This window comes from Barbus barbus (genome assembly GCF_936440315.1).
Source record: "Barbus barbus genome assembly, chromosome: 8".
Taxonomy (NCBI): Eukaryota; Metazoa; Chordata; class Actinopteri; order Cypriniformes; family Cyprinidae; genus Barbus; species Barbus barbus.
In genome coordinates, this window is record NC_136736.1 from 7,182,239 (window position 1) to 7,326,417 (window position 144,179).

The following is a 144,179-nucleotide window of genomic DNA, read 5'->3' on the forward strand; positions in this document are numbered from 1 at the left end:
TTGTCTGATTTAATGTTTCTGCATTTATAATTTAATACAACTTTATTACCAAAGATGGTGGTAAGCAAATGAAGACATAAAACAATGCTAATTCAATCTTTTAAAATGTAGTCAAATAAAAATTTAACAATTCCTTTTATTTGTTGGCAAACAAAGTGCTGTGCAACTGAGGTTTACTATTAAAATGAATACAAAAAAAAATGTGTTGTTTATTCCTTGAAAATAAAGTTTTAATAATTGTATTATTATTATTTTTATTATTACTTTGAGAAATACATTCTACTGCACAATAGTAATACATTTATCTCACAATTAAGTTAAACCGAACTCTTGTTTTGAACTTTTATGGGATTTAAATCTGGCCCTACACAGTAGTAGTATCCTGACTTTGTGAGATCTCAGGTCTAAAATAGCAGGTCAGAGCAGAATGAGGTGTTTTCTCACTTACCTAAAAATTTTAATTTCTGTACGGTTGGCCACAGGCCAGTATTCCAGTGCTCTGTCCTGTAGAAATAAAGAAAAAAGCCATTTAAAATGTATTCAATTGATAAAATATATATGTGCTATAACCTTACATTCAATTGACTCCTGTTGTCAACTCTTTGGTCTGGTGAGGGCGTATGATGTGAAAGTGCTGATGATGTGAAAGAGATAATAATAAAAATTATATTAGCTATAAAAACAGGGTATGAGGCAACAACAATTGATTCTGTTATTTTTTTTTATTATATATTTATTTATTTATTTCATTTACTGGTGTTACTAGTCTACCATTGTAGACAATGCCAGATAATTAGTTTTTACCTGAATCAGTCAAATTATTTAGATTTTCACATGTTGGCCCCAACAATCCTGATGGAATATAACTACCATTAGTTTTTTAAATGTAGACATTTTGCTACTGTATGTTGTACAAACATTAAAAACTTGAATAGATATTTACCTATAATAAAAAATAGAACCAATAAGGGGGACATGGTCCTTTTCTTGTCACCCCGTGTTCCTGCAAATACATGAAAAATTATCACACAAACTTAACAACAAAAGAAGGCGGTACTTCTAGCAGGGGGACACTGGATATAATATTACAGTCAGAAAGCTTAATTTATGCTTGGTGATGTTATCAGATTTCTTTTCTTTTAGCTCAGTTGTATTCTGTATTACCAGTCACAAAAATGTCAATGCCTGAATGGCTGGGGAAAATAAATTCTCTCTTCAGTTTGCTAGGACGATTGCTAGGAACTTGAACAGAACAAACAGGTCAAACTGGCTTTTCTTTCTTTTTTTAATCACAGGCTACATTAGTTCAAGTTCAAGTTCAAGTTGAGCTTTATTGTCATTCCGCTACATGTGGGGAACATACAGCGGAACGAAATGTCGTGCCTCGCAGGACCACGGTGCTACATAAATACAGACATACAACAATGAAGTAAAAAACACTATAAACCTATACACAATTAACCTACTGACAGATTTAACTATAAGTATACTATATATAAGTATTTACCCTATACAAACTAAAAGAATAAAGGATAAAAAATACAAACTATACGAATGCTTCACATAAATATTTACTCTATACAAACTAAAAAACTAGAGGATAAAAAATACAAACTATACGAATGCTTCATAAATACTGTACATGTGCAAAGAGAGACATTTGAGTCAGCAGCTGGTTGGGGAACAGTGCAGGATGATTTGTAGTGCATGAGCATGTAAACATACATATATTGCTGAGTCTTTTGTGGGATTGTGTACACGCAGCAGTGTGTGTAAAGTGTCCATAGTGCACATAGTGTAAAGTGTCCATAGTGTAAAGTGTCCATAGTGCACATAGAGGAGAGTGTGGAACTACAGGTGGTTTGTACAGGCCCACTCACCTGTGTGTAGCACACTTCGGATTGCACATGGGGGTCCATGTTTCAGGAGGTAGGGGTTTCAGAGGGGGGCGGGGTGATTTGAGTTCAGGGCTCTCACAGCCTGGGGGAAAAAGCTGTTGAGCAGTCTGGCGGAGTGGGCTCTGATGCTCCGGTACCGTCTTCCTGATGGTAGGAGCTGGAAGAGACTGTGGGAGGGATGGGTGGAGTCCTTCACGATGCTGTTGGTTTTGCTGGAGCATCGTGTAAGGAAGATGTCCAGGATGGAGGGGAGAGGGGCACCGATGATCTTTGCAGCTGTGTTCACTGTCCGCTGGAGGGTCTTGCGGTCAGCAGCACTGCAGTTCCTGTACCAGACAGTGATGCAGCTGGTCAGCACACTCTCAATGGTGCCTCTGTAGAATGTGGTGAGGATGGGTGGAGGGAGACTTGCTCTTTTCAGCCGGCGGAGAAAGTGTAGGCGCTGTTGTGCCTTTTTGGAGAGTGACATGGTGTTGGTGGTCCAGGTGAGATCCTCTGTGATGTGCACCCCCAGGAATTTAGTGCTGCTGACTCTCTCTATTAAAGGAGTATTAGTAAAATCTTGATGTCAGCTGGTCAGAGTTAGATTCATTCAGTTTTTGATGACTTTGTTCAAAGGTCCAGAGATTCAATTCTTCAACATTTTATATACATGAATATATAAATATACATATTCTCATTCAACTAAGACATGTGCACATTCTTTTCCTGCTATTCTGTCTGAATAGCATATGAATTTAACCTGCTGGATTTTTATTAATTTAGTTCAGACAATCATTCTCTTTGATGTCTTTAAAAATAGCAGACAAAAATGTTAAGAATAAATTCAAATATCCAAAACGACTTATATTGATTTTTGTTCATTAATAAATTAAGCCTCTTGACCTTAAGCAGCAAGCATGAAGCAGCACTATTCCATGGTTCACTGTAGGAATGTGGGTTTGTTTGTTGTGTTCACAAATTCAAGTGGTTCAAATTTACTCAAAAACCCACCAAGTGTCTGATTTCATGACATGCCATAGCTTTTTTCCACCCTTTTTTTCAAGCAACACATGCACATTGACATGTTATGATTGTCCCAGTCACCAGTCGAACTGCACTACAATTCCCAGCATCCCTCTTGCCACTCACCTGCACTCCATCTGTAATCACTCACACCTGACCTCCATCAGGGAATCCTCCTCACCTGCTGCCACTAATCAAACTCCCTGTAAGACTTCACTCAATGCATGTCCTCATTGTCTGGTCTTGAGGTTACAAGCTCTTCATCTGTCTTGTCACCTACCTGCTGGATCCCTTCCTCCATTTGATTCTACTAACGGGAAAGATTAGGACGATTAATTCCTCTGTTTATTGCGCTTCATTGAAATCTGAGTTATTGCACTTACCTGTTGAGGTTGCCTTCAGTTTCTTTAATAAAGAAGCTCTTACCTGACTCCCCTTTGTATGCCTCTCCATCCAATGTGTGACAGAAGACCAGACCAAAAGCTTCAACAAATACTATGGACATCCTATCTTCCAACTCTGTGAATTCTCTCCTCAAGGTGATTTTAAGATGGCTGACCTATTGAGGATTATGTTGAGGAATTCCTCGACCTTTCCTATAGAGTTCCATTGGAGGAAAGAACCTTGAAGACTATCTTCTGGGGTGGATTGGATGACCATGTCTATCAAAAGATTCTGGTGTCTGATACTCTCTGTTCTCTGGAATGCTATATTGAATACGCATTGTGGCTAAGTGGTTCTTCCTTCACTGTTGGAGAGTTTTTACTGTCTGCCCTGTGGATGAAACCGTAAGTCCCATCCATCTCATAGAAAGTCTGCCGGCCGTTTACCAACACAGTCACATCGAAGTCACCAACTGTTAAGCCCATCAGTCCAGAATCTATATGCCTGGCCAATGCTCCAGGCCACACCAGTCCTCCTGTGTTTCCACGAGCCCGGAAGTGGGTTTCGAACAGCGTTGACCTGGGGGCTAAGGTGGCAGACCCTACTATAACATCTGTCTGGCCAGCACTGAAATCTGTTTTCCACCCTCCGTTTTCAGCTTCCTGAACCAATCCGGTCCTCAGCTCAGAACCCCGGGCCACATCTCCGCGCCCCCAAGGGTCCGCTCCTCGACAGTGCCCTCCAGAACCTGCTCCACATTTGGAGCAACCTCATTTGCGAGTCCAGGCAACGGAGGGTTCCGGTTCCACAGTTTAACCCAGAGGAGATTCTAGTTTTTAAGTTTACCCCCGAGAGAGTGGCAGATCCCGATCCCAGAGAATCCAGTTCTCTATTCACGGCCAGAAGTGCCAAACCCAGTCTTCTAGTCACAGCCAGGAGTGCCGTTCCCAGTGCCAGGAAATCCAGTTCCCCGTTGAGCCCAGGAAGGACACGTGATCCTCTTTCCAATCCACCTTCATCTTCACTGGTCTCAGCTAGCCCTGCTCCGAGCGCCCGCTCTTCCAGAGCAGCATCCTGTTACCGAGACTGGCCCAGGGAGGGTCTCAGAGTCCAAGATCTCTGCTCCAGAACCAGTTCTAGTGCTTGAGTTTGTGCTAATGTTAACTTCAATCCTAAAGACCAAATAGGCCATTCAGGAATCGTTGGTGAACCTATGGCCTACCCCGTCACAGCCATAGTAGTCATTAGTAATCTGTCTGTGGCCTATGTTTCCGCTGCGCCTGCTAACTGTCACGGTCACCAGTCGAACTGCACTACAATTCCCAGCATCCCTCTTGCCACTCACCTGCACTCCATCTGTAATCACTCACACCTGACCTCCATCAGGGAATCCTCACCTGCTGCGACCTAATCAAGCTCCCTATAAGACTTCAATCCATGCCCTCATTGTCTGGTCTCGAGGTTACAAGCTCTTTGTCTGTCTTGTCACCTACCTGCTGGATCCCAGTGGCTCTGTGGATGTTCCTCCAGTTGATTCTACTAATGGGAAAGATAAGGATAATTAATTCCTCTGTTTGTTGAGCTTCACTGAAATCCGAGTTATTGCACTTACCTGTTGAGGTTGCCTTCAGTTTGTTTAAAGAAGCTCTTACCTTACTCATCCTCGTATGCTTCTCCATCCAGTGTGTGACTGTGCAGTGTTGTACATTAATTTGAAGAACAACGTAACAATTTTATGTAGGCTATGTGTGCCTTTTTATGTTATACTGCCTTACAGTTGCTAGTACAGTGAAACACTACAGGCTGTGTATTATCTACCTGATAAAATATTTTAGAGCTTGGCATTTTCATTATCTACCTGGGAAATAATCAGTATCTTGGGAAGTTCCCAAGAAAATAAAAGTAACAGTATTTCAGTATAAACCATTTTCGAGAAAATTGCGCTGTGGACATTTTTGGCTATTATCTGTATGCATTTGTGTTTGGCAACTTGACTGAATTGAGTATTTGTGCTTTCTAAATATGAATGTAGTTAAACATGCTTGATGACATTTCTGCAGTTTTACAGAAGTCATTACAGAGAAGTTTATTTTATATAGCACTTTTCTGCAAACTCGGTTGCTTTACAATATCAAAATGGATTCACATGACCGCAGAAAAAAAGTTTCCAATATGAGAAAATATTGATGTTGACCAGTCAAACTCTAACTCTACTTTTTAAAATTGTCTACATTTGCCCCAATATTTTTGAAAGACAAGGGGCTTAAAGTGTTCCCAGACTTTTTCATTAAATGTTCATACGCCCTCTTAATGGACGTGTGATTAAGTGTTGATGTTTATCATCCAAATACAGATCACTAAAACGTCCACAGCTTACAAGAAGTTATTACCAGCACCGAAAGATTTTCACATGGAAATGCCATTTGAAAACAAAGATGATGTGTAAATGTTATCTGTTAAATCAATATGGCTAAAACCAGTATTGCATAGTTTACCGCATATGTGTCGAGAACACATTCATTGCATTTAAAGAGACACTAACCTATTAAATTTATATTTTTCAGGAAGGAAAGGAGAAACCAAAAATCTCACTAAAGTAACATGTAAAAATAGCATCACACAGCTCTGTTACATATTCAAAACAGCTGTCCTAGCAATTGCATCTGGCAGTTGATCAAATAGCAGTATTTGATTAAATTTGAATATAACAAAATAATCTTCATACTTGGTCTAATTTATCAGTGTGACCATTCTGAGATATATATACAAATAACACGCATAGTATCGTGATCATTTATAAGCTGAATGCCCTTACCTGTTCTTAGTCCTTTGTTCAGTTCTTTAGGTTACCATACATGTAAAGAAATCCAGATGATATTGCAACAAATAAGTGATATAGATAAGCCTAGTTTTTCTTCCTTTTTGATGACTAAACTAGTCAGATCTCTTCTTCCAGTTAAAGTTCAATCATTTGATGCTTAGTCTGCATTGCAATTTTCTTCACTGCTGTCACAGGTGGCGCAGCACAGAGACATCTTTGAAATGTAAAGGATGTTTCTGAATTTGCACATAATTACCTGAATTTCTGCATTGCATCTCTGTTTGACGCACTCTCTGAAATTGCCTTAGGGGAGCTTAGCTGGTCTCACATTAGTTTTTCTAAGATTAGTATGCTTTTAAGAATAAATTTAATATATACACTGTAGAAAATGACCGTGAATTTAATGGTAAAATACTGTAAAAATGCTACAGTGAAAACCTGTTAAATGGTCAATGGTAAGTTCCCCTATATACGGTGAAAAACATTACATGTAATTTTACGGTAGTATACCGTTTTTGGAAGTGAAAAAGACTATATAATTTACAGTGAATAACTGTAAATTGATATTCCCAGAATTCCCTGTTACATTTCAAATTTGATGTTTTTTTTTTGTTGAAATAACGATGTTTCTTAGTATTTTCTTATTAGTTTTGTACATTAGGATAGTGGGTTACACCTAATGTTGCTAAAATAAAGTTTATTGCATTATTTCAGTTTCATGTGTGTTACCATGTTAGTGTTTAGTGTTGCAACTTCTATATATGTTAATATTTAAAAGCTGCTTGTGATAAGCTTTGGTTCATCATGTGACTCTCATCACCACCTGCTTTTGGTGGTTATCAGTATATTAAAGGTACAAAACAGATTTCAGTACTTCAATAGGTTGATATATTAACATTATATCAGTTAATGAAATTAAGTATTTAACTGTAAATTTAAGTTAAAACCTAAAACATTGCTACCGTATTGTTTTTATGGTAAACTTCTGGCAACCACAGCTGCCGGTTCTTTACCGTAAATTTTATATAGTATATATTGTATTTAGTAGTTTCTAACAAAAAATAATTTCAGATGTTTTTATTTCAGTCTTTTATTTTTATTACAATACTAACCCTGAACCTTCCCCTAAACCTAACCCATGTAATTACCCTATCCTGTACTTTCTTAGGTAAGAACACTGTAAGTTCGGGTGAGTGCAAAAAAAATGCAACCATTATTTGTATTAAATCAACAAAAAATATCTATATTAATATTGAAATTGGTCAGAATTCAGATAAATGTGTAAAATCATGCGTAAACTATAATATAGCCTATCATGTGCTGTATTGGTGAATGATCAACACAACAGCTCTTGTGAAAAACATGAGTATGAAAATGCTGTCTAAATATTATTGTATCCCTCTGAAATGAATGACAGCATCCTCATTGCTGAGCATTTAACCCTTTCAGTTGCATAATATGCAAAACCTGTTTATCAAGACTCTAAAAAATAAGCTGAATGTGCGTGTGAAGAAAAATGTCTTGTTTTCAGTTCAGACAGAAATAGTACACTAAAGAACGCTGGGTTATGCCTGTTGGGCCATTATGTTGGGTTATTTTTCCAGTTTTGGGTAGTTTTGTGTGTAACTCAGCTGTTGGGTTAGTGGCTGGGTCAATTTCATTGACTGCTGAAACTGTACACCCCTCCCCCTCCCTCCGATGAAATAACCCAGCGCGAGCACTTTTACCCAGCTGTTGGGTTACAGTCAAAGCGTGGGCTTTTCATTCTCCTCAGGAGAGAACAAGTCCTCAACGCCACCGATTTTGTGGATGACTTCAGTTAAATTAAGGTTTGTATACGTTTTATTCATGTCTTTTTGAACCTTGCCTTATACACAGAGGCATTGTCATGTTAGAAAAGAAAAGGGTTCTGTCCAAACTGTTGCAATAAAATTAGAAGCACACAGTTCCCTAGAATATCATTATGCTTAAACATTAAGATTTGTACTCATGGAAATTACTAAAGTAGTCAAACCTGTTCCTTAGAAGGGGGTGACCCAATACTTTTGGCAATATAGTGTATATGTCCCAAAACACACTACTGAAAACCATTTTTTTTTAATGGTTAAAATGGTTCATGGTTTGTAATTTTTGTAATGGTATTTGGGATTTATTTGGGATTCATTTGTGAGTATTAGAATTTTCTGTGATGGTTCTATTGTTTTTTCAGCAGGATTGCCTCATTGTTTTTATATAATGCATTCTAAAGGAACACTCCACATTTTTTGGAAATAAGCTCATTTTACAACTCCCCAAGAGTTAAACAGTTGAGTTTTACCGTTTTTGAATCCATTCAGCCGATCTCCGGGTCTGGTGGTAGCACTTTTAGCTTAGTTTAGCATAGATCATTGAATCGGATTAGACCATTAGCATCTCGCTCAAAAATGACCAAAGAGTTTCGATAATTTTCCTATTTAAAGATTGACTCTTCTGCAGTTACATCGTGTACTAAGCCCGACGGAAAATGAAAAGTTGCGACTTTCTAGGCACATATGGCTAGGAACTATACTCTCATTAGTAATAATCAAGGAACTTTGTTGCCGTACCATGGTATGACGCAGCGCCTGAAAGTAGTCCCCAGCTCAGTAGCCTATGATATTATTAACAAAACCATGGTTAATTTGCGGTTACCATGGCTACAAGAACCATGATTTTATTTGTTTTATTCGTGTTAAAACCTGCTTTCGTAAGTGAACAGGCTTTCCTGTAGCTCAAATAGTAGAGCATGGCGCTAGCAATGCCAAGGTCATGGGTTTGATTCCCAGGGAAAGCAAGAGCTGATAAAATGTAAAAACTGTAACTTGAATGTAATGTAAGTCGCTTTGGATAAAAGCGTCTGCTAAATGCATAAATGTAAATGAACATGGAAACTCGGAGAGAATATTAGATGCGTTGCGACCCCCAAAACAAATTCACAGGATTATGAATGTAGCTTACCTGAAAGTGATGCACGAGCTTCGTTTTCTTTCTATTTTTTTTTTTTTCTTTTTTTTGGCGTTTGATTGCTGATGTCTTTTCACGGGCATAGTTATGCAAACATGCGGTGCGAGCGGGCACGGGCGCCGATGTGGGAATGACGTGTCTCTTTTTTTTTTTTTTTTTTTTTTTTTTGAGCAACTGCGATTGTGCCCCCCTGGGAGTTGGTGCCCTACGCAAACTGCGTACTCTGCGTATAGGGAATGGCGGTACTGACTGCATGTATTACTATATATGTGTGCCTGGGCTACCACGCCGACCGGCTTAACGCTAGACTACAACAGCCGTAGATAGTGATCTTTTCTCGCAACACTGTCATTGATATGCGTGTGCTTCTAACACTGTGCACAGCTGAAAACAGCCACACTCTCATCACAATGAAACATCAACCTTGAAAATAACAAATGTGAACATTGAGATAACGCTGATGTATATGGCAAACCCCCTTTAAAAAGCATACACTAGAATGCTTATTTCATTTAACCCGTTTCATGTCCGTTACTGTCGGCGTCTACATGCGCTCTAAACTGCATTTTGCTCTAGCTGTTTAAAGACAGATGCATTTAGGATTTAGCTACTAATTGCAATTAGATGTTGCTAATATGCTTAATATTTTGTTCCTGCATGCAATGCAAACTGTTAACATGACAATTGGTTAACTTGATTATGGTTGCTCATTTTTGGATTCAATTAGGAAGACAACACAATACACACAGCGATATGGATTAGAAGAGCGTTCACTTATCTTAGACGTTGATTTCGCTGTTCTGAAGCATGCTGCGAAACTGCTAAAACAAGCACTAGTCATATATTTCATGATTCAAGATTTTTATTCGTCACATACACAATTATACAGAGTATAACCAGCAGTGAAATTTAAGTCAGGTCTGCTCCAAGGACAGTGCAATTGTATAGACAAATATTAAGAAAAAGAAAAGTAGAAAAAAAAAAAAATGTGCAGGTCAGTATGTTGTTGACAAATAGTACTATAACAGGAATGTGCAAACAAGTTGTACAAGGTATTTAAATGGCAGCATATGAGGTAGAAAAAATTATGAATAGCTTATTGATATAGTGATGTTAACATGGAGTCAAGTGATGTTATGACACAAAGTTAGAGTTTAGGAGCCTGATGGCCTGGGGGAAGAAGCTACTCCTAAGTCTCTCAGTTTTTGCCATCAGGCAATGGAAGCGCTTACCAGATGGAAGCAAAGTGAATAGCTGGTTACCAGGGTGATTTGAGTCCTTGATTATTTTGACAGCTCTACTTTTGCAGCGTTTGAGGTAGATGTCCTGCAGAGAGGGGAGAGCAGACCCTGAGATGCACTCAGCTAAGCGCACAACTCTCTGTAGTGCTTTGCAGTCCTGATTGGAGCGGTTTCCATACCACACTGAGATGCACTGAGTCAATATACTTTCTATGGTCCCTGAATAGAAAGTTTTCAGGATTGCTGGTGAGACCCTGAATTTCCTCAGCTGTCGCAGATGGTACAGTCTTTGCCTGGCTTTCTTAACCTGTGTTTGGATGTGTGTAGTCCAAGTCAGGTTCTCAGAGGTGTTTACACCGAGGTACTTGAAGCTACTCACCCTCTCCACAGGGGTCCCACTGATCATGAGAGGAGTGTAGGGCTGCTGCTGTCTCTTCCTAAAGTCCATGATCGGCTCTTTAGTTTTGCTCACATTCAGAGAGAGACAGTTGTCCTGGCACCATGATGTGAGTCTCTCTACCTCATCCAAGTATGCGGTCTCATCGTTGTTGGAGATGAGGCCCAGAACCATAGTATCATCAGCAAATTTGATAATAGATGTGGATCTGTGAGAGGACACGCGGTCATGCGTGTAGAGAGAGTAGAGCAGGGGACTCAGGACACAGCCCTGTGGGGCTCCTATGTTCAGAGTGATGGAGTTTGAATGTTGACCAGAGAGCTCATTGGCTACCGATACAGGAGAGAACCAATTAGCTGTGCCATGTGGTAATGATGTCATTAGGTCTAACTCAATCTGACCTATCGGACTGCGCCATCTAGAGTTTCATGCCAGAACTCTGTATTTGCTGCTTGGACATTTGACTAAGTATACAAAAAAAAAACAACTATAGATCAGATTATTTTTTTTCCAGATTTCATTTTTTTTTTTTTTTTTTTTTTTCAACTATAGTCAGATTTGTTTTGTTTGCATGGTTCTATAGACCTTCATGATTATGTAGACATATGTCAACAACAAAAAAAAAAGGTGAAAATTACACTTTTTGGGAGGGTTTGCCTTTGCCATGCTTCCTGGAAGTAGGGATAGGAAGTTGACAGCCTCATGTGACAGGAAGGAAGTGAATACCTTTTTTTTTTTTTTTTTTTTTTTTTTTTTTTTTTTTTTTTTTTTGGTCTTAATCCTTTATTTGGTTGGTTGTTTGCTTGTATTTCATTTAGACATAAAACATGGATAACATCTAGAAAAATACTTACAAAAGGAAGATGACAACTATAAACTGCGGCAACTAGAGTTGCCGGTGCTTAAATGGGTTAAGGATTATAAATGTGGCAAGTAAAATATTTGGTACCTCTCACTGATCTAGTGATCTCTATTTGATCTCTTATTATGGGAGACTCTTCTCATCCCCTGCAAAGTTCTTTTCAGTTACTTCCATCTGGCAGATGGTATAAAGTGCCTTTGGTTAAAAAGGACAAGTATGAGAAGTATCCCAACTGCCATTGGTATTTTAAATAGCATGATGAATGAATGAATTTCAATGTTATTACATTTGTGTTTTTAAAGTGATGTACGTAATGTTAATTGTTGCTGTCATTATTACATTTGTACTGTTTGTTGATCTTTTGTCTAAAGACTGGGGATTGACAATAAATCTTTTGAATTGAATTGAAAACGGGCAGTTCATGCTCAAAAAACCCTCCAGTGTGGCTGAAATAAAGTAGTTTTGCAAAAAAGAGTGGAACAAAATTCCACCATAGCGCTGTGAAACATTTATCTCTAGTTATCAGAAGCGTTTGGTTGCAGTTGTTGCAGCTAAGGTGGCACCTATGCATTTACTCAGGTTGCCTTTATTTTAAATTGTACTTTGTCTGAAGATCCAAAACTATTTAGAATTAAATGTACACAACCAGGCCCGTAGCCAGCTGAGGTCACTGAGGTCCGGACCCCAGTCAATTTTTCATATTCAGAAATAAAATTTGTTCTCTGAATGACTAATTTGCTGTTTAAAACGCCTCATATGAATGTCTGCATGACATGTATAATTCAGATTATATTATATTTATAATTCAGTTTAGACACTTAAACTGACAGTAATCAAAAAGCCCATGGACAGGATACCACATTTGATAAGGCAAACGCAAAAAATATCAGGATATAATATCTGTCTGAAAAGTTATCTACATTATCAAAAAGAGTAGCATTTAACACTAGTTTACAGATCTGTAGAACAAGTAGGTTACAGAATGAAATGAAATAGCCTACACAAACACTAGCTATGAAAAAGTCTATGCTGTGTCATCCAGTGTAGTAGTTAAATTTTCACAAATCATATTAAAATCATTCATAAGAACACTAGACAAAGTTATCATCTGTATATCATTAATTGTTAATGAAAACTATAAGATAAGTATTGTTGCATGATTAATAAACAACTGATACAATTATCCAGCCCTAACTATATAGGCTAGTAAAAAATTAACAAATTTTGATGCACTAAATATGATAGTATAATTTAACCGTGCTCATCCCGCCAAAAAAAAGAGCTCATCTTTCACAAACATCTCTGTCTCTCTTAAAGTGTTAGTGTATGAATTGTATTTGTAGGGGTTATTATAGCACAATTCTTAACAGACCTCACTAATTTTCAAACCCTGGCTACGGTCATGTACACAACAACAGAAGCAATCAGGCAAATACATTTTTAGCACTGTTTCTGTTACAGCACTGTAATGTACAAAAGATTCATAAAAGAATTCTGAGCATGTAATTTTTAGGCTTGTGTTCAAAAAAGGTGTGTGTAAAATATAAAAGCAGCTCTTACTGGTCAAAATAGCTTTAGTGCCACCAATGTGGATTGTGGTTTTTCTGCATTTGGGAACACTTTATTTTAAATTATGACAGATTATTTCAGATTATAAAACCCGGAATATCTATGGCATGGGCCTCATTTGAAATGAATAAGTAAATGTGAAAAGTATGTGAAGTGAATGCTGATTTCAGCAATAAAGTCAGTATTTCAAACCTAATAAACCTAAAAAAAAAAAACAATAAATAAACACATACATACATACATACATACATACATACATGCATACAGTTCTGTTTGGAAGATTACATTTGCAGGTAAACTTTGGCACCATCTATCTCCAAAAGATGCAACCTACACAAATGTTTTGCTTTTGTCACAAGCTATAACATTTTTACAGTATATACAGTCCCCTCCACTTATATTGGCACCCTTGGTAAATATGAGCAAAGGCGGCTGTGAAAATATATCTGCATCATTGAATTTTTTGATCTTTCATTCAAAACATTCACAAATATTGTAACATTTCATTGAAGTAAAACAATTGAAAGGGGGGTGGCGGGAAAGAAATGTTTTTCTCCAATGCATGTTGGCCATAATTATTGGCACCCCTAGACATTCTTATAAGTAAAATATCTCTGAAGTATATTCCCATTCATATTTATATTTTTTTTTAGCACACCAGGGTGACTAGGAGCATGAAATTGTCCAGCCATGACTTCCTGTTTCCCAGGATTATAAATATGAGGACAACAAAATCCTTTAATCATCCATCACAAGGAGTAAAATCAAAGAATATAGATCTCATGTGCAGAACAAGATTGTTGAGCTGCACAAAATAGAAAGTGGCTGTAAGAAAACAGCTAAAGCATTGAAAATCCCCATTTCCAACATCAGTGCAATAATTAAGAAGTTCCAATCAATTAAATGTTACAAATCTGTCTGGAAGATGACGTGTGTCTATATCGTCCCAATACACGGTGAGGAGGAGAGTTTGAGTGTCCAAAGACTCTCCAAGAATCACAGCTAGAGAATTGCAGAGATCAGTTGAGTTTTGGGGTCAGAAAGCCTAAAAAAAAATCAAACAGCCCCTATATCACCACATGTTGTTCGGGAGGTTTTCAAGAAAAATTCTCCTCACTCATCCAAAAACAAATTCCAGCATATTCAGTTGTCAGACACGACTGGAACTTCAAATGGCACTGGCTTATATGGTCAGATGAAACTAAAAAAGAGCTTTTTGGCAGCAAACCCACCAGATGGGTTTAGAACAAACAGGGATAAAAAGTAACCCATGTCCATGGTTAAATATTCTGCTGGATCTTTAATGTTGTGCGCCTGTTTTTCTGCCGAAGATTCTGGGCATCTTGTTTAGATGCATGCAGTGTTGGAATAACGCGTTACAAAAGTAATGCATTACAGTAACGTATTACTTTTTGATGTAATGCAGTAGTGTAAGGCGTTACTAATCAATTTTCAGTAATATTTTACTCTGTACATGTTCAGTAACGCTTGCGTTACAACACACTTTTAGCCCCCAATTTGTTTTTTTTTTTAAATTTAATTTAAAGTTGGGCTCCGACTTTTTTATGTCCCTAGACCCGGGCTTCGGGCCAATATTCACGTCATAGTCCAGACGCGGGCCGGTCCTCGGGCCTGTTTTAGGCTTCTCCTTATCTTTATATTTTAGACATCCATCAATTATTGATGAAAAAATTGCCGCGCTAGTAGAAACGACATGAGTCTGTGCTTAGATGGTGTTTAGTGTCCTGCAGCAGCAGCGAGCCATCAGCACAGCTGAAGAGTTCTGCTTAAAATACACTCAATAAAGCAAAAGCCCCAGCAAAAGTAATTACCATGAATGTGTCCGCGGGAAATAGTAAGGATTCACCATCTCCTCGTTAGACGCGCCTTTAGAGAGAAATGCATCGTCACGGATAATGATTGTATTAAATAGTTTTTGTTTTCATTTTTTTTAATTTTGTTAAGTAGTAATTTAAAGCTTTCTATAGATATATTTATCATTTCTGTGAGGCATGTATTCGCTGACTTTAGGTTAATTTTTGTGAAGCACTCCTGTTCAAGATAAAAGCACAACGTTTTGTTGATATTGTGAGGGCACACAAATAAAAGTAGACCCTTTACAGTTACGAATGATGTATTACTTTTACCTTTATGAGCAAAAATTATGGCGTAAGTTGTTTCCATTGAGACATTTTTTTAATTGATTTGCGCTGGTGCCTCCATGTCCTGCGCTTTAGCTTCCACTTTCCGCACAAACTACTGATGCAGCGCACATTTATCTAAGTTTAACGTTTAAACATTGCTATATGCTTGAACTGTTTTAGTATATCTATAGATTTTATTTTAGGCAAGTCGTGATGATTTGAGAAGGCTAAATTGATCAAGCATAAGCTATGATCAGCCTGCCGGTCTGCCGCTGGCCGCTTGGCCGTTACTTTAAGAAAGAAAAAACTTATTTAATGAACAAAAAATGCTCCAAACGTTTTTTCTAAATGAACTTAATAAAAAGCTGGAATAAAATATTAATACTTTACCATTAGGGCAGGGCTCTAGTACATTTTGTCATTTTAGAATGTTAAGTTCTACTTCTGTAGATATTTTGGTGAAAGTAACTCAAAAGCAATACAGGAGTCATGTAACGCATTACAATTCTGAGACAGTAATATTGTAAGGTAAGGAATTACTTTTAAACAACAGTAACAAGTGATCTGTAATGTATTACAGGTTGGAAGTAACTTGCACAACACTGGATGCATGGCATCATGGATTCTTTCAAATACCAACAGATAAAAAAATCTAAACTTGACTGCTTCTGTTAGAAATCTTGTAATGGACCATGTTTAGATCTTCCATCAGGACAATAATCCAAAACAAACATCAAAATCAACACAAAAATGGGTCACTGAGCACAAAATTAAGCTTTTGCCATGGCCGTCCCAGTCCTCTGACCTGAACCCTATAGAAAATGAGTGGGGTCAACTGAAGAGAAGCACCACCAACATGGAGCTGTGAATCTGAAGGATCTGGAGTGATTCTGGATGAAGCAATGGTCTTTGATCTCTTATCAGATGTTCTTCAAGCATTATAGGAGAAACTCAGAGCTTTTATCTTGGGAAAAGGATGCTGCAATAATTGGGTGCCAATAATTGTGGCCAACATGAACTAGAGAAAGCATTTTTTTTTCCCACAATGAGACAATTGTTTTATTTTAAAGACAGGGCAGAATTTAGGGATTTTTTTTAATGAAGTGATGTTTTGTTAACAAAACTTTTGGGAGGAGCAGGCACAGATAATTAACATGGCCAATTCATCATCAGTAATCACACCATCTATCCAACCAGCACGAGAGAGAACCACTATCATCTCTAGTCATTCAGCATTGGCACATCCAATCGCCACAACATGTCAGAGATTGAATTATTCCCGGACGATAACTCTTTTGACACCACGGGTCCTCCGGCATCTCCAGTCGCCGTTCAGTGCACCAGCGCTCCACAGGACACCACAATCGAGCCTGCGGCTGCAACGTGGGGCCACCGGCCTTCCCGTGCCGCCGTCGCTCATACCACCAGACACCGAGGCACACCATCACCTTCGCCTCCCAGGCATCAGCCATCTTCTCCAGCGTCCTTCCATGCTTCAGCCCTTTCCTCCACTCCAGCTGTGGGGAAATAGACCATGACAGGACTACTTCAAGTGTTAATTAGCTCCGGCGTCAACGCCTCATGTCAGTCGAACAAGGTGGATCTCCTCACCCTCTATGCTTCTCTCCAACCAGGGGAACCTTCAAACTACACTCCCCCATCCAAGCCCGTGGATAAAGTGAGCCAGGCCAGCAGTGTTCCAAACTCACGGCACGAGCAAACCACCACTACCTCGAGGATGGTCATCAGGCTGCAGCAGAAGGCCTTCGGCAAGCCTGGGCCGCGCCCCGGATGCCGCAGCTGCCAGCCCCCAACTCCCTCCTCAATCCACAGAGCGTCAGCTCGCCAGCCTTCATCTCCTCAAACCGCCATGTCAGCGTGAGCACGCCTCCGCTAGCGGCGCAGACCTGGCCCGCAACCCCACCGTCCAACTCTAGCGTGAAGATGCCTCCGCTAATGGCGCAGGCCCCACATTCTGGAGCCGTCCCAAGCGTGAGGCCGCCTCCGCTAATGGTGCAGGCCCCGACGCCTGCCATTCTCCCTCTCTTTCTCCCTTCTTATTCCGCCCCCGGAGCCGTCCCAAGTGTGAGCATGCCTACGCAAGCGGTTCCAGCGGCTACCTTTCCTACTCCCCATGCTGGCTCTTCCTTCTCACTATCTTCCACCACTCCTCTACCCATCCCTCTGAACACTCTTGCCTTGGTACCACCCCCGTGGCCAACAGCATCAGGATACAGATCTTGTCAGGTGCGGACGTAGACTTTTTTCCCTTTTGAGATCAATTGCACCTTCGTCTGCAGATCGCCAAGTCAACTGCAGCGAATTCTGTCACCCTAAAAAACACAGTTCACAACCCATCACGTATCTTATGATTTGCAGAATTCACGATCACTTTGACCCGTTACACAGAAGTTATTTGCGCTGTTTTCCCATACTGGAGACGTGAGCTCGGCAACTATCTCGCAATAATCGCCAAACTCGCATTATCATATGGATGATCTCACTTTTACACATACCACAAATTATTTGCAGCTAAATGCGTCATCCGAGTGGTCCAATGGAACCAGTGTTCCTATTGGGGGGCTTTGGACACTGAACTCCACAATAGAGTGTTTCTAGGCTGTCATATCATTTCATGTGCGGTCTGCTGATCCATAGCCCCCACTCCACCATTATATGCCCTTTCATCAACCCGTTCCTTTCCCCCCTGCCCTGAACCATCTCAGCCCAAATCCACCGGCTACGTCCCACGCTTCCCAAACACCTCAACCAACCCTTTACCCCCACTTCCACTTACCGCCGCCACTCATCTTCCTCCGACAGCCAGGTCTGCACCAGTTTCAATACTGGCAGATGCTCAAGGCAACGCTGCCGGTTTATGCATGTTTGCAATTTTTGTGGCGGCGCTCATGCCCACTTGATGTGCCCTGTTCAGAAAGCTGCAAATAAAAATGCTAAACAATACTTATCGACTCCTGTAAATGTTTCTCGTTTGACTTCAGAATTGTTCCATCACTCTGACTCCAATTTCACTGATTATGTACTTTCGGGTCTCTCACATGGCTTTCACCCCGGTGTTGGAAATCTCCCCTCCCAAAGCCTCAGCTGCCCCAATCTCCAGTCCGCTCTCGCCGAACTCGAAACAATCGATCTCCTAATTAAAAAGGAAACAGATGCAAACTTCATGATCGGCCCCTTTTCCATTCCTCTCTTTAATGTTTTCCATGTCAGCCCCATTGGCGTAGCTACCAGAAAATATTCAGGTAAAAAACGCCTCATAATCGATCTCTCATCCCCGCATAATTCCCCCGTTCCTGAGCGTTAACAGCCTCATTCCGAATTTTCTCTCCGATACCATGACATGACCAAGCCATTACCCTGATTAAAGACACGGGTCGCAACGCTCGGTTGGCCAAAGTCGACATCATCAAATTTTACTTTTCCGTCCACCTCACCTTCGGCTGCAGAAGCAGCCCTAAAATGTTCTAAAATCTGCTGGATCATTTCTAACAAGTATGCTGTACCTTACCTGGCCCATGTCTCTGATTTCTTAATCATCTCGCCCCCCGACTCCAACCCAGCCACACATCTTTCCATAACCCAAAAGGTTTTCACACAGCTCGGGATTCCCCTCGCCCAAGACAAAAACACGGGCCCAAACACTTCCATCAAATTTTTGGGTATCAACTTGGATTCACAAAAATTCCAGGCTTCTCTACCCAAAGAAAAAATTGACAGGATGATTCTGGTAGCTTCCATTCTCTTAGCCAAGCCAAGCTGTTCCAAACGTGAGCTGCTTTCCATTCTCGGCCACTTAAATTTTGCGATGCACATCATCCCGCAGGGCCGCCCTTTTATCTCTTATCTCCTCTCTCTCGCATCCTCTACGACCTGCCTCCTATCTCTAACTGGCTCATACTGCAACAAGCACAGCTTGCTGGATATCCTTTCTCAAACAATGGAACAGCCTATCCTTCTTTTACAACAACCTGATTTCTTCTTCAGTTGACATCCAATTATTTACTTACCCCCCCCCAGCTGTTATATTTACCACAGCCGCTAATGTCCTCTGCGCTATTCGAGCTGTATCCTTTAGTTGCAGCCCTTCTGTGGGGTAAAGAGTGGTCAGCCACCAGCATCATTATCCACTGCGACAACAAGGCTACCATGCATTGCATTAATAAAGGCCGTTCCCATTCACCTGCTCTAATGCCTTTTGTTAAGACGCCTGATTTGAATCTCGCTTGTGACCAATTCATAATAACTGCAAAACACATTCCTGGGTCAAAAAAAATCAAATAGCGTTCTCTCTCTTGTTTTGCCTTCCAGAAATTCAGTCTGTTGGCACTAGAGGCGGATCCGCTGCCAACCCCAGTACTCCCCTATTCAGAGCTGATATTCCCATGAACCATCCTCTGAGACCTCTCCTTGAAGCTTCCCTTAATTCTATTCTTCGAGCCATCTCCCCCAGGACCCTCCAATCTTACCTAACAGCATGGAAAAGCTTTAAAGCATTTCACTCTGCTTACAACCTGCCATTCCCAGACTTTTCCCTGCTCGCTATCACTTCATTCATCTCTCACCTCAATATCTCCAAATCAGCTCCATTAAAGGTTATCTAAGTGGAATCTATTACCTATAACCTCAAAAATACTGAGTAAATGTATTTCCACCCTCTGCAGAGGTTACCATTCCATCCACACCGCCCACACGCTGGATGCCATGTTCATCCTGGATTTTTTTTGGTTTTCTCAGATTCTCTGAGCTTGCCATCACATCCAGCTTTAACCCAAACATCCACCCTACTATTTCCGATCTAGCGGTGCTGGATGACAAAACCATCTCTTACTTCATAAAGTAAGACAGACCAGACAATGAAAAGCCACTTCATTTACATTTTAAACCTCCAATCACCCATACCAAGCCCTCATAGCCTTCCTCCAGCTCAGGTGACTCCAACCGTCCCATCACTCGTTTCTGGTTTCAAAAGCACCTTAAGTCCGTCCTGCTCCTATCCCGTACCCCAGCCGATCACTTTTCCAGCCTTTCATTCTGAATAGGCGCGGCAACCACAGCGGCCCAAAAAGGCCTCTCCCAGCTGCAGATACAAGCACTCGGTCGCTGGTCATCAGAAGCTTTCAAGAGCTACATTCGATCGCACCGCTCCCACATCAAGGAAGCCCACCGAACCTTCACTGTCCAACCCCTTTAACGTCAGTACCAGTGGTGTAGTCTACGTGATACGCAGGTATACAGCGTATACCCACTAGCAAAGGTCAAGAATTTCCGTATACCCACTTAAAAAAACTTGAGGCTACGTAACAACATCTTTGTGACTGAACTTTCACACGTTCATTCATAAATTCACCCCATCTGTGTTGCGATCGAAGCACTGACGTTTTGAAAATCACGCTGTTTCAGTTGAAATGAAAGTTGAGCAATAGCACTGGTCATCAACAATTTCAACTGAATGGCTGAGGCCATCCTAAAAATGTGCCACTGCTGCCACGAAAGCTTATCATTTGAACGTGTTTTTATGCCTTGCCCATTTATACATTCAAAAGAGTTTATGAGCATTCAAACACAAGACGCGGAAAAACTCAAATGAGTACTCGCACGCCATGTTCGCCATAGAGAGCAAACGTAAACTTAAGTCAACATAAACAGTTAAGGAAAGAAATCGGATGTGTATCATATTGGATGTATTGTCTCTTAAAGTGATCGCGCCTAATTTACTAGCTGCTGTCGGTGTTCTTAAGGTTAATCTAAGAAATTAAATCAGACAAAATCACTCACAGCTCTTTACTGAACTACTTTGTAGTTTATCAAGAATTAATCTGATTTATACAGTGAAGACTATGCAATGCTTTTTTTATATTTGATTATTCCGTTTCTGTACCTGGACACCTACAAACTTGAAAAACTTCAGCTTCCGCAGGAGCTTTTTCAGTATTTCCTCACTGCCGCAGCAGTGTCAGCTCCCACAGGAGCCTTCTCTGTATTTCTCCATTGCCGCAGCAGTGCCAGCTCCCGCAGGAGCCTTCTCTGTATTTCCCTGCTACCACAGCAGTGTCAGCTCCCGCAGGAGCCTTTTCCGTAGTCCCCCACTGCCGCAGCAGTGACTGCTCCCGCAGAAGCCTTTATCTCTCTTTTCCATTGCCGCAGCAGTACTCGCTTCCGCAGAAGCCCATATCTTTGCTTCCCTCTGCCGCTGCGCTACTCGCTTCCACAGAAGATCTCTCTTAGATGCTGCAGCAGTGCCCGCTTCCGCAAAACCCTCTTTCCCTTATCAGAAGCCGCAGCAGTGCCCGCTTCCGCAGAAGCCTCTTTCCCTTGTCAGATGCCACAGCAGCGCCTGCTTACGCAAAAGCCTCATTTTATTTCAGACGCCACAGCAGTGCCTGGTTCCGTAGAAAGCACATTCTCTTTTCAGATGCAGTATCCACTCCGGCAGGAGCCTTTATCTCTCTCGTTTCCACCACCACAGCGGCGTCTGCTCCGGCAGGAGCTAAACTCTCTTCTCTAAGGCCACAGCAGTGCCGTTACGCCAAGCGACGTCCAGCACCCCACCAACCTTAAGCTCTGCAAATTTTGGGAGGGTTATCAACGCCCCTCTCTGGCTGCTGTCCCGTGCTAATTGCATCTTTTGGGGGGCACGCTATGGGAGTAATTAGCGAGCTGGGAGCCCTCTCCCTGGACAGCACGCCAAATACGCATAACCTTTTCTCAGTTTATTATCTGCAAGTGTGAACTCGTGAAGTAATGTTTTATTAACAAATTTCAGGAGAAGCACGCGCAGATAATTAACACGGCCTATTCATCATCAGTAATCACACCATCTATCCAACCAGCACGAGAGAGAACCCCTATAAATAATCAAAGCAGTCTTACCTTCATCATCTCTAGTCATTCAGCATCCCTCCACCACCCCGACTCCTCATCTTCACTCCGCTCCTACGCCAGCACAGGGAGGAGCACTCGGGGGGGGGGGAACAATCTGGGTCCAGGCTAAACGCAGAGCTCGGACCCTTCTCTCCAGACAGGGGGAGTACCCCGGGCTCGGAGCCCTCTCCCCGGACAGCACACCCAATACGCATAACCATTTCTTAGTTTATTATATGTAAGTGTGAACTTGTGAAAGATCAAAAGGATGAACAATGCAGATTTATTTTCACAGCCGCCTTTGTTCATATTTACCAAGGGTGCCAATATTAGTGGAGGACACTGTAAACTTGCTTGTCTTTTAACAAAAATTTTAACAAATAAATCAATTCAAATAATTAATGCAGTAAAAACTTCTCTGTAATTACTAATGCTTTTATTTCACATATGTTTTCTTAATTTTTACATTATTTTCATTGTTTTTTTAAGGCCACCAATCTATCACATCTAGAAGTAAAAGAGAGTCTTGAAAGTACTACTCTGTCAGAATAGGACTTGTCACAGATTCAAATTCCCAAAAAATGAAAGTCATTTCACGATGACATTTAAAGACGACGGAATGTTCGAAATTCGGCTTGGTACTTTTGTCTACTGAAACTTCTAAAACTGTAATGTTACAGTAAATTCTGTCATAGTGACAGTTGCTGAAGGGGGCAGTGCTCTTAAATATCAGCAATTTTAGAGAAATGTAAAGAATAAGAAGTGATTTTAAAACTTGCTCTGTACTTAGTGGGAAGAAAAGAACTGATAAAAACTTCTGATAAATACCTTTTCTAGTCTTACAGGCAAGTTGTTGACAGACAAATACTTTGGTAATAAATGACACTGACAGATCAAGTTTAACTGAAACTGGTCAGAATGGTTTGTCTATGGATGGAGTCATTCCATGTCAAATCAACCAAATTTAAAAAACTTCCCTAAAAACAGCACAAGATTTTGTTTTCTGAAGAAAAACAAATGAAGAGTTCAGATGCAAAAGCTTCTAAGTGCCGTCTGAAATGTTCTTATAAAATGAGCATTTTTAATCACTCTCCTGTATTTGTGTTCAGTTATTTCACTTTAAGTGCATAGAAAATGACCTATACATTGCCCTTAGAGTAAAATTACTGAACCAAAACATAGGAGCCTGATAAAAATGCTCATTTTAGATGAAAATTTCAGACGGCACAAAGAGTCTTTTGAATCTCTACTCTTCAAATATAAATAGTGATTAAACTTCAACATATTAAATGGCATGCATGCTAAGTAACCCAGGGTTAACATTTTTATTTTCATATTTGGTGTGTCAACAGTCATGATTGGATAAACACAAAGCCACATTTGATTTTTAACTGTTGAAAATGGGTAAAATTAAAAAATTTGGGCATGGAGCCACATTGAGATCTCCATATCTCTGGGGTTTAACTACACAGGGCCTTAAAAAATAAGATTCCAAAATAAATGTTTGTTAGGAACTAGAATATTAAGATATGTGAGTTACAGGCACGCAAACTGTGGAATAAGAATAGACCCCTTCACGGTTCACGTCATAGGAAAATTCGCAGTGTGCATGTTAGGGTCAGAAAGTTCATTCCATCCCATTGAATTGTGTGTTAACCAGAGAATTTCTCGTCAAGAAAAAAATGCCTACTTGTCGTGGACTGAAAATCGCACCAGTTCTGGAGTCAAGTTTTTCAGGATTCCTGCAGGATCTAATCCATTTAAAAAAAAAAAATAGACATCTGTGGCTGCAAGCTAGGGACAATGCTATGATCAAAGAGGCTCGTGTTTGTAGTGTTCACTTGATATCAAAAATTAAAAGTAGTCTACTATGTACGTGTTGCTACGTATGCCTGTTCTAACCATGTGTTATGTAAATGACATGCCCGAGTATTTTTTATAAATGTTTTTCTTTGACCTCATCACGAACTGACGTGTATATGGAATGTATTAGTGAAACAGGGTTTTCTAGGGAAATAAACCCATCAAGTCAAGGAAATCAGTCTACAGTGCATCCGTCTCCCAGTGATAAATAAATACCCTGCCATTCAGGTGCAATTTGCAGTATGGATGTAGCCTTCCCGCTTGTTGATCACAACCCAGGCTTGGTACATAGTTCTTGGTACATAGGCTTGGTACATAATTCTTCTTTAAACACGATATATATCAGCTGTGTGCGTGCAAACTTTGGGACTTGAGTTACAAGCATGCATCGTTTGGCACTTAGACAGGTATGTTCCATGCCGTTTTGATTTTAGAGGAAAACAAGATAAAAATTTAATAAATAAACAGGTATGCTATAATATCCTATAATATATAATATCCTAATAAATATTCAGGTATTCCTTTTTAAAATAAAAACATTAAACATTACTTTTCATATTTCTCAGAAGCGGAAGTTGTCACAGTTGGGTAAACTTCTATATATTTTATATAAAATATTTGGTCAAATAATAAAAGAAATACTATATGATAGAGTTTTCGCGATTTAAATAAAATAGAAATACAGAGAGAATAATAGCAGCAGAGAGAATTAATTAATTGTCACTCCCATAGCAGTTGTATTGGAAACACATATAGCAGTATAATACAAAGTATATTGCTAGAAATGTTCATCATTTTTTAATCCACCATGATGGCCTTTTTTATGTATTTCTTTCATCAGGAAAAAAAGATGATCAAAATCATTTGAAATTGAGCCCCCCCCCCCCCCCCCCCCCCCAAACAAATGCATTACCCAGCAGTAATAACTTTTTGTTTAAATTTTTGATCCAAATCTGACCAATCAATAATGGGAGGCATGGGTGTTTTCCATATTGTATACGTGTGTGTGTGTGTGTGTGTGTGTGTGTGTACTTAATATTTTGTGGAAATGCGTACTAGTTGAATATAAAGACAATAAAATAGAAGTCTATGAAATGTTCCTGTTTAGATAGCCAAGTGCGTGTTATGTGGTAGACGAACAAGAATATTTGATGCGTGTTGATGATGCTGATAATTATGTGTACATGACTGGCAAAGATGATAATATCAAGGTTTATTTGATGATTTGGAGAAGGAGGTGATAGTACTGCTGGTAATGAAAATGATGTTGTGAAAGTTCTCAATCAGAGTTTGATGATTCAGCAGATGTGTGATCATACTTTGATTTTTATCTTCCAGTCCCTTTCATGCCATGTGACTTTAAACGCTTATGAAAAAATGCTTTTGATAACATCTGTGTTACATGTTGGGTTTTTTGTGACTGTTCCATGTCGGGTTTTCTGTTTTCCCCTGTGTCCTAGTTCAGTTTAATTAGTCATTGTGTACACCTGTCCTTCCCAATTATCTGCCCCTTTATAAGTTCCTGTCTTTGTTAGTCTCACGGTCGGTTATTGTTTCTGTTATGTTGTGTGTGCACTCCTGTGTCTGTATCTGCTCCTGGATCTCTGATTAAAAGAGAAGTTAATGGTTTATCCTCGTCGTGCGCTCCTTACTCCGCACAGCACCGTAACATAATAACCGACCAAAACAGCAAGTTCGCGGCGTTTTCCCCCCGTTTTATTTTCCCGGTTTTTGACAAGTTTTTTATTTTTTATTATGGATCCCGCTGCCCTCGTCATCCTGCTGGAGCAGGGGGACCGCTCTCTCGAGGACCACACCGAGGATTTTTTGTTCCTGGCCAACTTAACACACTTCCCGGACTACTGCCTCTGCTCGTTCTACAAGGCTGGACTGAACAACACCACACGTGGGCAGTTGTCCGGGGACGGTCCTCGAGAGAGCCTCGCCGCATTTATCGAGTGGGTGCTGGTGTCTTGCAGATCACAACTCACCGTGGACATTGCAGATAATGACACCAGTCCCACTCGGGACCCAGCGCCCAGTCCACTACCACCCCGCAGCGCGGAGCTGCCCGAGCCCACCGCAGACGGAGAGCCAGAGCCTGCCGCGGTCGTTGAGCCATCGCCATCAGGAGCGACAGAGCTGCCGATCGTCCCGGAGCCCGAGCCCCAAACGTCTGACCAGGTGCGAGAGCCGGCAGTGCATCCGACGGTGGAGAAAGTTGTGGAGATCGCGGGGGCGATGGAACGCCCCGCCCACGACGCCACCGCTGAGGGTGAGCATGAACTGGACCTGGGTAACCTCATTGACTTCCACTCTGACACGATCATCCTTAAGCCAGCTCCTGTATTGAACTTCTGGGAAATTATCCCACCCGACCTCCCTCTCCCACCGCCTCTCATTGATCTGGTTCCTACTCCAACACCCTCATCACTGGAGTTCGTCAGCCCCTCTGCTCACCCTCAGCTCACCATCTGTGGCGTGGGCTCGCCGCTGGTCTGCCGACCTCCAGCTCTGTTGGCGTTGAGTCTGGAGGATCCCTCGTCTCCGCCCTCAGCCTCCGAGACCCAGACTCCGCCTCAGTCCGGCGACCCTGCGGCTCCACCATGCCTTCAAGCTCCCTCGGCTCCACCGGATCCCGTCTGTCCACCAGCTCCACCGGGCTCCCTCGTCCTTCCGGCTCCGCATTGGTCAGTCGTCCCCCTACCTGCACCTCAGGACTACTCTCCTTGGGCTGCGCCCCGTCCCTTCGTCCCTCCGGCTCCGTTGGGCTCCTCCTTCCCTCCTGCTCCACCTATGTCCTCTGTCGCTCCGGCTCCGCCGCGGCCTTCCGGATCTCCGCCTGCGCCGAGGTCGCCGAAGACATCTGCTCCGCCTTGGACCTCCGGATCTTCGGCGTCACCCTGGCTCTTCGGCTCTCTGTCTCCACCTCGGGCTCCACCACCACCTGCTCCGCCGCCGTTGGTCGGCCCCCATGGAGTCGGCGGTCCCTCCTCCACCATGGCTCCTCCCTCCGTCGGCTCCCCCGTGGGCCACCATCTGGACTGTGGCCTGGGTCGTCATCTGGCTCCTCCTGTTCCTGGCTCCCCCTTGGCTTCTCCCACCCTCCACTCCCCCATGGACTTATTGTTTGGACTCTCTTATGTTTATTCCCTGCCACCCTCCGGTTCCACATCCTCCTCCAGATCCCCCACCCGCCCTCCTCAGTTGTTACGTTACGGCGTGAGGCCACGCCTTGCCGGGAGGGGGCGATATGTTACATGTTGGGTTTTTTGTGACTGTTCCATGTCGGGTTTTCTGTTTTCCCCTGTGTCCTAGTTCAGTTTAATTAGTCATTGTGTACACCTGTCCTTCCCAATTATCTGCCCCTTTATAAGTTCCTGTCTTTGTTAGTCTCACGGTCGGTTATTGTTTCTGTTATGTTGTGTGTGCACTCCTGTGTCTGTATCTGCTCCTGGATCTCTGATTAAAAGAGAAGTTAATGGTTTATCCTCGTCGTGCGCTCCTTACTCCGCACAGCACCGTAACAATCTGGGAAAGCAACAGTTCGAGATTTCCTTACCAGTCATGTTTATCAGCTACCTCTTACGTCCCATTCATGCGTCCATCATACCCATGAGCATGATGTGCAAGCATGAACAGCAGCAGGACAGCCAATGAGAATGATCCTCGTTGCTGACTAATTGGAGGTGCATTCATTCTTTGAAGGACATGCATTCTTTCCATTTAAGAAGTTCTCAGTCATCCTAAAAAAGAGAGAAACAGGTTCATCAAGGAACTTCTAAGTACGAATGATGGCTGTTTCGTCATTAGAAAAGTGCTCTGTTACAAACAATATATTAGTTTGTAATATTGTGACCGTAAATCCTTTAATTCAACATTATGCACAATAAGGTTATTTTTAAGATGAAGATATTTCTGAGAAAAGGTCTAGCATCATTTGTTTACAGGTGCCACTTGGATTGATATTATGTATATAATGCAATGACATACATTTTTAAATGTACCACTGTATTCCCATGTCTTTATGAAATATATTCATTAAATCAAATATATCAACAATTTAAAAGTCAAATTAATTACTTAAGGAATGTAATGCTTATGTGCATTAAAATTCATAAGTCGGATTAAAAGATTCAATATATGTTGTAAAAACATCCTCTAAAACTGAACTGTACCACTCCCAGATTTAAAGAATGACGTTTTAGTGATGCAGGACCATTTACTTTAAAAATCTTTACTTTCATAGCAGGAACAATTTTAGAAGCTGTATTTACTACAATACAGTGCTCAAATAATTTTAGCAAATGGCAGCAAGCCGAGAATACACAGTTGTTAAACTAGGCCTTAGTCACCAAGAAGAAGCTCCTAACAACTATACAATTTGCAGACCTCAAACAAAACTCAGCTGCTACAAGATTTTTAATGTATCTTGTCACCATTTGGTGACAAATTTAAAGCTGTTCTGAACAAAGCAGAAATATTAAGTAGAAAATTAGCCCCTGTGAAAAACAAAAGGCAATGTAATGAATCTAACAAGATTTTTATATTTTATTTGTATTTCATTAATTCAGTTGATATTCTAAGCCTTTTGTTTTCTTGTGGTGTTATGACATTAATGTCTCTTCTGCTATGCACTTCCTTATACCTTTTCTCAAGAACATTCTGAACACATGATTTCAGACCAGTAGAGCCAGTACATTTTGTTATTACTAAGAATGCACGCTTTCCATTTCTTTTACAATCCCGTTTTTTTTCTTTTGTAGAATAACACAGGCAGCAACACCATCTAGTGTTGTTAGAAGGTGCAACTTCCCTTGCTGCTTGCTTTTGCAAGCCAAGATTATGTGAGATGATATTTTTTACACATTTCTTTTTGTGTGTGTGTGTGTGTTTGTGTGTTACTGCCCACAGCAAAAATGCTGTAAAGCAATCGCAATATTAAAATATACATAAGATTTTGGAAGCTTATTGGTCTGTTATAAGGTCTCAAATTGAAAAGCTGAGAAGAATGAGATTTCAGTAAGAGTTGCAAAAAATCCTTAAAAATACAGTAAATGTGTTAGACCAAGACACTGGACTCCCAAGGAATATAACAAGAAGATCAAAATAATAACAGTCTCTAAATTATTGAAAAGATTCTAGCAGGTTTCTCGTGGGATTTCTTTTGAGCACTGGGTGGTACTGTCCTCAAACTGCTTACGTTACCTCTGGGTACAATAATAATGTCAGTTGCCAAGTGATGTTTGTGTAGGCCAATGCATCGCAATGCATATCCCAAAATTATTTGTGCATGAAGCATTCAACCACAGCCTACTTTTTTTTTTTTTATTAACAAATCACATCGTATTTGAGATGTATTACAGCAGTTGGAAGCATTAATTATGTTCGCAAAGCATTTAAGCAAGAGGATGACATGATTATATATAATCATGTATATGCAGTGTACTATGCACATGATTATACATACATTCCACCTTCAGGCATTAGGTTCAGGTAGTGCTTGCAAAAGGCCAGATGCATTGGTATTGCTTTTCTGTTTAAATAGCTTTTTGAATTAATTTGACTGTAATCAAAATTTGTGATGCCATTAGACCTGTGATAAATAGACTAGAATAGTGGCTCTATTTTGCTTTAGTGTAGAAAAAATTAAGTTATGATCCTCTATGGATGGGTGTGCAATGGGTTGTTCACATTCTGAGGCACATTCACATGTGCATTCATTCATTTTGGTTTATTCTCATCATTTACACAAGCAAACCACTTTCTTCATCTTCTCTATGCCATTATTTTGTGTGTTTTTCTTCACCGACACACCGCACTCCATCGAGTAACATTGGTGTCCCATGATGGCGATCTGTAAAAAAAGAATAGTTAGTTTCTTATTTGTGACCCTGGAGCACAAAGCCAGTCATAAGTAGCATGGGTATATTTGTAGCAATTCAGCATTGTATGGGTCAAAATTATCGATTTTCCTTTTATGCCAAAAATCATTAGGATACTAAGTAAAGATCATGTTCCATGAAGATATTTAGTAAATTTCCTACTGTAAATGTATCTCAACTTAATTTTTGATTAGTAACATTACTAGCTAAAAACTTAATTTGGACAACTTTAAAGGCGATTTTCTCAGTATTTTTTTTTTTTTTTGCACCCTTAGATTCCAGATTTTCAAATAGTTGTGTATCAGCCAAATATTGTCCTATCCTAACAAACAATACATCAATGGTATGCTTACGTGTAGGTATAGATCTCAATTTCAAAAAATTGACCCTTATGACTGGTTTTGTGCTCCAGGGTCACATTTTAGTGGAGGTAGTTTTCTATTTACAAATTAGTTCTCACTTAATGCTACTTAACAGTTCTAATCAAATTAAGCACATTTTGGCTTTGTTTTTATATCCTTACTACAAAATAAAGGGAGTACTTTTTAAACTTTATAACCCACACTTTTTGTCAACTTGTCAATATGACAGATGGTTTATAATTTACCATATTAGTATTTTTCTTTTGCTTCAGAAGACATTAATTCATCGAACGGGGTCGTATGATAACAGCCATATTAATTTTGCATGGTTTTTAAAGCACAACTTTGAGAGATCTATCCACTTGCATTATTTGGACTCATAGAGATAGATTATTCTTCTAAAATTCTCAGTTTGTGTTCATCTGAAAAAAGAAAGTCTTATACAACTGGGACAGCATTAGATAAATGAGAAGAGAATTTTCATTTTTGGATTTCATTAAAACAAAATACTTTCTCCCATCCCAGCTTAATATTTCTGTAAAACTGCTTTGAAACAATTGAACTGAACTGAATATGCAGAAACAGCTAAACTGGTCCAGAAACGACACAGTTTCAGTTTCTAGAAACGCTCTGTTATGAATGACTAGAGATCTGTCACTAGTTGGTGTGTGTATCTCACCCATGACTCTGGCCTGTAATCGAACTCGGACGCTGCTGTCCCTTCTGCTCCTGTTGACCAGGGTGAGTTCCTCTTGCACCACTCCCTCCTGATGAGCACTGTACTCACAAACCACCCTCACTCCCCCTTAAAAGAGCACAGGAAGATGAACGGGAATGTGTGGAATCAATACAGATACAGAGGAGAACAAAGATAAGATGGAGAAAAGAAAGCGCCTGAGTGACCAGGATAAGATGAAGACTAAAATCATCATAGAGAAACAATCACCTAACTGCAAAGTGCTTGCAGCTTCTTTTAGAAATCAAATTGTATGCTCAGATATGGCAAAACTGCTAAGATTTCCCAAGAGCTTCAACTGTGGGAAAAATGACACTACTATAAACACGCTAAGTGAGTTTCAGCTAATGGAGAGATCGATGACGGACTGAAATAGGAGTGTGACTATTGATCGCAACATGACGTCTTGCATTTGGCTTAATGTTTTATTACCAGTCAGGGGTACAAGCGATCTTAGATCTACATTAATGGCTCTGATAGTGCTTACGTTTTTTACAAACTTGTTTAAATTGTTTTTAATTGTAACTGCTTAGTTTAAGCTATATGTATTTAGTTTAATGAAATTTCTCATCATTTATTGAGTCAGGGAAGCCTATAATGGATATAATTCTGGACTGTTTTCTCAAAGGTTTCTTGTTCTATTCCTAACAAGACTAAGATCACAAGCATTGTTCATTAATCTTGTGCCCCTGAGCAGAGAACTTAACCCAGTTTGCTCCAGTGAGAATCTCCCTGTAATAAGATCTCCTCTATGTATCTTCGGTTTAAAAAGCCTCTGTTTAACTAATGAACACCTCCTAATAGGGTTTATGTGAATAAATGAGAATGCAAGGGTTGTAAGAAGACTTTGACAAGTGACATAGAAGACTATCTGTATGGTAAAAGCTGGTCTAATTGTGTCTTCAAGTCCACCTGGGAAGATTATATTTACGAGTTGGAAAGTTGTAATTACAATGCCAGGTGCATTCAAATAAATTGGTCGGAACAAGACGCCAATTAAGTAAAGTAAAATTCAAGATTTTTTAACTCTACAAATCTATAAAATAGTGAATAAAGAATGTGCATTGGGTGTGTTTGCTTTTTATTCAATTTATGAAGGTGCTGTATACTGAATCGTATATATTCTATTGTAACTACAATACTATGGTATTTTGTGTGTGTGTGTGTGAGTATACACACACACACACACACATGTTGGTTTTTGTGGTTTATGGGGACTCTCCATAGGCGTAATGGTTTTTATACTGAACAAACTGTGTGTGCTATTGCCCTACACCAACCCTACACCTAAACTTAGCCCTCACAGGAGACTTTGTGCATTTTTAGATTTTCAAAAAAACACCATTTAGTTTTTTTTTTTTTTTTGTTGTTTTTTTTTTTTTTAAGCCTTTTGAATTACGGGGACATAGGCGGTGTCCTCATAAACCACCTTCATATTGTAATACCTCTGTCATACCCATGTCATTATACAAATTTTTGTCCTCATAAACCACACACACACACACACACACGTATTATTTTTGACAACATTCTAAGAAATAAAGTGTTCTTCATGAATGAAAATTGGTTTATTAAATATAAGGATATATCTATAAATTATTTCAAATATTGTTTAAAATATCTATGTTATATAATATATACAGTATAATGCAAATATGTTTCTAAACAATCTAATGTTTCTGGAAATACCAAATACATTATATAAATATAATGAATGATAATATATTTATGGGTAACTTTTTTTGTATGCATTTTTAACATTCCTCCAACGAATTCAACACAAATTTTATAAAAGTTTTTATTAAGATGCTGTGAATTGCTATATATTCCATATTGTAACTGTACAATACTATGGTATTTTGGGCATGCAAATCATTGTGAATGAAAAAAAGAAATTACAATAAGTCCCATGTACAAATTTTATGTGTTCAACTAAACTTAGTCTTTCTGTCGTGACTCACACACACCATAAGGACACTATAAAACATACCCTCAGGCCGTGGTGTGATGCATGTTGCACGTAGTCGTGGTTTTGCAGTAGTGCGTAGTGCGGGAGAAAGGGAGACATCTTTGCCTAGTGTTGGGACTTGCGGCAAAGAAAAGCCGATTTCATATTTGTGATGGCACCTTAAAAACCCCACCTGGATACAGAGTTTTCAGAGATTTCAGCATGCAACACATCTTATTGACTGTTTGTTTTTTTCTTTGCTTGTTTTTTTTTTCCAAGTTATTTTTTATTGGAAAGCGAATATTTTTTTTTTTTTTTTTTTTTCACCTTAACGAGATATGCACCATCAGGTTCTGGTAGAGCAGTGATGACTTTGTCCTGAAGATTTTCATCACAGCTATTGTTAAGGGGAGCGTCTTCATCATCATCAGGGAAATGTACTCCACCTTTTGAAGTGGAGCCTGGCGAAGAGAAAACAAGGGTTGAGTTAAGATCACAGAGATGGATACTGGACCAGAAGATACATGCTGAGATGATTAATGCAGGCTGAACCCAGTGTGGGAGAGCTGTTAGAACAAACACACACTGGAAGTGTTAAAAGATGACGAGAAATGATAAACGTATAAATATATAACGTACATTTAGATCATGTAAAAAAAAAAAAAAAAATCGAAATATTATTTAAAAAAATGTATAGACATTATGAACCCAGAAAAGACACTGACTTTTCCTTCCTGTTGCCATGTCAACATAAGGCCAGGGAAATCCAGGGATGATGATTGGTGTCAATTTGATATCATCTCTAAATAACAGACACTGATTCAGAGAGAATGACCCCTGCAGAAGAACAGAAGATGCCTGTGAGTTATGTAATCTATGATCAGTTTGTAATGTCCTGTACTCTGTTGTTTCAGACAGTATCCACCTTTCTCTTCAACGTGGAAGTAAGCCTATGGTTGAGACTTCTGGTTCATTAGCCGTTATAGATAATTAACGAGAAGAATAACAACGTGCAGTTAACGGTAAAACTGTTTGCACTACAAACAAGTGTGTTCATAATTAAGATAATACATTAAAATAATATCGTAAGACACAAATTTTCAATATCAAGCAGCAAAACAAACTGTTTTGTACAGCTAAAAATAGTTGGACGCGGATGAGACTGGAAGCCACACCCATAGAATTTACAAATGGGTGTTTTTGCAGCTTCGAATTTGCCCATTTTTATGGCAAGAAAAAGGTGGATAAAGAGAGAGAGTGTGTGTGTGTGTGTGTGTGTGAGAGAGAGAGAGATCTAAATATATTTAAATTGCATGCAGGTTATTTCCCCTAGCTTCTAAATTATTAATTGTGCATCCCATGAGCATTCTTGATTTCATTGGCTTTGTAGCATAGTCCTGCTGGGTTCAGCGCCACGGGATGGAGGTCCCCCACAACTGTAATGCTTTATTATCATCTTAGTTTGCAGTAGTAACTGAGGTTAATATGGCGAATCATCTGAGTTATCATTCATGAGGCCTGTTTTTGGCCAAAACCCCATTCAGATGCTTCCTTGTTTGCCCCCAAGTCAATTTTAGACTTTATACTCACACCATTCAGCATGGGTGCATGAATTTTACCGCTGTTGTTTCATATCGAAGCTGATAGTTTTGTTTTATTAATTTTGAACTATGTTTTTCTCTGCCTCCTCCTACACATATCCATATAATGGACATTCTTGGATTCAGTCCCCTAACGATACATGCTGCATGGAAGAAAAGATACATAAAAAGGTAAATAACATAAAAGGTATATAAAGTAAACATGATTGTTATTATTATTATTATTTAAGCAGAACTGCCAGATACAGCTGGTCACGGGATCTCAACATGGCTGCACTCATAATGAGTGGACCAACTCCATGTAAAATGATTTGTTTCTAGACAACATAATTGTAATTTTCCTCAAAACGGCTGTGAATTTTCAAATGTATGCACCTTTAAATAGCAGTTAACATTGTCTTGGTGAATTATTGAATGAATCCTCATAATTGTTATCTTGTAGGCTGTTGCTGTAATCGCATTGCACACTGATGTACTTGGGAGTAGAACTCTGTGTACAAACCTGCAGAGAGGTAAACCCTGATTTTGTCCCCTGTAGATTTATTTGTGCTCGCAGATGGGACTCCAGACCCATCCTGATTAATAGTGACATAAACAGCAATTTCACATGAAAATCGTTGGCTTTAATCGGGGTCATTACGCCAGTTCAGTCAAGGTTATTTCAGAGAATGACACTCACATTCAAACTAAAGAGGCTTATGAGACCGCGCTCATCCAGACTGACTTATTTCCAGCCATTCTTCCAAAGCACCCCTGTAAAATCACATCAAATATGACGATAAGAAAAAAAAGCGGCTTATGCAACAATAATCGCTGAGATGGGCGATGCAAGTTATAGAGATGTCTATATAGGTGGTCCCCGAGGAGTCCGCTTTTGCCGGATTTAAATAAACCCTTCGAAGACAACGCCTAACGACAAGGCATCTCTCGTTCATAATTTATTAAAGTACAGCATGTTATGGTCTGTGTAAAAATGGGACACTGAGCGTCGCGTGCCAGTGTCCCGTTTGGCACCACTGACAGAGAAAAAAAACAATAAATCGACATTAAGAGTAAGTGGTTTAGCCAAAATGCGCACATTTTGAATAATATTACCTTATGTTTAACTTCTCGTCTAATAGACAGAATCATAAATACACCTGGGGAAGATTGCAATGCGGCTTATGCAGAACTATTTGATAGAATGTGATTTTGAGGCTTCTATTAATAGCTCCCACTTAAGAAAAAAAATGAAATTGTGCAGTGAGGGTCGCTTTAAATTGTGCGCGTGCACACAGACTACACATGTATAACTGAAAATCAAAATAATTTTAATAGGAAATTCACTGAAATCAAACTTACCTGTCTTGCATGTACTGAACAGTGGAAGCAGGTTTGTGGCGTTGCCTGAAGCGCTGTGCCTCGAACGCAGCGTGCAGGTCTGACGCCGCGCGCGGTCACAAGAAAGGAGCTACAGCCATTGGTTACTGATGGTTATTTAACATCTAGTTCTCTTTTTTTTTTTTTTACCTCTCCCTCATATATACACGAAATGTGGAGGCAAGAGGTCCGGGGGCCAGTGCCCCAGCAGAACCTCTGCCTATCATTGGCTTTGAGCAGGGCTGAGCTGAGCTGGTGACCACTTTGGCCTCACCCAGCACTGCAAACGGATATACAAGAAATAGAATGAAAAACAACAAATGGTCAACTGGAAATCAAGGATGCAATAAATAAAAAAAAATCATGCTGTAGCTGCTTTGATGAGAATACCACACTGCAAACATACATCAGCTGTTTCATAAGCCAAAAAAGAAGTGGCAGATGTGAAATATAGTTGCTTTGTTAAAAAAAATATTTTGAAACGTTTTTATTGCAATTATGATGAAAAGGCCAAATTTATTTTTATTATTATTATTAGTAGTAGTCAGAATTGCGTTACTTAAAGGGGATAGTTCGTTCAAAAAAATGAAAATTCTGTCATTAATTACTCATCCTCATGTCATTCCAAACCGGTAAGACCTTCGTTCATCTTCAGAACACAAATTAAGATATTTTTGATGAAATCCGAGAGCTTTCTGACCCTGCATAGACAGTAACGGATTTACCACGTTCAAGGCTAAGGACATCATTAAAATAGTCCATTTGACATCAGTGGTTCAAGCATAAACCCTTCTGACTTGTTTGAACGACATGAGGGTGAGTAATTACTGACAAACTTTTCATTTTTATGTGAGCTATCCCTTTAAAGCCACAGTTACTCCTTAACTTGCAAAAGTTGCTGTACTGTACATTCTTTTTAAGACCTTTTGGTCTCTGATTTGTCTTCCAGGACAATAATCCCATAATATGGACTCTAGAAATTCAGAGAGTAAAGACAACATTGAAATAGAAGAGATGCAGTCACATACTGTATATTCACATTTATTTTTGTTTTACTGAGATGTACAAAACACATATTTGAATATTATACATTTGTATGCTTGGTCAAGCTAAATACTAATGGGAGGTTATTTTACAGTCAGATCTCCATCACCATCCAAACTTGCATTCAGTGTCAAATTAAATCCCAAATTTCAAGCCATTTGCACTTCATAAATCTTCATGTTTTATGTACATCAAAAGTCTATAAGGATTAACTGTTTATGTTTTGTTAAATATATATATATATAAAATCGTTAAGCCAATGAAATGATCTCATGGATAGTAAATTAAAACCATATTAATTTTCCTCATTTGGAATTAAATAATAAAGTAAACAATCCCTGTGCGCTTTATTTTCGTTTTTCCATCCCACTATTTTTTCATTTTTCAGTCTGCCAGCTTGGGTTTGCTGGAGAGGCAGGACATATGATAAGCGGGGCCTCATTTTTGCCAGATTTGTTCGTGCATGGGCTGAAAAAAGGATATAAAGCCTCTGCAAAGGAGTTTGTGAAGGTAAATATCAGTGACTTTATATCTGCATTATAAAAGGACAATTGACCTTTTTCATAGTCCACATACACACCGATGCGCTGTGGTTTTGGGTGTACAACTATAGGCATTGATGGTTCTGTGCGGAAGACATATTCATGCTTGTCTCGTAGACTTAGAAACCAAAATCCATTAGCTGGGTTTGCGACTATTTTTCCTTTCCTGTTGATGGAGCGACTAGCAATGCCCAAATCCCAGTCTGTCTTCTCACCCACCAAAACCTCCCAGTAATGGCAGCCAGAGCTGATACCTTGGCGGCCAAGTACACACACCACACGGTCAAACCGTTCAATTATATCTGGCACCGTCTGGTAGCGGTCACTGCAGTGCACCTGTTTACCATCCTCAGAGATAATCAGACGTGGATGGGCAGAGTCTCGATCTAGGGTTACGTCCACTGAGGAGAGAAACAGGACAGAGTTGAAAACAAGATGTTTTTAGACATATGAAAATGGTGAAATAAATAACAAATATTTGAAGTAACTAATAATGTGAAATTATCTCATACTTGCATATTCCTGCACTCTCCACACTTCTACAGTTAGAAGAAAGCAGAATTTTTTATTTTTTAAAAAAAAATGAAAATAAAAAATAAAGAAAATGCAGAATTAATTGGCTTTGTATAAGACTTAGTACAGGGTCACTCCAATCATATACAAGACCAATCAGAAGTTTGGAATATTAGGCAGCAAAAACGTTTTCAATATTGAACCATTATTAATGCTTAAGGATCAAATCAGCATGTAAGGATTTTGAAGGATCATCTGTGAAGACTAGACTAATGGCTGCTGAAAATTAAGCTTTGAAATAACAAGACTAACTTATATTTTAAAACATATTAAAATAGAAAACAGTTCTCAAAATCGCAATTATTCCAAACTTCTGACCTGTAGTGTATGTTGTTATAATATTATTAACATGTATGAAAACATTCAGCATTTCTTTTCAAGATTCAAGATTTTTTTTATGCTACTCTTGGGTAAGACGTAGTGTATTTGCATTTCATTTGTCATATGAGCCAACAATATTCATAGTCAATAGTATCTTTAAAGGATAAAGGATAAGATTAGTTTTGAACCTGGCTTTGAAATGTGGACTGTAACAGAGAAAATGCAGTTCTCTGTAGTGACATTAAAACTTTTATGATTTAGCCCCCAGCACTGAAAACTGTGACGGGAAGCTAAAATTGGACTGGTTGGAGGAAAAGGAGAAGAAAAAACTTACTTTGTTGGTATATTTCCTGTGTATTTCCTGTGGAAGGACGCAAACCTGACAGCACAAAAATACATAACATAAACATGACTGAGAAAACAGTGATGTGTACATGTAAAAATTCTGGTTTTAAAATCTCCTTGATTTTAAACAAACAATATGCTTGTGAGGTGAAGCATCTGAAGTGCTCTTGAGTCAAAGATGATGTCATTCTGTTCACAGTAACAATATTCAAACCCTATCCATTTGAAGGAATATATGAAAAAGAAAATTCTGTTATGCACTTTCCAGTCTATGGGAAAAAGTCATTTGGGTTTGGAACTGCAATGAAAGTGTATGTAAATGATCTGTTAAAGAGCGGTTGATGAAGGAACTGTGTCTTACAGATCGCAGATAGTCTTCTCAGGGCTTCCTGAACCTCCTCCACCATCTGAGTGACATTTCTCAGCACTGCTCCTGCAGTGGGGTCAGGGGTCAAGGCCACTTCTGCCCAGCTCTTTGTCTCAGGGAAACTACTGTAGGCTGGATACGTCTGAAAAGAAACAGCAATTTATTGGTTATATTTCGGGTAATAAAAATAAAACAAACAATACAATTGGCTTTTGACAGGTTAAGTTATTGAAGATGAATACACTGCTCCGGGTGTGTGTTCACAGTGTGTGTGTGTGTTCACTGCTGTGTGTGTGCACTTTGGATGGGAGCACAAATTCCGAGTATGGGTTATCATACTTGGCCACATGTCACGTTACTTTCACTTACATGGAACAATTTCTGAAATATTCAATAATTATATAATCTGGTTTTACCTTAAAGAAGGAAACATGATCTTGGGACTGGGTCAACTGATTGATGGCGCTGCATCTATTTCTAAGTTCAAAGATCTCCATCTGCAGGTCACGTATGAAGGCCTGAGAGCGAAGTTCTGCAGCTCGCTGTCCCATCTCCACCACCTCCAGAAGTTCGGCCTGGGACTTCTCAACAGCTTTCATTAACTCAGCAAACATACTCACAGTACCTGCTTTCTCTTGCTCTGCATTCACCTTAAAGCAAACAAACGAGGCCAAGAAGAAAATTTTGCAGAAAATTAGGAGAATTAAGAGAATGAGGAAACCACGTTCTTTCAAACCAATATGACTTTTTTATGAAAGAAAAGGTATTTTGAAGAATATTCAAACGCATATCTTCCATGCAGCCACAGTTCTCCAGACCTTGACAGTCTCAAATGACGAAACACACCATAAAAAGAAAAGAACTGAATTTAATTCATTACTCACTGAAAATATTTGTGAATTTTAGCCAGTGTGGCTTCAGAAGACGCAATCACATACAGGTGAAAGGTGGAATCACATACAGTTAGTCAGAGTATTTTAATGAGTAAAAGCCAGTTATTTCTATGGGAATCCACACTTGAAAATTTGCACATGAGACACCTGTTTTCTTCTGTGTGATCTGTGCTTCTTCATACATCGCTACACTATTAACAATAGACCTTGTTTGCCAATTTTGCTAAAGGGAAAATATATTATGTAAATCAATGGCTACTGTTTGGTTACAAACATTCTTCAAAATATTTTCATTTTTGTTCAATAGAAGAAAATAATCTCATATATTTGAGGGTGAGTAGATGATGACAGAATTGTCATTTTTGGGTGAACTATCCCTTAATGTGACCACGCCTTTAGAATATATAGGACTATGGTGAGTTTTGTTTTGTTAGCTAGTTTTTCATTTCTTCCCTCCCATTTGTAGAACATGTTTAAAAATAGCTGTATGAAGATTCTTCAAAAATGATCCTTTTGTGTTCCAAAGGACAAAAAACAGCATATGGGTTTGGAACAACATGAAAGTCAGTAAATAATGAAAATTTTTTGTTTTTGTTTTTCTTTTGAGCGAACTACTAACCCAATCTCACGAGAAAATGTAACTATTTTACAAGTTAATGATTTTGTATGAATTCATATGATGTGAATCGTACACGTTTTTTAATTTTAAAAGTAAGCTTGAAGGTCAACCTGTAACCCCACCCCTAAACATAACCATCACTGGGGCGAAAGCAGATTGTATGAAAACATACAAATGAGATTGTACGACATCAGACAAATTTGCTACCATTATTATGGCATAGATGCACATACTTGAATTTCTGCAAGTGATGTTTGGATCTCCTCTATCTTCTTCTCTCTGACTGTGACCAATCCTTGTAGCTCCACCTCCAAGATGCGCAACTGGGACTAAGCAGAGATAAAAAACTGTTAACACAGATGCAACGCATACATAAATAAACATTTTCCTTTAATCCTACATTGTTTTTACTTCTCATTCACGTGCATTATACGTACACTAACCTTCTTAATATTCATCTCTCTCTTGGCCTCTATCACAGAATGCCCGTAATGTTCCATCTCTGCACATGTTATGCAAATGCATGTCTGGTCAGTCTTGCAGAGTAGATCCAAACTATGCCCATGTCTGGGACACTGTGGCCCATTGGAACCTGTTCCACTCACACTGAAGTTTCGCTTAGGTGTCTTGGCAGGAGGGAGAGAATGAGCATCATGGGATGCCAAAGGCTCACTGGATGATGTTCTTTGGAAGCGGCTCCTCATTTCTGGCAGGAAGCCTCTGGGCAGCTCTACCGACCTGTTCTGCGCTCCAGGTTTCACTGCAGAGAAAGGGTTGGATGCTGAATCTGCAGGTGCACTCCTAGGTGCGCTCATCGTGGTCTCCGCCATCCGTTTAAACTGCTCTGTGATCTCCCTGAGCGTGTGATTGATGTGGAGCTCAGGACGCTTGCGGAAGCTTTCCTTGCACAAAGGACAGAAGCAGCTTTTTCCCTGGCCCTCCCAGTAGGACGTGATGCATGATGAGCAGAAGCTGTGGCCACAGGGTATGGAGACAGGATTGGTGAAGACATCTAAGCAAATAGAACAGGTAAACTGCTCCTCTGACAGGAATTCACCAGGAAATGACATTGTGTATCTGAAAGCAAACAGACTGATTGAAAAATACAAAATGCACAGATGCACTCAAACACGTCAGCCATTGTTGCATACATAGCCACAATATAGATGTTTTTTGTTTGTTTTTTACAATTTGGAATAAAGATTTTTCTATGTTTTTGAAAGAAGTCTCTTATGCTCACCAAGGCTGTAGTTATTTGATCAAAAATCTCTTGTATTTTAATATATTTTAAAATGTTATTTATTCCTCTGATGGCAAAGCAGAATTTTCAGCATCATTCCAGTCTTCAGTGTCACATGATCCTTTAACAATCATTCTGATATGCTGATTTGATGCTAAAATTTTATTAGTTAGTTGTGTACAATATTAAAAACCGTTTTTGCTGCTTAATATGTTTGTGGACATTTTTTTTTTTGATGAAATGAAAGTTTAAATGAACATTATTTGAAATAGAAATCTTTTAAAACATGATAAATGTCTTTACTATCACATTTAAACAATTCAATGTGTCCTTTGCTGTTTAATATTTTTTAATAATAATAATAATAATGCATAAAACCTTTGAATTATATTATTCTATCATGGTTTCCACAAAATATGACCCAGGATCACAAAACCAATCATAAGGGTAAATTTTTTGAAATTGAGATTTATACATCATCTGAAAGCTGAATAAATAAGCTTTTGTTGTTGTTGTTAGGATAGGACAATATTTCAATATTTTAGATTCAACTGTCTGAAAATCTGAAATCCAAGGGTGCAATATATTAAATATTGAGAAAATCACCTTTAAAGTTGTCGAAATGAAGTCCTTAGCAATGCATATTACTAATCAGTGTTTTGATATATTTACAGTAGGAAATTTACAAAATTTCTTTACGGAACATGATCTTTATATCCTAATGATTTTTGCCATAAAAGAAAAATGTATCATTTTGACCCACACAATGTATTTTTGGCTGCTACAAATATACCCGTGCAATTTAACACTGGTTTTATGGTCCAGGGTCACAGTTAAACAACATTTATACTACTGCCACTACTATTAATAATAAATATTTCTTGAGCACCACATTTCTGAAGGATCGTGTAGCACAGAAGATTGAAGTAATGGCTACGGAAAACTCAGCTTTGCCATCACAGGAATAAATTACATTTTAAAATATATTTTATACAGCCTTAGTGAGCATAAGTGACGTCATTCAAAAATGATTCCAAAATTTTTACTAGTAGTGTATACACTTTAAATAATCATTCAAAAACTGGCGTTAAAAGGGAACAGTTTTCAGTTATTCTAAACCAGTAACTGAAATGTTGAAATCAAGTCAGACCAGCTACACAAAGCTGACCTGGGACCAACCTTCTTACCCTTACATAATGCAAAAACTAATCTAAGAAAACAGGCTGTCAGAAAAACCAAGAGCCAGGAAATACTCTGACATAATCTTAGTATATCATCACAAATAAGTTCTTCTTAAAGGCAAATTAGCAGTAAAGTACAATCACATGCTTCATGAAATATCTTGTACTCTATAATTACACTGTAGGGCTGCTTCTGAAAAATGTCTCTAATTAAAAACAAAAATAATAATAGTATTAATACAAATATGTTGTGTTTACAAAATAGTTAGAATCTCATGGTCTCAGTCAATTTTATAGTATAGTATAGTATAGTATAACTTTATTGTCCACCTAAGTGGAAAATTGTCTTTGGCTCACCAGCACAACATACATAATAAAATTAAAAAACACAATAACTAGTCACGTTACACACATAACATAAAATAAAATAAAAAATGTCATCATTTCTAGGACAGGTACATAAAGTAGAATCCAAACTTACATAAACACCTTCATACACACACATACAGAATGGAAATACAATCTAAAAGACAAATTCAGCTACAGATACTCATTTAAAAACTAACCTCTTGTCTGTCCTTTTCTCTTCTCTTCTGTTCCGCTCAGGATGTGGCACATAGGACACGTTCACTATGAAGTGGAGACCTCCTGGAAACAGGTACCTGTATGTCCGCATACCAACAGGCCAGGAACACACCTTGCTGCTGATCCAACCAGTCAGACAAGTGCAGATTTTTATTTTAAGAGATTTTAAGGCTCTCTTTTTCGTCTGTTTTAAATGTTTTTATTTCGACTCATAAGAACAGGACAGCAACAGAATAGGCAAATTGTGTTCATTGTGTAATTTCACTGAAGAAACAATAGAAATATAAAAAGTAATGTTTGTTTCTTGTCTCTAAGAAAGACTGACAAAAAAAAAACTTATGAATGGACATACTTTTTTTTTTTTTTTTTTTTTACAAAGACAGATGCAATAGCATTAGTTACAGCCCCTGAAGACTTGTGTTGGAAGGGTTGATTTTCATCATTAATAAAAGGGACTTTGTACCTTGAACACAGCATGTCAATTCAATTAGAAAAATCTATTAGAAACTGAACTTTTAAACTAAAGGCCCCCACTAACTTTTCAATAAGCTGTCTTCTTCTGAGACATACTAATGTGGATTGTCGATCATGTTATTGCTCTGTTATGTTAAATGATCCTTTGATCTCTAAACTCTCAACACTGACACAAATCAGCACTTATTAAGTAGAGGTGACAAGCACATTAGGAACATAATGCAAAATATTTCAAACACCTGAGAAAAGATAATGCCAACCCCTCAGAGGATGCCAATGTTCAGACAACATACAGAATTACCAAATTTTGCCATAAGTTAAATATATTAAGGTTCTGCAATATATAAATATATTGTGGAAACTTAAATTCCTGTAGAGCTGCTTTGCAACGATTTGTATTGTAAAAAGCTCTATACAAATAAACTTGAACTTGAACTTTCACAAACTGTGGTAACGCATTTCCACAGTTTTTGATAACGTAAATCCAGCAATTAAATAAATAAATATATATATATATATTCATTTTTAAAACCTTTCGCTTCTGAGAAAACCCAATGTGTAAAGGGTTCAGATGAGGGGATTCTTGATGCCAAAATAATAAATAATAAAAAAGCCTACTAATACACAGGATACCAAAATCCACTTTGGCTGATTATATATACAGTGCCCTCCAAAAGTATTGGAACAGTAAGGCCAATTCCTTTATTTTTGCTGTAGACTGAAAACATTTGGGTTTGACATCAAAGATGAATATGAGATGAGAGATTAACATTTCAGCTTTTATTTACAGGTATTTTCATCTGGATCTGATACACAATTTAGAAGATAGCACCTTTTGTTTGAACCCCACCCATTTTCCAGCAGTGAATTCAGCTCACAGGTCATCCTCTACAAACGCAACAGGATTCTGAATCAGTTCATGTTTCGTGGAAAATCAGACTTCATATACATTCTGCCGATTAGGAAGGTCGAGGTCCGGCAAGAAAAGTGTCGAGCACTCGCTTTCTCTCAGGTAGAGCATTTCAATGTTAGTTTACGCATTTTTATGTTGCATAAACGTTTGTGTTTCTTTTTATAAATGTTTTATTTTGTAAATGCAAAACAGTATTTTGTTTTTATTCTATTTATATATTTTTTTATTCTATTTATATTTTTGTTATTTTTTTATTTAGTATTTTTTCTTCCATGAAAACTGAAACGTCGGAGCTTCAGAACAACATCTGTTTCGGAAAATGCGACCCGTCTCCCTCTAGTGGGGAGGAAGGAACTCCTGTCCTTGCTCTGTCTGCTCACCGGTTATCAGCACTTCCAACACTGTGAAACTAAATTGCTCTGACAACATGAGTTCATATGAGGGGAAATTAGAAAAAAAGTGTAAACAATTCAGCTGTTCGCTCGTACAGATTTAGTGCTATTTTTGCAATAAAAAAGATGATTTACGCAATGATTATTTATATAAAAACGTGTATTTTGCCTGAAATCAAGCAAATTATTTAGTATTAAATTTAAAACATTCTGGTCAATATTAAAACAATTATTAAATTGTAAAGCATTACTATTACTTACTCAAAGTCAGCATATTATAGTTTTCAAGTGTACATAGGCTACACGACGGAACGTATTCTCGCGATAACCTGGAAGTCTATGTGAGACTACGAGTCGGATATCCGGTCTCTTTTCGGTGGCGGACTCCAGGCGAGAAAGTCCTCCGTAATGAAGGTAGGAGGACCGAAAAAGCTATTTTATAAGTTTATATTTCACAATGTGTTGGAAATATCGAACAAGTTCCATTTTACAGTCTCAAAACAATCCGATGAGCTTTTGGTAATTGAGTTAGGCCCAAACAGAATGAGGGATGGCTGTTGATTTGGTTCGGTTAGGAGGACAGCGGTGGAAGTGAGGCAACATGGCGGCGCCCGGAATAGACATGCAGTGAACACATTAAAGAAGTAGAAAACTCACGCGAGCTGAGGGAAACAAGTCAGATTAATCGCCATTGTTGTAACTTAAATTACAACGTTAGGAAACGTTCTAGCAGACTTGTATTGAGTGTCAAACCATCATCCGCTGCTGTAGCATTAGCTAGCGCTTGTTTAGCTAGCAGAGACGTGTCAGGTGAAGACTTCAACAATTTTGGCCAATAATCAGCCCCGGTTTGAAGATCACTTGTAGCTACAGCATACGGCTTAATTATCTACCTTTTTTTTACTTGTCCAACTAGCTCAATATCTCGTTCCCCGCCACTGGCTGCCAAAAGCTGATAGAAGTTGATGATGAGCGCAAACTGAGGATCTTCTATGAGAAGCGCATGGCCACAGAGGTGGCTGCAGACTCTCTGGGTGATGAGTGGAAGGTAAGTAATTACAACTAGCACTCTAAATGTTTCATGTAATTCAGAAAGGCTTGCCACTTTATTAAGTCTTGATTGTTCAAGTTCCCTTTTGACCAGTGTCTTCAGGTTAAGAGAGATTGAGATACACTAAATGATTTTTAAAATCTAAGTAGATTAATACACACTTGGTATTTTCTTTGCTAATTTGATTACAGTAGAAAACTAGGCATCTAAATGACGGATCTCACACTTTCAAGTCGTTCCAAATGCAACAAATTAACATGTCAAATGAGAACAATCGCTCACAACATCAAACATGCTTGCCATCATCTTAACTGGATGAAATCATAGTCTTGAAGCTAAATTTAATATACTATGTAATTTACTGTAAAATCTGTCGACTTGGACTGCCCAAAATCTGAAGAACTTCATAAACTAGCAACGACTCGATGACAAAAGTGTTGTGTAGTGTATACCATCATTTAAATCAATTCAAAACATGAAGCCTGTTTAAAGTCATCCAATGTAAAGTCTGAAGCTATTGGTTGCCTAATGAGCCTTATTTTTTTATTTTTCTGGCACTTTTTAGCAAGTTCTTTTTGGCTGATCAGTAGCTTAAAAGGAGGGACAGTGGTGCCGAAAGCAACAGTGGAGCTGCTATCTGGATAACAACCTGTTCATATTATTAGTGGCTGGTTGTATTGCATCGCTCTGTCAAACTTTCTTCAGAGAATTGTTCAGGCTCTTAGTCAAAGTTTATTTTAGTCTTTTATCATGCACTTGCTGTTAAACCTGTCGACTCGGACTGTTTAAAATTTGCAGACTGCCCCCACACTGCAAATCTGGCAGAAATTGTGTAGTGTCCAGCCTTAAAATCGCCTCAAAACATCGCACGTGTTTGATGTCCTCTGACTAAATGGAATGATAGTCTGAAGCTCTGCGCTCCTCATACACTTTGATTTTCTGTGAAATCTGTGAACTCCGAATGCCCAGAATCTGCAACTGGTTCTGACTTTTGGTAACTAGCACAGTCTTATACAGAGTGCAATCTGGGGCAAATGTCTTGTAGTGTACTCCAGATTTAAGTGGAATTGACTACGGCAATGTTTACAGCGCTGCTCTTGTAACTTGGAAAAACTTCTTCAAACTGACCTGAACATTGGCATAACTGTTTTAATGTTGTAGGGCTACGTTGTGCGCATCAGCGGCGGCAATGACAAACAGGGCTTCCCCATGAAGCAGGGTGTGCTGACCCACGGACGTGTGCGTCTCCTCCTCAGCAAGGGTCACTCCTGTTACCGCCCTCGCCGTACTGGTGAGCGTAAACGCAAGTCTGTCCGCGGCTGCATCGTTGATGCCAACCTCAGCGTTCTCAACTTGGTCATTGTCAGGAAGGGTGAGTATAGTTGAAAGTTAGTTTAATAGGAGATTGTACACAGCTGTGCATCTACTTTATCACTGAATTTAACACAAATGTCAACAAGGCTGTGAGGGATAGATCTACGGTCTACTGTATAACGGTGCTAGAAAATGTAATTTTCACAACGATTTAACGGAGTTTGTCTACTGACAGTTTTTTTTTTTTTTTATTTTTATTTTATTTTTTTTTTTTTTGCAAGGACATTTTGTCAGCTGTGGACTATCGATATATTGTAAAACAACAGTATAATCCATGAACACTGTACTTCGCTTTCATTCCTGTCAAATATGATGCTACTCTTGACTAAGGTCTATAGTGTAAAAGTGAAAATAGTTATTTACTCGCCCTCACTTACAAGTCTCTTTGACTGACTAACTTCAGCGGAATAGAAGAAATCTAGCAAGAGGGTGGTTACCAAACAGTTTCGATCCCATTGACACTTATTGTATGGTCAAAACATATAATGGAAGTCAATGGGATCCAAAACTGGGATGAGTATTGGCAGAATTGTAATTTTAACCATTTCATTAATAGTGCAAATGGACTCATGATTCATAGATGGCACACCAGCAGACCCTTTCTGTTTGAATGGTAACATCAAAGGGGGGACAGTGTGGTGCCTAGAGTAAGAGTGGAGCTGCTAACGGATAACAACCTGATCGTGTTCTTAGTGGCTGGTTGTACTGCATTGCTCTGTCAAAATGATTGCTTTGTGTATTGTTTGTGAATGGGAGCAGGGACTTCATAGAAACCATGAAGCCGGTAGAGATGTAATGGTATGAAAATTTCTTAATCGGGATTATAGTGACCAGTATTTTCAATATTATCACGGTATTGTTAAAATGTGCTGGAAATGTTCAAAAAGTATTGACACACAAATAATTTCTCCAAGTTTTATATTTAAAATCAACAAATAAAATGATTTTTTTTTTCTTTTCGCATAAACACTTTAATAACTTTACTAATGATGTCTGGATTTTAAATGACAACATGACTGACAGCAGTTTATCTAATAACGTGCGAAATGTTCAAATAAAACTGAGTAGGTTTCATAAAATTGGTAGAGCTCACATTTCAGCCTTTAAATAAAGAAAAGTGTTAAGTCAGAATGATAACTGACTAATAAATGATTGTATTTTATCTGCTCCATCAATAATTCTAGATACCTTATCTAATTCTTTAAATGTGTAGAAACCACATAAGCTTGTTTTTCATCAACCACTCAGCAGGGCATGCAGATTCAGCCTGTTTTTTTCACCAGACAAAAACTGCGCACAGGCTGAATGTGAATGTAACTCTCTGTAAATTCACTCTCTGACACTAGGCGGCGCTTTTGGAACAGCAGTTAGAGCGATTTCCTGTAACCTCTGTGGACAAAGCAGCATTGCAATTAAGAACACTTTATTGCATGGAGCGAAGATGAAAACAAAATGCCATTTCATCTTTTCTGAAGACAGTCAGATACTTCGGACATTCATTGATATATTCATTTGTATAATCCCATTAGCACTCTTTTAAAATCTGCCAGCTTTCTGCCATGTTTTCGCACAAAAGTGGGAAGTCGTGGCCTAATGGTTAGAGAGTTGGACTCGTAATCCAAAAGGTTGCGGGCTCGAGAGTCGGGTTGGCAGGGATTGTAGGTGGGGGGAGTGAATGTCCAGCGCTCTCTCCACCCTCAATACCACGACTGAGGTGCCCTTGAGCAAGACACCGAACCCCCAACTGCTCCTCGGGTGCCGCAGCATAAATGGCTGCCCACTGCTCCGGGTGTGTGTTCGCTGCTGTGTGTGTGTTCGCTGCTGTGTGTGTGTTCACTGCTGTGTGTGTGTTCACTGCTGTGTGTGTGCACGTTGGATGGGTTAAATGCAGAGCACGAATTCTGAGTATGGGTCACCATACTTGGCAGTATGTCACTTTACTCCACTTAAAATGAAACCACTCCATGCGCAAGTGAGACTGTTACTTAAAACTTTATCCAGTTTTTCAAAATCGCGGTAATCGAATACGATTTTAATGATAATTAAAATATGTAAAGGTAATACTTAATGTGGGGAATTTTATCTTGATTTATCATCAAACCGGTAATCGTTCCATCCCTAGAATCTGGTATCTTGTCCGTCGACATCACAAGAGGTCTGTTCCACAGCATCTGTTTGACACATTCCCCTCTTTCCTTCAGGTGAGAAGGACATTCCTGGACTGACTGATAGCACTGTTCCCCGCCGCCTGGGACCTAAGAGGGCTAGCAGGATCCGTAAGCTCTTCAACCTGTCCAAAGAGGATGATGTCAGGCAGTATGTGGTCAGGAGACCCGTCACTAAAGAAGGTATGACTGCTTATGCTCAGTATTTCTCATGATGTGTCGAGAAAATATTTCATCATGAGACTGAGCTTACTATCTTGAATATTAAGTCAATAGGTTTGTTATTGGTTGCTTAAAGAGCTATATTTTTTAAAATGTATTATTTAAAAAAGAAAATGCATGAAAGGTATGCATTATTTTTGAGGCACACCTGCAGGCCCTTTTTGGCTGATAAAATGCTTAAAAGCGGGAAATCATAGTCTGAAGCTATTGGTTGCCTAGTGAGCCTTGATTTATTTTTTTTGTGGCACTTTTTAGCAAGTCCTTTTTGGCTGATCAGTAGCTTAAAAGGAGGGACAGTGGTGCCAACAGCAACAGTGGAGCTGCTAACCGGATAACAACCCCATTCATATTATTAGTGGCTGGTTGTACTGAATTGCTCTGTCAAACTTTCTGCAGCGCGGTGTTAACAGAACTAGGATAGGGTCTTTATGCAAATGTTCTGTTGGGTTTACATTCATTAAAAGTTGTCCAAATTCATTTGAGTTCACTTTTGGTGATACCGCACTTTCTATTTATAAATGATAAAACCTGGAGGGAAAATGTTCTAGAGTGATGTTTTGTTTGGAAATACAGGCTTTTTAGATTTGTACATAAATAATGGGGTCCCTCACATGCTTTCCAGCCAGGTCTTTAATGCAGTGCTTACATTTTGCTGTTTGTACTGTCACAAATGGCTTTTCACCTTTATTCAATGAATCATTTCAACTAGATTAGATTGCCTGCATCTAATTTATTACTAAATGTATGGACCAGAAGGATTTTAAATGTATCCCAAGACTGAACATGCTCTTTCTGACAGGTAAGAAGCCCAGGACTAAGGCCCCTAAGATTCAGCGCCTGGTTACACCCCGCGTGCTGCAACACAAGCGCAGACGCATTGCTCTCAAGAAGCAGCGCACACTGAAGAACAAGGAGGAGGCCTCAGACTACACCAAACTGCTGGCCAAGAGGATGAAGGTACGTGGCTGTTTAGTGATTATTCCAAATGGTGTCTTCATACAATTTAACCTGGCTGTGTGTATGAATAAAATTGTTGACTTCTGAAAAAGAAATACCTCAATTTAATCTTTATTACCGAGAAAGCACACTTTGTGTAAATAAATTGTTGTAAAAGCTGAATATCAATGTTCTTTTTATTTTATTTTATAGGAGGCCAAAGAGAAACGTCAAGAACAGATTGCTAAGAGACGCCGTCTCTCCTCTCTGAGAGCCTCCACATCCAAGTCAGAGTCAAGCCAGAAGTGAGACATGTGCCTCACAAATAAAACATGATTTTTTTGAACGTTCTAAATGGTGTCTTGTTTTTTCATTACCCTGGAAGGTGGTAGTATGATTGTAACATGTTGAATTTTGTTAGCCTGTTTATTTTGGCCATTCTACATTTATTTTGCGACCCTAACTTTGAGGTGAGACATTAAGGTTTGGCAATCAAGATGACTTTGGTCAAGTGTCAACTCTTTTTAACCAGCAAGTTTAAATGAAGCATAATTCTCAATGGGGTTAATGTGAGGATTATGATGAAAAAGTTCAGATCTAGCCTAGATGAACAATGTCAAAAAAGTAACTATTCAAACTCACTAAGAAACTTTCTGAATGTTCATGCATGTAGAATATTTTTTTTTCTGGTCAATAGTTCTCAGATATGTCCAATACCTGTAAAATAATGTTTACCCTTTTCTTTTTTTGTTACGAGGTCTGGCAGAGTAAATTTATCCTGACCAAAGGGGGCAGACATGGAAGGCCATTTAACATTTAATGCTGTCATGCTGACAGTATCTATTTTTGTTACCAGTAGCCCATTCATTTATGTATACTATAACCCTAGTAATGACACGTAGTTATTTTTTTGCCACTGAGTTGAGATGGTCCTCACTGCAGAACACAAGATCCAGGGGGCGGGGTTGGATCTATATCCAACTCCTCCCACCTTACATATACCTGAACCTACCTTTCTCCACCCCCTGATCCCTAAACCTACCAATCTCCACCCCCTAGATGTGGATCCAACCCCGTCCCCTGGATCTTTGTTCTGCAGTGAAGGGCTACTGACTGAATTCGGTGCATGGTGATCTAGTTCAGACATAAACATTTCTGACTAGAGTCTGAATTCCAGTTGTTGCTGAAGTATATTACAGAATTGCCAGTAACTATCTTTTTTGATAGTAGTGTTGCAGGCGTGTTTATAACAGATACACTATTAGCTAAAGCAAGTAATCTAAACCACAGATTCCTAAATTCTTTGGAAAGCAATGCAACAAGTACGAGTAACTTGAATAGATAATAATCAATTGGAATAACTAGTATCTCTAACGAATAGTTAAAGTGAAAAAAGTCACAACTGAATGACATAGTAGTAACTGAAAACTAAGTAGGGTGTTATTAGTTACATAAAATATACTATGTTAATACCGCAGGCCATAACAGACCCATGCTGGGGTGCGACACCTATGATGTGTTTTGTATTCTAGACAGATTCTTCTGTGTTCTATGCAAAAATGGATAATGGCATATTTGTTCTAAAATACCAAATCTTTATATATTTTGTTAAAGATGATGAGCGCCTGTGCAGTTTTTCGTGTTCCTTATAAAAGATGATTGATTGAACCATATTCATTGTGCTTCTTATAATACATCAGCTTTATGGCTTTGATGCACCATCTGCCTGCACGGTCTCTCGGCACCTGATGGCAACGTTGCGGGGGTTTTCCCCATTAATTTCTCCAGACGAGTCATTAATCCGCCCTCCCAAAAATCCGCAACAATTTGTGAGGGGTTTCTGTGATTTCAGACGTGTGAGCAGTAAATACAACAGCACGTGTATTGGGCGGTCACGGCCACACGGTGTTCACGTGGCTGAGGACCAACACAACACCGCGCAGCGCAGGCGAAGGCTGGCACGATATATCTAGACGCCGATTTAATCGACAACCTCGAGCCATGGACCTTGAAGTGGAATCAGCAGAGTAAGTAAAACGCTATTCGCTTCTAATGGAATGGATATGATTCTAACACTTAGTGCATTGTCTTATGATTCCAGAAAAAGAAACAAAATACCAATGTTCTATTATGGACGGATACACCCAAGCTTGTGATTTGGAATCATTTTTTGTAACAGCACAAACTGGATGATATTGAGAATAAAATGCAATGTCAGTATTTGCCTATATGTGTGCTAATTTTCACGTAGCGATACACATTCATCAGTCACTGCTCTAAACAAAAGTTTCGAGTAGAATTTAATAATTCAAACCGCTACCAGTCTCAGCATATTTAGTTAAGGACATTTTTAGTTTTTTTTTCCACAACCCCAACAGCTAGTAAAAGTAACGTCGATTAAACCCAGCAGTGAAATACAGATACAGGCTGTTTTTGTAAAGTTCAGTTGACATCTCGTTTTAAAGTGTTAACTTTTCGCAGCGTGATTCGTCTGATCATGCAATATCTGAAGGAAAATAATTTGCACCGCACTCTGGCGACGCTTCAAGAGGAGACGGCAGTCTCGCTCCACACGGTCGACAGCATCGACAGCTTCATCTCCGATATCACCAACGGGCAATGGGATATAGTGCTGCTAGCAATCCAGTATCTGAAACTTCCTGACAAGCTGCTCATTGACCTGTACGAACAGGTAAAATTTAAATAAGTGTCATAACAATTCAATCAATTTCATATATATATCTCAAGTGCAATAACTGCTTTCTTAATGAACTGAGAGATGTCTGGTTGTATGTGTAGATTGTGCTGGAGTTGACCGAGTTGGGTGAGCTGGGAGCTGCTCAGTGTTTACTAAAGCAGACGGATCCCATGATCATGCTGAAGCACACTCAACCTGAGCGCTACTCGCACCTGGAGACCCTTCTCACAAAACCAGTTTTTGACTCACAAGAGGCAAGTGTTTAAATTGTATAATTAAGTAATTGGATTAGTGGTTAAAATGAGATTTTTAGATGTGTAAATGGCTGGGAAATTAATATTGGTAATTTACCCTCTAGTTCAGGGGTTGCCACAGCTGTACCCCTCAAATGTAAAATATTTACTTAAGTTACCCTTTGAGATTTTATTTCAAGAATTTGTCACGTAATCACATTTCCATGTTAAAATATTAAACATTTTTTATTGAGTGTTATTCAGGAAAATATGATTTTCTTATCAAAGTGATATAATTTTTTGTTTGCTAAAATGAGTACACCCTCCTGAATGTTACGAAATAAAATGAAACTAATTAAAAAAATGAAGATATAAATATAGTTGTAAAATACAATTATCTTTTAAAAAAAAAAGGGAAAAAAAAAGAAAGATAATTATAAGCATTTTACAGCGTGAAAAACCTTAAATATTTCAAACAGTGTATATTCTATATGTGACCCTGGACCACAAAACCAGTCATAAGGATTTAAATATATATTTTTTATTTTTATTTTTTGTAATTGAGATTTATACATCATATGAAAGCTGAATAAATAAACCTTCCATTGATGTATGGTTTGTTAGGATTGGACAATATTTGGTTGAGATACAACCGTTTGAAAATCTGGAATTTGAGAGTGCAAAAAACCCCCAAAAAACTAAATATTGACAAAATCGCCTTTAAAGTTGTGCAAATTAAGTTCTTAGCAATGTATATTACCAATCAAAAATTGTTTTGATATATTTAGTATATATATAGTAGGAAATTTACCAAAAAACATGATCTTTACTTAATATCCTAATGATTTTTGCCATAAAAGAAAAATCGATAACTTTGACTCATACAATATATTGTTGGCTATTGTTACAAATATACCATGCTACTTATGACTGGTTTTGTGATTCAGGGTCACATAGATAGATATACTTCATACTTTTTATTTTAACGGAATGGATCCACTGGAAGCCAGGCACATTCAAGTTACAAAAGGCTGCATCCGCTCTTAAAAATATGGTGGAAAAAAATAAAATGATAATATTTTTTTGTAACAATGATTTACTCTTTTATTTGTCTTTCCACTGGCCTACAGGCATATCTAGTGGGCAGCAGTAAAGAGAAGCGCAGGCTGGCTATCGCTCAAGCTTTTGCAGGAGAAGTCTGTTTGGTGCCACCTTCTCGTCTCATGGCTCTCCTGGGCCAGGTTTGCTAGCTTTTTATCTTTTTTTTTCCTAACCTGTTGCAGTCTATATATCTATTGCATTGCATGTATCACATGCCCTTTGTATTTATAGGGCCGTATATGTGAGGGGGCTTTATACAGGTTACAGGAAACCAAAGCACTAAGGCAGTTTGGCTCATTAGCAATGCTGGTGAGTAAAGAAAATCTCTACTACTGGAGCAGTATTACTTGGCTTTTTCTTTTTCAAATTTACATCCTCTACTCTTTTTCTCTGTTTCCCACACTTTTTTGAAGTCGTTGAAGTGGCAGCAGCACCAGGGTCTCTTACCTCCAGGTATGTCTTTGGAACTGTTCCGGGGCAAAAGTGCATTGAAGGACATGGAGGAAGAGCGCTTCCCTACTCAGCTCAGTCGCCTCATAAAGGTGCTGTGAATACAACAGTGTATTATAAATGATTATTCTTACAGTTTGGAAAAGGTGGTGCAATATATATATATAAATAAAATATTAATATATACCCCCCCCCCCCTTTTTTTTTCTGTTTGTGTATGTGTATACATGTATGACACAGTTTGGGCCAAAGTCCCATGTAGAGTGTGCACAGTTCTCTCCTGATGGACAGTACTTGATTACTGGATCTGTTGATGGTTTCATTGAAGTCTGGAACTTCACCACTGGTAAAATTCACAAGGTGAGTATATACTGCCCATAAAAAAACTGTATTTCACATAAATTAGTAAAATTTCTTATATAATAATGATGTAATTATATAACAATTTTTTATTTATATACACTATTGATCAGAAGTTTAGAATAATTAAGATTTTTGAAAGGAGTCTCTTATGCTCACCAAGCATGCATTTATTTATATAAAAAAACAAATATTATTACAGTAAAAAAAAAATCCTTTCTATTTTTATATACTTTAAAATGTAATCTGAATACTAAATATTATGAATAAAGGAGTAAATCACATTTTAAAACAGAAAAGTTTTTACTGTATTTCTGATCAAATAAATGCAGCCTTCTTTCAAAAACATTAAAAAACCGTAATTATTTCAAACAGTGTATATTCTACCATATATATATCCTATGATGGATAGGGGCCAGTGGAGAGAGCAGCAGAGGTGAAACGTGAGTGTACTCAGCTGGGCTGCAGCATTCTGGATGAGCTGTAGACGTTTAATTAAATGTTTTGTGTGGTCAGTCATGAGTGAGTCGCTGCAGTCAAGACAGCATACCAGGGCCTCTACAAGAATACCAATAGCTTCTCTGTTGAGAAATGTATGACTCTGCAAATGTTCTGTATCATGTCCTGACTTTTGTTAGGATGTGGACTGTAAATGACAGGTCTTTGTCCAATGTGATACCAAGGTTTTTGGCATTCTGTGTAGATGAAATCATTGAGCTGTATAGTGAAATGACAAGGCACTGGCAAGGGTGGTTCTTGGCCAGGATGAACAGCAGCACACCAGCATTCAATATATTCAACTTTAGATGATGGGCATTCATCCAGGGAGAAATGCTTGCCAGACAAATGATTTGTGAGGGTACTGTAACTCTGAGGGTACTGTCAGAGGATGGGGAGACAGAATTAAATTGGTTATCATCACCAAAAGAATAACAACCTATGGTAACTGTACTAAATGATTTGTTGTAAATGAACAATAAAGCTCTTTGAATTCTTAAAAAAAAAAAAAAAAAACGTCTTTACTTTCATTTGTCTTTTGATAAACGACTTCATATAATCAGGGTACCATACCCCATTTATGGTGTGTAGCAGAAATGGTTGTCTTTCCAGCAAGTTCTTCCAAGGTTCTCAGACAAATATGCAGTATGTTTACTAAAACGCCTTGAAATGTAATTATAAATTAAAAGTAATGCATATGTAAAAGTATTTGCTCTCTAAAAAATGCTGGGTTAAATACAACCCAGCACTGAGTAAAATAGGGACTGGGTTGTTTTTGACCCAAAGGTTGGGTTACTGCCCAGAAGGTTGGGTTAAACATTTAACCCAACTGTTGGTTTAAAACAACCAAATTACTGGGGTTGTCCATATTTAACCCAGCATTTTTTAACAGATTCAGTTTGTTTATCTCTATATCCTCAAAGCCTGATCTTCTCAACTACACAGCTCAAGAACATCATCTCCTTGATGCATGAAAGAGGCAACACACGTATGCTGTCCTAGGCCTGTTTAGTGGGGGCAAAAAAAAAAAATTCTCACATTTAGTGTAGCTTAATTTTTCTGTCAGGAGAGCCTTCTACTAAAACCTCAGAGGTATAGAATATGGGTCACCCCAACACTCTATGACGTCTGTTAGGTTGAGGCCAAAAATAAATCCTGCCCCATTCTCAGATGTGGACTTCCACCACTACTGGGGAACTTGAGTGTACAGTACGAAACTCAGACTAATATGGGATATAATATGTTGTGGTTGTAGTTCTTCTTTCTGGTAGACATAAGAAAGACCCTTACAACCTCAATCAACCCATCATGTGGGTGTCTCATCATATGCTATTTAATTTTTCCCTAATTAGACAGTCTGAAAACCTTATTTTTTATTATAACATGATGTAATGTCGTTTTGTGTGGTTAAATGTGATGTGTGATGGTCTACCTGTCTGTTTCTTGTGTGAGTAGGATCTGAAGTACCAAGCTCAGGATAATTTCATGATGATGGATGAGGCTGTTCTGTGTCTGGCAGTAAGTCATGACTCTGACATGATCGCCTCTGGAGCTCAGGATGGAAAGATACAGGTATGGCCCTTCAATTAACTGATCAGCATTTCCACTTGTATGTTTCTAATAGCACACAATCTCTAGTATTAGTCCATTTGAAACTGTATCATTTATATTTTTCAATATGACAAATCAGAAATTAAAACTGATATACAGAAAATAATATTTGTTGAGTGAAATGCTATTGGTCATATATACCGGAACGGGTAGAGATTTGAAAGGTAGTAGAACTTGAACCTACATGCTTGATTTCTTGACGTAAGAGACATTCTTACTCATTATAACACAGAAAAACAAATGAATACTTTAACAAACGTTTTTTCTCGTTTTGAGTCATACTTGAAGAAAGATTTTTGTTGTATGTCTACAACATGTATATTTTTTTAAAGAAATTAATACTTTTGTTCTGCAAGTATGCATTGAATTTATCAAAAGTGACACTAAAGTCATTTAGAATGTTTTTAGAATTTCAAATAAACTTCACAGCACAACTGGTTTCAACTTTGACAATAGTAATGTTTCTTGAGTAGCAGATCAGCTTATTAGAATGACGAGGATCATGTGACACTGAAAACTGGAGAAATGGCTGCTGAATATTCAGCTTTTCCATCACAGGAATAAATTACATAATAAAAAACAGTTTTTCAACATTCTAAAAATATTTCACAATATTAATGTTTTTAGTATTTTTGGATCAAATAAATCAGCCTTGGTGAGCACTTTTTTTAAAACATTAAAAAATCTTACCGACCTCTTTTACCGACCAAGGCTTTTCAGAGGTATTGTTAGAGATCTCAGTCTCAGGGGGCAGTAGGTCTGAAGGCAAATGTTAATTAAACGCTGTAAGCCCTTATATATTTAGTCTTTTAATCACACAGCATCTGATTACATTTGTGAAGGCAGTCCTTTTATAACATGTAGAGCAGTAGAGTAACTGATCTATCATTATTATTTAAAAATCCCTGTTTAGATGTGATCTCAGTTCAGCATTTCATGGTGCACAGAGCTAAAAAAATATGATTTTTCATCTTCACTGAATTATGATGTTCCCAATTAGCTCTCATTGCACACCATTAGTTCAGCTGAATGGATTTTAGTGTTCTCAGTTCAGTCTGTTATGTGATAAGATGTATCATTTTGTTATTCCAGGTTTGGAGGATTCTGAACGGGACGTGTCTGAATAGAATAGAACGAGCCCACAGCAAAGCAGTCACCTGTGTCTGCTTCAATAAGGACAGCAGTCAACTACTAAGTGCCTCCTTTGACCAGATCATCAGGTTCAACATATATTACAAATCTGCACTGTTTTGCTAATTATTTCATAATTGATGTTCACTTTTAGATTGTGTACTGAAGATGGTTTCTGACACTCTACATCTGTTATCTAACTCAGTCATGTCATGATTTGAGTGACTGTCATTTGACAGGCACTCCAAGGTCACAAAAGTAAAAATTGAGCAAAAAAATCACATCATGCATAATTATGACCGATCATACATTATTGATCCGTGGTGTAGCTTCAGAGTAATCTCGCACATTCTCAGTATTAATATTTATCATATAGCAAGTTTTAACCCCCCAACTTGTTACACTTGTAGTGTTCCTAGACAAAAATGACTGGCCTATGAGAAAACAGCTGGTTGGTTGGTTGTTGGCCTCATTGATGTGAGATTATGTACCTTAGTTTTTGAGTGAGTATTGCCAAAATTATCAAAAATATGCTTTTTTTTAATTCAAAAACGGGGGTGCAAATGCTAATTTCAAAAGCTGAATTCATGATTTGGTGATACTAGAGCATAATGGGAGATTTACAAGACATTTTAAAAAGGTTTTTGATGGGGAACACCAAATTAGGTAAAAGATTTTCAGCACAGCACAAGGGTTAAAGGGATAGTTCACCAAACAAATGAAAATTCTGTCATCATTTACTCACACTCAAGTTGTTCCAAACCTGTTCCAAACTATTTTTTCCATACCATGGAAGTCAGTGGCTTCTGTCAACTGTCTGGTTACCAACATTATTCAAAAATATCTCCATTTGTGTTCAACAGAAGAAAGAATCTCATACAGGTTTAGAACAACTTGAGGGCGAGTAAATGATGACAGAACTTTCATTTTGGTTGAATTATGCCTTTAAGAACAATCTTAAGAAGAAACATAAGCACATTCCTAAAACGTTTTCAAGTTTTTCTTTGAAGTTAGAAAATAACAGTTAAGAAGAATTGTATTAAGAATATTTTGTGAATCTGGCCACAAATGTTCATTTTGCAGGTGCATTACCCAGATTTTGTGTTACTCTTAAGCTAATTGCTGGGATTTTCTTGCTAAGCGGATGGAAAAGAGACAAAAGATAGAAAGCCATGGAATGGATCTCACAATAGAAGCATATTATGCATAAGAAGTAAGATGATCAGTTGCTATGCAATAACCAATAAGTGCCAGTAGGAACATAGGCTACCTTAGTGAAATGTTTTGCCATGAATACTTTGTAGACAGAAACAGCGGGGGAGGAGGAGGAAATCTGAAGTCGTGGTCTGGGTGTTAAAAATCATTAGGAATATTCCGTCATATGCCTAGACTCAGCATCTCTCCTTCTCTCGCAGACCAGACTGCAGTACTTCTACAGCTGGGTGTCAGTTCTAGGCTCTCATGGAGCATGTGGGTGGAAAGAAACATGATTGGCCACGTGCGTGAGAGAGGCAGCACGCACAGATAATGTGTTTCTGTTCCTTGCTCAGCTACCTAAAAAGCAGCGGACTGAGGCAGACGTTTTGTCATTCCAGCTCCTTAGCTGCATAGGGAACGGGAGGGGGGTGAAATGGCAAACTGCTCTGCTATTGGCCACTTATTGATAAATACTAGCCCCTCCCCTTTTGCAATGGATTGGATTTATGCTCTCAGTAGTGTGTGACACGTGAATACCACCCTGGCTTTAAAGATGGTGTATAAAAGGTTACCTTCCTTGAATGTCATTGGTCATCTTTGGATCAGTGATTGTATTTGGAAGCCTTTGTAGGAAAGTAGTCCATTTAAGGGATTTGGAACAAATGACAGTATAGAAATATTTCAGTGAACATGCTGTTTTTTGTTTTCTTTTCTTTTATGGACAGAGAGAGATGAATTGGACAAAACTGGATTGAATCAAGGTCTAGGTGTTTAGAGTCATCAGGAATATTCCATCACATGCCCAGAACGAAAGTCTCTCCCTCCCTCCCTCTCTCTATCTCTCTCTCAGTCCTGACTGCAGCAGTTCTGCGGCTGGGCGGCAGTGCTAGACTCTCATGGTGCATGTGGGTGGAATTTCATGTGCATGAGAGAAGAGTATTTTTCAGTAAAGATGGTAGAATCACGTTGAAAGTTGCAGAGCAAGGTTTTGTTTTTTTGGCTGTCTTCTTCTGTTTTGACCTTGATGTGTGATTTTTATATTCTCTTTGAGCTTTGATAATAACGATTGATGACATCAAAATATTTCTTTTTGATTTATTGTATTGTGCTTTGATGATTGTTTTTTTGTAATGTTTTGATTTAGTTTTTTGTTTTATTTATTACTCCTTTGCTCAAGCTTTACTTTTGAAAGACTTGTTGAATTTGTGAATTGGGATGATAAAATCAAAATGCAGACGAAAGTTGTTGTTTTGCTGTCTTCATGACATCATAAAGTTTTTTTTGTTTTGGGTGTCCCTCTTTTGTTCCTTTATAAAGAAATTAAGTTGAATCATGTTGTATATTTTGCAGATGAAAGTTGTTTAGCTGTCGTCTATTGTGACTTTGATGTATGATTTTATTCTATTTTTTAATGAAAATTATTTTTGTTGACCTTTAACGGCTCTTTGTGGATAATGTTTGATTCATGACATCATAACATTTGATTTTTTTGTTGTGTTTCTTTTTTTGTTACTCCTTTGCTAAAGCTTTACTTTCAGAAGAATGAATTTGAATTTGTGAACTGTGGTTACATTTCTAACTCTTGGGTTTCTTTTATCAGGCTTCATGGTTTGAAATCAGGAAAAATGCTGAAGGAGTTTAGAGACCATACAGCTCATATAAATGACGTCATCTTCTCACACGATGGCCAGCATGTCATCAGCGCGTCAGCAGATGGCACAGTAAAGGTAAGTGTTCATACTGTGGTGAACCACTCGTAATAGCCTATGCATATTTATTTTTTTGGCTTTTCCCTGCTTAACTGTCTTTTTTTCAGGTTTGGAGCATGAAGACAATGGATTGCACCCACACAATAAAAACCCCTGACATTCCTGAGGGTACAGACATCACTGTTAACAACGTTGTGCTTGTCCCAAAGACTCCTGAGCACTTCGTAGTGTGCAATAGGACCAACACGGTGGTTGTTACAAATATTCATGGCCAGGTGAGAACAAAAATTAACCAGCAAGATACTCCTCATGGTTATTCTAAAATGCACACACTAGAGTGAACACTACAGTAACTGGTTTTCATATTTGGCTTAAATTAACACCATTTATGAATCAGAAACCTTGACTAAAGGCTGGATTGTTGAGCAGAAGTTTAAAAAAAGCAGCAAACTTCCAATGCAGGTTGTGAGGTTTGCTAAAAATAGCTACGCACTTATTATTCAGACCGACTGATGGCGTATAAGGCGTACCCTGTTCAGCCGTCTCACCCACTCTTTTCTTGACGTACTTGATGACTCACACCGCATGCTTTTTGGTACTCTCTGCCTTATCCATTTGCGTTGCACTTTTGCTCTCACTGTCTTGCCCCCCTCTCTTTTCCTTCCCAGGTGATGAGGAGTTTCTGTTCAGGTGTAAGAGAGGGGGCAGACTTTGTTTGCTGCACGTTGTCTCCACGTGGAGAGTGGATTTATTGTGTGGGAGAAGACTATGTGCTGTACTGCTTCAGCACCATCACTGGCAAGCTAGAGAGAACCCTCACGGTACCGTCCGCCCTCACAACACATGCTGCATATCCACGAGATCTGTTTTAGTCGGGTGAAGTGTGATAGGTTTACAGCTAAAGTTGTCTTCTCGGTATTCAAGAACAATTGGTATTTATATTCAAAACATTGGCTGTAACTCTAATTAGGACTAGTTGGAGATATATCAAAACTGAATTGGATATAAAAATGAACTGTGCTTTAATATAAACAAGTTTTTCTGTGTGCATCCTCCATAGGTACATGAAAAAGATGTGATTGGCATAACTCACCACCCCCATCAGAATCTCATCGCCACATACAGCGAGGATGGCCTACTCAAACTCTGGAAGCCTTGAGTCTCATCTTTCATAATATGGACTTGTGTTTTATGTTCTGGATTTGTGGTATTCCAGCACACATGCATATGTCTCTGCCTTTTATATGACATTGGTCTTCCATTTAAAGCACTCAAAAACATTCATGTTTCTGTTGAAGCTTAGCATCATGCACTGAGACGAAGGACCTCTTTGACATCTGAAACTAACTACATCCAATTTCGTTATACTAACGTTCCTCTGAAGCCTCTAGTGGAAAACAAGAAAAACTGCACTGGTCTTTTATTATATTAAGCTTTTATATTAAGGGCTTTGTAGTATTGTCTGTGATAATATCTGCATGCAAGATTTAGCCCGATCGACATTAATGTGGTAAATGTACTGGTTTTCTTTCCAGACTATTCTTTGACATCTTATAATGTAATTTCTTTGATCATTTTGGCCAAAGACAAATAATTTGTGTGTACTTGCTCATAATGTGACCTCGCACTAGTCTTGGACTCATTGAGGACATTTTCACATATTTGTACTTGTGTACATTTAGAATTCTGATATGTTTAGAATTCATATGGTACAATATTGTGTTGATTATAACGGTTTAGTGTGTTTTAACACTCAACCAAGCACATCTACTTGTACTGCATGCAGGTGAATATATTATGCAGTTACTGCAATACTGTGAAGTAATCAGTATGGTTTATATTCTGATAATTACAGTTTATTTTTTATCGGGGATAGTCACAATTTTTGTTGAATTTTGGTATAACACTGCTTTACAGTGCAAGTCTCGGAGTATCTTACAGTGTCGGTAAATAATTTGCTGATATTGCTGCAGTTTAATTAAAATTCAAGCATGAATAATTCATGGCAATCTTTTCAAGAGGATCTGTCATTAAAAGATGCATCATTAACCGGTTAGATGGCTTGATATTTGCAGTAAATCTCCAATAAATCTGTAAAGACATATTGATAAACAACCAAATTTTTTTTTATAGCATAATTAGCCAAATATTCAATCCCCCAGATCCCAAAAATACTAAACAAATAACATTGTGACATTTATTTTATAAACAGAACTACAAATGGCAGTTATTGGTCATAATTAAAATTCCACATTTTTCAATTAATCTTCAGTCAATACAGATAATAAAATAATCAAATATAAGACTATCTGCTAGCAAAAATGAAAATAACAACAAATGGGATAAAAGTGCATATGCAATATCCAAAAAAAAGTGTCTACCAAATTTAGGCAGAGTTAACATTGAATTAATTTGCAAAAAAAGTTTCAATGTTCTTTCAAAACACTCTTAAGACTTTAAGATTCACTCTTAAGATTTTATGCAGAGGTATGTAGACGGCTCATTCAATTAGTGACTTTTTTGTTTGTTATTTAGATGAAATAAATTCCCTCTAGAAAGGATTTAATATCTTCTTCAATCCTTAAATAGCAAACAAACACATGATTTAGTTTTGAAAAAATCCTTCGCTATTATTTCTTAGTTACATGAAAACAGTAACATGAAAAGTTACCAGGTACTAGACTCGAAATAATATCAGCCAATTAAGAAGCTAACTAATATCACTTTCTACAAAATAAGGCTTTTAAGAGATGGATCACAGTCTGCCATCATTTTGAACATACGATTTTTGTTGAAATGTATTATTAATTCTCTTATTAGTTCAAAATGTTCTAGAAAAACATTTAGCAATAAACTGGCACATACCAAATTTCCAACAACATCAAGATCAAACAGTCTAACATGTAACCCACAATTAATTGGCAATAAACACCACAAAAGACTGTAATGTTTTCTGAAACTGATGAAGAAAAATCCATTTTCCAAGTAAATCCATTTTCGTGATGAAATTCTCAGATTATGGCACAACCAATATGACCTGAATAGACTCTCCCTTCAGCGGAACCTCTATGCCACCAGTCTCACAACTCACTTGACTTTTTATTTCACAAATTATTTGTTCAAAATTTTGGATGAGAAGTTCCTTCCAAACAATGACACAAGAGGTCGGCACTAAGAGGTCTTATTCTAGGCACAGAACTATTTGAGAGGTAAATAACTTTTTTCCTCTTGGTCCTTTTTCCTTGTGTTCCAGCAGAGGTGGCATTTGTTGTGGAAGGGAGGGAAAGGGAACAGGAATCTCTACGAGGTTTGGCACTGCACACCTCCAGACGGGTAAAGGTCTTCCTCCTCTATATAATGGTAACGGTGGCGTTCATGGGTCAGATCACAGTCTTCAAGGTCAGCGTATATATAGAGGTCATCATCCATGCTGTCAGGCTCAATATTTGCCTGTTTTTCAGGTAAGTACCTTTCTAACTCCTTGAGTTTGTTTAATGGAAGGAAGTTCTCTTCAGGGAATACAACCTTAATAAGAGAATTAGCACAATTAGTTTATGTAAATTATTACTGTAAGTGAGAAGAGCAAGAAAATGTATCTGAAGTATTTATGTATTTGCTCTGAAATGTATAAAACAATTTTTACATTATTGAAATATTAACTTGGAGATTTTTCAAGAAAATATTTCATGTCAAAGTGGTTTTGGATGTCAAACAATTTTGGGAATCCACTTAAAAGGACACTGGCATTGTGTGAATATGTAATCCATAAAAAGTAACAGTAATCTGATTAGGAGTATTATAAAGTGTAACGCTCTTATTATGAGTACTTGATTTTTGGAATCTGATTACGTAATGTAATCAGATCCTACCCAGCTCTCTCTCTTTGTGAGTGTGTACGTGCATGTATGTATTACTATATGCATTTATGTATGCAATATGCATGCGCATGATGTGAATATGCGTTTTAAACTTAATTTCCATAACCTCTGAGAATCCAGAAAGGTCCGCATTTTGCACAGTTTCAAAATAGTTTGACAATAAGCAGGAAATGTTCATGGGTCAGTGACATCACCACATTGAAAAGGTCTATTCAATAATTAGTACTCACGCTGAAAAGGATGATGAGTTTGCCTTTCTCAAATGGCCGACGGTGCAAAGGCATTCCCTCGTTCAGAACACATTTCTTATCTCCAGGTCTGATCAACTCCCCTGTTAATGCAACAAAGACAGACAATACATTTGCTTTACACATATACAGTTTATATAACAATAATATCAGCTCTGCTTTTATTAAGATTAATTTAACAACTAGCCAAGCTCATATTTTGTAGTTTTTACTAAATGGATATTGAGAAAGAAATCAGAACCAGTTACACCAAATCCAGGTAGCCCAATTTAAGCACAGCCTACAAGAAGTGATATTCCACACATGCCTGGATGTCTGGTGATATACAGGTACATCTAAAAAAAATTTGAATATCATGAAAAAGGTCAATATTTTTTGTCACTCATTTCAGAAAGTGAAACCCATATATTATATAAATTCATTACACAGAGTGAAATATTTCAAGCCTTTATTTCTTGAAATTTTGATGATTATGGCTTACAGATAGTGAAAACCTAAAATTCAGTGTCTCAGAAAATTAGAATATTACATAAGATCAATAAAAAAAAGGATCTTTTAAATAGCTTCTGAAAAGTATGTTCATTTCTATGCACTCAATACTTGGTTGGGCCTCCTTTTGCATGAATTACTGCATCAATGCGGCGTGGCATGGAGGTGATCAGTTTGTGGCACTGCTCAGGTGTAATGGAAGCCCAGGTTGCTTTGATAGCAGCCTTCAGGTCATCTGCATTGTTGGGTCTGGTGTCTCTCATCTTCCTCTTGACAATACCCCATAGATTCTCTATGGGGTTCAGGTCAGGCGAGTTTGCTGGCCAATCAAGCACAGTAACACCATGGTCATTGAACCAGCTTTTAGTACCTTTGGCCGTGTGGGCAGGTGCCAAGTCCTGCTGGAAAATGAAATCGGCATCTCCATAAAGCTTCTCAGCAGAAGGAAGCATGAAGTGCTCTAAAATTTCCTGCAGATGGCTGCGTTGACTGTGGACTTCAGAAAACACAGTGGACCAACGCCAGCAGATGACACGGAAGCCCAAATCATCACAGACTGTGGAAACTTCACACTGGACTTCAAGCAACATGGATTCTGTGCCTCTCCACTCTTCCTCCAGACTCTGGGACCTTGATTTCCAAATGAAATGCAAAATTTACTTTTATCTGAAAAGAGGACTTTGGACCACTGGGCAACAGTCCAGTTCTTTTTCTCCACAGCCCAGGTAAGACGCTTCTGACGTTGTCTCTGGTTCAGAAGAGGCTTGGTAGCCCTTTTCCTGAAGACGTCTGAGCGTGGTGACTCTTGATGCACTGACTCCAGCTTCAGTCCACTCCTTATGAAGCTCTCACAAGTGTTTGAATCGGCTTTGCTTGACAGTATTCTCAAGCTTGCAGTCATCCCTGTTGCTTGTGCACCTTTTCCTACCCAATTTATTCCTTCCAGTCAACTTTGCATTTAATATGCTTTGATACAGCACTCTGTGAACAGCCACCCCTTTCAGTAATGACCCTCTGTCACTTACCCTCTTTATGGAGGGCGTCAATGTTTGTCTTCTAGATCATTGCCAAGTCAGCAGTCTTTCCCATTATTGTGGTTTCAAAGAACAAGAGATAGCTGGAATTTATACTGTAGGGATGGTCATTTATTGAAACTCAAATGTAAATATTCTTATATTTTGAGATACTGATTTTTGACTTTCATGAGCTGCAAGCTGTAATCATCAAAATTGAAAAAAAAAAAAAAAAAAAAACGTTTGAAATGTTTTACTTTACATTTAAAAAAATTTACTTTTCCACGATATTCAAATTTTTTGAGATGTACCTGTACAAGGTCAATAAAGCACTAAGGATTAGGAACTCTGGAAAAGGCAATAGCAACAATGACCATCTGCCAAGGTTACATAATATCACTCCTGCCATTTTCCCTCAGCTAGATCATTATTAAGAGTGAATATGCTTCCAGGTTCAAGACAGAAACTTCCATCAGGCTGTACACAATGACTTGCTTATCCACCAACACTGATCCAACATGGTGCTGATGTTATAGAAACCTGCACGCAGTGCTCGAATATGTATGTAGGATGGTTCACCTGGATGGGATGTGATGAGTAGAGTTCTGTTGTCCGGTGTATTAACAGGTTTTTGAAAACCACATAATGACTCTACCAACTGTAGCTCCATGTTCATGATGAGATCCTCTCTTTGTCTGAGAGGAGAAATGGTATGTTAATCATCACGTTTCATAAATAATATCTATATGTTCTGTTCCCTAATTGCATTGTCTAAATGGCCAAGAACTGTAACAGGCTGCCCCATATACAGAAAACAGAGGAAGTGTGACACTAATCCTGAAATCAATGAGTCTGTGCTGCCATCTCCAGGACATTGTCAATGACATACCTCTGAAAACAGCATGGATAAATAAAGCCTAATATGATGATCGTTAAATCCATCATTCTTTTTTTTGTTCGTATTATGCACTTAAGATAATAACGAAATGAAATCGGTCAAATGTGAAGTTTAAAAATAAGTATAATTTAACAATCTGTGAAGTAGTTGATTTTTTTTTTTAAATACTCAATTTAATGATGGTACATAAAAGTTATGTACATAATAAAGAGCTTTACATAAACAGGTTTTTAAATAAATTAAGTTGTTGTTTTTTTTCCCCATTTCAAAAAATTATTTTCTGTCACTCCTTAGATGTAGTTAAACACCCACAAACGTGAACTTTCACTGGCCATGATTCTAACCTTGAAATCAGGATTACGCATAAAATTATATCTTCAGAATCAATTATACATGTGAAAATCAGATGAGAATTGATCAAATTGTTATAATCTGGGTGAGAGAAAGATAGGAAACATGTCTTCGTGGCAGTTTTCCTGGTGGTTGACACTTCTACTTAATACTTCTTCACCTTACAAATGATTTTTGAAAGCAAAAATGTTACGAAATGCACATATTTTGTGAGAAAATATGATGTGCTAGGCACTATGTTTTAGAATCAGCACCCCAAAATTAGTAAAAAAAAAAAAAAGCAAGCATTGAAATTAATTTAGCAAATATGATGCCAGACAGAGTAATCAGCACTAACTTCAAACTTCAGTGTTACCAGCATACTTAACAGAGACTTAGCAGAGATATTATTATCTAGTCATGTTAATTTAGCTCTACTTCTTACTGACGTCTACAGAGTGGTTTTACCTGGTGAAAACTGGGTGTGCTCTCTGATCTAAGACAATGATGATATCTCCAGGTTCAAGGCCAGGCTCCTGGTCCCCCTCCCCATGGAACACTATTTTCTGTCCATCTTTCATGCCTGCAATAACACATAATCAAGCATAAACAAAAGCAACAAGCTACAGAGAACAGATGTTTTGCACTGAACCATGCTTTTCCTGTCACTTTCTAACCTTTATCAATGTGCACCTCAAGAATCTTCTTCTGCCGTAGTATCTTGCGACCAGCGCATGTTTTGCAGCGGTCGCGGTGACCCAGTCGCTGACCTTGCCCCTGACAGCCAGCACAGACTGTTGATATCTGCTGCACCATGCCAGGTGCTAAGTGATGTAGTCTGACCTGGACACCCACCCCATGACACAAGGGACACACTTCTATCACTCCTTTACGACCCCCACGACCTGTAGTAAAAAAAACTAACTGTAAAAACCTTTTCAGCCAAAAAATAAAAATAAAAAATCCAACTTTTAAAATACTACCAGAAAATCAAAACAGTATATCAGTAATACAAAGCTTTTAAATACATTACCATTTAAAAATTTTGGGATACTTTTTAGAGAACATTGTACACTTTTATTCAGCAAGGATGCATTAAATTTACCAAAAGTGATAGTACATACTTTCTATTCATCAAAGAATCATTATATATATATATATATATATATATATATATATATATATATATATATATATATATTTTTTTTACAAAAATATTAAGCAGCACAACTGTTTTGAACTGTGAAAATAATAAGATGACTATGTGATACTGAAAACTGAAGTAACAAGCTGCTAAAAATTCAGCTCTGCCATCACAGCAGTAAGATCAATTTTAAAATATATTGAAATAGAAAAATGATTTTAAAGTGTAATATTATTTCACAATATTACTGTTTTTAAGGCACATAAATTAAGCCTATGTGAGCATAAGAGACTTCTTTCAAAGAAGAAAAAAACAAAAAACAATCCCAAATTCTTGAATGGTAGTGTAAAATATATAGTACTATAATATAGTTCAGAAAAGGACCCCTTATATATACACATTTCAGTTAATTATTACCTTCACACTTGTCACAGATGACATTTTTCTGGACAGCAAGTTTCCTGGTGGCTCCATTATAAAGGTCCTCCAGAGATACAGTCAACTGATGCACCACGTTCTTTCCTGTGTACAGCAACCACAAAATTTCACTGTAAGATTTGAAATAGAAATTATTCAAAGTGCAACGCATGTATGTTAGCCTATAAGAACATTTGATCTCCTCAAAGTGTAAACAATGTTGAAAATGGAAATAACTTATGTTTTACCAAACAATAACATTCTATTTTAGGTTTCTAAACATGTTAACTGAAAAAGGTCTGATTCCTTTGAAACATTCACAAATCTTCCAGGAACGACGTGGATTATCAGGTTTTACACACATTGTGGAGTATATAGCTAAGAAAGAAATGTACTTGCCTCTCCTCTCCCTGTGCATGCGTCCCCCTCCTCCAAAGAACATATCAAAAATGTCCATGGGGGAGCCAAAGCTTGGCCCTCCAGTTCCTCCTTCCTTAATTGCCTTCTCACCCCCTCTGTCATAAACTTCTCTCTTCTTGGCATCTGACAAAACCTCGTATGCTTGGGAGATCTGTTTGAACTGGAAATACAGAACAGCGAAGAGGACATCAAATCTAAACTCAAGACCACCCAGATGATCTCTAAACTTTACAAAATCACTCAGATATAAGGGAACTATTAGGGAATGTATACTTAATACTAGATATTGATAATGCATAAAATTGTGTCAGTCTTACCCTTTCCCCCTCTGTTGGATTTTTATCTGGGTGGTATTTCAGCGCCAGTTTACGATAAGCCTTCTTTAGCTCTTCATGGCTGGCGTTAGGCTTTACACCCAGCATATCATAAAAACCAGTCTCTTTCACCATAGTTGCCCCCCAACAGGTTAATCTAGTCACAAAAAAAAACAAAAAAAACACTGAAATATACACTTGACAGTTGGATAATTATTTCATTTATTAACCGTGTTAGAATGACTCTAAATCTTGCCCATATTTTCAGTCTCATGATATAATACCACTGGTTAGTAGAAATCAATGACAGAAAACTCACACAGTCCTTATAAACAAATGTTTTGTTAATGGATTTCACAATCAGGCGAAATTAAATGACACGCTATACAGCGGCTGTTCCTAAAAGCCAGAATTTTAGATAAAAACAAGTCAAAAAGAAACAAAACAAAAACAACAATCACGTGATCCATATCATAGGCATTTTTATTTTAATAAATCGTCAAGTACCGTGAAATATGGTGAAATCCCTTCTCGTCTTATGACTCCGTGTACCAAACAAGAGACTTCCAGAATCTTCCAGCAGCGCTCTGCATCTTCTTCTGCTGGAGCGGTATTGAACTTTGATTGCAGCGCGACCTATTTCTGCCACCTACTGTACGTAGTGACGTACGACAGGCAATGACGACCAGCTGTTTCCGTCGTCAGTGGCTCATTTTATCAGCGTTTCAATAACTCTCCCTGGGGGACCATTCTCTTTCATCTGTATTATTTATATAAATCACTAGGCTTAGTTCACAAATATAATCACTAATTATATTTAACTTTTAAAAATGACGTTATTGTAGTTGTGGTGTGTCTCTTGAATGCATCGTGAGTTATCACTTCACATTAAAGCAAGAAACACAGCTGCCAGGCTCAAATCCTAGCAAAAGGAATATCCGCCCGAACAGGGACTTGAACCCTGGACCCTCAGATTAAAAGTCTGATGCTCTACCGACTGAGCTATCCGGGCTTCGAAAGCTCATGTTGTCATAGCGATATCTATTTCCTGTTGCACTGAACTCGTTCGGCATTTGAGGAAACGGCTAAGTAACAAATCTGAAATGTCCGCATTCCTTTACGTCTTTAAAACGTGCCAATAAAGAACGTTCGTATCGAGGGCGCGAAAAATCGAAGTTTTATGTCCGAATAGATGGTTTTCAAAAGACTGTTCTACAATGTGATAGTATATCTTGTAGAGTATAAATTCCAACACAATTCGCGCGGTAGTTTTCGGCAGGCTCCATAGCTCAGGGGTTAGAGCACTGGTCTTGTAAACCAGGGGTCGCGAGTTCAAATCTCGCTGGGGCCTAATATATGTTTTGTGCCGCCGATTCTACTTAGTGACTACGAAATGTAAACAGTATTCATGGCAGATACGAATCAAACAGTTTACACCAATTTCATATTAATCACTATAGTTATTTGTATTAATTAAGGATATTCCATCGCCTGGAATCTTTTGTTTCAGACTAAAGATTTGTATCCTATGTTATCACTGTGTTATTTATTTGTAAATTATAATTTTAGGAGTTCAACAGGATCCTTTGCCAACAATTTTCAGTAGTATACCAAGTAGTTGGTGAGGCTCTCTATGGCGCTATACGTAAATATCGACCTTCAAGAAACTTAAAGGGTCTTGAACTAAAGATAATTGTCAGAGCTCAAGTCCATTGCCTGACTTGTTTTCGACTTTGATCTCTATACAGCCATTATATGATGCAAAATGTGAATTCAATATTGTTTGAAAATATGAGCATGTTCTCAACAAAAATAGATTCCAATAATTTAGAAATAGGCCAGTTTTTAGGCAAAAAATAGGCCAGTTTTTCATTTATGCAGTTACTAGATAATATCTATGAATTATTGCTTTTTTCGTTCCGATGCAACACAAATCCAGCATATTAGTTGCTCACCTGCAAGCTACATGAAAAAACATGACCAACCAAACAGGTTTCGGCATCTGTGGTGCGTTAAAAGTTTAGCAACGTCTGATTTATGAACGAATCGTTCCTTGTTCACAAATCAAACTGAACCGTGGCTGCAAGCAGCTTTCATTCTTTATAAAAATATGGGATACGATTAAGAACAATAATACATGCTATTATTCCGAAATCAGCCCATTTCTTTCATATTCGCATATATAAATCACGCTGTGCCAAAGTAACCAGCATACTACTGTTAGTATTCCTGTCAGCAAGAGATTATAAAACAGCAAGAGTAACAGTAAATAAAGCAAGTAAGAGTTAAAGAGCAACAGACTCATTTTCAAGCGGTTCTTTCAAACGAACTGTTCGAAAGAACCGATTCACAGAATCGGTTCTGTTAAATAACTGTTAGAAAGAACCGATTCATGGAAACGAATCGGTTCTTTCAAATGAACTGTTCGAAAGAACCGATTCACGGAAATGAATCGGACTTTCCAGCACGAGTTGGGCATTTTATTACTCGCGCTGGTATGTAACGCTGGGGAGGTGTTGGGTGTCACTTCTTCAACTTAGTTCACGGCACACAAAACCACGAGCGGTTCACCAGAAATACTCGAACTTTACATGATTTTCGATAAATCACACCTCGTGTAGCAAGGAAGCATTAAGAAGGAGAAGAAGCACAAACCGAGGAACAGTCAACGCCGAATGTGTAGAATAAGGAGGAATATAGGTCCGTTGACTGTTTGTTGACACTGGCAAGGAGTTGTTGGGATCTCTCGAGCCCAGTCATGGAAGAAGTGATACGGAGATGCGTTAACTGATGCTGCGATCTCACGCGTAAGCGTTCCCAACAAACAAACAAAAAAACAAAAAAAAGTGAGTACACCTGCGACTTTATTTGTAGGAAATTACAACATACGAGCTCAAAACACATACTCGTGTGTTTATCGATGTTATAACTTATAGACCAGGCAGTACTACATTACAGTGCTTAACATGAGCAAATCTGTCCACAAATCGGCGTAACTAGTTTTTCTGTTGTATTTGTAGGGACACGATGTCGCTGGCCTCCGCCGTGGTCGTCTGGGAATGGCTCAGCGAGCACGGGCGCTGGCGGCCGTACAGCCCAGCCGTGTCTCACCACATAGAGGCGGTGATAAGAAGCGATCCCCGCGGCGGCAGCATCGTTTTAGGCCGAGCTGACAGCCGCCTGTCGCCCTACATCATCGATCTACACTCCATGCATCAGTTCAGACAGGATACCGGTAAGATGAAGATCAGCAGCGCAGCACTCTGACTGTGGCAAGCCACTTTTACATTCATTCTTTATAACGATCTACTTGAAAATTATTTTATGTTATTATTTGTGACCCAGGACCACTAAAGCTGTCATAAGTAGCATGAGTATATTTGTAGCAATAGCCAAAAATACATTGTATGGGTCAAAATGATCGATTTCTCTTTTATGCCATTAGGATATTAAGTAAAGATCATGTTGGATGAAGATATTTAGTAAATTTCCTACTGTAAATATATCAAAACTTAATTATTGATTGGTAATATTACCGGCCATTCATAACTTCTACTAGCCAAAAAAGAAAAGGGAAATAAACCAACAGCTTGAGGCTATCTACACTGTTGCAAATCATTTTGTGTCAGTACTAAGGGTGTGCGATATTGACAAAAATAAAATAAAAATATCTCAGTATTTTCTGGGATTGTATCGATAAAGATAATTTGACTATTTAATTTGATAATTTGACTTCTGTGGCGTTACTTGCCACAGCAGATTTTTACCTGCATTTGGCGGGGGTTAATTTCAAACCCTGGTAATATGCATTGCTAAGGACAACTTTAAAGGCAATTTTCTCAACATTTGGATTTTTTTGCAGCTCGGATTCCAGATTTTCAGTTAGTTTTATCTCAACAAATATTGTCCTATCCTAACAAACCATACATCAATGGAAAGTTTATTTTTTCAGCTTTCAGATGTATAAATTTCAATAAAAAAATGGACCCTTATGACTGGTTTTGTGGTCCAGGGTCACATTTTATATATGTATTTATATATCTCTAGTCAAATATTGAAATACCTTCATCAAACATTCAATAGATATTAGTGCTTGCTAATCACTACCCCAGCATTGACAAGTAACAATACAGTTGTTGTTATTAATTACATTTCTAATCTTATAATATTGACATTTTTAATTGAAATATGAGCAATTCTGAGCAGTCCTTGGATTTTAATCAACCAATAAGATTAATGTTGTTAGTAACATTTGGGAGTTGATGCTAATAGCAAGTACTAGTAAAGCTGGATTCAATACTAATAACTATTGAAATAGTAACTAGTAACCTGACCAAGCTGTAAATATGCCACAAAATAAAAAAGTAAAAGAAGGTAACTGCTACTTTTTATTTTACAATTTGGACTTTGTTTCTCGCAGTTGTGAGATTTTTTTCTCAATCGTCTGTATTACTAACTGGTATAATATTGTTAATCAGTTTTTTTTAAAACATAGCCACAATTGATAAAAAGTGTGTGACGAATATATAATTTATGATTTATAACTTAAAAGCACATCTAAGCTCTGTAGTAAACATACTCTTGCAGTCTGCATTCAGCGGTTTTGGTGTTGTTTTCGCACCTTCAGCAGCAAATGTTTAACACTCATGTACTTATGCACTTATTTGAGTTTTGAAGTGCATCATTGAATAATGTCCACTGTCTGCCTAGACAGCTGTTGTTTTAGAAGGATATACAATGGTAGATATATATATAAACCGCACATTGCATAGCAAAATATGAGACCAAGATAAATTTTTTGCCATAAACAGGCAATATATGTTAAACAATATAATATTAAAAGTAGATTTATGTATGGTTGGACAACACAAATCGAAGGAGGGAGAAAATAGAGGTGCAGAAAAAAGGCACGCATATCATGATGTAGTGAACACAGCTTGTTTTACAAAACTCCACCCATTTTTTCTTATAAGATTTACCAAACATGCTGAAGAAATTAATTTTGTAGATAAAATTCATTCTAATGCTTGAATCTGAGTTATCCATGTCTGTTAGTCTGATCTTGCTTTGAGTCAGACTAAACCTCTATTTCGTTTTATATGTAAAGTGTTTAAAGTCCTGTATGTTTGCTGACCCTGATTAAAGTGACTCACAGCTTTATCCCTGTGGATAAAGTGCATTGGTGATAATCAAGTGCACAAGGACACTCATAACTGCACAAGCCTATTGTGAATAATGGTTTACAGATACCTTGGCAGCTCCCAAAAATGATCTTTTTGCTAACACCCAAATTGTGTTGAAATGCAGTCTTTTCTCAGTTAATGTTTCGTCACCAAACTAAGATGAGGTTAGTGACATTTGCAACCGTAATTACTCTGTCAAGACTTGCCCTAAAAACCTGCAAAGTCACTTACTCAGACACGCGTACACATAGAGTGAAGTTCCGTAAAGGACTACCCAGGGAAATGAGCACACTTCCATGTGAAAGAACGAAACTATAAAGATTGATTGAGGGGGGAAGAAAAGGGGAGTGGTTGTTATTGTGCAACAGGCTAGTGTGTAGTTTCATCAACTGTGGACCCCTGGGGTGCCGTCAGATACTCTGTTTTCCATTGCAGTCTGGAAATTAGTATAACATCCCTAACACACATAGGGCAGGAATGTGTTTATCCTCTTCCAGTGACTCTCACATGTTTGGGCTGAAATAATTCTTTCAGGCTGACCATTCTGTGAATCATTTCTGTTGGTATCACTCCCTCCTATAAACACACATGCACTACCAGTCAAATAATAATAAAGATTTTTTAAGTGTTTTATGCCCACCAAGGCTGCTTTTTTTTATATATTAGTAAAAACAGCAATATTGTAAAGTATCATTACAATTATAATAACAAAATATATTTAAAAATATATATTTATAATATTGTAAAATAACATGTCTTTTATTTCTGTGCTGACAAAAATAGATTTTCAGCAGACATTTCTTCAGTGTCACATGAATTAGTACAAAAAATTATCGGTGTTGAACTATTATTGATGGTTCTTATTATCATTTTTTTTTTAAAAATTGTACATACTGAGAAACTGATACCAATGCATTCTGCTTGTGTTGCTTAAGCTGCAAGCAACAGTTTATCATCTTTACTAATTTTCAGTGCTGAAAACCATTTTATAAACAGTTTATGGCCTGTTTTTCTTCTCTTTATCTACAACTCTAACTCTATTTTTCGCTTGGATTCATTTTTATAAGGATCCTTTATGTGCCTCTGTTTTGCTTAAGGCCAGTGGGTTATGGGACATCCCCTGTGGTGCGGGGTGACCCCGATTCTATCTAGGGGCCTCCTCAAGGCATTATGAATGTAGTAGAGTAGACATTTTTACACAGACTATAAATGTGTTTACACAGATAACAATGTACCCCATTCTAGAATATTGTTTAATAATTGCATGTACCATGACAAAAACATAATGCGTGCTGATTGAAATGACTGATGCTCTCCAAAGGAGGCTTTTCCAGTCTAACTGCTTTGCTGTGATACAAAGGAAAGTTTAAGGAGGGCTTCTCATTTGTCACAGTCATATATTTGATTATTGGTTAATATTTTTACATTTCCACTACTGACCTTTTGTAGCCCTCCAGATTTATACTTTATAAATGACAGAAGTCTAGAAACATGAACAGAAAATATTTCATAATAGAAAATAATACATAAAGAAATGTTAACCCCCATCCATCAGTGATCCTATTTAATCACTACAGTATAATCAACTAGATAAAACATAATTTTGCATTTATAATTCATTGTATTTATTGTATCTCATAATTTATAAAAAAAAATTAAGAGAGGGGAATAAAGTTGTTGCTTTTGAAGACGGGAGGGAAATAAAAATGGGGTCCATGATGGGGGCACAGAGCCAAAAACAATGGAACAGATGGACAGTCCCTGTACACCTGCTGTAGGGCTTTGTGCTGCTGAAAAGGTCCTGGGATCCTTAACCCAATGTCACAGTTTATGATCTGCTGTAGCACAGCCTTCTACTCCCACTAGCACAAGCTTGCACACTTTAAGTGTAGGCAGTATGATTGGCATGTGAAAGTGAACATGGCCATCTGTTGCTGAACTGCAGCGTTGATAGGAGGCACAGGACAGACTCTATTGAACTGAGAGATGTAGTATTATATAGCATGATTTCAGTTCGTCATGAGCAATTCTGATGGAATAATTTATTTTGCCTACTGATGTATGTGATGAGAGAGGGTTTTTTCAGACTGCATGAAATATTGAACTTTAAAAATACCCCTTTTTAGCACTCTGAAATGTGTCTGTGTGGAAAAATATGACAACGGTCCAGTGTCGGTTTATAATGCGTTGTGGACAGCCTTGTTGAGAGCCTTATGGGAGTGTCATGCAGTGTTGCTTACAGTGCAGATGGGGTTGAAAAACTAAAATTGCATAACCGGTAGAATAATCTGATTAATTCGCAAAATGTCACATTTCATCAGGTAATTTTTAAAATAAATTTTGATGCAAAAGCACATGCAGATACACTACCTTTCAAAAGTTTGTGATTTAATCCATTTTTTTATTTATTTTGGCTAGCACAAAAAATATTAAGCAGCACAACTGTTGACTGATTAGGTAACACTTTATTTTGATAGTCCACTTTAGACATAACTGTTAATTAACTTTTTTGAAGGATCATGTGACACTGAAGACTGGAGTAATTACTGCTAAAAACTCAGCCTTACCATTAAAGGAATACATTACATTATACATTTTTAATATCATTTAAGTTATAATAATATTTAACTTTTTTTTAAAGCATTATTAAATTAAAAGCAGTCTTCGTAAGCATAGGAGACTTCTTTAAAAAACATTACAACATTTTACTGACCCCAAAGTTTTGAATGTAGTGTGCATTCATTAAGCTTATTTTATTCTCTACATAATTTAAGATGCATAATTTGAGTGTCCCAGCCTTAAGGCGTATGTGCCGCTCACATGCAGTTAAATACCACATGAACCCATAATACATGGGTTTATCATTAGCTTGACTGTAATTCAGTGAAATGACTTCTCGTAAACAGCAACAGATAAAGCATGGCATTCATCTGTTATGTCAAAAGACATTGTTTCATTCAGGTACAATAGAGCTGAAAGGGAATGACTGTGATTGAGGCACAGAGCTGGTAAAGTGAGTTCAGACACAAAGAAGGATGATCAAAGCATATTATTTTCTTGCTTTACTCCACCTAATTTCTGGAACTTGACTTTTATCATTTGACCGAAGTTACATTAGATCTGCAAAATCATGCAACGTGTAAAACTGGCATAATCAGATTTTTGTTTTAAATGTAGTATGTGTACTTAATTAGTGTTTTGTACTGTTTGAAGATCTAGTAGGTGTATCTGGTTGAAAAAAAAAAAAAAACCCTCATTATATTCCCAGTTCTCCTCTTGTGCTAAAGTTCAGACCTCAGTGGGTCTTTTGTGTTCAGCGGCTCTTTGCTTTGGGCTCAAACCTAGTTATTCAGATGGGTTTGTCATGAATTCTTAAATGTATTTTGTGCATTAGCTAAATGGATGTATTGCCCTAGTTAGATTGAAGAATTCTTACCCTAAACCCTCCAGATCCTGATCTGATCTAGAAAGAGTTTAAACCATTTCTGTTCTGATGAATGGGTTTAAATTTAAACATGCACAAAACCCAACAATAGGCATTCACTGGATATAATGGGGATTTGAATGCTTACATTGAAGACATTGTGTAATTATTATCCTGCTGTTCCCTCCTATAATACCACTTGGGTGTCTTTGATGCAGTATTGTTCTGATACTTATAAAAGAAGTATAATTAAGTCTACTGCTGATCAAATAAAAATGGCATGCGTAACATGTTGACAGGTTGACTCTCTTGTAAGAAAGCACGTTATTTAAAGGGATACTCCACCCAAAAATGAAAAGTCTCTCATCAATTACTCACCTTCATGCTGTCCCAGATGTTAATTAATTTCTTTCTTCACGTGAACACAAGTACACAGTCCCTTTAACTGGTTGATTACTTCTACTTTATTATAATTGATTCATAACCCTACCGTTTTACCTCCTCAGGTTCTTTAAGACCAGTGCGACGGAGTTTCTATGACCCCACCTCAGCTCCAGGCCAAGGTTGGATATGGGAGTGGGAAAATGACGCAGGTTCCTGGACGACCTATGACATGGAGGTGATCATTGCCTTGCAAGTGGCATGGGACCGACAGCAACCCTGGCTGGACCTGACATCAATGGGCTTTTGCTACTTTGTGGACTTCCAGACCATGTCCCAGATTAACAGGCAAACTCAGCGGCAGCGGCGCATCCAGAGACGCTCAGATATGGTTTACCCACTAGTCTCTGGGTCACTGCCTAAAACCTCACAGGCTTGGGGTACAGGCTCAGGGTCTGGAGGCATTGCTAAAGGACTTGCATCAGGTGGGAGCTCAACCGGGGCACTTCTTGGGGTAGGAGTTTCTGGATCTACCTTGAGTAGAAAAGGAAGTGTGGTTTACCCAAGTGGGACGCTTTTGGTATCATCTCTCGCACCTCCTGGACAGCCATGTGCCTGCCAGCAGTGCATGCTGGTGTTGAGTGTAAAGGCAAATGGCACATCATCACAGACACTGGGACGTGCAACAAAGCCAAACAGTCCTAAATCCAACTTTGGGACACTTCCATCCTCCTCTGCGTCCATGTCTGTTTTAAACTCCTATTTTCATACACTACCACGTGGCATGTCTTTAAAAGGCTCGGGAGAAGCCAAGAATTCTGCTTCTTTTGATCAGTCATGGTCTCTTCTCACATCAGGCACTGCCAATCTCTCAATCTCCTCCAGCCGCCCACCGCCTCCAACTCTGCCATCGCCGAATAAGCAGCCTTCGTCCGCCCCAAGCTCTTCGTCTTCTGCAACATTTGTGCCAACTCCCATGCTTATTAACACCACAACCAGTCCCTCATCATCCACAGATTTGATGTCATCTTCAACATCGATGCCTTTTCGACGCTCTGCTGCCTGTGCTGCCCCTCTGCCATCTCGTGCCAGTCTGACAGGGCTTAGTCGGCCTGCTTTGCAGAGAATTGCCATGGCACAGTCACGGGCCCTTATTGCCTCTGGGTGAGAAAAGCCATTTTACCTTCTTCTTTCAGTTTCCCCCAGTACACATTATAGTTTATGTCATTATATTATGATTTAAATCTGTAATATACAATATCGTTCAAAAGGCTAGAGTCAGTACGATTTATTTATTTTTTTGGAAGAAATTAATACTTTCAATGAGCAAGAATGGATTAAACTGATCAAAAGTGACAAAGACATTTATAAAAAACATCAAATCAGCATATTCGAATGATTTCTTGAAGGATCAAGTGATGCTTAAGACTGAAGCATTGATGCTGAAAATTCAGCTTTACCTGACAGAAATAAATTACATTTTAAAATATGTTTAAAAACAATTTCATATAACCTTTTCTAATAATATTTCACAATATTTCTGTTTTTACTCTATTCTTTCAAAATATATATATATATATATATATATATAAAAAAATTCTGACCTCAAACTTTTTAACAGTACTGTATATTTATATTATTATAAGGTCTTACAAAAATAATATACTGATGTTTGCATGTAAAATTATATATTATTTGGACATTTATGCCACACTTAATGTGATGTGAATGTCACTGCATTAGATAACAAAATATAAAATGTGGGTGATGTCTATTTTAAAGAAAGATACAAGCACAGTTTAATAAGAATTATTGCTAATAAAATAATAAATATGTTATCATAATTAACAAATTTAGCACTCTTCCGAATGATATCGACATGGATACTGTCAAGCAGACAATGGCCGAAGAATATTAACCTGTGGTTACTCTGCTCGGAAACGTTTGTGAACTTCAGGAAACGGACTAAAATGACCAGTATATATAGTGTTAATAGGTGAGTTCAGCTCATGTATTAGTGCAGTGGTTCTCAAACTTTTTTTTACACCAAGTACCACCTCAGAAAATATTTGGCTCTCCAAGTACCACCAATGACCAACATTAAAATACAGTAGCGTAGTAGGCCTTATTTTTCAGCTACAGCTATGCACAGTTCAAAAACAAGGCAGTTTTATTCCTAACAAGAATATTTATTTTTGTCGGCCTCTTTAAACATTGTAAATACAGTTTGAGCTTAAACACTGCTCTGTGCTTACATACAGGTAAATAAAAAAACTTAAATGATTAAATTAAAATGTACTGTACCTAAAAGCTAAATAAAAACTGCACTGTACTTTACATTAAAGTAAAAAATGTACAGTACTTGATAAAAAAAGAAAAAACACAGGTATCATTTAGCCACCTTGCAAACTTTTTAAAAGTGTTTTAACACAGTGTTTCCCAACCTTTTTTCTGCCATGGCATAGTTTTGATATGTAAAAAATCCCATGGCACACCACTAAGCCTTACAAAAAAAAAAAAAGATAGAAAGAGGAAACGTTCGTTTTAGTTTTTTTTCCCAATAATTAAACATTTTGTCATCAGAGCTGGCATTTTGGCTTTATATATGATCAGACACTTGCACTTACTTTCTGAAAATTAGTTAATGAGGTTTTTGATGAGTGAGTGACAGAGATCTGTGTTTTGTCCATCTTTAGAACAGCTGCCTCTGAGGCAGTAAATTAATAGCATCACCTTTTCACCAGTTTGCTGGTTATAGAGTTTATTGTAGCTATATAGGCGCTCAGTTTCTCTTGTTGTTAATACATTTGGCCAAAATCTCACAATATAAAAGACGAACAGTGATGATATTTAAAACGTACAAAAGTGTATTGACTACAACTAGACAGCAAATGCTAAGACTCTTTATACACACAAAAACATTAGTCTTTTTAGACCGCATTTCTTGAGTAAAGAAAACGCTGTACTTATTCAAACATCAGTTCTTTATTTACCCTTGTATTGCAAAGTAGTAGACGTCTGTCTTCAAACTTTAATTCTGAATTGAGGCGGGGTGGAGGTATGAGGTTTGACTGACATTTTGAGTATCCAATGGCCTTATGAGGTTTAGTCACAAGCTCTTTTGAATACTTTTCATTGGTTAAATATTTGTAAAACCCACAACCCGACATAAAAATGACCAATAGTACTGATTTAAAATAATAATGAAATATAATAGAGAGAAGGAAGTTTTTTGATAATTTTCCACGGCAAACCCGAAAAACAGTGGTTGGGAAACCACTGTTTTAACTTTAATTTACATTTAAGTCAGTGATTCCTCTGCGTACCACTAGAGATACAACACTTTGAGAATCAGTGTATTAGTGTGTTCTTGTATTTTACCCCTCCTCTGTGTGGGAGTGTGTTTCTCATGTTTCTCACACTGCCAAATCATCCATGTCTGTTCTGTTTGATGACCATCTGGGGACAGAATGGTCTTGTTCGCTCCCCACCCCCTTTATGTCTATCTATGTTTCTCTGGCTTTTCCCGCTTTCAGTCGTGATTTCATGTTCACGCTGGGTTTCTGCAGCAACCTTTGTTGACAAGACATGGGCTGGTCTGCATTAGCAACACAATGCTCTCTCACTGAAGCATTTGACATAGTAGAGTGTGTGTGCATGTCTATGTTAGGAAGGATCTGGGGGTGATGAGCAAACGGTTTCTTCGTTGACTGTTGCAGCGATTGTGTCCCGGTGTTTCCTGAAGCATTAGTAGACATGACATTTGGTGATGGGGGTTTGGGATGTAGCTTGAGTGGATTGAGGTTTGAGAATAAACTGTGTAAATACAGCCAGGAGTAGATTTTAAGTATTTTTACTCCTTTTGTGGCAAATTTTGATGTTACATGTTAAAGACCGCAGAATGATATTATAAAAAATTGTACCAAGGCTATAAATCAAATACGAATTAAATAATCTAACACAGGTGTTACATACAGTGCTGCTTGAAAGTTTTTTGAACCCTTTAGAATTTTTTATATTTCTGCATAAATATGACCCAAAACATAATCAGATTTTCATATAGCCTAAGTCCTGAAAGTAGACAAAGAGAACCCAATCAAACAATTGAGACAAAAATATTTTCTTTGTCATATATTTATTGAGAAAAATGATCCAGTGTTACATATCTTTGCGTTGCAAAAGTATGTGAATCTTTGCTTTCAGTATCTGGTGTGACCCCCTTTTGCTGCAGTAACTGAAGGTAAAGTTTCTTGGAAATGCTGATCAGTCCTGCACAATAACATGTAGGAGTTTTAGCCCATTCCTTAGTGCAGAACCACTTAAACTCTGTGATGTTGGTGGGTTTCCTCCTTTGAACTGCTTCCTTCCACAACATTTTAATTGGATTAAGGTCTGGAGTTTGACTCAGCTATTCCAAAACATTAACTTTGTTCTTCTTTAACCATTCTTTGGTAGAATGACTTGTGTGCTTGGGGTTGTCATCTTGCTGCATGACCCGCGTTCTCTTGAGGCTCAGATGTCCTGATGTTTTACTTTAGAATTTGCTGGTATAATTCAGAATTCGTTGTTCCATCAATGATGGCAGGCTTGTCCTGACCATGATACTACCACCACCATGTTTCACAGGTGGGATAAGACTCTTAAGCTGGAATGCAGTGTGTTCTTTTCTCCGAACATAATAGCTTCTCAATTAAACCAATAAGTTCTATTTTGGTTTCATCCATCCATTAAACCTTTCTCCAATAGTCCTCTGGCTTGCCCACATGATCTTTAGCAAGCAATTTTGTTTTTGGAGAAAATGGCTTTCTCCTTGCAACTCTGCCATGCACTCCATGGTTGCTCAGTGTTCTCCTCATGGTGGGCTCATGAACATTAACATTAGCCAATGTGAGAAAGGCCTTTAGTTGCTTAGAAGTTACCCTGGGAACTTTTGCAACCTTGCAGACTATTACATATTCTGCTTTGGAGTGATCTTTGTTGGTTGACCACTTCTCTGGAAGGTAACAGTGGTCTTGAATTTCCTCCATTTGTACACAATCTGTCTTGACTGTGGATTTGTGGAATCCAGACTCTTTAGAGATGGTTTTGTAACCTTTTCTAGCCTGATGAGCAACATCAACTCTTTTTCCGAGGTCCTCCGTAATCTCCTTTGTTCGTGATATGATTCACTTCCACAAACATGATCAGACTTTGATAGATCCCTGTTCTTTGAATAAAACGGGTCACATATTGACATTTTATAGTCATTCTACTGACTGAAAACACCTCTGCACAGATGGACTCTAATTTCACCTTTAAATTAACTGCTAATCCAAGAGATTCACATACTTTTGCACTCACAGATATGCAATATTGGATCATTTTTCTGAATAAATAAATGACAAAGAAAATTTGCTTGTCTCATTTGTTTGATTTAGTTCTCTTTGTGTTCTTTCAGGATTTGTTGGAAAATCTGATTATGTTTGGGGTCATATTTATGCAGAAATATAGAAAATTCTAAAGGGTTCACAAACTTTCAAGCAGCACTGTACGTGTGCTTTCAAATGTCAGAGAACATTGTGAGTCTGGTGCTCTTTCTAATGGTATGTTCTGTTTAAGACGTAAAGCCATTTGGAGGCATAGAGCAGCAGTTGAGCATGTGTGTGAGAGAAAACAAGGCAACAATTCTGTTGTAAAGGCAGGATCAAGGGTCAGTGAAGGCCAAAAGCTTCCCCATTGGCCTTACCCAAACAGTCATCTACCCTCCAATGTCAGGCACTTATGTTATTTCAATGGAAAACAAAATAGGCATATAAATAACAACTACTGCTGCAGAGTTTATGATTGGCTAAAGTGGTTTTAGCCTAGTATAATCTGTTAGCTAATCTGTCATTTTGAACAAATGCAACAAGTCCTTCCTTTACCACTTAACCACTTCAGCCTATTTGGTTCAGTTTTCAGTTTCGTGTGAATAACATCATGTTGCAATTAAAGTGTGCTGCAAACAGAACTTCTATTCGAGAGAGAGAGAGAGAGAAAAAAAAGTGGCAGTTAACAAATTAATCAGTGTCAAAAACCTGTTATTGTAGTGCCATTTTTCATAAATATTACTGTGAACTGTTTTCAGATTCACCTGTCCCTAAACGTCACATCACAGTTCATTTTTTTTCTATGTCATCTGACATAGTATCCTTTGTTGGCATCAGCAAAGTATTGTTATTTGAGTTTCAGATGGAAGGGAGCATGACAATGAGGAAATGTAACCATAAACGGAGGTATTGCTATTTAGGTCAGCTATGCACCTGTTGACAATAAAATGTCAGAAAATGTCTAAATAGACTGTTACACTTGAAATTTAGCATTTCAGATGTAATTCCAAATAATGCATTTTGCATTTTTATGCAAAGGTAAATAAGAATTTTGTGTAGAATATGCTTTGTGGATTTTTAGCTAAGTTTTCTCCCTGATTTCTATTAAAATTATGACTTATTGTAAAGTCAAAGTGAAATACGATTCATCGCCTGATGACTTAATAGTGGACCATTGACTGTTAAAATATGACGTTTTCTGACAGCAGACTTTTTAAAGTGTGTTTGTGTGTGCATTTGAAAGTGTAAATCAGAAACAGCTTCTACATTCATGCATGTTTTTCTAAATGTATTTATGTACAGACAAAGCTTTTTTAAGACTAGCAACTAACAGACTGCAGTAAATGAGATAAGAAAATAAGTGTGAGAAAACACGGCATAAAAGACCATTGAGTGTGTAAAGAGGGAAGTAAAAGGGCTGAACATAGTTGCTTTCTGTTGGTTTTTTTTTTTTTGGACAACAAAACTTGCTGTGAGATGCATTTGGTATTTTGTTCCTCATTTTTCACACTGATTTGACCAAAAATTTGCTCATATAATAGTAAATAGTCATTTGATACTTAACCGAAGTGTCAAAATGCACTTTCAGTTAAGTATCATATAACTGTTGATGTTGGAGGCTGAACAATGCTTTATTTGCACTTTAGTCGTTGAACAAGAACTGCATGTTGTACTCTAGAAATTCAATAGGTTGCTGGGAAAATTCTTGGTAATGAAGAAATTGGTAGAATATCTGTCCTAGTTTTACACAACATTATATGTATAGAAATTTTGAATTTAAATGAGTCAAATTCATCTTTAATTTTATTTAGAATTTTCTCTTGTACGGCCAATGAAATACACTCAATATACGAGTGTGTGGAAGGTTTCTTTTGTTTTATGCAGGGTGGCAACCAATAAGGCAATACTGTCACCTACTATGTTGGAATGTCAACCAGATACCAGTTCCTTGCGCTGTATATTATCAAATGTGTAGTGTTAACAGAATATCAGTATTTTAGATTTGAAATATCACAGTATATTGCAACACCCCATACACTAAAAATAAAAACCAACACTCTCTCCACCCTCAATATCACGTCTGAGGTGAGACCCTTGAGCAAGGCACCGAACCCCCAACTGCTCCCCGGGCGCCGCAGCATTGGCTGCCCACTGCTGTGGGTGTATGTTCACAACTGTGTGTACACTTGGATGGGTTAAATGCAGAGCACAAATTCCAGTATGAGTATGGGTCACCATACTTGTCCACACACCACTTCTCTTTTCCTTTAAGTAGCATTGTATGTTTGTAGCAATAGCCAACAATACATTGTATGGGTCAAAATTTTCAATCTTTCTTTTATGCCAAAAATCATTAGGGTATTAAAGGGGTCATATGATGCGATTTCAAGTTTTCCTTTGTCTTTGGGGTGTTACAAGCTGATTGTGCATAGACAAGATCCCTGAAGTGGCAAAGACTAAAGTCTCAAAACCAAAGAGATATTCTTTATCAAAGTTAAGACTCTGCCAAGCCACCCTTAAAACAGCTCATTCAAACATGCCCCCACGTCTACGTCACAATGTGGAAATATTTGCGTAATGCCTCCCAAATATTCACGCAAAGAGAGAAGGCATGGTTTCAGTAACCGCAGTAGTGTTGATGCAGCCAGGGACAGGGAGACGCTGTGTGTTTTTAGACGAAAGCAAAAGCACTTTATTTGGCCTTCCGAAAGTAGATGCATTTAGGAATCATTAAGATTACTTACAACAGAACAGCAAAACCCAGATGTTATCATAACGCGTTTTATGGACGACCGTTTTGTGAACCTAGGAGAGGTTCTGACTTTGCTATGACAATCTGGCGCTTCTGAATCGGCGACTGAAGTTTCTTTTTATTTTTAGTTTAAGTATTTGCTATTGACTGTTTAAATGCGGAGTTTTGCGCGTTGTGTGTGTGTCTGTGTGTGAGAGAGAGAGAGAGAGAGAGAGAGAGAGAGAGAGAGAGAGAGGAGGGAGAGGGTCACATTACAGCACGTCAGCTATCTTGATCGCGGCTTGTGTGCAAATACATACGAGCATCATCACTGTGTCTGTCACGCGACTTTGTTCCCTCTCGGGCTTGGACTGATGGTAAAATTAAGGACATTATTAACGGTCTTTTATTTTGAAAGCTGAAGCTCGCGAAAGGGAAAGGGGCGTTACATTTCCAACAAGAGCTTGTGGCGTTCGGCCAATCACAATGCACTGTGCCAGTTGGCCAATCAGAGCAGACTGCTTGTCAGAAGGTGGGACTTTGTAGAAAACGAAGCGTTTGAGAGAGGCGGGGCATAGAGGACCTACAGTAATGTACAGTATTTGAAAAATGTGTTTTTTGAACATTAAAGCATGCCAACATATTCTGTTACACCAAATACACAAAATAATGATCTTTAAAAAAGCATCATATGACCCCTTTAAGTAAAGGCCGTTTCATGAAGACATTTCCTACTGTAAATATATCAAAACTTTTTGATTAGTAATATGCATTGCTAAGAACTTAATTTGAACAACTTTAAATGTGATTTTCTCAATATTTAGATTTTTCCAGATTTTCAAATAGTTGTATCTCGGCCAAATATTGTCCTATCCTAACAAACCATACATCAATGGAAAGCTTATTTATTCAGCTTTCAGATTATACAAATCTCTATATAAGACCCTTATGACTGGTTTTGTGGTCCATGGTCACATATAGGAGAACATTCAGTAATATAGCAATCAGTGTGTCCATTGGTCTTTATAGAGCTTCTTTCTCTCTCTCTCTCTCTCTCTCTCTCTCTCTCTCTCTCTCAGGGTACCGACAGTACCAGTGAAGAATCTTAATGGCTCCAGCCCTGTCCATCCGGCTTTAGCTGGTAAGAAAATAAGACACATTCCTAATACATTTTCAGAAATGATAAACTGGCTGTATATTACATAATTCTATGTAATAATTTATACATTCTAATCTGTAAAAACATACGCATTATGATGCTTTGCAGGTATTACGGGCATTCTGATGAGTGCAGCAGGACTACCAGTATGTTTGACCCGTCCACCAAAACTAGTTTTGCATCCTCCACCAGTCAGCAAGAGTGACATAAGACCAATTCCTGGCATTGGGAACTGTTGCCGCAAGACCACGAAGAAACAAGCACGCAAAGGTAAGAATGCATGGATATTTGAGACAAATTATACAAATTCACAGATAAACGCATTGTATTGCAGTGTTGCTGCATGATTTTGTTTCTGAAAGTTGCTACTGCAGAAGTGATGATCAAAGTCCTTAATAAATTTGCACTTTATCAATTCATGCCAAAGTACATTATAATGGCGAAAGAAGTCTTGCTTGGTATAACAGATTTGTACTTGAGGAAACCACTGAAACAAATGCAGCAGCCATCAATCACTACCAGCTGTTTCCATCGATTGCCATTCAGCAGATTTAAATACACACCCAATGAAATTTGAGATCTCTACACACTAAACATAAGTGATTTGGTTTCCAGGTAGAACACCTGAGGAAGTGGTAAAAAGGTACTTACAGAAGGTCAGGAATCCACCAGAAGAAGTAAGACATCATTGCTACTTTGTTTCTTTAATTGTTATGTAATCTAAGCCTGGCAGCAAATCTGAGCTGGCAGTAAAGTATACACACAGGCCAAGTCGCATTGTAGACATGAAGTAACGAATCCTCTGGAAAACATGAAGAGGCATGAAAAGTTGGTGTCTTTTTCAAAGGCACATTAGTTTATTTTAGAAAGATCTTAATTATTTTTTCTACATTTCTCTCAAGTTGTACAAAATGAACATGAAATTCTGCACGTACACATACATATAAGTGCATATAGTAAGATGTAATTGTGCCTGGTTAAGACTGTAAAATTAAGTGTTTTTTTAATTAAAGATTTTACTGTGCAATATATTTCTACAGTATTTTGGTGCAAATTCATTTGTCATTGTCGTGGCAATTTTCCATTTCAATGAAGGTATGAAAAAAGTATTTTAAAAGTTTATTTTCTTGCAAGAAAAGGTGACGGTCATTACAGTCATGGCTGCAGAGCGGGACCAGGATAAATATGTTGACTTAGCATTTGTACCCTAATCAAATCCAGATGCTTCTATTTCATCCAATCATAACACATTTTCAATACATGGCCATTTAAGGTGTATAACTATGTATCTAATATAACTATGTCCCCTGGATGTGTTTAAGTATTCAATGCAAATCATTTCCTTATAAGCGAGCATGTAGGAACTTTAAAATAACACTTCTTGTCTAATTCTCAGCTACACACACACATTTCCTGTTGATCTTTTAGCACATCAGAATTACTCCGTAATACTGATGAAGCATTTGGACAGTTTAAAGTACACTCTTTAGTAGAGTAAAGCAAATAATACCTATAATAATAAAAGTTCCCTTACATAATTCATTAATTAATACACATTGATATAAAATTGAACAAAACTGTACAGGTTGCATAATTTTCAATACAACTACTGTCTATCTAATTTTACCCATATACACGCAGTACACTCAAAACGATACGTACTATATTGCAATCTCAACTGCTTGATTGTTGTATTGTTGAAAAATGGAAAATATATTATCGCTCCGCAATATATTGAAAGTTAGATATATTGTACATCCAACTTCACCATTCATACAGTATATTCATATAAAGCAATATGTACTATATAGCATCTTGGCCACGTGATTGTTTCTGTTGTCACAAATTTGTATCATGGAGCTTTGTATACACTGCATAAATTGCACTCGCATAGGGCGATATATACTCAGCTGCTTGATTGCTTAAGTCATCGCAAAATGCATGCTACTGTATATTATCACTCAGCTCTAATCTGGTAAATGTGACTAAATGCATGAAGATATCAAGATGTTATAAACATGTATAAACATATGCAAATAAATTAGACTTGACTAAATAGAAGCCAGCTAAATTAGGTTGCATGACAACCTAAAAACCTTTAAGAAACAATCCAAGGTTAGCAAAAAATAAATAAATAAATACATCAAATTCGTCATGACCCAGACTACATTAGATATGGGTTTATATGCAACCAGTATAAACATTATTTGCACTGACTAAAATGTATTTTGTGTGATGATTTATTGACTGCCAAAACCATACAAGCATTGAAATTCAAGAGACATTTAGAAACCAAACAGGTAAAGGGATAGTTCACCCAAAAATGAAAATTATATAATTTATTCACCGTCACGTCGTTCCAAACCCATAAGACCTTTGTTCATTTTCGTAACACAAATTAAGTTTTTTGTTTTGATGAAATCCGAGAGGTCTTTGACCCTCCATAGACAGCAAGGGAACTACCACAGAAATGCAGTAAGAACTAGGACTGGACCAGAATATTCTCTTATTCAGATATTCGTTTGGTGGGTTGGCATTCGATTTTCAAGTTTGAGATTCGAATATTCTTTTTTTATTTTTCTCCGAACACCTGGCATCCCCCACAAAACGGTTCTCTATGGATCGCCCAAGAGTGAACATCATGAACGTCATGATTCAGCTCATCTGGAAGAGAAGACAAAAATGCCAAAGACCTCTGCTGTGTGGGAGCACTTTAAATTGAGTGAGGACAAGTCAAAGGCAGTGTGCCAAATATGTGATTTGAAACTGGCCTACCACAAGAGCACATCAAGTTTGAAAAAAATCACCTGTTTTATTTGAATGTTTGACTTTGTAAAGAAATCGTTTTTTGAAATGTGAGCTGTCTAGCCAGCCTAACGTTACCTTGTTCTATTTAGCCTATTACAGTTTGTTTTATTGTATATAAGGGAATTCATTTAATTTTATTTAAACTGTTTGTTAATTAAAATGTGATACTGGAAAGTATGCTACCGTGTTCTTTATTACAGTTCGCTGAACTGTTCATTTATTCGCTAATTTCTGATTAGGGAGTGATTTGTTTGTTAAAAATTGTTAGGCGACCTCATTAAAAGTATTGCTCTTAACAGACTTGTGTGTTTTGTATCACTAGTGCAGTGTCCGTTCTCGGAGCATATAAGCTCTGCCCGCGTGAGGCGCGCCGCTTCCGGCTTGTGCTGTTCTGTAGTTTATTAAAAGTTTATTCATTCTGAACGTGTCGCGTGTCCATATTGCACCAAAATGTGACACTGCACTCCCTTGGGTCTGCAGCAACACACCCGCTACGCGTGAAGTCGATTGGATGAATGGTTCTCGACATAATAAAAATGCACAGACAGACACACACAGATTCTAGCATTTATTAGAGAGAAGAATATGTTCAGCCCCCTCCCTCCGAAGCTTTGAATATTCGGTGTTGATTACTACCAAAGCGTCGAAGCTCAAAAAATGGTATTCGGACCGGCCCTAGTAAGAACACGGTTAAAATAGTCCATGTGACATCAGTGGTTCAGCCATAATTTTATGAAGCTACGAGAATACATTTTGTGTGCAAAGAAAACAAAAATAACTTTATTCAACAATTCGTCATTCGTCAATTCGAGAGTATCACGGCGCATGCTATGATCTAAACGTAAGCAACGTATGCATATGCGTGTTGTGCACATCAGCAGCACATACGTTGTTTGCGTTTTTTTTTTTTTTTTTTTTCGTACACAAAGTATTCTCGTAGCTTCGTAAAATTACGGCTGAACCACTGATGTCACATGGACTATTTTAACGAAGTTCTTACTGCGTTTCTGTGCCTTCACTGTGGTAGTTCCCTTGCTGTCTTTGGAAGGGCCAGAGAGCTCTCTGATTTCATCAAAAATATCTTAATTCGTGTTCCAAAGATGAACGAAGGTCTTACGGGTCTGGAATGACATGAGTGGGAGTAATTAATTATATATATTTTTCATTTTTGGGTGAACTATCCCTAACTAAAAAGAAAAGGCCAAGGCCATAATACCACTGGCTAGATATAAATGTTCCATCTTATCGGCTTTGATGCAAAAAATTAAATTACATAAAAGAACAAATCCATTTCTTAACATTTTTATGTCTACATCTTATATCAGTATTCTTTATTTCAGGATTGTACTATTTGTATGGAGGCTCTGGGGGGACCCTCTGGGTATAAGGGTCCAGGTGTAGCAGGTGTTTTGCATGCAGAGTCGGTTGGAAGACTGGCACAATGTGGGCATCTGAATCACCTGCAGTGCCTAGTGGCCATGTACAACAATGGCAACAAAGACGGCAGCCTGCAGTGTCCCACATGCAAGACAATATATGGAGTAAAGACAGGCAACCAGCCACCCGGTAAGATGGAATACCATGTCATCCCGCACTCACTTCCAGGACACCCAGACTGCAAAACAATTCGCATCATCTACAATATACCGTCCGGGATACAGGTATAACTATATCATATGGTTAATGAAGTTGTGTTCTATTAAAGATGCTTAGATTGTAGTCCATTTTCAGTGCATCTTGGTTGTGTTTACACTTGGACTCTACCCAATCATATTCAAATATTATTATATTTAATAGAATATCTCCTCTCGTGTCTCTCACAAGGGTCCTGAGCATCCAAATCCAGGGAAGGCTTTTACTGCAAGAGGATTTCCCCGTCACTGCTATCTTCCAGACAATGAAAAAGGACGCAAGGTAAGTCCTAAGTCTTTTATGCTCACCAAGACTGCAGTTATTTGCTCAGAAATACAGTAAAAACAGTAATATTGTGAAATATTAGCACAATTTCGAATAACCATTTCTACTTATATTTTTAAAAATATTTATTTTAATATGTATAATTATATATTATTTAACTGTGATGGCAAAGCTACATTTTCAGAAGCCATTATTCTTATCTTCAGTGTGTCATGATATTCTAATATGATAATTTCAATGTTAAATAGTTTTGCTGCTTACTTTTTTGGAAACCATGATGATTTTAATAGAAAGTTCAAAGAACATAATTTGTTTGAAATAGATGTTCGTGTGTTTGTGTATATATACACAAACACACACACACACACACACAAAAAACACTTTGTTCAAGTGTTGAAATAATTATTCAACACTTGAACAAATTTTTTATTAAACACATTTCCAGTGCAGCAATTCACATGACATTTTGACCAGATGTTGGTATTAACTCAAGAAATCTACACAGAGAAAAAATATTGAATATTACAATCCATAAAAAAGTTGTGTAATAAAGTGAAATGACACTGGAAAAAAGTATTGAACACGCTAACTGAGATTATACTTAATACTTGGTGGAAAAGCCTTTGTTTGCAGTAACAGCTTCAAGACGCTTCCTGTATGAACAAACTAATCGTTCACAGTGCGCAGGTGGGATTTTGGTCCATTCTTCTAAACAGACTGTCTTCAAATCTTGAATGTTCCGCGGGGCTCTCTTGTGAATCTTGATCTTCAGTTCCTTCCATAAATTCTCTATTGGGTTTAAGTCTGGTGATTGACTGGACCTCCTGACCGAGTCTCCTTTGCAGTTTGTTTTGGATCATTGTCCTGCTGGAATGTAAAAAAGTAAGTAAAAGTCGTGACGTATTGTCAAGTATGGTGACCCATACTCGAAATTAGTGCTCTGCGTTTAACCCATCCAAGTGCACACACACAGCAGTGAGTAGTGAACAAATGCACACACACACACACAGTGAACACACACCCGGAGCAGTGGGCAGCCATTTATGCTGCGGCGCCCGGGGAGCAGTTGGGGGTTCGGTGCCTTGCTCAAGGGCACCTCAGTCGTGGTATTGAGGGTGGAGAGAGCGCTGGACATTCACTCCCCCCACCTACAATCCCTGCCGGCCGGGGACTCGAACCCGCAACCTTTCGATTACGAGTCCAACTCTCTAACCATTAGGCCACGACTTCCCCAGGGTCAATTAGCACAATTTCGAATAACCATGGACGGACATGGATGGACATGAGACATGTCCATCCATGTCTCATCCTCATCATCCTGGCGGATGGTAACAGATTCACCTCAAGAATTTCCCGGTACATGGCTCCATTCATCTTCCCTTCAATAATATGGATTCTGCCAGTACCATGAGAAGAAAAACAGCCCCATACCATGATGCTTCCACCTCCAAACTTCACTGTTGGTATGGTATTTTTAGGGTCATATGCAGAGCCATTTGTCCTCTAAACATGGCGTATGGTATTATTGCCAAAAAGTTACATTTTTGTCTCGTCTGACCAGACTACATTCTCCCAGTAATTCACAGGGTTGTCCAAATGTTTTGTAGCACACATCAAACGAGCTTCAACATGCCTTTTCTTCAAAAATGGAGCCTTCCGAGATGAGATGCATGGAGGCAGTGGAGTGCATTGCCTATAGTTTTCTCTGTGACAACTGTACCTGCTGCTTCCAAGTCTCTCTGTAGCTCTTTCCGAGTGGTCCTTGGCTCTTGGATTACTCTTCTGATTAACCTTCTGACTCCCTGATCAGAAATCTTTCGAGGAGCTCCTTTGTGTGGCAGGTTGATGAGAGTTTTTTTCTTTCCACTTGTGTATAATGGACCCAATGGTGCTTACAGGAACATTTAGGAGTTGTGAAATCCGTCTATAACCACTACCAATATTATGCAGCACAACAATCTTGTTGCGAAGGTGGGTAAGGCTTTTTCTAACTGATTAACCTGCAATAACCTGGCTGATTCGAATTTGCACAAATAGGAGGTTGAACTAATTAGTGAAATCAGATGTTGTCTTGCTTTGTCTTGCCTTGGTGTACTGCTTTTTCTTTGTGTGTTCAATACTTTTTTTCTTCTCATATTTCACTTCATTAAAAATAACTTTTTTATGGATTGTAATTTTATGATATCTTTATCTGTGTAGATTTCTTGAGTTAATACCATCATCTGGTCAAAATTTCATATTAATTGCTGCACTGGAAATGTTTAATAAAAAATTTGTTCAAGTGTTGAATAATTATTTCCCCGTGTGTGTGTGTGTGTGTGTGTGTAATTGTTGCAAATGTTTTGATAGTCATGTTTTGAAATGAACAAGAAATGACACTTTGCTACAATGTAAAGTAGTGAGTGTACAGCTTGTATAACAGTGTAAATTTGCTGTCACCTTAAAATAATTCAACACACAGCCATTAATGTCTAAACCGCTGGCCACAAAAGTGAGTACACCCCTAAGTGAAAATGTACAAATTGGGCCCAATTAGCCATTTTCTCTCCCCGGTGTCATGTGACTCGTTAGTGTTACAAGGTCTCAGGTGAGAATGGGGAGCAGGTGTGTTAAATTTGGTGTTATCGCTCTCACTCTCTCATACTGGTCACTGGAAGTTCAACATGGCACCTCATAGCAAAGAACTCTCTGAGGATCTGAAAAAAAGAATTGTTGCTCTACATAAAGATGGCGCAGGCTATAAGAAGATTGCCAAGACCCTGAAACTGAGCTGCAAGTGCTCAGTGTCATATCCAGAGGTTGTGTTTGGGAAATAGACGTATGAATGCTGCCAGCATTGCTGCAGAGGTTGAAGGGGTAGGGGCTAAGCCTGTGAGTGCTCAGATCTTCTAAAGATGATGCACAAGAAAGCCCGCAAACAGTTTGCTGAAGACTAGCAGACTAAGGACATGGATTACTGGAGCCATGTCCTGTGGTCTTTCCTGTTGCTCAAATAGTAGAGCATGGCGCTAGCAAGGCCAAGGTCATGGGTTCGATTCCCAAGGAAAGCAAGAGCTGATAAAATGTAAAAACTGTAACTTGAATGCAATGTAAGTTGCTTTGGGTAAAAGCGTCTGCTAAATGCATAAATGTAAATGATGAGAGCAAGATAAACTTATTTGGTTCAGATGGTGTCAAGCGTGTTTGGCGGCAACCAGGTGAGGAGTACAAAGACAAGTGTGTCTTGCCTACAGTCAAGCATGGTGGTGGGAGTGTCATGGTCTGGGGCTGCACGAGTGCTGCCGACACGGGGGAGCTACAGTTCATAGAGCGAATGAATGCCAACATGTACTGTGACATACTGAAGCAGAGACTGGGCCGCAGGGCAGTATTCCAACATGATAACGACCCCAAACGCACCTCCAAGACGACCACTGCCTTGCTAAAAAGCTGAGGGTAAAGGTTATGGTCTGGCCAAGCATGTCTCCAGACCTAAACCCTATTGAGCATCTGTGGGGCATCCTCAAACAGAAGGTGGAGGAGCGCAAGGTCTCTAACATCTACCAGCTCGGTGATGTCGTCATGGAGGAGTGGAAGAGGACTCCAGTGGCAACTTGTGAAGCTCTGGTGAACTCAAGAGGTCTGGTGCCCAAGAGGTTTAAGGCAGCGCTGGAAAATAATGGTGGCCACACAAAATATTGACACTTTGGGTCCAATTTGGACATTTTCACTTTGGGGTTGTAGGAAACTTTTTCCTCGTCGAAGCAGAGACCAGGAGACGTTGGGATATCTTTCAAGCAGAAGTTACTCTTTATTGAGTACTCGCGGTGCGTCGTTGCAGTCATCCAAGTCTGACTATAGCTCAGCACAGTAGAGTTGGTGGAGACAATCTAAACAAAGCATGTAAATGCAGTACAGGAATCAGCCTGCTACCGGAATTTCCCCAGCCCTGACCTCATCAGCATAACAGTGTCATTCAAATGCATAGGTGTGATCTTCTTAGAATGTCATCATCTTTACCTCAAAATGTAAAACACAATGTACATAACTTTTTCAGTTGATATACTATTACATTGGAATGTAGATTTACCATTTTATAAATTTGTAATCCAACAGCGTGTACTCACTTTTTTGTCCAGCGGTTTAGACAATGGCTGTGTGTTGAGCAGATTTACACTGTTATACAAGCTGTACACTCACTACTTTACATTGTAGCAAAGTGTCATTTCTTCAGTGTTGTCACATGAAAAGATGTAAAAAAAATATTTACAAAAATGTGAGGGGTGTACTCACTTCTGTGAGATACTGTGTATATGTGTGTGTTTGTATAGAAGGTGTGTATATATATATAAGGTGTGTGTATACACACACACACGCACACACACACACACACACACACACACACACGGTCAAAAATGTTAGCAGCCTTTGTAATTATGATCAAAGAAGGCTGTGAAAATTAATCTGCATTATTAATCCTTTTGATCTCTTATTTAAAATAATCACAAAAATCTAACCTTTCATTGGATAATAAGAATTTAAAATGGGAGGGGGGGGTATCATTATGAAATAAATATTTTTCTCTAATACACATTGGCCACAATTTGCAGCGCCCTTTTATTCAATAGTTTTTAAAACCTCCATTTGCCAATTTAACAGCTGTAAATTTTCTCCTATAATGCCTGATGAGGTTAGAGAACACCTGACAAGAGATCAGAGACCATTCCTTCATCCAGATTATTGGCACTTTGTCAAAATTGTAGGAAATAATTGCTTTTTATTTATTTATTTATTTAATATATATATATATATATATACATACATACATACACACACACACACACACACACACACACACACGCACACACGCATACAGGGATGTACTGGCCATCGGGAGTACCGGTGGGGCCGGTCGAGTAGTGGGCCAATCGCGGAATATATAAAATCTTTATTAATATTTTTAATTAATCAGACAATTAGTGTTTAAAGTTGATTCTGTTGGTATAAGGAAACAGTTGAAGTAATCGTGCTGGAGCACACATGCACACACACACACACACACACACACACAAATTGCTGGCTGTTATCAAACAGTGTTGCATTACTGCGAGCGCCCCCTTCTGGATTGAGGGTAAATTGCCTGTATTCGTTGTAACTGTGCGTTCACACCGCCGGCGGCGAGAGCGTCAAAGCGGCCGGAAGTCATTCATTTTCAATGAGAGCCGGCGGCGAGCTCCGGCGAGAGCGGCGCGGCGAGTCTTGGGCGGTGAGAGCGTCGAGGAGAGTTGAAATCAGGTCAACTTTATGGTAATGAGCTATGACGCGGTTGGGCGGCAACCAATCGGAATGTAGAAGTCCTCCGCTTGAGAGGGTTCCAGAGAACGCAGTTCTGTAAACTTTGGTTCCGACCACATTAGTTCCCATGCAAAATGGAAGAGAGATTAGTTATTGCTGTGGCGGGTTTCCCGATAATATTTGACGTGTCCCTGTTTGTGTACAGGGAGATAAATAAATAAAAATTATAGGGTACATTTTCACGCTACAACGTTTGTTTTTCAGCGGGAATGCAATTTATTTGCTCAAAACAACACCGATTTGACCAATTACATTAAGGCTACACTTCAATCTGGACAGTTTGTAATGTAGGCTGCACACAAATTAATGTTAATTAAAGACCAAGGCTAGTAAATGTCTCCTATAATGTTGAAATTAGACTAGCACTTAATCATGAACACAAATCCACACCACACAAATGGCTTTTCATTGGCTCAACCTACTTGTTTCTTTTGCGGCTCCTTTAAATACAAGACGAGCATACGATCTACGTCAGAGCGTCAGCGCGTCCACGAATCTTTTCTACAGCGTCTCAGTCAGGGCGGCCAGGGCGAATTTTGACGCTCTCGACGCCGGCGGTGTGAACGCACAGTTAGGCCTCATGCACTGAACCGAGATGTCCGCACCGTGACTGTTCGGTACGAATACATGTACTGTGCCACCCCCTAATAAATATTTTTGTGTATCAAAGAGGATCTGAGAACACATTTAGATTTAATGTAGTTTTAATTATTATTATTGCAATATCAATATGTTTTCTGGTTCTTAGGCGTTAAGGCTGTTATTGTTGGCGTGGGATCGACGGCTGATCTTCTCAGTAGGCACCTCCAGCACTACAGGAGAATCAGACACTGTCATCTGGAATGAGATCCATCACAAGACAGAATTTGGCTCCAATCTTACTGGACATGGCTATCCAGATTCTGGCTATATTGACAATGTACTAGAGGAGCTTAAAGCCCAGGGCATCACTGAAGAGGAGGAACAGCAAATGTGAAGAGGACGTGATGTGCTCGATGGCAGTGAAAAAAAAAAAAAAAAAAAAAAAAAGGTACTAGATGTTCTAGGAGTGCATTTGAGCTCAGTTAAAACTTCTTATGAAAAAGAGCACTGATATAAAACAATGTGACCAATTGGTACAAATAACTATGTAAATGAGGTACAAGTCAGCAAGTATCCCAATCTCAATACAAATCAGGGCATGAAGTAACACAACTTACATGTGAACGATATTTGGTTAAAGGAGAAAGAGAGGTTTGAAAGAAAAAGTGTGAAAAGCAAGAATGGGAGGTGGAGGGTTGTGAGGTAGAAAAATGAGGGAATAGAAAGACTAAGTAAATGCAGGTTATTGAAGCAGCGTTGACGTGTTTTATCTGCTTAAGCGATGTTGCAGTGTGAGTTTGTGTAAGTTGTGTTAAACAGTTGTAAGTGTGGGTGTATTTAGTCAACTCTGGTACCTCTAACTGGATTACTTACTCTCAGTCTTTTTACTGGAACTCAGAAGTGTAGTTTAGTGTATTATAATTTGTATCATCATACAACATCATTCCTTGTTTTCATGTATTGAGAATTTATACTATTTTTGTACGGATGATAACGTGTGCATAAGATTCAGAGTTTTGATTAATCAAAATAGAGCAGCATTTTATGAACTGAAAATCACTTTTATGGAAACATTGAATTCATTTATGCTGGTTTATATGAAGCATGAGAAAACCAACTAATTGTTCTTCCTCAGATAATTTGAGTACTTTGTGTTCATTGAGGTAAAAGATTCTCTAAAGCATCTAATAGTTATAGATTGTAGAATATCACATTTTCATGGTACAGGAAACCAATTTGGTGGTTTTAGCTAAGAAGTGCTGCTTTATTCCACATTCAGCATTAAATATGTTCAGCTTTAATACAGAGGAAAGATATAAGCAAATGAATGTAGACCGTGAGATGACAGAAGGACTAGCAAGCACTTCATGGCTAGAAAGATGGGTAGTTTAATGATCCCTAAGGGTCAGTTTAGTAATGTTTGCCCAAATGAATTTGTCAAACTAAAGTATTTTGCATAAAATGATATAACTCTTTTCAACTATTCTTTACTGTTCTTACACCCTGTTTTTAGGCCAGTCTATATGTTAGGTCAATTATTGACCTGTTTTATAATGATCCACTTCTAAGAACGTGCCATTGTTTGGTATGTGTGTATGTTTGCATTTGTGCTTGATTAAATATAAGAGTGTATGCTATGCATCCACAACACAGAGGTACGGTGTTACTCATCTGCATTTCTGTTTGTATTTCTCTTTTATATTAATGTTTTCTTCTATTTTCCTAGTTTACTATATTTTAAGAATGTTTCATGCTGAGAAAGTTTATACTTAAAGTTGAGCCTCAACTGTTTTTGGTTTATTTTTTGTCTGTGTACAAACGCTACAAATGCAATTTTTGTTCATATGAAGTTGTGGGAAAAAAATAGCTTTGAAGTAGATCAACTGCATTATGTTGAGTTTTTTAATCTGTTAAGCATTAAAATAAAATTATCAAATACAACTTTGTAATTTTGTGAGGGGGAAAAAAACTCTTTGACAAATGGAGAATCAAGCATGATAATACCTGTACATGAAAATTAAAAATAAAAAAAAATATGAGAAATCGAATTCTTTCGCCTTTATTGCATCATAAAATATACTGTAGGACATTTTATGGTAATCTGTAGTTTTTATGCATAATGAAAGATGAAAAAAAAAGTGCATTCAAAAAACATTATTTTTATATATATATATATATATATATATATAAATTGATGATGTTGCAGCTGTTTATGTTTCAGCCTTTTGTTGAAATACTATAAATGTTTTTCACAACAATTTTTCAAATCAATTTTCACATCTCTGAATCTCAGTGCACTACAGTATATATGGTAGATAGCCTAAAAAAAACCTTCAAAATAGAGCATGATTTTTGTTTTCCCCTTAGGCACGAGTCGAGTGGAAATAAGTGGGAAAAAAATAAAAAATGTCTAATAAAAAACGTATAAAGAACCGGTTGAGCCAAGTATGGTTCTTCAGCATAAAAGTGATTCAAATCAGCTTTTGCCATTGTTGTAAATTCCCATTCATATCAAACATATACAAATTGATACTGAAAAGCAATTATGCTTCACTATATTTTATATATATATATATATATTATTGCAAAACATAGGCTACTTGAAGTTAATTTACCCATATTCACACTCCCTATTATTTTTAATGCAGTTAATAATAAGAAAAATCATTTAAATATATATTCTATTCTATTCGATTCCATTAGGAGTTTTGGTAAGTTGAATATTGCAGGGCCTTTGAGTTTTGAGAAACACTGAAGCATATAGCAATAAACAATATGTTCAATTAAAATGCAATTATTCATGTAATTATTCATTGTCTTTCTTTGTCAAACCGAATATAATAATTTCAGACAGCGTATATTTAATAATGCCAAGTGATAACTTTGCTGTTCTGTCCATCCGAAAAACAGAGGAGGCTGGTAAATTCAGGGGTGGAGGAGTGTTTTTCATGATCAACAAGAAATGGTGTGATCCCAGGAATATCTCCATTCTGTCGCGTTCCTGCTCGCCTCATCTGGAACATCTTTCCATTACTTGCTGCCCATTTTATCTGCCCCGGGAGTTTTCATCAATCATTGTTACGGCTGTGTACATTCCACCACAGGCAGACACCGGCTTGGCTTTGTCTAAGCTTCACGATGTGCTCAGCGGCTACATTAACAAACATCCTGACGCTGCCTTCATCATCGCGGGAGACTTTAACAAAGCCAACCTCAGGCAGGTCATGCCGAACTTTCACCAACATGTATCCTGTCCAACTAGAGGACCAAATACATTGGATCATTGCTACACTCAGTTCAAGAATGCCTACAAAGCCCGCTCACTACCGGCTTTTGTCAAATCGGACCATGCCGCCATTTTCCTCACACCGGAATATAAACAAAGGCTCGTTCAGGATCCTCCGGTGCAGAGAGTAGTGACGCGCTGGTCCTCCCACTCAGAAGCTATGCTACAGTTGGCTCTTGATGACGTTGACTGGGACATGTTCCGGGCGAGTTCTTCTGATGTCAGCGAGTTGTAGCATTAAGCTTTGTAAACACGGTAACCGAGCAAGCTACAGAAACAATAACGATAAGGGCATTCTCCAATCAGAAACCGTGGGTGGACAGAACAATCCGTGCAGAGGTTAACACACGCACTGCCACTTACAATGAGGCTCTTCTGACCAGGAATATGAGCGAGTACAAAGCATCGTGCTATGCTCTCCGACGTGCCGTAAGAGCCGTCAAACACCGATATAGAGAGAGAATTGAGTCTCATTTCCAGCTCAATGACTCTCGACGGATGTGGCAGGGACTGAGGACCATCTGTGCCTTCGGAAAAACAAATCCTCCGCGGAGGTGAGAGCAGATCCGTTGCTGGCCGACGAGTTAAACATCTTCTACAGCCGCTTCGATTGCAACGGCGGCAGCGCGACTCTGCCGTCCAGCGCGTCAGGAAGCAGCAGGCAGAGCAGCGATAATCCTGTAATCACCGTGTCGGAGGATGAAGTTCGGAGGGCGCTAAAGAAAGTGAACGTCAGGAAAGCATCCGGACCTGATGGGATAACCGGCTGTGTTCTGAGGTCCTGCGCTGATCAGCTCGCTGGTTTGTTCACTTCCATCTTTAATGAGTCCCTTGCTACCTCTGTGGTTCCCACCTCATTCAAAAAATCCATCATTATCCCTGTGCCAAAGAACAATAAACCCTCTTGCCTGAATGACTATCGCTCAGTTGCCCTCACATCTATAGTCACGAAGGTTTTTGAAAGACTTGTAAAGAGCCACATCTGCTCTTCCATACCCGTTACTTTGGACCCTCTTCAGTTTGCCTATCGCCCAAATAGATCTACTGACGATGCCATCTCTCACGTCCTCCACTCTTCCCTCACACACATGGACAGCAACAATGGGAATTATGTAAGGCTGCTATTCATTGACTATAGCTCAGCTTTCAACACTATAGTCCCCATCAAGCTGGCTTCTAAACTCACAAACCTCGGCCTAAACTCCTCACTCTGTGACTGGATTCAAGACTTCCTCACCGGCAGACCTCAAGTGGTGAAAGTTGGCTAGTTCACCTCAAACTCCATCACCCTGAACGTAGGAGCCCCACAGGGCTGTGTCCTGAGTCCCCTGCTCTACTCTCTCTACATGCATGACTGCGTGCCCTCTCACAGATCCACATCTATCATCAAATTCGCTGATGATACTATGGTTCTGGGCCTCATCTCCAACAATGATGAGACCGCATACTTGCATGAGGTAGAGAGACTCACATCATGGTGCCAGGACAACTGTCTCTCTCTGAATGTGAGCAAAACTAAAGAGCTGATCATGGACTTTAGGAAGAGACCGCAGCGGCCCTACACTCCTCTTATGATCAGTGGGACCCCTGTGGAGAGGGTGAGTAGCTTCAAGTACCTCGGTGTAAACATCTCCGAGAACCTGACTTGGACTACACACATCCAAACACAGGTTAAGAAAGCCAGGCAAAGACTGTACCACCTGCGACAGCTGAGGAAATTCAGGGTCTCACCAGCAATCCTGAAAACTTTCTATTCAGGGACCACAGAAAGTGCATCTCAGTGTGGTATGGAAACAGCTCCAATCAGGACTGCAAAGAATTACAGAGAGTTGTGCGCTTAGCTGAGCGCATCTCAGGGTCTGCTCTCCCCTCTCTGCAGGACATCTACTTCAAACGCTGCAAAAGTAGAGCTGTCAAAATCATCAAGGCCTCTAATCACCCTGGTAACCGACTATTCACTTTGCTTCCATCTGGCAAACGCTTCCGTAGCCTGATGGCAAAAACTGAGAGACTTCGGAGGAGCTTCCTCCCCCAGGTCATCAGGCTCCTAAACTCTAACTCTGTGTCATAACATCACTTGACTCCATGTAAATATCACTATATCAATAAGCTATTCATAATTTTTCTCTACCTCATATTGCTGCTATTTAAATACCCTGTACAACTTTTTTGCACATTCCTCTTTATTACTATTTAAGTCAAAGACATACTGACCTGCACATTTATATTTATATTTATTTTTTTTATCTTTACTTTTATTCTTAAATTTTTTCTACTTTTCTTTTACTTAATATTTGTATTCTATATAATTGCATTGTCCTTGGAGCGGACCTGACTTACATTTCACTGCTGGTTATACTATTATACATAATTGTGTATGTGACAAATAAAAATCTTGAATCTCTTGAATCTTGAAATGATTCTGAAGAAAAAAATATTAGACAACTAAACAAAATCACATGTAATTTATGAATGACTCTCTCAAGATGTACTTGTTTCATTACTGGTTGAATCAGCTTCTTGAACGAATCTCTTGTATGATTCAAATACAAATACATTTTAACAGCCCGTTTTCACCACCTACTGGCGTAACAATGTAATTGATAAATCTTCATTTGAAGTGTCAAATTACTTTCAAAAGGCGGAATGAAACAGACAAATCATTGTAGTTTAGGAATAGAATCACGTTGGTGTTTGAATCATGTTCGCAATCTTTTACGATCTATTAAATGTCATGTTGGTGTTGACACTTTTCTTGCAACATGTTTAGCTATCACAGATATTATACTTAGCTTTTTTGGCTTCTGATCGCAAATGTAGCCAAACTTTGGAGCACTTAGATTAGCGAGCAAGGTCCTGGCAGATCGATAGGTCACACCGGTCCTCACAGATGAAGGAAAAAAAAAAGCGCATAGGAATCGATAGGCGGAATCGAAATTTAAATTTGACAACAAGTATCCGATTCTGGAATCGGAATCGATTTTCGATTCCCAATCCTAGTCCGGACTACCCTCTGTAGTCTTCTGAGGTGAGATTTGATAGCTAAACTGAACCAGACAGTTATTGAAGTGCAGAGGACGGATTCAATGATGGCAGATTAGAACTGTTTCAGCAGCTCCTGTGGCAGGTTGAACTTCCTCAGATGGCGAAGGAAGTACAACCTCTGCTGGGCCTTTTTCACAATGAACTCAATGTGATTGTACCACTTCATATCCTGAGAAATTGTGGTGCCCAGGAATCTGAATGACTCCTGCAGTCACAGTGCTGTTCATGATGGTGAGTGGGGGGAGAGCAGGGGGTTTTCTCCTGAAGTCCACGATCATCTCCACAGTTTTGAGCGTGTTAAGCTCCAGGTTGTTAAGACAGCACCAGACAGTCAGCTCCTTAACCTCCTGTCTGTAATCAGACTTATCACCGTCTTGGATGAGGCCGATCAGTGTGGTGTCGTCTGCAATCTTCAGGAGCTTGACAGAGGGGTCTTTAGATGTGCAGTCGTTGGTGTAGAGGGAGAAGAGCAGTGGGGAGAGAACGCAGCCCTGAGGTGCCCCAGTGCTGATGGCGCGGGTGCTGGATGAGAATTTTCCCAGCCTCACTAGCTGCTGCCTGTCTGTCAGGAAGCTGGTGATCCACTGACAAACAGAGGTGGGGGCGGAGAGCTGTGTCAGTTTATTCTGAAGGGTGTCCAGGATGATGGTGTTAAAAGCGGAGCTAAAGTCTACAAACAGGATCCTCACATAAGTCCCTGGTCTGTCTAGATGCTGCAGGATGAAGAGCAGTCCCATGTTGACTGCATCAGCCACAGACCTGTTTGCTCTGTAGGCAAACTGCAGGGGGTCCAGTAAGGGTCCAGTGGACCCTTCACATAAGCCAAAACCAATCTTTTAAATTATTTCATGGCCACAGACGTTAGAGCCACAGGTCTGTAGTCATTAAGTCCAGTAATTTTGGGTTTCTTTGGGACGGGGATGATGGAGGAGCATTTGAAGCATGAGGGGACTTCGCACAGCTCTAGTGATCTGTTGAAGATCTGTGTGAAGATGGGGGGCCAGCTGGTCAGCACAGGATTTCAGACAGGCTGGTGACACACCATCTGGGCCTGGTGCTTTCCTTTTTCTTCTTTCTGAAGACCTTGTGCACGTCATCTTCTCTTATCTGCAGTGCAGGTGTGGTGGAGAGGGGGGTTTCAGGAGGTGTGAATGGTGTTTTTTCAAACCTGCAGTAGAACTCAATCAGGTCATCTGCCAGCTGTTGATTCTCCAAAGAGCTGGGGGATGGTGTCTTGAAACTGGTGATATCTTTCATACCTTTCCACACTGAAGCAGAATCACTGGAAGACAGAAAAAGAATTTGTTCCTTAGCTTACCAGAATAATTCCTCTTTGCCACTCTGATCTCCTTTTCAAGTGTGTATTTGGCCTGTTTATACAAGACTTTATCCCCCTTTCTGTAAGCAAAAGTTCACAAGTTGAAATTACGAGTTCTATATGTAACGTTATATGTAACGTTGTGGGCTGGTCTACACCACTCACCTTTGTCAGGTTCTACGACCTTGACATTCGTACCGTTCCTGGTTCTTCCGTCCTTTTGCCGTACCTGTGCTGAAGTTCATACACACTACGCAGGGACTTAAAAGTCTCGCGGTGTGGGCATCTCTTTCCCAAAGCGTTCAACGCAGCTCGAGTTCCTGAAGGGGAATGCATCAAGGTTACGTATGTTACCCTAGTTCCCCGAGGGAACGAGACGCTGCGTCTCCTGCCATACTTCCGGCATCCCTGCGAGCGCTCCCCTCATTTTTCCGCTGTCTTCACCTCACGTGCTAGAACGAGATGCTGCGTAGAATGCTTTGGGAACTCCTTCAGCGTGACCAATGGTTGGGCGCCACGTCACGGACGGGGTGTCGCGCCCATCCATTGGTCTGATTGCACACATGTTGCAGAGCATGGTCACGCTGAAGGAGTTCCCAAAGCATTCTACGCAGCATCTCGTTCCCTCAGGGATCTAGGGTTACACACATAACCTTGAGGTTATGTAAGACTAAAATACTTTAGATTTTCTTTGACTAAAACTAGGCTAAAATGTTGAGACTTTTAGTTGACTAAAACTAAATAGGATAAGCAAAGAAAAAAAGCAAAAAAAAAATATATATATTTTTTCGGATGTATGCGTCAAAATGCGCTACCATATTGCAACGCAATGTGTCAATACATATAGCGCAGTGACGAATAACTTAAAGAGGTTGCCTGCGTTTACTGAACTGTGGAGCTTTGACTGCTGCTGATTTGAATGGAGATGCTTCCCGTTTTAAGTGTCAGTTGATGGCCTTCCATTTTTAACCAGAAATGTGTGCGCTGCTTTTCTGATGTTCATTTAAGTTTTCCGTGTCTTTTTTCCGTGTCACTTGAAATGTGTCCGTTTTTAATCATTGTGGTGAGACACGTGAGGAAAAAATAAACGATTAGTTGAGGGACTATTGTCATAAATCGCATACCATTAATTTCTGAACTTTCTACTGTCCGTTACTGGAAATGAAATTACTGGTTGATAGCCTATGTCCTCAACTTAATAAAGTTTACACACACTTTTAGTCCATGAACTGTATCTTGCTCAGGACGCACATTGTTTGTGGAAGTTTGGCCAGGACTTCAGAATTAAATCACCGAGCCATTTTTGTCCCGTCTATTGCTTATCACTGATATTTCGAGAAAGAATCCAGCATCATTCCTGAAACTTTGCAGCATGTAGTCTATGTGTCTGTAAAACGAAAGTTTCTTTCAAATTTTGAATGGATTATAAAACACACACAGTGCGCTCCCTTTATTACCACTAATAGCATCACTCATCAAAGTTCATCACCATCTCACAAAGTTCCGTTATAATCAAGCTGTCTAAACTACACAATGAATCTCTGATTTGCATCACGTCTGCACTCATGAGATGATTCCTGAAAACTCTAACGTTTCTGATTGGCCATTGCGCTGAAGAAATCAACAGATATGTCTGTGATTGGCTACATTGCTCAATGCCGTAAAAAAAACACATTGAATAGTTTGCCAGATCTTTAATTGCTTGTGCTTTAATTGCCAGATCTTTAATTGCTTGTGCTTTCGTTTGAGGGTATGTGGCACCGTCTAGTACCCCCGTACAACCGGGCCTGGACTGACATCAGAGATTCAAATACAAATGCCCCCCCCCCCCCCCCCCGCCCCCACTAATGTCGCCCATGAGGATAAGGTTGATTAAATATGATATAAAGTATCAAGGACATTTATCACGGGACTAAGACTAAAATTGAAAATAGCTAACAAAATTAACACTAGCATCTGTACTGAGTATATTTGTGAATAGGTTTGGATCAGATCGGAGCAGAACAATGGCTAGTTAGTTTTTCAGGAGAAGCAGCAGATAGGAGTTCATAGAAATCCATCACACCGTCAATTTCTACATGCTTGATCCTGTTGGAAGGTCGGCAGGGCCATAACCTCAGCGGGGAGTTGAGACGCTGGGCCTGCTAATGCCCACCCACTGAGAGATATGGCTGACTCATTTGGATTTTCAAGTATGTAAATAAAACTTGACTGAACATCATCTAGTGAGATGCAGGACTTTACCCCTGACTGTTCTTAGACAGTCCAGTGGTCTTTTCACACAATCTCTTATCTTATAATCCTAATGACAGTTACAGCACCACTTCACACTGCCCTCATGGCTTAGCATGCTGCTAATCTTGTACAGTTATTACTGTAATTTGTGAGACCCGCTGACAGCCTTTCTCCATCACACTAGAAAATATGATGGGGGAAAATGTATTGTACAAATTAATGGTTTCTGTTTGTAGATATTGTCTTATAATATAATAGTTTCCATTACGGTTTTGTGTTTACCATTGTGCTGAAGAGTGGATCTTGTATGTATATAATATGTATAATTCAATTCAATTCAATTCAAGCTTATTTGTATAGCGCTTTTTACGATACAAATCGTTGCAAAGCAGTTCTACAGGAATTTAAGTTTCCACAATATATTTATATATTGTGGAACCTTAATATGTTTGACTTATGGCAAAATTTGGTAATTCTGTATGTTGTCTGAGCGTTGGCATCCTCTGAGATCCTCTGAGGGGTTGGCATTATCTTTTCTCAGGTGTTCGGTCATCTCAGATCATTTAAGGGTTGGATCCAGACTGAAGCTTCTGTCATTAGTTACCATGGGATGTTAATGCCGTGACAGAAACAGAGAAACAAATAGAGACATAATTAGCGTAGCTGCTGTTCCATCTAAGCAAAAATTATTTGTTCAACCCAAGCTAAAGAATAATAATAATGTACATTTGATCAGATATAACTGCAGTACAAGATTATAAAATGCATTGTGTGAATGCTTGGGATGTGTCTTTAATCTAGATTTAAACAGAGAGAGTGTGTCTGAACCCCGAACGTTATCAGGAAGGCTATTCCAGGGTTTGGGAGCCAAATGTGAAAAAGCTCTACCTCCTTTAGTGGACTTTGCTATCCTAGGTACTACCAAAAGTTCAGAGTTTTGCGACCTTAGGGAGCGGGTTGGATTGTAGCGTGGTAGAAGACAAGTTAGGTACGCAGGAGCTAAACCATTTAGGGCCTTATAGGCAAGTAATAATATTTTGTAAATGATACGTAACTTAATAGGTAGCCCTGGAGACTGTAAAATTGGGCTAATATGATCATATTTTCTTGATCTGGTAAGAACTCCAGCCACTGCAGTTTGGACTATCTGTAGCTTGTTTATTGAAGATGCAGGACCACCACCTAGCAGTGCATTACAATAGTCCAGTCTAGAGGTCATGAATGCATGAACTAGCTTTTCTGCATCAGAAACGGGTAGCATGTTTCGAAGCTTGGCGATGTTTCTAAGATGGAAGAATGCTGTTTTTGTAACATGGGAAATATGATTTTCAAAGGACAAGTTGCTGTCTAATATAACACCCAGATTTTTGACTTTAGAGGACGTAACAGTGCATCCGTCTAGTTGCAAATTGTAATCCAAGAGATTTTGTGTATTGTTTTTTGGTCCAATAAGTAATATCTCTGTCTTATCTGAATTTAATAGGAGGAAATTATTGGTCATCCAATCTTTTACATTTTTTACACAATCTATTAGCTTAGATAGTTTAGAAGTTTAAACTGGTCTTGAGATATATAGTTGATGTATAACTGTTCCTAAATTATTTATTTGCCAAACAATACCACTTTTCAGTTACAGTTCTTTAAAGTTAATACCACATTTAGGGAATTGTTTTTTTTTTTTTTTTTTTTAAGTGTCATGTTTAAAAAAAAAAAAATCCCATCTTTTTCTTTTTTTTTTTTAGTTTAACATAACTAACAAATGTTAACAAGTGTAAGCAGCTCTGTTCAGTTGAGGATACTGACTATCATACTTACTATGATCAATTTTCTTTTTTCTTTTTTTTACTTGGGTCCATGCGTAAACGTGCCCAGTCACAAAAAAGCAAACATTAAAGCTATCCGATGACTTTACATCACTTTTTCCTTTTAACATTGTGAATGGCTACTTTTGGCCTTCATAAACATAATTGTTTTTACATAAACTAATGGAAGACATACACTGTAAATCTAAAATGTATATTTCATTTCACAACATCATTATCTGCGGAGAGAAACTCCCTCTTAATTACACCAAAATATACACAAACAATAATGGTTTTGATTTTGTGTTTTACTTTTTTATGTATTTATGTTCACTGCTAACTGTCATTTATTAATGCATTCAGCTAATAACTGTTGTTAGACCACGGTCATATGTAAATGGCCAGGCATATAGAAGGGGTGAAAAACAATATTAATAAATAATATAAAATAATATTAATAATAAACTAATATGCTAATATTAATGAAAATTAACTGTTATTTATAATATCATTAAGGTCCTATGTAGCATTTTCAACAGATGGTTATTTATGGAACCTTATAAAAGGGTTCTGTTTAGCACCAGAAAAGGTTTTTCTATTGTTACAAGCCAAAGAACCTTGATTTACTGTTTAGAACCATTTTTCTTAAGAGTGTCATTATTGTTGCACATTCTCATTGATTTGTTGACATGTTGGTGAATTCATGCATAAAAAAAGCTGTCCACAAATTGCTCACCCAAGTGGAATAATGTGCTGTAGCTGCCAAATCTTGATGCAAAATTAACGTGACTACATCAAATAAAATAAAAAAAAAGTCATAATTTTGAAAGTCTGCTGAAAACATATCTTCTGACATTTTTTTTGTTTGTTAAAACTACATGTTGTTTGGCTTGAGCAAACTAATCAAAGTGAACATTTCTTAAGAATAGCACTCAACATACCTGGTTAAAGAAGTCAGTACTTACGGTTGACATATATAATAGGAATAAATCTAATTGTCTTTAGCATGCTAACATGCTGAAAAATGTGAACTGAAAAATGATGTGTGAAAAGCTTGAATAGAAGAATATGATGCGTGTCTGATGCTGGTAGAAGGCCAGTCACTTACTCACTTGTACTCTCACAATGGTTGTGGATCTGCACAGTGGTGAACTGTCAGAAAGAACTATTGGTCCTTAATGGATTTTCAGCAAGGATGGAGTCGGTTTATGTGAGGTGTGTGTGTGTGTGTGTGTTACTGAATGACAAGGATTAAAATGTGAGTGAAAAAAAGAAGATGAGAAGGAAGAGGCAGACAGAGAGCTGATGGAAGCATTGAGGGAGAGAGAGAGAGAAAGAAAGCAGGAAGACATGCAATTAAGGAGATAGCCTTGAATCTTGAATCTTAATAGAGACTAATATGCTGTTATGCAATTTCCCTATTTTAGAGCAGCAATTTTCAGTAACAGCAACTTGTCTCGTTTTGGTGTATAGAACACAATGCTGGAATACTAATAGGTAATCTGCTGTTGGGAGTGTTTACCTGTTGGGCATGTTAGCAGCTGTCAAAAATCCTTTTGTCCATTGTCATGCTGTGAACCAGTTTTAAGGATTGTGTAAGAGAGCTGCTTCAAACACAGCTCAGAAAAGTGCTGCTCAAAAGGCTATCTAAATTGTGGAAAGATGACAGTTGTTTGTATGTGGATTAATGTTTTAAGCCTCGTGATCCCATCCATATTTGCATGAAATAATGTGTACACATATGTTTCTATCTTTATGTTGGCCTGGCTGTGACCATATGTGACTATGTGTTCATTGTTTTTGTTTTTTGACAGCCTGTTGAGTAATACAGTGTGTGACCTGGAAGGGAGTCATGAAGAATGCTGTAAATTATTAGATATTAATGAAGTATAAATAAAAAGTATTATTTTCAGCTTTAAACACCTTTTTTTCTCAACCCCGTAATGGACAAAATGGGGTTGGTTTAAAAAGGATTTTACACAGAAATTGTTATAAAACAAACATGTACATACTGCTCATGTGTCCCTGATAACAATTTAATGACAACAAATTAAAAATGTATCATAATTTTCACATTTTTATAGGACTGAAGCTAAAAATACACAAATTGTGTGTCTACGGACTCTTTATTTTTCTAAAAAATATTTTAAATGTGAACTAAAACCACAATTTTATTATTTTAGCCCTTATCATGTAAGACAGTAATCAGCAAGAAATACTTTTGTTCTTAATTGTCTTCTCTATATTTTTCTAAAAATATTCATGACAAGGTGTGACGGTACTTTGCCTTAAATCAAATTTTTTGGTTTTGTTTCTCTCTCATATTGTCCCCTTGTTTCTGAGTCAACATATCTGCATGTCCAACATGGTCTTTCTGCTGAAAATCTGGGTGCAATTTCTGATGTATGATGCTTGTCAACGTTTAAGTGGACATATTACATCCAAAATTCTATTTAAAACAAAAATATGAGTTGTCATGATTTTGGAGTATATATATATTTACTGAAACCATGACTATTTTATATTTTTTTCATTAAAATTATTAATAAATGAAGCAAATAACCCAACCCTGTCACAAGTTTACATCCCGGAAATACATATATTTGTGACGGGGTTGTGGTTTTTCACTCATGGCCACTGCTGCTCGTGTTACTACTAATTATTTTCTGCACTACTATTAAAAAGGGAGATTGAGTGAGAACGTGTTGACTATGTAGCACGTAAAGTACTTATAGAAAGACACTTATGTCAGTAACCATGTATTGTCACTTTTTTTTTCCACTAGATAGAGCTGTTCAGTCAGTTCTGAAACTGTGACAGGTGTGCGTTCAAACTTTATTTATTCATTTAAACCATTGACATAATCAAATAATCATCACGGAATCAAATAACTTTCTCACATTAAAGCACTATATGATCTTTTGCTTACTGATTACTTTTTATGTTTAATGGCCTTTTAAAGATCAATTTATAGGTTTCTTTTGCTCTCTCTCTCTCTCTCTCTCTCTCTCTCTCTCTCTCTCTCTCTCTCGCGCTCCTGTCATAAACAGGAAGTCCTGGCATTTCACTGATTCTTAACACATGGGACAAAACATGTACTGCTATAAGGTTTAAAAATGAAAATATTTCAATTGTAAATGTTATGGGGGATTAATAATAGAATGTTGTTTTGTGGAACATCACAGTTATATATGATATGAGAACAGTAGGGCCTATAGATAGGGAGTACGTGTTATTTAATAAAAATATAATTATATTTTCAGAATGACATTTTTTTCTCAAACATAGTGTGTGGGGTAAAACACCCCCTGGGGGAAATGGGCAATTACTGTAGTTATTTTGTTCTGAACATCAAATCCTTTGTTTTTTCATCAAATGTATTATAACTAGTTGGTTGAATAAAAATACATATTTCATATGATTCTTTATATTTGTTGTGGAATTGTTGGTCACATGTGAACGTGGAATCTGTCTGCTAGCATGAGAATGTGTTTTGAAATGTTAAATATATCTGGATTGTTGTTAAAGATTAAATTGAAAAATTGAGAAAAGTTGGGAGGTTACATCACAGCATAGCTCAGTAGCTTAGTACATATAATATACATAAATGTAGTTTCAATTTTCTGAGTACAAGGTTTTATTTTTTCAATTTTGCACCGTTTTGTCTCACTTCTCAAGAATCAGTGATTTAATTCATTATGCATTTAATTTATTATGGTATTCCTTTCAGTGCAGTTGATGCATCAGTTGTATGAGTTGATCAGGAAGAACAGAATTACTTCAATTTATACTTCAAATTATACATATATAATTTATTTTAGTTAATGTTTACATAAATGTTTATCATTTGTTAGCTAATAATGTGTGGATTAGTGTTTGAATATATTTAAGACTGAAAACTATGCATGAAAATATTGGAGTCATCAGTTTTATATAAAAAATGTAAGCATGTGTATGTCTGCAAGTGTATATGATTAAATACATTTGTATTTATTTATAGTTATTATAAATGACATTAGTGCTACATTGTGTTCACTGGGGTGGTGATGGCGCAGTGGATAAGACACATGCCTTTGGTGTGAGAGACCTGGGTTCGAATCCACTGTGAGACACCAATGTGTCCCTGAGCAAGACACTTAACCCCCTAGTTGCTCCAGAGGTGTGCAACCTCTGACATATATAGCAATTGTAAGTCGCTTTGGATAAAAGCGTCAGCTAAATGAATAAATGTAAAATATTCAGCTATCGTACTTATGGACATTGAAATGGAAATTCCCTTAAATGCCTCCTAAATCATGAAAACATTCAGTTTTGCAGGTTCCTTCACACCTTAAGGGATACATTTCAAGAATATATAACTTATGTCATTCAAAAATAATGTCAATAGAAAAGATCAAAATGGAATTGACGTATTTAAAGACACGTGGTATAAAGCTATTGAAAGAGCGAATGGGACTTCATCTTGTGACTGATTCAGATGAAGGTTCTCTGTCATATTTGTAAACCAAGTTTGCAATCAAAGTAATGCTAAGGCTTTAACTTCAGAATTCACTGTAATCCAGTTATGTCCTTTTGTGTTTAAATAGCCCTCATGTTTCAGTAGTCTCTTGTCTGGTTTTGTTCATGTAATTTGCTGTTGGTGAGTTTGTCAAGTCTAATAAAGTCAAGTTTTCAAGTTCAAGCAGTGCTCGAATTGAATCAAGTCTTATGGGGGGTCCCCACCATCAGACTTTTTTTTTTGGTGGGGGTTAGTCTCTCAATATACAATTTATACAAAATAAACAATATATTTGATCATAATATGCATAACTATATACTATTTAATGTTGCATAACAAAGAGAGATAAGCTACTATTCTTCTTTTAAATGGCTTACTCCAAGTAATACTGGATTTAGAGGGTGACAAAGCAGCAGACCCAAAAGGGCAACTATGGCAAATATACCAGGGGACTACATATAAGGCACTTGAAGATCCGTAAAAGCATGTGACATAAAAATACATTGAAATTTCTCAAAAACTGTAGAAAATATTCAGATGGCTTTCAGACACACTGAATGGTATTCAAATTCAGCAGTGGCACAGGAATAATTATTTCATAATGTTTCAGAAAGCAGTGATAAAGGAGCAGTCAGTAACTTCAAATGGACCTGTTTAAGGACCTTTTTATTGCTTAAACAGTAGCAAAAGGATGGAAAACTGTTATCAGGCTGTAATGATACTATAGAGATGAGATTAAGTATTATTCAAAGAGTGCAAGACAACTGGGCAAACAGGATATAGTCTTTATAATAGTTTATAAGTTTAACTTAGGCATGTCCAGGAGTCAAAAGTCAACACAAATAATAACAAATTTGTTAAATGTGAGCCTAAATCATCACAATTAAAAGAACAAAAGACTTAAACTACTTCAGTCTGTGTGCACTGAATTTATTTATTACACGAGTTTCACAATTTGAGTTGAATAACTGAAATAAATAAATAAACTTTTCCACGACATTCTAATTTATTGAGATGCACCTGTATATATATTTATTTATTATTTTTTTTTTTTTAAAGTAAAAACATTAATATTGTGAGAATGTGAAACAGCTGTTTTCTATATTTGTCTATTTTCACATCATGATCATGATCCTTCAGAAATCATTTTAATATGCTGATTTGCTGCTCAAACATTTCTTATTATTATCAATGTTGAAACCAGTTGTGTACAAACGGTTTTCAGGATTCTTTGATGAGTAGAAAGTTCAAAAGAACAGCATTTATCTTAAATAGAATCTTTTGTAACATTTTAAATCTTTACTGTCACTTTTGATCAATTTATGCATCCTTTCTGAATAAAAGTATTAATTTCTTTAATTTATTTCCACCCAAAAACCCCAAACTTTTGAACGATAGTGTATAATGTTACAAATTATATCTATTTCAGATAAATGTTGTTCTTTTGAACTTTCTATTCATCACAGAATCCAGAAAAAGAAATTGTACATAACTGTTTTCAACATTGATAATAATCATAAATGTTTCTGGAGCAGCAAATCAGCATATTAGAATGATTTCTGAAGATCGTGTGTGTTACGTTCCCTTTTATTCTAGGGGTGACGGGGAAGTAGCATATACCATTAAAGGTGTATGAAAGCGTAAGAGAGAGAGAGTGTTGGCTTTATCTGCAATCACAGCACTCACACACAAGGAAACTCTTCAAGAATTCATTTACAAAGTAGTGTCTCTGGTAAAGCAGTAAAAAAAAAAAAAAAACAGAAGTAAACAGTACAGGCACTGAAGACTGGAGTAATGATGCTGAAAATTGTTTACTATTGTATTATTATTATTTTAAATTGTAATAATATTTCATGATATTAGTGTTTTTACTGTATTTTGGATCAAATCAATGGAGGCTTGGTGAACAGAAATGACTTTTGAACAGTAGTGTACGTTCAACGATTTCAGTGCAGTTTACATAGTTACGTCCAGTAGGTGGCGGCGTGGACTGTTATGAGTGAGTCTGTCAGTCAGCAGACTATTCAACCATTTCTGTCCAAAAGTCTGCTTTATTCAGGAAATTACTATGGCTATCAATATGTCAATCATAGCTATTTCAAGAGTGAATCCCGCATTTATATGCCGATGTAATTCCCGAAACTTTGCAGCGTGTATGTGGCCGTTGGTCTTAGCAGCATGAAAAACAAGTTTTATACAATTCTGAATGGATTATATATAGCACAGAAACCGCACAACGAGCACTCCCTTTATAATTACTAAAAAGCTGTCACTCATCTTCATCGAGATCTCTAGCACCCCAGAACCAGGCCTAATAATAATTTATGCAAGGAATACAAAAGACATGGAGTTGATAAATATAGTGGAAAGATATAGAGAGAAAATTACCCCTCAAAAAATTCAGTAAGAAGCTTCCTCTTCCCGACTGCGAGTGGAGGTTTGTTATTCTGCATTTTTTTAGCTGAAGTTAGCTTGACTGAGCGGCGCCAATCAAGCAGTCATGTCAACTATGTCCTGCGCTTAGCGGTCTTTAGATGTGGGCGGGGCGTTTGAAATTTAAAGAGACATGACAACTAGTCCATAAACAAACTTAATATAAATTATTTTAAATAATTCACGAAATTTAATTTACCATATCCATTGCTTGAATTTAATAACATTTGTCATTATCATTTTTACTCAAATAAAAATGTCTGAGGGACCCCCCTAAGTCTATTTTTTACTTCTTATGGGGGGTCCCTAATGCCTTATGGGGGGTCCCGGATCCCCCCAGCCCCCCTTCAATTCGAGCAGTGAGTTCAAGTAAAGTTCATGTAGTGTACATGTTCATGTTGTTCACTGATTTTCCAATAGACTACCCTTACACACATGTGACCCTGGACCACAAAACCAGTCTTAGCTCGCTGGGGTACATTTGTAGCAATAGCCAACAATACACTGTATGGGTCAAAATTATTGATTTTTCTTTTATGCCAAAAAAAGCATTAGGATATTAAATAAGGATCATGTTCCATCAAGGTATTTTGTAAATTTCCTACCGTGAATATATCAAAACATAATTTTTGATTAGTGATATACATTGCTAAGAACTTAATTTGGACAAATTTAAAGGCGATTTTCTCAATATTTAGATTTTTCTTTGCACGCTCAGATTCCAGATTTTCAAATAGTTGTATCTCACATGTTTTGTTAAATATATGTGTGGCAAAATTATTAGCACCAGTTTAGTCAATATCTTGTGCTACTTCCCTGCATATATAACAGCTCTGGGTCTTCTCCTATAATGCCTGATAATGTTGGAGAATACATGGCAAGGCAACTCCATACAGACCATTCCATACAGAAACTTTGAGGTCCACACCGGAGGACTCTCTTCTTCATTTCACCACACAGGTTTTCTATAGCACATAAATCAGGGGACTGGCCATGGCAGGACCTTGATTTTATATTTAGTAAATCATTATTTCTGCTGATTTTGATGTATGTTTTTGATCACTGTCCTGAAGGAAGATCCAACCACAATGTATTATAAGATTTAGCAAAGCCATATCACCCAGCAGCCCAAGACTGGTTGCCCACTGAAGCTAAGCAGGGTTGAGCCTGGTCAGTACCTGGATGGGAAACCTCCTGGGAAAAACTAGGTGTTAGTGAGGCCAGCAGGGGGTGCTCACCCTGTGGTCTTTGTGGGTCCTAATGCTCCAGTATAGTGACGGGGACAGTATACTGTCAGCAAGCACCGTCGTTCGGGTGAGACGTTAAACCGAGGTCCTGACTCTCTGTGGTCATTAAAAATCCCATGGCATTTCTCGTAAAGATTAGGGATGTAACCCCAGTGTCCTGGCCAAATTGTCAAAAAACCACTGGCCCTTATCAATCATGGCCTCCTAATAATCCCCATCCACTGAATTGGCTCAGTATCTCTCTGTAGCTGGTGTGTGGTGAGTGCACTGGCGCCTTTGTACTGTGGCTGCCATCTGGATGTTGCACACTGGTGGTGGTTGAGGAAAGACCCCCGCCACACATGATTATAACGCGCTTTGGGTGTACAGCAATACACAATAAAGCGCTATATACATGCATAATTCATTATTTCATTCATTCAAAGGCAGTCAGTATTTGATAGAATCCTCTTCCTGGTTCATTCATCATATTTCCAGTTGACTGGAATTTCAAAAGTATTGCCCTGATGGTGTAAATAGGCATTTTAAACAATTTCGCTATTTTCTTAAAGTCACTTTCCATTTTGTGAAGCTATATTCATCACAGCTATATTCTTTGGTCTTGTGATGACTAAGGGAATTTGATCTATGTGTTAACTCATATTTATACCACTATGAAACACGAAGTCATGGTTGAACAATTTCATGTTCCTAGTCACCTAGGTGTACTAAAATATGTCAAATATCAATTGGAATATATTGATGAATATATATGATGTTACATGACGTTAATTTGCAACAGAATCAATCAATCAAGATTTCTTTTGAATCAAAATGTCAAAGCAGGTGGAGACAAGAAATGCCATCAGAGCTGGCCTACAATAAATATTTTCTCAATGAGTGTCATTTAGAACAATAGTATAAAATGTATGTGCCGAGTGAAGATGATTCATGCTTATTGTCAGTAAATGTCCCTTTGCAAATGAACTGTGCATGAAAAACAAATGCAAATATTATTCGTAATAACATGAAAAGCACCATAACAGACAACAATGAGTCCACCTACAATGGAGGTGCCATATCCACTGGAGTTATAAATGATGGTTCAGGTGCAGCTTGTTTATCTTGTCCTTTTAAAGCGAGTGCTTACTTCAAGCTATTGACAGTTCTTCCAGTCCCTCCACCTCCAAAAGTCATCATTTTTAATCTTTCTATAGAAGATACATTCAAGTATAGTCCAGGGCTCAAGATGCATCTCATACTTGAGCTCCTCCTTTACAGAGAACAAGCTAAATGTGTAATTATATGTACATGTGAACTTGTGAAATACAACTTTGAGCCAGCACGGCTTTTTCTCAAGATGATTAATTCATTTGGGCACTGTTGTGTACTGCATTTCTACAACAAATCCATTAAAATCGCACTCTTCAGAGTTAATAGAATGAAATCAGCATAAAATGTATTAACAGACAAATATGAGTGTTGCATAAACAAAGTGTTGCATTTAAATGAGAATAGTCATCATGTGAAAATGAGGTCAAGAATAATATAGAACAATAAAATGAGCATGACTCATGAAAGCAGCGATTATCTGAAAACAGGCTGAATAAAAGCCTTACCAAATAAAGATGAGCATTACACATTTCTAGCTTGGCATGCTTTTGTACATCATGCAGCTTTTTATGTTACTCAGTAGGCTTCTTTGGTCATTACCCTTGTCTCTGAGATGCAGAAGTTAAACCCAAAGTGTTGGTGGTGTTTTTGCTGTGGACATGACTATGTTGAGAATCATAATAATGTTGAGAGTAAACCTTAAAAATACAGTCCTGACAACTATTCTAATGTAGCTGTGTGTAATTATTTACATAATGTTCATTATGGTGAATGAAACTAATTAGCTAATTCAAATGAATCATAAATTGTCCAAGCAAATTAGGTTATTGGGATCAGAGGAGCATGCCGAGCATCTTATATAATTTCATCATGTGATCAGCATCTATGGGAGAAACTGGATCTTTATACTAAGTAAATTGCTTTAAATTTGAACCAGTTTATTCAATTAATGGTGTACAAATTACCTAACTTTTACAACAATTCCTCATAAGATGATTAACAGTGAAAAAAATAATAATTATAGGAACAATTTGTATTTAAAATATATGTTTCCTGGACCACTTGCAGCCAAACAGTAATTTTGTTTGGTGATGCTAGTGGTGCAGAAATTATGCGGTTCCCCTTTAAACTGTGGAAGAGAACCTTACACCAGAATTACCAATTTCTGAATTCACAATGTATTTCATTTTGCAAATCAGTTTGAATTAAGGTAGGAAACAAGAATTTCTGTAAGAATAAATCTGTAATTTAGATTTTTATCCATCTATCCATCCGTCCGTCCGTCCGTCCGATCTTGATTTTCTGGTTTAGTAACTGTAAATCAAAAAGAAGAAACAATTCAGTTACTCATTCTAAATTCAATGACGTCTAGTCATTTCCATTCCTATTTATTAAAATTAACTCGCAGCTCATTTACAACGCTTTCACTGTAATTATTGATTAATCACACAGTGATTTGTTATGAAATATGCCAAGGATGAGCTACACCTCTTTAACTTCAATCTGCTTTTGGCAGAGGCTGACAGTGACTTGGGGACCCTAAGCAAATTCCATCTATGTGCTCTATTGCTTTTAATAACCTTCATTTTGCTGTCTCTCACTTATAGTTTGGAATTTATTTACCCCTTTACATCCTGTCTTTGGGATAGTGCAAATTTAGTAAATAATAAGTCAACCTGACATTGTTCTAAAGCCAAATAAATAGTAATGTATATTAAGCTATACCTAAATCAGTTATTCTTTTTTTGTGTTAATAATAAAAATTATTTTAATGAACTAATTTAATCATTTGGTATTTATAACCATTTTGCTTGTTGTAAATCACAACACACTAGAGTGTTTGCCAAAACTATTTCACCAATATCAGATATCAGACCACTAAGCACCCTCACTTATTGGTTAAATCCACCCCTGGATATCAGTATAATTATTCAAGAATAACCTACCATTTTTTAATGAAAAAACTATTTTCAACAACAATATTCACATCTATGAGGCTTGACAAAAATATGTACACTATTTCTATGTTATTAATTTCAACTGAATATGCTTTATAACAAAGGATGTCAAGCCAAGGGGTGGAGGAGTGACTCATGATTTATGAATTTAAGAAAGTATGCTCTTGACTTGAAAGGAACAATATGAGCAAAGCAATTTTGCCAGAAGATACTTAGAGCAGCTACTGTATAGTTATGAAAGCATACTTATTTATGGAACAAGACAAAAGGTTCTTTACTAAAAAGTTCCATCGCAACTGCTGTTAGAGACAAAATATTGTTATTGTAACTCCTGCAAACTGTATGCAAAGCTGCCAGAGTCAGTCATTGTGTGTATTTATTTATTTATCTTTTATGTACAGTGCAGGGTTGGATTGATAATCGGGCATTGTTACACCCCGTCTAGGGAAAAAGGGATAACATGAACGAGTCAACGATGTGCGAGGAATTAGAACAAAAGTTATTTATTTCCTTAATTTGGGACATATGATTCAGGAGCTGACAAAGCCAAAATAACAAACAAAACAACCTTAAATTTAAACCTCTTTCCTAAACCTTAACCCAAAAGAAAAGAAAACAAAAATACAATCGATAAACCTATCTCCCTAACCAAAAACAGAGATTAAACAGTTTACAACAAAGAAAAAACTGGCGTCAAACTCCCTACTTTCCCAAAAATAAACCAGTATTTACAATATGTACAACCAGGCAAACAAACTGTAAGGGCAGTCCAAATCAGTGTCAATAAAACAGGCAAAGGGGTCAAATGTGCCAACAGGGCCAATGAGATATTGCTACAAAACAGCTTCAAATCAAACAAACAAACAAACAAACGGTACTCACAGTCTCAAAACTCTTAACCCTCAAAATACTCTTTTCACACACAAATACTTTTTACAATCGAACAACAAGCTCTCTCTTTCTCTCTGCTCAAACACAAAACCCACTCCTTCCTTCTCTCCCCAGGAAGTGATGACGTGTCTTTTTTTTTTATAAACACGCTGCACCAATCAGGATCGAGCAGCAATCATCGTGCAGGAACCAATCAGATGACGTTCCAATCATCCTGCAGGAATCCAACAGATGACGTTCCTAGACAGTGAGAGACTGACAAAACAACAGAGAGACAGCAAAATACAAACCAAAGGGTCGTAACACCCCCACACATATGAGTAAACATGGTTACCAGTTTACAAATGACATCTGGACAAAGAGTCTGCAATAACATTGTCAACACCTTTCTTGTACCTAATGTGCAAATTAAAACCCTGACAAATGAGTGCCCAACGCATAAGTCTCTGGTTTCTGTTACACATACGCTGCAAAAAGACTAGTGGATTATGATCCGTGAACACATCAACGGGTTGCGAACTGGAACCAACATAAACTTCAAAATGTTGTAGAGCCAACAAAAGAGCTAATGCTTCTTTTTCTATAGTACTGTAATTGAGTTGATGGCGATTAAATTTCTTTGAATAGAAACATATCGGATGGTCAATTTTGTTTTCATCTTCCTGCAGTAGGACAGCACCGGCACCCGTACCACTAGCATCTACTTCAAGTTTAAAAGGTCTAGAGAAGTCTGGGGCAGCCAAAACAGGAGCATTGCACAACAAATTTTTCAAAGACTCAAAGGCAAGTTCACATTTAGAATTCCAGTTAAAAGACACAGCTTTACGAAGGTTGTCTGTGAGAGGTTTTACAACGTCAGAAAAGTTTTTACAGAAATTTCTGTAGTAGCCAGCCATTCCAAGGAACCGTCTCAGTTCTCTCTTAGATTTGGGCACAGGAAACTCAATAATGGACTGAACTTTACTTTCTAAAGGGCGGACGGAACCATGACCAACCTTTTTACCCAAGTATGTGACAGTGGCATGACAGAATTCACATTTTGCCAAATTAAGTGTAAGATTAGCAGCTTGCAACCTTGAGAACACTTCTTCTAAAGTTTGTAAATGACTACTCCATGTATCGGAGTAACACACTATATCATCAAGGTAAGCTTCACAATGGTTCACATTGGCTAAAACTTTATGCATTAAACGTTGGAAGGTGGCGGGAGCGTTTTTGAGGCCGAAAGCTAAAACGTTATATTGCAGAAAGGCGTCTGGGGTGGCAAAGGCTGAGATCTCAGAAGCACGCTCAGTAAGCGGGACCTGCCAATACCCTTTAAGCAAGTCTAACTTAGTTACAAACTTAGCACGTCCAATGCGATCAACACAATCCTCCATTCTGGGAAGAGGGTAAGAATCCGACTTCGTTAACTGATTAATTTTCCGGTAATCAGTACAAAAACGCGATGTCCCATCAGGTTTTGGAATTATTAAACAAGGAGAACACCATGGACTAGAGCTTGGCCCAGCTAGACCATTTTCAATGAGATACTGGGTTTCTTGTTTCATTATCTCACGCTTTGCGGGATTGATACGATAAGCGTTTTGCTTAACTGGACGATGATCACCAACATCAATGTCATGTTTCAACACATTAGTCATAGTAGGTACATCTGAGAAAAGTGTAGAGTATCTATCAATTAACTGCAACAGTTCACTTTGGGAAGATCTAGATAGATGTGAAAGTTTAGAACTGAGACTTACAAGAGACTCCGAATTCTGCAAACGAGCACCAGAAAGGCAAGCACTTCCTAAGTGAAGATCATCCATAGAAGGAGAATATTCAGAAGGAACCACATCCACAGAAGTTACAACAGCAGGAGTAGACAATGAAGAGTCGGCAGGATCTCTAGAGTTAGGTCGAGAGACATACAGTTTAAGCATGTTTATGTGGCACATGCGAGTCTTTCGCTTTCTTTCGGGAGTTCGTACTACATAGTCAGTATTACTTAACTTTTCCTCAATCACATACGGCCCTGCAAACTTTGCTTGTAGAGCTGAGCCAGGTAAAGGCAGCAATACAAGAACTTGATCACCAACCTTGAATGAGCGTTGAACAGACTTTCTGTCATATCTGCCCTTCATACGGGTCTGAGAGGTTGCTAGTGACTGCTGTGCTAGTTGCCACACTGAATGTAAACGTTCACGAAATGAACTCACATGGTCTAGCACATTTTTAGAAGGGGTAACCGACTGATTTTCAGAAAGTAACTGTTCTTGCAACACCTTTAATGGTCCGCGCAGACAATGTCCAAAAACTAACTCGGCTGGACTGAATCCAAGTGATTCTTGTACCGTATTGCGAACAGCAAACAACAGAAGAGGAACCTCCTCGTCCCACTCTTTCTTATGCTGGAGACAGTAAGTTCTAATCATGGTCTTAAGAGTCTGATGAAGTCTTTCAAGCACACCTTGAGACTGGGGATGATAGGCACTGGACACGCAATGTTGAATGTTCAGCTCTTTCATTACCTTACGGAATACTCTAGACATGAAATTAGATCCTTGATCAGACTGAATAAACTTGGGTAGACCAAATGTTGCACAGAATTTTACAATTGCTTTTACAATCGTCGGGGTCTTCAACGAACGCAGTGGAATGGCTTCTGGGAACCTAGTAGCAGAGCACATTAAAGTTAATAAGTACGAATGACCAGATTTAGTCCTTGGTAAAGGACCGACACAATCAATCACAAGCTTCTCAAACGGTTCATTCATCACTGGAATAGGCTTTAAGGGGGCTGGTGAAATAACCTGATTCGGTTTTCCAGCAACTTGACAATCATGGCAAGAACGACAATACTGGGACACAGTGGACTTCATTCCGGGCCAGAAAAAATGTTTCAAAAGATTAGTATAGGTTTTCTTAATACCTAAATGACCAGACAGTTCATGATCATGAGCCACAATTAGCACATAGTCTCTGTAAGACTTTGGAAGGACTACCTGAAAAACAGCACTCCAGTCATGCTTCAAGATCTCAGGACTCCATTTACGCATGAGCACACCGTCATTTAAAAAATAAGCAACAGCGTGATCTTGTAGTTTGGATTTATCAATCACAGCAGAAATAAGTGAAGTCAAAGTATCATCAGCTTTTTGTGCCTCTACTAACTGTTTTCTGTCAAAAGGAAAGTCAAATCTAGGTCCAAAGCTCAAATTCTCTGAACAAACATCTACAGTTGAATCCTCAACACCTGGGAAATCTGAACTCATAAATGAGTTAGAGAGATCAATTTCATTTTCAAACTTGCGAGCTTGCGCTCGAGTCACAACACAGGAGTGGAATACACTGGGAAATTCCTGAGTCAGTACATCATGTTCTGGTGGACAAGGTACATCAGTAACCTCGGGGAGGCAAGAAACTTTATTTCCGGCTAAATCATTCCCAAGAATAAGAGAGATTCCTTTCAGTGGTAACTGAGTACGTACGGCCAGTTTAACTAAACCAGTCACAATGTCAGAGCTTAAATACACAGAATGCAAGGGAACTCTAACCACACCAAGTTCAATTCCCTGAACTAAGACATCCGAATTACAGCTAGACTGTGAAGAAAACGGGAGCACACTGGCTAGGATAAATGACTGTGCGGCACCCGTATCTCGCAAAATACGTACTGGTTTGGGTTCGGGGTCCAATTCAGAAAATGACACTGTACCTTCACATAAAAAAGGTTCAAACGTGGGATCAATAGATAACAGAGAATCGGAAGAGTGAGTACGCACAAAAGCTACGCTTTTTCTCTGATTTATCCGCTGCAACACAGGACAAGCAGCAATCAAATGACCCTTCTCATGACAATAAAAACATTCCCGCAACATCATTGAAGAATCAGATGTCTGATTGCTTTGAGCAGCCACTGCAGTTTTAGAATTGTGCCGGCGATCTACAACAGTGTGATGCGAAGAACGTGGGGGTGGAAAATAAACTTTGTGCGTGAGCACAAACTCATCAGCAAAAACAGCCGCCTCTGACAGTGACAAAACTTTCTGTTCGTTCAAATAAACTACAATCTTTTCCGAAATGCAGTTTTTGAATTCTTCCATTAAAATTAGCTCTTTCAATTGCTCAAAAGTTGTAACTTTACAGGCAGTACACCATTTTTCAAAAAGTGTGGTTTTCTCACGTGCAAATTCAACAAATGTTTGACTGGGGGTTTTCACATGTTTTCTAAACTTCTGTCGATAAGCCTCCGGAACTAATTCATACGCTCTTAACACGGCCGATTTAACCGCACCATAGTCTAAACTTTGCTCAAGCGTCAATGCGGAACATACTTCTTGCGCCTTACCAACAAGTTTGCATTGTAACAATAAAGGCCAGATATTTCTAGGCCACTTTAATGTGGCTGCGATGCGCTCAAAAACAGTGAAATATGCATCAACTTCACTTTCTCTAAATATAGGAACTAGCGAAATTTGCCTACTAACATCGAATTCAGGACTTACCGACGACGCATGCGACGCTGTAGGGAGAGGAGAGGAGGTGCCTGCTGGACTCTGCACAGGAGTATTTCCCCGAAACTCAGGTGGATGCCGAGCCCGCTCGAACTTCAGTTCGAGATCCAGCTCTTTCAGCCGGATGTCTCGTTTCGTCTCGAGCTCAACAGCTCGGACATGTAACAACTGACTCTGGTATTGTTGTCGGCTTAATTCCACTTCCAGTTCTTTCAACCGGACCGCCAACAATTGGTCTTTCGGTGCAGAAGGATTAACGGGATCCATGCAAGCACTATCGTCAAATTTGAACTCCGCCTCCACAGCATCCAAATCCTCAGATAGTGCTGGAGATGCAACACCCGTAACCACACTCTCACCACCAGGCAAGATCTTTTGTTTTACAAGCTCCATGTGCAGTACGTCCTTAATCTCTCTCTTAAGCGCATTTCGCGGTACTACTATATCAAAAAAATCCGCGATCAATAACAAATCATCTTTACGACACTTTTCAAATTTCTCCTCTGTAGGAGCGAGCGTGAAATTATCAAGTTCGAATTTTGATGCCATGCTAATCTCTATATTTCCCCCCACACAAAAAGAAAATCCCCAGGCAAACACTAGCAAAACAACTTCGGCTAATATAACAGATCTAGCCAAGGGACGAGCCCCCAATTTCATGTTACACCCCGTCTAGGGAAAAAGGGATAACATGAACGAGTCAACGATGTGCGAGGAATTAGAACAAAAGTTATTTATTTCCTTAATTTGGGACATATGATTCAGGAGCTGACAAAGCCAAAATAACAAACAAAACAACCTTAAATTTAAACCTCTTTCCTAAACCTTAACCCAAAAGAAAAGAAAACAAAAATACAATCGATAAACCTATCTCCCTAACCAAAAACAGAGATTAAACAGTTTACAACAAAGAAAAAACTGGCGTCAAACTCCCTACTTTCCCAAAAATAAACCAGTATTTACAATATGTACAACCAGGCAAACAAACTGTAAGGGCAGTCCAAATCAGTGTCAATAAAACAGGCAAAGGGGTCAAATGTGCCAACAGGGCCAATGAGATATTGCTACAAAACAGCTTCAAATCAAACAAACAAACAAACAAACAAACAAACGGTACTCACAGTCTCAAAACTCTTAACCCTCAAAATACTCTTTTCACACACAAATACTTTTTACAATCGAACAACAAGCTCTCTCTTTCTCTCTGCTCAAACACAAAACCCACTCCTTCCTTCTCTCCCCAGGAAGTGATGACGTGTCTTTTTTTTTTATAAACACGCTGCACCAATCAGGATCGAGCAGCAATCATCGTGCAGGAACCAATCAGATGACGTTCCAATCATCCTGCAGGAATCCAACAGATGACGTTCCTAGACAGTGAGAGACTGACAAAACAACAGAGAGACAGCAAAATACAAACCAAAGGGTCGTAACATGAAAAAACTATTTTCAACAACAATATTCACATCTATGAGGCTTGACAAAAATATGTACACTATTTCTATGTTATTAATTTCAACTGAATATGCTTTATAACAAAGGATGTCAAGCCAAGGGGTGGAGGAGTGACTCATGATTTATGAATTTAAGAAAGTATGCTCTTGACTTGAAAGGAACAATATGAGCAAAGCAATTTTGCCAGAAGATACTTAGAGCAGCTACTGTATAGTTATGAAAGCATACTTATTTATGGAACAAGACAAAAGGTTCTTTACTAAAAAGTTCCATCGCAACTGCTGTTAGAGACAAAATATTGTTATTGTAACTCCTGCAAACTGTATGCAAAGCTGCCAGAGTCAGTCATTGTGTGTATTTATTTATTTATCTTTTATGTACAGTGCAGGGTTGGATTGATAATCGGGCATTTTCCCGGTGGGCCGACGCACTTTAGGGGCTGACAGAATGTTTTTTTTTTTTGCCTAGTACCATCACGCAGGGACAGCGAGCAGCCAGTGGCACATTGATTTGTCTCTTGTATTGACAGCGTAAACCACCCAATGCCAATAGATGGAGCGATTAAGTATTTTGCTCCGCCTAAGGAACGCTTCACCGCAACTTCTTCCTCGTCGGCTTTGTGTTTAAAAATGTTTTATTAAAATGTTTTATTATTCTGGTGACATGCCAGTGTAGTATATCAACTGAGATTCAAATACATTCATATACCACATTTAGATCAATGTTTCAAAAATGAAAACATCTGCTGTATTCACATCTCTCTGTACCTCTATAACATAATCCTACCATAATTTGCTGGAAAAAATGGCGCCGCTGATGGCAGCTATTGTGCGTTACTCTTCAGTGTTCATATTGTTTTTGTTTGTTTTTCCTGTTTTTTGTTTTTCAAATAAGATCAGTTTTACCAGGGATGATCTGCTGAACATTCGGCAGAACACACCACAAAATCTTCTACCGGTTTTTGATTTTTCAGACGTTTTGCTGGACATTGTAGTTGGTGGAGCCGTAGCTCTGGTCAAACGCTACAGGAGGAGGCGCAGACGGGGAAAGCGAGCCGGCGCGCTCGTGAAACTTTGTCAGCGCGGATTTATAACGGCGTTACCTAGCATCCATTTGTCGAATCTCCGCTCTCTACCCAACAAAACAGACGAACTCCTTCTGCTCTCCTGGACAAACAAGGACTTTTCTAACTCTGCTGCTCTGTGTTTCACGGAAACCTGGTTGAATGGCGACATACCGGACAGTGCGATTCATCTGCCTAATTACCAGCTGATCAGAGCAGATCGGGACGCGGAATCAACGGGGAAATCGCACGGTGGCGGGACGTGCTTTTACATCAATGAGAGGTGGTGTACAGATGTAACTGTGTTAAAGAAGATGTGCTGCTCAGATCTAGAAACGCTCTTCATTAACTGCAAGCCGTTCTATTCGCCGCGGGAGTTCTGCTCGTTCATTCTCGTGAGTGTCTACATTCCACCGCAAGCGCACGTGAGCACAGCTTTACAGAAACTCGCTGATCTGATCACAGAGAGTGAGCAACAACACCCGGACTCTGTTTTAATCATTCTCGGGGACTTTAATAAAGCAAATCTCTCCCGTGAACTGCCAAAATACAGACAGCACATCACATGTCCCACCAGAGACAGTAATATATTGGACCACTGTTACACAACAATAAAGGACGCATATCACTCGGTTCCACGATCAGCTTTAGGACTCTCTGATCACTGTTTGGTTCATCTTATTCCATCCTACAGGCAGAAACTTAAGTCTGCAAAGCCTGTATTAAGATCTGTTAAAAGATGGACTAACGAAACGGATTTACAAGCCTGTTTCGACCTGACTGTGATTGGACTGTTTTTGAAGCTGCTGCAAATTATCTGGACAAGCTCACAGAGACTGTAACATCTTGTATCAGTTTCTGTGAGGACATGTGCATTCCTACTAGGACTCATCTATTCTACAACAATGACAAACCATGGTTCACTGCCAAACTCAGACAGCTCCGTCAGGCCAAAGAAGATGCTCACAGAAAGGGGGATAAAGTCTTGTACAAACAGGCCAAATACACACTGGAAAAGGAGATCAGAGTGGCAAAGAGGAATTATTCTGACAAGCTCAGGAACAAATTCTCTTCCAGTGATCCTGCTTCAGTGTGGTTAGGATTGAAGGACATCACCAGCTACAAAACACCACCCCCCAGCACTCTGGAGAATCAACACCTGGCAGACGACTTAAACGAGCTCTTTTGTCGTTTTGAACGATCACCCCACACCCGCCCAGAACACCCCTCCACACAACCATTCACACCTCCAGCAACCCCTCTCTCCCCCACACCTACAATTCAAATCAGCGAAGATGATGTGTGCCAGGTCTTCAGGAAGAACAAAAGAAGGAAAGCACCTGGTCCAGATGGTGTGTCACCAGCCTGCCTAAAAATCTGTGCTGATCAGCTGGCCCCCATCTTCACACAGATCTTCAATAGATCACTGGAGCTGTGTGAAGTCCCCTCATGCTTCAAACGCTCCACCATCATCCCCGTCCCAAAGAAACCCAAAATTACTGGACTTAACGACTACAGACCTGTGGCCCTAACGTCTATAGCCATGAAATAATTTGAAAGACTGGTTTTGGCTCATCTGAAGGACATCACTGGACCCTTACTGGACCCCCTGCAGTTTGCCTACAGAGCAAACAGGTCTGTGGATGATGCAGTCAACATGGGACTGCACTTCATCCTGCAGCATCTGGACAGACCAGGGACTTATGTGAGGATCCTGTTTGTGGACTTCAGCTCTGCTTTTAACACCATTATCCCGGAAACCCTTCAAAATAAACTAACTCAGCTCTCCGTCCCCACCTCCGTCTGCCAGTGGATCAACAGCTTCCTGACAGACAGACAGCAGTTAGTAAAGCTTGGCAAATTCACATCCAGCACTCGAATCATCAGCACTGGAGCTCCTCAGGGCTGCGTTCTCTCCTCACTGCTCTTCTCCCTCTACACCAACGACTGCACATCTAAAGACCCCTCTGTCAAGCTCCTGATGTTCGCAGACGACACCACACTGATCGGCCTCATCCAGGACGGTGACGAGTCTGCTTACAGACAGGAGGTTAAGGAGTTGGCTGTCTGGTGCAGTCTCAACAACCTGGAGCTTAACACGCTCAAAACTGTGGAGATGATCGTGGACTTCAGGAGAAACCCCCCTGCTCTCCCCCCACTCACCATCATGAACAGCACTGCGACTGCAGTGGAGTCATTCAGATTCCTGGGCACCACCATCTCTCAGGACCTGAAGTGGGATATTCACATTGACTCCATGGTCAGGAAGGCCCAGCAGAGGCTGTACTTTCTTCGCCAGCTGAGGAAGTTCAACCTGCCACAGGACTTACTGAAACAGTTCTACTCCGCCATCATTGAATCCATCCTCTGCACCTCAATAACTGTCTGGTTCAGCTCATTTACCAAATCTGACCTCAGAAGACTACGGAGGGTAGTCCGGACTGCTGAGCGAATCATTGGTACAACCCTCCCCACTCTCCAAGAACTGTACTTATCCAGAGTGAGCAAAAGGGCTGGCAAAATCACTCTGGACCCCTCACATCCAGCACACAACCTCTTTGAACCGTTACCGTCTGGTCGACGCTACAGAGCTCTGTGCACCAGAACGAACAGACACAGGAAAAGTTTCTTCCCTAAGTCAATACATCTCATGAACACTCAATAAATAAACGTGGAACACACAACTAATTGATTATCCATTCACCACACTCACTTATTTCATTTTTATTTTTCTCATTTCTAATTTGCACATACTTGACCTGTACATACATAGTCGCCTATATTATATATTATGTATTTCTTTTTTTTTTGCTGCTTTGTACATTGGTTATTGGCTATTTCTTGTTATTTTGTTTTTATTACCTGTGTCCTGTCCTGTTACTGTCTTTCTGTTGCACTGTGGAGCGTCTGTCACTACAACAAATTCCTTGTATGTGTAAACATACTTGGCCAATAAAGCTCATTCTGATTCTGCTCATTCTGATAATAAGTAAATAGGTTGTTTGCAAACGTGATTCTGATGACGTCCGAAATGCAGCTGGAGGGCAGGAAGTAATTTTTTCTCCATAGGAATCAGTAGCAGAAACTCAATATGCTTGTGTTTTGCGTTGTTTATGAATGTGGAGTTGTTCATAAGGAGGGAAAAGTCGAGAAATTAACTGAAAAACACAGGAAAAAGTGGCTTGTAAACCTGCGTCTGCGGTCGGGAGGAGCCGATCGGATAATGCTCGTGTGTGCAAATGGTTAATATAAGATATAATAATATATTAATAAAGACATATATAATTAGAAACAAGGTGACCCAGTCCAAATTCACTCAATGCTAAACGCCACACTTAGACACGATGTAAATAAGATATTATTTGCAGTTCAGAGAGCTTCACTGATAAGGAACCGTGAGATTGCGATAAACAGCATTATGGAAGCGCTATTTGCTAGTTTTCTAGGCTATAATCAAATCAGAATTTAAATAAAAGTTGTTTTACGTGCTGCTAACAGGACCCATGGCCACAAACCCTGTACATGCAGCAAAGTTTCAGGAGTGACCCACATCCCTCATATAAATACGGGATTCACTTTCGAAATAGCTTGTTTGCAGTCAGGGTAAGTTGCTTAGCCTGTATCCTCCGCTTCAATGACATGCAAGTGGTTATGGCAGCCTTGGATTATCTATTTATATCTGTATTAATATCTTAATATTATATCTTATATTAACCATTCAGTTTAATCACTAAATTGTGTAAATGACCAAACTTAACTTTTAAAACTTTAATGTTCATTCATAATTCCTCCTCAGATGACATAAGGTTATAAAAATGAAAAACAGGAAATTAATTACCGTCCTTTAGGGATAATTTCCAGCCAAAATCATCTCTCATTTAACAAACTAAATAAACCAAAGAGAATTTACACTACAATATAAATTGCTTAATAGTACATGTTTATTTGTAGAGGTGTTGTATTACAGACATATCACACACTCAATCGTGGTTTGATTGAATATCTCCACAGCTGTGTGGAGGCTTAATTATTATTAACTATTTCTTTATTTTACAGTGCACATCTGATAAAAGATTTATAGGCTTTTTGACTTAAATAAAAACATGAAAAGAATATGCCGGTGTTTTATAAAGATTGCTTGATAAAGTTTATAGAAAAAGCAAATCGCTCCTTTCAAAGAGTGTGAGTGATGATAAAGATATGCAATATGGCCTGCCCCATTGGCATAACAATCAACCTGAAGTATATTAGACCTGTAAATTAGACTGTAGATTCAAATTTATCACAATCACTCATTATGGAAAAAAATACACTAGATTTCAACCAAACACTAGAACTATTTAGTCTGCTGCAGTTTAAAAGTTCATCTTGATAAAATTGGGGAGTACTGACATGAAATGGATTCTTAACACTTGCTAATTGTTTAAAACATTAAAGCAATCTTAATCTAAAGCAGAACCTTCCCTCCTCCTTGCACGCCTTTCCACCTACTTTTACAAGGTAGAATCACTATGTGAGTGAAATTACTTTTTATTTGGTGGAGTAAGAGCTTGTGTTTTGCAATGAAGTAAACTTCATACTGAATTACCCTCATTACTCATGACATTCTGCTGCTTTTTTCAGCCATTCATTCTCCACTCCCAACCTTCTTTCCTCTCCTTTGTCATTTCAGACCCATAGTGTTCAAGTAACACGAGAAACCTGCCACACAACTACACATTTAAGATCTAGAGCAATTAGTCATACCAATGTTGCTTTATTATGATATGTATATATACAGTGCCCTCCAAAAGTATTGGAACAGTATAAACAAAATTGCTCTGTTGGCTGTGGAGTCAAGACATTTACAAATATGATTAAAAGATGAATATGAGACAAAACTACAGAATGTCACATTTTATTATTGGGTGATTCAACACATACATGATTTACCAGCTAGGAAGTTCAGCACTTTTAGAGTTTCATCCCTCTATCTGATGTGAGCATAAGTATTGGAATAATTGCCTCACAGGTCTAAGTGATCAGCTGTATCCTGTTGCATTAATTCTTCAGATATTAAAAGCAGGGAATGTGTCGTATCAGTTATATCCATTATTTCTGCATTCTGAAAAGCAAGCAATTTGGATGCTAAAAGAAAAGAGGAAGTCAGTTAGAGCTCTAGCAAAAACAAAGGGCACGGAGAAATCAAGAGTTTGGAAACCACCAGCAACCAACAACAACCTGATAGGCTGAGAAAACAACAGTAGTTGATGACAAATCATAAAAGCTGTGAAAATGAATCCTAAAAGACGTGTCTGTAAAATCACCAACAACTTCTAGAAAGTTGGGGTGATGCGCTGACAATTTACTGTCCTCAGGAGACTTTGACACAGAATTACAGATGCTAAACCTCTGACCAGCTCCAAAAATAGAAAGGCAAGATTAGAGTTTGCAAAAAATAGAATGGTGAACGTTGCTAAGAGTGCACTGTCCCCCAGCCAACAAGTTTCATTCCTGGGAACAGTGTTCAACTCAGTGCACATGAGAGCGATGGTCACGACTGAGCGCACTGTAGCCCTACAGCAGCTCACTGCCTCCTTCAAAGCCGGTGCCTCTCGCCCCCACAAGACGTTTCAGAAGCTGCTGGACCTTATGGCTGCAGCGTCTCCAGTGCTATGGTTGGGCCTGCTTCATATACGTCCCCTTCAGTACTGGCTGAAACCATGAGTTCCATCCCATGCATGGCGTCACGGATGCCTGTTTATCAGGGTGAACCAGGCCTGTGTATCAGCCCTGGCCTCCTGGAAGAATGTTCAATGGATGGAACAGGGCGTTCCTCTGGGAATGGTCTACAGGAGGAAGGTAATCTCGACAGATGCGTCCAACACTGGTTGGGGAGCTCTGTGCAAAGGAAAACCGTCGTTTAGCCATTGGTCAAAAGCAGACATCAACTGTCATCGAGGTGTCTTTTCATTTTAGTAGAGTGCTTCCTGGAATGGGCTTAGCTTAACCTGCGTTCGCTAAGAACAGCACACATTCTGGGCAAATTGAACCAAGGAGCAGACATGCTGTCACGGAGTAAGGTCCCGTCAGAGGAGTGGATGCTTCATTCGCAGACCGTTCAGAAAATTTGGGAAATCTTTGACAAGGCGGAAGTAGACCTCTTTGCCTCAAAAGACAATTCTCATTGCCCAATCTAGGGGCAGTCGTGGCCTAATGGATAGAGGGTTGGACTCTCGGGTCCGGCAGGGATTGTAGGTGGGGGAGTGAATAACCAACACGACTGAGGTGAGACCCTTAAACAAGGCACTGAACCCCCCAACTGCTCCCTGGGCGCCACAGCATTGGCTGGCCACTGCTCCGGGTGTATGTTCACTACTGTGTGTACACTTGGATGGGTTAAATGCAGAGCACAAATTCTGAGTATGGGTCACCATACTTGGCCACTGTTACAGACATGCCAGGCTCTGCCACCTCCCAATCACAACGATCACATTCACCTGAGTTCTAATCACACTCACCTGTCCCGCATCACGTCCCTCATTACCGCCTAGCATAAAGCCACACACCACCCAGCACTAGATGTCCGATCTCGTTCATGAGAAGAGGACTTCCAGAGCGCTCACAAGCCTTTGCACTATTGCTGTGATACTACTTACCTGTCATTGTGAATATTACCTGTTCCCAGGATCCTGTTCCAAGTCTGCTCCAAGATCTCCGTGTTCCTGTCTCAACGGCTGCGGTGTGGGTGTGTGGCCAACGATCACTCCTGGATTCCCCGTGAGAACCTGCAAGTAACAGATCAAGAGAACCGCTGTCAATTCCTGGATATCAACCCCGGGTTCATCACCACTGCTTACCTCTCAGCCATTCAGTCATTCAATAAACTCACCTGCTAACCGTTTTGTGTCCTCCGTTCTGTAACAGCCACACACCACTTCCCTTTCCCCTTTTAAAAATATTATTCCGAGAAAGCGTCTGAGAAGGGGTGGGAAAGTTTTAGATCACGCTGTCAACTGCTACCCTCCATCAAACCCACAAGCTTTGAAGTTCAGCTACTACTATTTGACTAGTTTCAATCTATTTTCTTAGCCCTGATATATCGACCACCACATCTGACGAAAAGTTTTATTGAAGAATTTTTATTGAAGAAAGTTTGTAGGGAGTCTTATCACTATACATGATCGGATTCTTCTTTTAGGTGATTTTAATGTCCATGTATGCTGTCCTTCGAAACAACTAGCGTCAGAGTTTTTGAACATTATTGACTAATCTGCTGCAATGGGTTAAAAAAAACCTACACATACTCAAGGTCACACTTTGGACTTAATACTGTCTTTTGGTTTGCCTATAATTGATACTGAAGTGATGAATCTCTTATTTCTGATCATTTTCATATAATGTTCAAAATGCATCTCCCTGCAATTCCTCATAAAACTGCCTCTGATATGAAACAAGCCTGAGTTTCGCCATGATTCTGCGAGACCTTTACTGAATGTTACAATGAAATCAGTTCTTCTGTAATCCCTTGAGTCTTTAGTATCTGATCTAAATGTCGAACAACATTTTGAATCTTTAAACACTGTATGGTTGTATATATTAAATGCTATTGCACCTTATAGGTTTTTAAAGCCAAAGCGTAAATCAGAGCCTTGGATAGATCAAGATTTTCGTTCGCTGAGACCATCATGTAGGAAAGCGGAAAGAAAATGGAAAAAAGACAAACTGCAAATACCTTTTGATATATTTAAGAACTGTTTATCTTTATACCTGAGAGCTGTTAAGAAAGCCAAGTCTCTCTAATTTTCTAAACTGATTGAGAAACATCGTCACACTCCTAGAGTTCTTTTTTTCTGTTATAAATTCGGTACTAAATCCTTCGGTACAGACTTTCCAAAATCCTACCAGTGCACTATGTGAATATTTCTTGAATCATTTTGGTGACAAGATTACTAACCTGAGAGCTCAAATACAAGTGACCAACGATGAAATTATGACGTTAATGAGTCCATCGGCCTCTTGGATAACTTTTAATTCTATCTCCTTGCAATCTTTAAAGGAAGTAATTACAAAACTAAAACACTCCCCAAGCCCCCATGATATTATACACCCTCACTATTTGAAGCAATTAATTGACATTGTAGGCTCGGGGCTTATACCTCTACTCAATAAATGTCTGCAATCAGGGTTCATCCCTGATAGTTTAAAAATGGCCACAGTCACCCCTGTGCTAAAGAAACCGTCGCTGGATGCTTCTATTTCAGCAAATTTTCGTCCTGTATCTGTTCTACCTTTCATCTCTAAGGTGATGAAAAAAATGGTGTTTTTACAACTCCAGTCGTTTTTAACTAATAATCACATTTATGAGACACTTCAATCAGACTTTAAATCACGGCATAGTATTGCGGCTACTGATTCTGGTGATTTTATCATTTTAGTTATGCTGGACCTGTATTCAGCCTTCGACACTGTTGATCATGAAATTCTCATCTCTCGCTTGGATTCTTATGTGGGTCTGGGGGCGGGGGGTTAAATTTAAGTTCCTCTTTACGCAAGCTAACCTGTGGTGTATCTCAGGGGTCTGTTCTTGCACCTACTCTCTTTTCTCTCTACCTACTTCCCTTGGGGTCCATCTTTAGGAAACATGACGTTTCTTTCCATTGTTACGCTGATGATATGCAATATTTTTTTAATCTTTCCTCTCTCTCTAAAATGAAAACCTCTCTTTCTAACGTCTCTTTAGAGGTTGCTTTCCACGTCTTTATTAAATCTTTATTATATGCTAATGATGGACGTCTCCCTCATGGGCTGGGGAGCGGTCATGAGTGGCCACCATCTCACGTGGCACATAAATTGCCTGGAAATGCTGGCTGTGTTTTTTGCAAAAAATGGGTGGTTGATTGTGATTTCACTTTTTTAACTAACACCAGAAATATTCAATACATTACGGTGTATTTGGAACGCGCGACAGCGCATCCGCTACCACATTTTCCGATCCTCGAACATGACGAATATCCAAGCAGAAAGACTGCAAAAACAGGGACCACCATATCAGCCTTTGACTTGGACACTGTAGAGAATTTTAAAAAGTCAAAGGATTGTGATCTGTATATATAACAATTGGTGCACTGGAATTTAGATAAACAGAGAAATGCTGCAATGCCCAAATAATAGCAAACACTTCTTTCTCAACTATAAAGTAGTGACGCTGATAAGAATTAAACTTCCTCGAAAAGAAACTGACGGGATGTTCATCAGACTGCTGAAGAACAGCCCCAGCTTCCACGTTACTGGCATCGACGTGCAACGTGAACGTTTTATTGAAACACGGAGCCAGAAGCACGGGTGCTGAACAAAGCAAGGACTTGACATTTTCAAAAGCCAGCTGGCAACTAGAGGACCAGATGAACTTCGTCTTACCCTTCAATAATCAGTGAGAGGTGCCACTACTGTGGAGAAATTACGACAAAAAGATCGGTAATATCCTACCAATCCTAAAAACTGTATAAGCTCTTTTTTTGTCGGTGGAGGGGGAAAATCCTGGATGGCTTGCACTTTAGCCTGCACTGAATGCACTTTACCATTCCCCACCACCTTACCGAGGTACGTCACGGTCGCGTTAGCGAACTCACATTTTGCTAAATTGACTGTAAGCTGAGCATCAGATAAACGTTGTAACACTGCACGAAGGCGCTTTAAATGAGATTCCCAACGGTCACTAAAAACAACCAAATCGTCCAAATAAACAGCACAGCCCTCAAGACCCAGAATTACTCGGTTCATGAGGTGTTGAAAAGTAGCCGGAGCATTTTGAAGACCGAAACTCATAACCTGATAAGAGAAAAGCCTGGACAGAGTGACAAAGGACGATATTTATTGTGCTCTTTTTGTTAAAGGCACTTGCCAATAGCCCTTCAGCAAATCAAAGATGCTGACAAACTTGGCTGACCCAACCTGATCAACGCAATCTTCAATGCGGGGCAGAGGGAAACAGTCTGGACTAGTTAAGCGATTGACTTTGTGAAAATCTGTACAACATCTGTATCATCTGACTTTCCCACTAATAAACACGGGGAAGCCCAGTCAGAAGATGAATATACAACAATATTTTGATCTAGCATATACTTTATTTCTTTCTCCATTATTCCCCGTTTCACATGGTGCAACACAGTAAAAACGCTGTTTGATAGGCTTTGCGTCTCCCACATCGATATCATGCTGCACCCAGTCAGTACGCGAAGGCGCATCTCCAAATAATTCAGGAAAGCTACATAACAACCGACATAACTCCCGACATTTTTCATGAGATAAATAACAGAGAGTAGATTCTAAGTTCTGTAAAGATTCTGAATTTTTAAAGCGACCATGGAACACACAATCATCAGGAGAATTCCTCCCCTACTAAACTCACCTTCCTCACACCAACAGATACAGAAGAAAGTACAGGATGCGCAGATATCTTATTCGGTACAGCATTAGTCTCGTTTTCATAGTATGGTTTTAACAAATTTACATGGTACCGTTTAACTGACTTTTTCAAATATATGAAAGTTTCACTTTTTGAAATAAGTTACAAGAAAAAATTTAGTTTTTCACGATATTCAATTTTTTTTAGATGTACCTGTACACAAATGGCAGGATGTAATCATACAATACTTTTGGAGTTGTATTCTGCTGTTATCTCCTCTTTTGTCCCACAATAACTACTTATAACATTTTAAATATTTTATCTATGCAATATGTACACTCCCTTTTTTTCTCTCTCTCTTTTCATAAAACTTTCCATACATATTACATACACATGAACAGAACAGTTTTTCTTTCCTTTTAACTAAGAAGGGTGGGGTAGACTATCCATCCCTTCTACTGAGTGTGGGGGTTTATTCTGCCCCGTAGCAAATCACTCAGTTTTCCCAATAGTACCTGCTAACTATGTACAATATCCTTTAGGTACATTGGGCGTTTCCTTTCCCTAGAAGGATATCTTTTCTCAGGCGTGTTGGGTAGTACTGGAGCATTATCTGAACACAGAATATCTGGTCCCACTATAGAAGACTTGTTTTCCAGTTCAGGCGCCGGTGTGCACCCTGAGATTCCTGCTGGTGGGGCCACTGGTGTGGGTACTAGGTGACTCCAATTTCGACGAAGAGTCCACAAGGTAAGATCTGGGAGTCCCTGCTGACATAATTACAGTCCCTTTTTCTCTAGTGTCACCAATCCACAGACTCTCCGGGATGTAACTGTGGTAAATCATGTGCTCGGTGTCTTTTATTGAATTGTTTTCCTTGTTTCTCTCTCCTAAACTTTTCTTATTCTTTCAGACGATTCAAATCCACCCAGCTTGGGTTCAACACTGATGGTATGACTGGGACTGTAGTGCAAAGCTTTCTGCCCATCAGCAGTTCTGCAGGACTGTATTCATTGGCTAATGGTGTTGCCCGATACTCCACAAGAGCAAGGTATGGATCTGCAGCTTTGCTAAGAAAATCCTTCACAGTCCCTTTCAGCTTCCCCATTGGCTTGTGGATTGGACTGAACGTTGTGTGAGAGAAACACCACTCTTTAGCAAATTTCTTGAAGTATTCCGCACTGTGGGCATGTGGCATTTGTTGATGACAGTTTTGCTATTTCCACAAACCGGGATAAGTAGTCAATCACCAGCAAGTATTGATCGTCCTTCCACTGAAACAGATCTGCTCCAACCTTTGTCCAAGGTCTCTCAGAGAATTCAGTGGGAATCAATGTCTCTTTGAAGGTCTTCCGATGTCTTGCACAAATGTCACATTTCTCCACCTTTTGCTGAAGCTGTGCACTGAGACCTGGCCACCATATTGATTGCTTAGCACGTTCTCGACACTTAGCTATACCTTGGTGTGCGGTGTGCAATTTTTCCAAGATATCACTCTGTAGAGATTTCGGAATTTCCAGTCGACAGCCTTTTAGCAGCAGTCCATTTTCTACCATTAACTCCCCAGCAAATTGGAAGTATGGCTGCACCATGGCTTCAACTCTTCTTTTGGTCGGCCAGCCCTCTAGAGAGTATTTCTTCACCAGCTGTAAAACTGGATCAGCGTCCTGATGTTGCTGAATTTTGTGAAGTCTTTTTTTCAGTAGCAGGTAAGCTTGTGACAACTGAATTCACATACAGGTTCAACTCTTTTTCATTTTTATGTTTGTCTCCTTCTTCTCCAGGTGCTCTGGAGAGGATATCAGCAGTTGCAATGTTCTTCCCTGGAACGTGTGAAATAGTGTTAATTAATTTCATGAGTCTCATACGCAGTCTTTGGATACATGGTGGTAATTCGTCTAGGTTTTTAGAATCCAGGAGAGGTACCTGGGTTTGTGGTCTGTTTCAATGTGAAAAGAAAGACCCACCAGAAAGTCTGAAAAGCGCTCGCAAGCCCAGGTGACAGCTAGAGCCTCCTTTTCGATTTGCACATATTTCCGTTCCGTGTTTGTGAGTGCTCTTGATGCATAGGCTATGGGTTTAAGCACCCTGCCACCTTGAATTTGTAGCAACAAAGCTCCCAGCCCATATGATGATGCATCTGCTGAGACAACTGTGGGCGCTTTCAGGTCATACAGAGCAAGCCCAGGTGGTGTACTTAAGTCTTTTTTAATGTTCTCAAAAGCCCTCTGTTGTGGCTCTCCCCATGCCCACATATTCGTTTTCTGCAGGAGATCTCTCAAAGGCTGTGTTTTCTCCGCTAGGTTAGGTAAAGACTCTGCATTTCACTCGCGTTTGTTGATTCACTCATATGTGTGATTGCCCGAACTTTTTCAGGATCGGCATGAACTCCAGACTCATCAAGTATCTGTCCAAGAAACTTCACACTCCTCTTGGAGAATTCGCATTTCTGATTGAGAGTCACTCCGCCTTTTTGCAGTTTTTTCAGCACCGTAAAGTAGGGATGGGAACTGAGAACCGGTTCTTCTTTAGGACCGGTGCCCAGTGAATCGATTCCTTGGAACCGTTAGCGTACCTGCTTAATGATTCCGCTTATCGGTTCCGCTCGTTGCAAATGTGTCATGATATCACACACGCGCTGCGTTGTTTTGGTTACGCAGCAAACATGTCATCGAGGCAGAAGCGATCTAAAGTGTGGTTATATTTCACTCGAAAAGACACCAATGCGGTCATTTGCAACAGTTGTAAAAGTTTAATTTCGGCAAAGGGGGGAACTACCTCTAATATG

At 38.6% G+C, this 144,179-nt stretch overlaps 6 protein-coding genes across 6 annotated transcripts; 3 read left to right on the forward strand and 3 right to left on the reverse strand.

Annotated features, from left to right (window-relative positions):
- Nucleotides 1–29,381: 29,381 nt before the first annotated feature.
- On the reverse strand, nucleotides 29,382–35,988 carry LOC306873661 (adipose-secreted signaling protein-like). Its single transcript, XM_079423105.1, has 6 exons — nucleotides 35,922–35,988; nucleotides 33,705–33,816; nucleotides 33,307–33,440; nucleotides 33,022–33,172; nucleotides 30,975–31,100; nucleotides 29,382–29,905 (listed from the first exon to the last, which is right to left on the reverse strand). Exons 2-6 carry the CDS (start codon nucleotides 33,721–33,723, stop codon nucleotides 29,835–29,837), a joined length of 501 nt encoding a protein of 166 aa, XP_079279231.1. The 5' UTR covers nucleotides 33,724–33,816; nucleotides 35,922–35,988; the 3' UTR covers nucleotides 29,382–29,834.
- A 966-nt stretch (nucleotides 35,989–36,954) lies between these two features.
- Nucleotides 36,955–43,707, reverse strand: LOC306873815 (E3 ubiquitin-protein ligase TRIM21-like). Its single transcript, XM_079423307.1, has 8 exons — nucleotides 43,631–43,707; nucleotides 41,087–41,720; nucleotides 40,877–40,972; nucleotides 39,548–39,781; nucleotides 39,126–39,273; nucleotides 38,754–38,798; nucleotides 38,038–38,064; nucleotides 36,955–37,926 (listed from the first exon to the last, which is right to left on the reverse strand). The coding sequence occupies exons 2-8, from the start codon at nucleotides 41,711–41,713 to the stop codon at nucleotides 37,361–37,363; spliced, it is 1,743 nt and encodes a 580-aa protein (XP_079279433.1). The 5' UTR covers nucleotides 41,714–41,720; nucleotides 43,631–43,707; the 3' UTR covers nucleotides 36,955–37,360.
- A 1,750-nt stretch (nucleotides 43,708–45,457) lies between these two features.
- On the forward strand, nucleotides 45,458–51,531 carry LOC306874140 (small ribosomal subunit protein eS6). Its single transcript, XM_079423944.1, has 6 exons — nucleotides 45,458–45,842; nucleotides 46,345–46,476; nucleotides 47,641–47,851; nucleotides 50,055–50,201; nucleotides 51,040–51,197; nucleotides 51,390–51,531. The coding sequence occupies exons 1-6, from the start codon at nucleotides 45,837–45,839 to the stop codon at nucleotides 51,483–51,485; spliced, it is 750 nt and encodes a 249-aa protein (XP_079280070.1). The 5' UTR covers nucleotides 45,458–45,836; the 3' UTR covers nucleotides 51,486–51,531.
- A 1,646-nt stretch (nucleotides 51,532–53,177) lies between these two features.
- LOC306874141 (WD40 repeat-containing protein SMU1-like) lies at nucleotides 53,178–63,323 on the forward strand (the record flags this gene model as incomplete). The annotated part of the gene is made up of 12 exons (XM_079423945.1): nucleotides 53,178–53,203; nucleotides 53,658–53,868; nucleotides 53,976–54,132; nucleotides 55,248–55,348; nucleotides 55,622–55,750; nucleotides 55,899–56,018; nucleotides 57,972–58,088; nucleotides 59,220–59,347; nucleotides 62,056–62,182; nucleotides 62,272–62,439; nucleotides 62,833–62,985; nucleotides 63,225–63,323. 12 exons carry the CDS (start codon nucleotides 53,178–53,180, stop codon nucleotides 63,321–63,323), a joined length of 1,536 nt encoding a protein of 511 aa, XP_079280071.1.
- Nucleotides 63,324–64,002: 679 nt separating this feature from the next.
- LOC306873380 (dnaJ homolog subfamily A member 1-like) lies at nucleotides 64,003–71,971 on the reverse strand. The gene is made up of 9 exons (XM_079422634.1): nucleotides 71,823–71,971; nucleotides 71,319–71,472; nucleotides 70,981–71,161; nucleotides 70,582–70,686; nucleotides 69,698–69,925; nucleotides 69,489–69,603; nucleotides 68,372–68,487; nucleotides 66,273–66,373; nucleotides 64,003–65,689 (listed from the first exon to the last, which is right to left on the reverse strand). Exons 2-9 carry the CDS (start codon nucleotides 71,448–71,450, stop codon nucleotides 65,465–65,467), a joined length of 1,203 nt encoding a protein of 400 aa, XP_079278760.1. The 5' UTR covers nucleotides 71,451–71,472; nucleotides 71,823–71,971; the 3' UTR covers nucleotides 64,003–65,464.
- Nucleotides 71,972–73,756: 1,785 nt separating this feature from the next.
- On the forward strand, nucleotides 73,757–102,195 carry LOC306874084 (E3 ubiquitin-protein ligase DTX4-like). The gene is made up of 9 exons (XM_079423821.1): nucleotides 73,757–74,161; nucleotides 74,336–74,550; nucleotides 80,429–81,467; nucleotides 89,462–89,523; nucleotides 89,650–89,811; nucleotides 90,157–90,218; nucleotides 93,690–94,010; nucleotides 94,174–94,263; nucleotides 100,349–102,195. Exons 2-9 carry the CDS (start codon nucleotides 74,343–74,345, stop codon nucleotides 100,574–100,576), a joined length of 2,172 nt encoding a protein of 723 aa, XP_079279947.1. The 5' UTR covers nucleotides 73,757–74,161; nucleotides 74,336–74,342; the 3' UTR covers nucleotides 100,577–102,195.
- The last annotated feature ends 41,984 nt before the right edge of the window (nucleotides 102,196–144,179 follow it).

Coding starts and splice junctions, on each gene's coding strand:
- LOC306873815 (XM_079423307.1), bottom strand. CDS start 41,713: ATGTCATTTCCTGGTGAATTCCTGTCAGAGGAGCAGTTTACCTGTTCT. Junction 38,799..39,125: donor GAGAAGACTATCTGCGATCT/GTAAGACACAGT, acceptor TTGTGCTGTCAG/GTTTGCGTCCTTCCACAGGA. Junction 38,065..38,753: donor ACAGGAAATATACCAACAAA/GTAAGTTTTTTC, acceptor TTCTAACTGTAG/AAGTGTGGAGAGTGCAGGAA.
- LOC306873380 (XM_079422634.1), bottom strand. CDS start 71,450: ATGGTGAAAGAGACTGGTTTTTATGATATGCTGGGTGTAAAGCCTAAC. Junction 70,687..70,980: donor CATGCACAGGGAGAGGAGAG/GCAAGTACATTT, acceptor TGCTGTACACAG/GAAAGAACGTGGTGCATCAG. Junction 65,690..66,272: donor AACTCATCATCCTTTTCAGC/GTGAGTACTAAT, acceptor TCTCTTATTAAG/GTTGTATTCCCTGAAGAGAA.
- LOC306874140 (XM_079423944.1), top strand. Junction 47,852..50,054: donor CTTGGTCATTGTCAGGAAGG/GTGAGTATAGTT, acceptor TCTTTCCTTCAG/GTGAGAAGGACATTCCTGGA. Junction 51,198..51,389: donor TGCTGGCCAAGAGGATGAAG/GTACGTGGCTGT, acceptor TTTATTTTATAG/GAGGCCAAAGAGAAACGTCA.
- LOC306873661 (XM_079423105.1), bottom strand. Junction 33,173..33,306: donor ATGGTGCATATCTCGTTAAG/GTGAAAAAAAAA, acceptor CTCTGTATCCAG/GTGGGGTTTTTAAGGTGCCA. Junction 31,101..33,021: donor CATCACACCACGGCCTGAGG/GTATGTTTTATA, acceptor TGCTCTTTTAAG/GGGGAGTGAGGGTGGTTTGT.
- LOC306874084 (XM_079423821.1), top strand. CDS start 74,343: ATGTCGCTGGCCTCCGCCGTGGTCGTCTGGGAATGGCTCAGCGAGCAC. Junction 81,468..89,461: donor CGGGCCCTTATTGCCTCTGG/GTGAGAAAAGCC, acceptor TCTCTCTCTCAG/GGTACCGACAGTACCAGTGA. Junction 89,812..90,156: donor GAAGAAACAAGCACGCAAAG/GTAAGAATGCAT, acceptor TTTGGTTTCCAG/GTAGAACACCTGAGGAAGTG.